Genomic DNA, 144,179 nt, shown 5'->3' with positions numbered 1-144,179 from the left:
TGTCCCGTCTAAGGGGGAAAGATTGAAACGGCACCACGGTTGCGGAGATGCTCATCGCTCGAGCGTGGGCACTTGCTGCAGCTAGATTATATCGTGATGGCTCGCGACTTATTGAATCATAATATATGTGTCACTGTGCATTTCTTATCCTGAAGAAAACTGGCAATATGCAGCAATTTCTGTGAGTTAAAAATGGATTGAAGTGAACAAAAACTTGAGAGAGGGTAGACTTAACCTCATTATAACCCTTAAAAAAATACAATTTTGATTTGTTTTTGTTTTGTCTTGTTTTCCAATATAAATCCATAAAACTCTTTAATAGCTATACTGTAGAAGAAAAAAAAAAAGCATTTAATAAAAATTATTTAATTATAAGTTATCTGAGAATGTTGAATATAATATAAAAAATACAAATATTAAAAAATATCTTAAAATCCTTTAAAAAAGATTCATTCACATGAGAAGCAGCATATAATATATTTAGACTTGCTTTTAGAGAATACATCTTGAATATAAGTATATTTTGTCTTAAACAAGTATATTCAGTATAACCAACAGAACAAATATGTTTATATATAAAATTTACATACATTTAAGATTCATTCTTATCTATACAAGTCTATATATCTTATATTTTGCTTCTCAAGTAAATGTATCTTGTTTTAAGGATTTTTAGACCATTTTAATTGGAAAGCAAGACAAAAATGCTTGATAACAAGAAGATTTTTTATAGTGAATTTTTACTGAATTAAACTTAATAAAAAGTATTTTTTTTAACCTTTATTTTAGTGAGTGTCATTTTTAAAAGATAATCATCTTATTGTCCTCTATATTGTTAGCAAGCACATTTAATACAACCTTTTAAGTCAGGGCACAAGCTATATATATGGTTAAAAGCTAATGATTAATCATTGTAATATCAATTATCAAATGATCAATTATTATGATTATCAGTTGAATCATTAGTTGCAGCTCTAGTTGGAAGCAGGAACAATCGTCAAGCGTAAGGATCTGAATGACTTTGACAGGCCTTGTGGAGTGTTCCCAGTATATAGTGGTTAGTTAGTACCTACCAAAAGTGGTCCAAGGAAGGGCAACTGGTGAACCGGCGACAGTCTCACACTGGACTGTCATAATAATATTCTCCACAATACAGCTACTGTATATATATCTTTTATTGTATGTGTATTCTATATTGTAGGTATTGTTTACTGTACATTGTTTATTATTATGTTGTGTAATTATGTGTACATTTGATATGTAAATTGTGTTGTGTAAATATGTTGTTTATTGTAATTGGTATATGTCTCGTCACTGTCATGACTGCCATGTTGCTGATATGTAAATTGTGTTGTGTAAATATGTTGTTTATTGTAATTGGTATATGTCTCGTCACTGTAATGACTGTTGCTCGGAACTGCACACAAGACTTTCACCCACTGTTGCACTTGTGTATATGGTCATGTGACAATAAAGTGATTTGATTTGATTTGATTTTAGTGAAGGCTAGCCTATCTGGTCCAAACCCACAGAAGAGCTACTGTAGCACAAATTGCTGAAAAGCTTAATGCTGGCCATGATAGAAAGTTGCCAGAACACACAGTGCATCGAAGCTTGCCGTGTATGGTCCTGTGTAGCAGCAGACCGGTCAGAGTGCCCATATTGACCCCTGTCCACCTCCGAAAGTGCCTACAATGAGCATGTGAGCATCAGAACTGGGCCGTGGAGCAATAGAAGAAGGTGGCCTGGTCTGATGAATCATGTTTTGTTTTAGATCATGTGGATGGCCGGGTGCGTGTGCATCGTTTTCCTGGGGAAGAGATAGCAGGTTGCACTATGGGAAGAAGGCAGGCCAGCGGAGGCAGTGTGATGCTCTGGGCAATGTTCTGCTGGGAAAACATGAGTCTTGGCATTCATGTGGATGTTACTTTGACACGTAACACCTACCTAAAGATTGTTGCAGACCACATACACCCCTTCATGGCAACGGTATTCCCTGATGGCAGTGGCCTCTTTCAACAGAATGTTGTCCAGGAATGGTTTGAGGAACATGTTAAAGAGTTCAAGGTGTTGACTTGGACTCCAAATTCCCCAGATCTCAATCCGATTGAGCTTGACCAACAAGTCCGATCCATGGAGGCCCCACCTTGCAACGTACAGGACTTAAAGGATCTGCTGCTAACTTCTTGGTTCCAGATATTACAGTACACCTTCAGAGGTCTTGTGGAGTTCATGCCTCGATGGTTCAGAGCTGTTTTGGAGGCACTATGGGACCAACACAATATTAGGCAATGTTATTGGTTTTAATATTGTGGCTGATTGGTGTATATATATATATGTGCAGAATATATATTGGGGAAGATGGGGTCCTCTTGACCTAGATTTCATCTGAACACATTTATTGAATGGTTATGCTCTTATTAATCTTGATTTTCTTATCTTAACATCAACATTTATGAAATGTATTCCATCTGAACAATTTTGAGTTTAAATGGTCTATTGTTTGTGATTGATTAATAGTGATATGTGAATTTATTTTATGTTGGATATTAAGTTTTTATGTTTATTGTGTGGGCACAGTAACACATGTAGATTTGTAAGGTACAAATATTGTTTTTATCTTGAAGTCAAAAGTAAATGTATGACCCTTGGGGAAAGATGCCCCCTCAGAATTGGGGCAGAATGCCCCCAGTGGGATGGTGTTTCTGTTGTTTATATTATTTAACTTAATGATTATTATAATTATTATTTTTTAATAATTCCATGAACTACATTTCAAACATCTTTATTATACATCATAAACTATTGGCCAATTGAGTTGCATCATTCAATCTAAATGAATAGTTTATTGCTGTTATGACATCCCCTAAAATTATTCAATTCTTAACATTTTTACAAACATAATTAATAGAATGGTATAGTGCAATTCAGATACAGTATCTCTATGACTGGGATTCTGTTATATGTCCATCATTGTTCAATTATTCAACTAAATCGTCAAAATGCATAAATTTACTTTGAATATTTTAATTACTATTTTATATTAATTACACACTTTTACATTTTTAAATTAAAAATGATATCAGATGTATTTTATATGTTCTGCAAAAATCAGATGTGCTATGTTTGCCCCAGGAGGCTTCTTAACTATAGTTAATACTATTCTTAGCTATAAAAACGAAATAAGCAAATGTTTTCCTTTTATTTCCCCTTACAATATGTTGGACAATGCACCATGATCCACATGCTTAACTCATCTCCAAATATGTTACAATTTAGCTGTAGATGCACACAGTTCTTAAATGGGGGCATCTTCACCCATATTTCCAATATATTTACATATATCTAAGAAGATTCCTTAATATTCATGTTTTTAGCAACAATAGCTGTAGTCCAACATTGGCAAATTATTGAAAAATATTTCACAGGTTACTCCATATGATTTTATTATTGCAAACAGTCAGTTTATTCTGGTTAAAATGATGAGCCCTCGAACAATGCAGTGACAACCATGCAAATGGAAGAAATCAGGTTAAGTACAAAATTATTTCTTTTTCATTATCAGGACCTCATAACTCCAAAAAGGATAGCATTATGATACTGCTAAATGGCTGAGAAAGTTTAATGAAGCATGTAAGTGTGTGTGTGTGTGTGGTTTGTCTGTTTTTTTGTTTTTTCATTAGTATAACATGTGCACATAAGGTGCATGATTCATCTATCTGTTTGTGTGGGTGTATGTGTGCACACGTGCTTTTATTTCATGCATGCATTTGGATACAAGCACCCTTTACTGTGTTCTCTCAGGTCCGGTTTGTTTACAGTACATGGGTGTTTGGGAAGGTGATGTGCCATGTGAGCCGCTTTGCACAGTATTGTTCTGTCCACGTCTCTGTACTTACACTGGTCGCCATCGCCATTGATAGACACCAGGTGAGTGTATTTAAAATAACATGCTCATACAAAACACCAATTACTGATGGAGCTATTTGCAATATCTTATCACTTAAACATTTAGAGTATCCAGCTTTTTTCAACCTCTTATGAAAAGTGCATGTCAATGTGCAATCTTTCATGATTCGTGATTACTGCCGTCCATCAGGTGGTGATGCACCCAATGAAACAGAGGATGTCTCGGGTTCAGGGTGTAGCCTGGATTGGCGTCATCTGGGTGATGGGGTCCTGCTTCTCTCTACCTCATGCCATCTACCAGAAACTTTTGCGCTTTGAATTTGTGTATGAACATTTTCTTTTCTTTCTTTATCACAAAAAAATGAACTCCCATTGAATTAATTGAATTTACAATTTAGCTGACACAAACGTTAAGCTTATTTAAAAAAAAAATTAAACAAAAAGACATTACAAATCTTTAATCAGTCCATTTGGATGAGAATACTTTCATACTGGGAAAATAAGCCACTGCTATTGGAGGTAGAAAAGCTCCTGAATTTATTTTGAGGCTTCATCTAAAAGTTCATCTAAACCTGTTAAATGTTTGAATTCCTGCTTGAATAGATATCAAGAGATATGTGCTTTAGAGAGATTGTACTGAAGGCTTAATATTGTATTTAATTTGTCACCCTGTTGATACCCCGGATTGCACCTTATGAACCTTAACTTATGTTGAAATCTTTGTCTTCTTGTCTCTTTTAGCAATAACAGGGTACGTATGGTATGTCTACCCAGTTTCCCACAGCCCTCTGATCTGTTCTGGAAGTATCTGGATCTTGCCTCATTTGTCCTCCTGTACATGCTGCCATTAGCGATTATCTCCATAGCATACCTCATAGTGGCCAAGAAGTTGTGGTTCCGGAATGCTGTCGGTGATGTCACACTGGCCCAATCGGCTGCCCATCGCAGGAGGAAGAAGATGACCTTGAAGATGCTGATTGCAGTGGTGGCCGTGTTTGCCATCTGCTGGTTTCCCCTAAACTGTTATGTGGTGCTGCTGTCAAGTAAAGTGATCCCGCCCAACAACGCATTGTACTTCACCTTCCACTGGTTAGCCATGAGCTCTACCTGCTATAACCCCTTCATATACTGCTGGCTCAATTACAGCTTCCGTGCCGAACTAAGAGCCTTGCCTCTAATTGGACGCATAGCTAAAGGCAACGCTATTCAGCAATCCTGAGGAAGCACCCTACATACTTCAGAATTCTGTTTACTCTTTTTGAATTCATATACTCACATACAAAAGTACTGGAGCAGTTCATCTTCTCACCTGATGTGGTTGCTCTTTTTCATCTTACCAATGGCTCTCGTTTAGTCTTCTCCTTCTGAATGATACCCACACCCACAAAGAGCACTGTGCTGCCATGTAAGAGATGACATAAATGCTGAAAGAAGATGTTAATTAGAAACTTTTTTCTCAAGAAAATGTGTTTGTCTAAGTAGCCGTAAAAACATTGAAAATGACATACTATGATTTAAGTGGCCAATCTGTAAACGTTAAAATACTCACCGTTTCAAAAGTTTTGCTATAAGACGTAAAACATATGTGCGTGAATATTTACTTACTGACCATTCTGTATAAAGTTATAACCAATATTAAAATGTTGTTGCCAGGATGATGTGACAATGTAAATCCTTTAATCCTAACCCTAACCCTAATTGATTTAAATACTTTTACAGCTTAAATAATACCCAATTTTTTAAATCAAAAATTAATGTAAGTGCTTTTATAATCTTACAAGCTTCACAGTTCTGCCTTTAAACCATCCAAAAAAATGGCCCCATTCACTTCCATTGTAGGTGGCTTGATGTAACAGCGATTTTTTGCTTTATTTGTTAACGAAAAGGAGGTATAAGTCAAAATTTATTTTTGCATAACTTGTATTGAACCCAAAATATTCCTTTAATTTAATAGGATCTTTGTTTTATTTGTTTATATTTATTTTTATGTTTATTTTCTCACTTTCGCCATACAATTAGCCATTCAATTATCATGAGAAATTCTCAGGCAACACTGCATTAAATTAATAAATATTGTTACTACACTATCTATTCATGAAGTTTTACAGTATTTAAAATTGTATTGCTGTGAAATATGGGTGAAGTGCTGCTTTGTCACATGCTCTGTATCTTGAGGCTTGTAAGAGACTCCATATGTGATATTGCATTGAGTTCAGGCCACTCTCTTTGCATTATGAGCACACTATCCACACCTTACTGTGGTTTAAAATCTTTATTTCAGAATTGCAATTTCACGCAATTAAATGTTTTCTCATTTAACATGTCCATTTCATAGTAAACCCTGTTCTGGACATTCCAGAGAGCAGCTGATTATATACATTTATAGATTCATTGAAACCGCTCATTGGCTCTCATTTGGGACAACATAATTGAGCTTAAAATATATCACAGCCTTGTGTTTTTTATAATGCTACCTGTTCTAGCTTAGACCATAAATATGATGATGTTATGTACAGTATAATTATCTCTTAACTTATGTTTCAAGAAAAATTAACAGCAAATGGGTTTTGAACAACATATTCTATTTTTAGGTGAACTACTCCTTTAACTTGTGGCTAATTATTTGAGCACAGACTTAACGAGGACATACTCAAAAATAAATGATCTCTTATAATAAGATGACTCTTAGGAGATGCTGTACAAATTCAGAATTAATTAAAGACATAAAGAAATTATTTATAAAATCTTATATTGATTGTTAATGATTACCAAATCCTATGTGCACTAAAAATATGACATAAGTCTGTCCTTATCAGATTAACTAAAATTGCAATGGAAGCCTCAAGTCACAGTTCTAAACTGATGTAATAATGCTCTACCTTGTGTTTTATTGATAATTTTCTTAGACATTGCCAAGTGAATATTCTAAAAAGCTCCTTCAAAAACTTGTCAGATTACCACATTCATTCAATTCCTTTACAATGTACACAGATTTGTGCTTTAGCTTAAGCCTGACATGCTGAAAACTACTCTGTTAATGTTTTCACATTCAAATTATGAATGACATACAAATCATGTACTGTAATTACATATTTTCAATTCAAAACAGCGAATTTTGCCAAATGGTGAAGAGTTTACATTCGGTTCAAAATTTTTATCATAAAACAGTGGTAAAATTTTGCACATTTAGTTACATACTTTCAATTTACATGACACTAACACTCTTAATATGAACTGCTTGTAGTTGATAATTACAAATGTATCTGAATCTATAGCAGGGATCTGTTGTTGGGAAGTTAAAAAAAGAAAGCATGATGGGGAGTGACCATTATCCAAATCTGATAGAAATAGGTTCAAGAGCCGAAATAAATGAAGCAAATGGATCAGGGGAATGGGCTTTTAGTATAGTTGATTGAATTCAATTCAGAGAAATAAGTTATGGAAAAATGTGAGTAATAGCATGATATAGAAGATTTATAATAGAGGCTGCAATTCAGTCAATTCCAAGGTGTTTAGGAAATTGCAAAAAGAAGATTGTTCCATGGTGGACAAAAGAGTGTGGGACAGCAGTTAAATAGCGAAACAAAGCATTCAAAATACTGAAAAGAACTCATAACTTTGAGGACCTGGTCAAATAAAAGAGAATGCAAGCAAATGTAAGAAGAACGGTTAAAACAGCAAAAAGTTCATATTGGAGATCATTTTGTGAGCCAGTGGGAAGAGAAACAGAAAGGTGTGAGGTATAAAGGAAATGAATGGGATTAGAAGAGAATATAGATATCCAACTGTAACAAACAATTATGAGACTGCAATAACTGAGGTAGAGAAAACTGAAAAGCTCATGAAAGCCATCCATCTTCAACAATTTATCCGAATTCGGGTTGCGGGCAGAAGCTCCAGCATGGCACCCCAAACTTCCCTCTCCCAAGCCACATTAACCAGCTCTGACTGGGGGACCCGAGGCGTTCCCAGGCCAGTGTGGAGATGTGATCTCTCCACCTAGTCCTGGGTCTTCCCCGAGGCCTCCTTCCAGCTGGACGTGCCTGAAACACCTCCCTAGGGAGGCGCCCAGGGGGCATCCTTACCAGATGCCCAAACCACCTCAACTGGCTCCTTTCGACGCAAAGGAGCAGAGGCTCTACTCCGAGCTCCTCATGGATGACTGAGCTCCTCACCCTATCTCAAAGGAAGAAGCCCACCACCATTCTGAGGAAACCCATTTCGGCTGCTTGTACTCGCGACCTAGTTCTTTCGGTCATGACCCAGCCTTCATGACCATAGGTGAGAGTAGGAATGAAAATTGACCGGTAGATCGAGAGCTTTGCCTTCCGGCTCAGCTCTCTTTTCGTGACAACTGTGCGATAGAGCGAGTGCAATACCGCCCCCGCTGAATACTCTGAACTGCTGTTCAGTGCATATGCACAGACAACAGTCAGAATTTTCCCCCCCACAACCCGTAGGAGTAGGGAGGTGACCCTCTGGTCCACTGAGGTAAACTCCAATGTAGCAGCACTCAGCCGGGGACTCGTGAGTATCCCCTCACCTGCCCGTCACGTCACACCCTGGGAAACTCCAGAGAAGAATAGAGTCCATCCTCTATCCAATATTACGGATCAAGAGATGTTCGTCGAGGTAAGCCCCACCAGATCCAACTGGTAGCGCTCCACCTCCCTCACCAGTTCCGGCTCCTTCCCCCCAAGCGAGGTGACGTTCCACGTCCCCAGAGCTAGCCTTTGCTGCCCGGGTCTGGTCCGTCGAGACCCACGGCCTTCACTGTCACCCATATGGCAGCGCATATATGTTCAGATAATATCACTGAATAAGGTAGGAGAGGGTGAGAGGAAACTACATTAAGAAAAAAGAAATAATTTTAGAAAATGAAAATGCTAATAATACATTGAACATACCATTTACAATAGGATAATTAAGTAATGCTTTAAATAATACTAGATTCTCAGCACCAGGCAAAGATCAGGTTTGTTAAATAACGATGTTTAATCTAAGTGAATCATCGAAAAATATTCTTCTTGAGTTATATAACAAGGTGTGGGAATTGGAGAAATTGCCAAGTTGCTGGTAGGAAGCTGCAGGGATACCAATCCATAAAAAAGTGAAGTAAGAGTCCAAATGATTTTAGACCAATTGCTTTAACATCCCATATATGTAAAGTGATGGATAAAATGATCAATCAAAACATATTATATGGAAACTAAAGGATATATCTTAAATGATCAAAGTGGATTTAGAAAAGGTAGAAGTGCAATGGATCCTACAGTGTGTTTAGAATATGAAGTAAGGAGAAAGTATTTTTTTATATTGAGAAAGCATATAATATGATGTGGAAAGAGGGATTGAAAATAAGCGTGAGTTAAAGGAAAAGTGATTATATGGATTAAATCCATATATTATATATCCATATTAAATCTTTTTATTTGGTAGCGCTATTCAAATAAAAAACTGGGCAGAATTACTTAAGTAATGTGACTGTAGAAAATGGAACACCACAGGGAAGAGTTATTTTCTATTATGATTAATGCTATGTTTTTAAATATTGAAGAAGGAATAGGGATCTCTCTTTTTTGCAGACAATGGAGTGATTTGGAAACTAGGAAAGAATGTAGAATATATTGTTGAGAAAATCCAGAAAGCAATTACAAATGTAGAAAAATGGCCATATCAATGGGGGTTTAGATTTTCTGTTGATCAAAAAGAAACCGTATTCTTTTCAAAACGGAAGATTAGCAAGGAGGTGAAATTGAAATTATATGGGCAGGAGGTAGAAAGAGTATCATGCTTTAAGTTTTTGGGGATATGGTTTGATGAATAACTCACATACAAAATACCCATTAGGAAGGTTATTGATAAGTGCAATACAATTCTGAATTTAATTAGATGTTTGATGGGAAAAGATTGAGGGGCTGAGAGGTCAGCTCTGAAAAGTAAGTTTAATCTGCAGCCAATAGTATGCTGAAAGAATGAGACAAAATACAATTTCATGCATTAAGTATACGTACAGGGGCTATTTGATCAACACCAACCACAGCATTACAGATTGAAATGGGAGAAATGCCTTTAAAACTCAGAATAGAATACAACTCTCATTCAATTATTGGGTCAATATACAAGGTCACACTCAAGAACACCCAGCAAGTGTCTATAAAACCATGTTGGGGAAAAGAAAGTTCAAAGTTCTGGATGGAAAATACTAAAGATAACAGAAGAAATGGAAATAAATAAGACTTTCATTAGTCCAACAGTATCATGGTCAACAATTCCTCAGTGGTTGTTACAGAAACCTACTGTAGATATGACACTGTTAGATAAGGAAAACAAGGATCATGGGTCTAAACCGAATGCCCAAATGACATATAAGTACATCCAGGATAATTAATATAGCTATGTCCATATAAACACTTTTTCAGGAAACTGTATTTTAAAGATAATTTTGTAAAAATCCACAAACTTTACAGATCTTTATTGTAAAGGGTTTAAACAATGTTTTCCATGCTTGTTCAATGAACCATAAACGATTAATGCATATGCACCTGTGGAACGGTTGTTAAGACACTAACAGCTTACAGATGGTAGGCAATTCAGGTAATATTTATAAAACATTAGGACACTAAAGAGACCTTTCTACTGACTCTAAAAAACACCAAAAGAAATATGCCCAGGGTCCCTGCTCATCTGCATGGAGGCATGAGGACTGCAGATGTGGTCAGGAAAATAAATGTACTACTAGATGCCTAAGACAGTGCTACAGGGAGACAGGAAGGACAGCTGATCGTCCTCACCGTGGCAGACCACATGTACAACACCTGCACAGGATCGAATATCACACCTGTGGGACAGGTACAGGATGGCAACAACAACTGTCTGAGTTACACCAGGAATGCACAATCCCTCCATCAGTGCTCAGACTGGCCATGATAGGCTGAGAGAGGCTGGACTGAGGGCTTGCAGGTCCTTGACAGACATCATCGGCAACAACGTCACCTAGGCACACAAACCCACCATCGCTGGACCAGACAGGACTGCAAAAGTAAAATGTGCTCTTCACTTTGTTCAGGGACACATTATCTATTTATTTGTTCAGTTAGTCACATGTCTGTGAAACTTGTTCAGTTTATGGCTTAGAAGTTGATTCTTATTATGTTCATACAAATATTTACACATGTTAAGTTTTCTGAAAATAAAAGCAATTGAAAGTGAGAGGACGTTTCTTTTTTGCTGAGTTTATATTCAGATGCATCAAAAATATAGAAAACAAAAGTAGGTGTGGCACTCTCGGTTCTGGATTTCAATATTCAGACTAATAAAAGAATCTCAGATCATCTTTCAGTATATACTGGAGAAATGGTAGCAATCTTAATGGCTTTAGGATAGAGGAAAAAAGATCATTGAGGGCTCTTATATGTTCTGACACAAGATCATCATTAATAACATTAAAAACATGTAATAATGAAAGTAGAGCAGACGTTTTGATTGAGATACTTCAAACAATATACAGGATTCAGATGATGTGATTAATTGTAATCTTATGTAGGGGTAAAAGGAAATGAGATGGCTGATGAGAGTGCAAAATAAAATAAACCACACACACACACACACACACACACACACACACACACACACACACACACACACACACACACACACACACACACACATGTTGTGTTTCCATGTTTTATGGGGACTTTCCATAGACATAATGGTTTTTATACTGTACAAACTTTATATTCTATCCCCTAAACCTAACCCTCACAGAAAACTTTCTGCATTTTTACATTTTCAAAAAACATAATTTAGTATGATTTATAAGCTGTTTTCCTCATGGGGACCGACAAAATGTCCCCACAAGGTCAAACATTTCGGGTTTTACTATCCTTATGGGGACATTTGGACCCCACAAAGTGATAAATACACGCTCACACACACACACACACACACACACACACACACACACACACACACACACACACACACACACACACACACACACACACACACACTTGTTGTGTTTCCATGTTTTATGGGGACTTTCCATAGACATAATGGTTTTTATACTGTACAAACTTTATATTCTATCCCCTAAACCTAACCCTACCCCTAAACCTAACCCTAACAGAAAACTTTCTGCATTTTTACATTTTCAAAAAAAATAATTTAGTATGATTTATAAGCTGTTTTCCTCATGGGGACTGACAAAATGTCCCCACAAGGTCAAAAATTTCGGGTTTTACTATCCTTATGGGGACATTTGGTCCCCACAAAGTGATAAATACACGCTCACACACACACACACACACACACACACACACACACACACACACACACACACACACACACACACACACACACACACACACACACACTTGTTGTGTTTCCATGTTTTATGGGGACTTTCCATAGACATAATGGTTTTTATACTGTACAAACTTTATATTCTATCCCCTAAACCTAACCCTACCCCTAAACCTAACCCTCACAGAAAACATTCTGCATTTTTACATTTTCAAAAAAAATAATTTAGTATGATTTATAAGCTGTTTTCCTCATGGGGACTGACAAAATGTCCCCACAAGGTCAAAAATTTCGGGTTTTACTATCCTTATGGGGACATTTGGTCCCCACAAAGTGATAAATACACGCTCACACACACACACACACACACACACACACACACACACTCACACACACACACAAACACACACACACAAACACACACACACACACACAAAAAGAGATATAGACATAAATGTAAAAAATATTAAGACTGAAATGAAGAGTTTAATTAAACAAAATATGAGGAGTAGGTAATAATCTCTAGACTTAGATTTGGTCATACAGAACGTAATAGTACTTTGTATAGAATAGGGAAACATGATTCAGGGAAATGTCAAGTTTGTAATCACGAAGAAACTATAGAACATGTTATGATGATCTGACCAAGGTATAGTAATGAAAGAAAGATAGGCTATTCATTTCTAACCTTAAAGAGGCCCTATTATGCTTTTTGGGATTTGACCTTTCCTTTAGTGTCTAACATAGCTCTTTGTGTATGTAAAAGATCTGCAAAGTTACAAAGCACAAAGTCCATGCAAAAGGGAGTTATTCTCTCCCACAGACAACACTACTCATGAACTACAAGAAATTAGCTGTTTGTAGTCCAGCAATTCCTTCCGTAAAGTATCTACATCACTATGTAACACATTTTCATAATGCCTGCCTAAGGGCTACTTTGGCCCGCCCTCAAACAAACTTAGTTTTAGCCGAGTCCAGGATGAGTTGGGTTAGTGTTGTTGCCATGTCAAGAAGACGCTGTTTTCTTCACTGCGAAAGCAAAACCTCTTTGTTTGGACATCCAAAGGTAGATGAATTGAAGAATCAGTGATCAAAATGTATTTAAATTATTTAGCAGTACAACCACAACCAATGCCGGATTTTCAACATGGTTACTCCTGAAAGATGGTGAAGTTCCCACTTTGTTTGGACAATCTGCCATTTCAATATCACAACCTGTATGTATGTTTGTGTTGTAGCTATGGTGTATGCACTGCAGTAGGCCTCTGATAACTTGCCAGCTAATGTTATTGTGTTTAAATAGTTTCGCTAATTAGCTGCGGCCCCACTTTTACCTACAATGGGTTAAAATTATGCAGATTGTTTGTCGTTCTTACTATCATGAATAGTGATCATGTGTGGAGAAAAACATTTTTTAGGTCATTTTGCAATCCACAGTAGTGCTCGGCTAACTTACTATGTAATGTTATTGTTTTGGCAAGGGTTTACTATTAAGCTGTGGGCCACTTTTACCAAAACTATAACAAAATGGTCGATCTCAAAAGTCTTATATGAGTCACACATATTAACAAGAGTGACCTCAATGGGGTATGTAGTCCAATTGAAGGCTATTATTGGCCAGGTCACATGTATAATTATATAATTACAAGCTATAATGTTACGGCTGCTATTGGTAGTCCACGCTAACTTGCTCATTATCTCTCTAAAATATCCGATAATGTCCAACCGGGAGTAAGCCTCTGTTCTCCGTTCATATCTATGGTGACAAAAGTTCAGCTACACCCATTCCAGTAAAAGATGACTAACTTAGATGCACTATGTGTCTTTTACTTTAAGTTTTGTTAGGTTCACAATAATCAACAGTTTACTTAAACTTAAAACTTAACACTGTGAAACGTCCTGCTCAAGTCGTGCTTGCAAAGGGTTTAGGTCGATCAGCTTGTTCTTCCAAACTTTCATTATTTCATTTATTATGATCCAAAATACAGAAACAACATTGATATTCTGAACTCTTATTTTTATATTTAAAAGAACAGTTTTCTATTTAAATATATTGTGAAAATGCAATTTCTGATCAAAGCTGAATTTTCAGCATCATTACTGCAGTCTTCAGTGTTACATGATCATTCAGAAATCATTATAATATGATGATTCTCTAATATTGGCATATTTAAAGTGCATTTTACTAATTTAACCTGAACACATATTTGCAAGCACAAGCTTTGTTGATGATAATGAGGCAGCATAAACACTATTTAAAATATAATCTAAACATTCATATAATCTTATATCATATTACATATCATATTTATATTATACAGCATACAATTTAAATACCTGCTTTAAACTTTCATCTGAGTCCTGCTCTTCTTCTGAGGAAAATGTTAACTCTTCCATAATATCCTGGAGATTTCTCGTCTGTGTATCATTGCAAACGCGCAGAAAAATGAATGAAATGTGTTTAAATCAAACCTCACAGTCGCCTGTCTATCTTCTTCTTCTTCTTCTGTTTAAATGGCGGTTGGCAAACCAACTTAAAGGTGCATTGTCCGCCACCTACTGGATTGGAGTATGGAGCACTACTTGGTAGAATACACTTGTTTATATATATATATATATATATATATAAAATAATAATAATAATAATAAATAAATAAATAAATAACAAATAAATAATAATAATAAGAAGAATTATATCTTTTTTACCAGATCAGTATCATTTAAAAATGTTAATACTTTCTCATGTATTATATAATCTGTTCCTTCTCCTAATATTTCCTTAAGTGAGTAATTGTTTACACCCCTATCCTTTAGTGACTGGATTAATTCAAGTCTTTCTCTATTGTATGCTATACATTCTAGTAATATATGATTTACTGTTTCTGGATCTCCACATTTATCGCAATTACCACTTTCATGTTTACCTATTTTATGTAAACTTAGATTTAATGTTGAATGTCCAATACGTAATCTTGTCAATATCATATCCTTTTTCCTATTATTAACAGTTGTTCTTTCCACCCCCACATTTCTTTGAGTACTATATAGATGTCTTCCTCTTGTTTCATTGTCCCATATCCTCTGCCACCTCTTTTTTACTTCAGTCCCAATCAGCCCCTTAATTTCCACTTTACTCATCTTTACTCTAATATTGATCTCAGGATCTTTCAATGACTTCTTTGCCAGTTTATCAACTTCCTCATTCCCCTTTACTCCGACATGTGCTGGTACCCATAAAAAACTCACCCTTACACCTACTTGCTTTATGCTATATCATTTCTGTAATATTTCATTTAAAATATCTTGTCTTGCTAAAGATGTTCCACTTTCTAAACTTTGCAAAGCTGATTGTGAGTCTGTACATATCACACTACTATTAGGCTGCTTTTCTTCTATCCATTGTAAGGCTAATGATATGGCTATCAGTTCTGTTGTAAAAACAAATATATGATCGGTTACTCTTTTTGATATTTTAATATTGTACTGAGGAATATATACTGCAGCAGCTGCTCTACCTGTTTTTGGATCTTTTGATCCATCTGTGAATATCTGAGTCATGTTGTTGTATGTTTGATTTATGTATTGTTGAACGATTACTTTTAATGGCAAATTATGTTCTTTCTTGTGTATCTCCTTGTGTATGAATAAGTCTATTTCTGGCATTGGATATATCCAAGGGGGTATAGATGAAATTATAACAGAAGGAGAAACTTCTATCTCGGTTATACCCTTTTCCTGTGCCTCCTTATTTGCTACCCAGCCAAAACTATTTATTCTCCCATACTCATACTCCCAACAGTTTCCCAGTACCTTTTTAACTGGGTGTCTTTCATCATGTCCTTTTATATTAATCCAGTATCTCATTCTTAGCTTTCTCCTACGAACTTCTAGTGGCATTTCTCCCATCTCTACTTGGATTGATGGTACTGGAGATGTTCTAAATGCTCCACAGCTGATCCTTAAAGCTTGAGTCTGAATTACCTCGATCTTTTTGAGCCATGTTTCTGATGCAGAACAGTATATCAAACTACCATAATCTATTGCCGGTCTTAATAATGAGCTATATATTCTTCTTAAAGACTGTCTACTTGCTCCCCACTCAACCCCAGCCAAGCACCTCATTACATTTATTCCTTTTTTACATTTGTCTACAAGCTTTTGAATGTGAATACCAAATGTTAATTTAGAGTCCATCCACATACCTAAAAATCTTAATATTTCAACTTGTTCTAATTCCTGACCATACATTTTTATACTTACTTTAATGTTTTTTTCTCCTTTTTGTGAAACAAATTACCTGTGTTTTTGCAATTGAGAACCGGAAACCCCACTCATTTGCCCAGATTTCTACTTTATTTACTGCCCCCTGCAGACTTTTAACTACAAATATTTAATTTCTTCCCCTTTTCCATATTGCGCCATCATCTGCATACAGTGATCTCCCTATTCCTGTGTCAATTTGTGTGTAAATATCATTAATCATTATGTTAAAAAGTATTGGACTACATACACTATCTTGGGGAGTTCCATTTTCTATAGAGTATGTTTGAGAATATGTTGTCCCAATTCTAACTTGTATTGTCCTATTAAATAAGAAATCCTTGATCCAATCATACATCTTTCCTGTAATTCCCATTTTATCAAGTTTCATTAATAAACCCTCTTTCCACAACATATCGTAAGCCTTCTCTATATCGAAGAACACTCCAACTACTACCTCTTTATTTACTTGAGCCTTCCTTATTGCTGCTTCCAGACTTATTACAAATTATCCATAAGCTTACATAAGTTTGATGTCAATGCTATTGGCCTATAGCTGCTTGGTTGAGCTTTGTCTTTCCCTGGCTTAGCAATTGGCACTATGACCCCATGTTTCCACTCAGAAGGAAGTTTCCCTGTTTCCCATACTTTATTAAACAATCCTAGAATTATTTTTAATGATGTTTCTGATAAATTTTTTATCAACTCTACACAAATTACATCCTTTCCTGGAGAAGTTTTTCTTACTCCTGAGAGTGCTCTCTTCATTTCATACATTGTAAACTCAGCCTCTATTACACTACCCGGATGCCCTCTTTTTTCTAACATTTTAGGGTTTTCTCTAATGCGTTGTCTCCTATATTTTCTCATTTCCTCAGGAATATTATCATTACTATGCACCTTCATAAATGTTTCTGCTAATACTTCTACTTTTTCTTCATCTGAAACTGCTGATTTCCCTTTATCTGTTAAAACTGGTATGCTACTATATCTCTGAATTCCACTCATCTTTCTAATCATCCCCTATATTTCGTTTATTTCAATATCTTCACCAATACTTTCACAAAATTCCCTCCAATATTTCCTCTTTGCTATTCTTATTACACACCTCACTTTTGCTTGTGCCTTTTTATAGTTTATTAAATCATTAAAATTAATACTTCTTCTTACTTTCCTGAGGGCTTTATTTCTTATATAAACTGCCTCACTACATTCCTCATTCCACCAAGGAACTACCTTTTTTCTATTCCCTGATTTCTTTTGTCCTATTGCTTCTATTGCTGCTCTCCGTATTGCATTACAGATATTTTTATTCAACTCATCTACATCCTCTATTACACCCAAAAACCCCTCCAAATATTCTTCACAAATCTCCTTAAATTGCTCCCAATTTGCCTTTTTAAATGCCCATCTTTGTATTCTCTCTACCTTTTCTTTTTGAATATCTATTCCTATTTTACATAATATTGGAAAATGGTTGCTTCCTATGTTATTGTGAGTTATTACTTTCCAAGTACTTTTCCTTGCTAAATTATCTGATACCAAAGTTAAATCGATAGCTGACATCTTTCCACTTCCTATATCAATTCTGGTGCCTGACCCATCATTTATACACACTAATCCTCTTAAATCTAACATTTCTTCCACTACCAATCCATTATGATCTGTATTTTCACTCCCCCACAATGTATTATGAGAATTAAAATCTCCACACCATACCATCTTTTGTTTACCATTCTCATCTATTTTTTCCAAATCTCCTATATTTAGTTTCTTACATGGATTATAAAGATTTACTATTTTTATACTTTCTGCTCCTTCCCATATTTCAATTACCATTACCTCATGTTCCTGATTAATCTCAACTATCCTGTATCCTATATCTTGTTTTATGAAAGTTACTATCCCACTCCATTTCCACCTGGTCTGTCTCTACGTATTGCAATATATCCTTGTAATGTAAAATTAAGACATGGTTTCAACCAAGACTCCTGAACACATATTATATCTGGGCATCTTTCTTGTTTTAATATAAAGTTCTTAAATTCCTGTCCATTTGCAATCAAACTTCTGGCGTTCCATTGCAATATTAATAACACCATTATGGACCACCACATGTTGTCTGGGTGTTTCCTACCTGTACTTTTAGTTTTTCATTTATCATCTCCACATTGATTCCCTCTATTTCCAAATACTTTTCTGCTGCTCTCACTATGATTTTAATTCTCTCTGTCCGACTTTCTGTATGTGCTGAGCAATTTACCACTTCAACTATAAATGCTACAAAAGACACTTTATCAATCTCCAGTGTATCCTTCTCAGTCTCTTCTATGCCTTTATTCATTCTCTGAGGTACAATTCTCTCAATTTCTTTTGTTTTTGTTTCCTGTTCCACTCTCTTCAGGGCCTCAGCATATGTTAACCCATCTTCCACTCTAACATTTTGTACTTTCCAGACTTTTTGTCTCGCTTGGCATCCTCCGTATCCTGCGCTGTGCTCTCCCCCACAGTTACAACATTTGGGATTTACTCCTTGTTCACATTTACCGTAATCATGCTCTCCTCCACATCTTGCACATCTTTGCTTCCCTCTACAAACTGCTGCAACATGTCCAAATCTTAACGGGGAGGTACATAGGGTCTAACCATATAGCTCACATATCCTAAATATACCCTTTCAGGTAATTTATCCTCATCAAAATGTATCATCACAGATAGACTATCCTTCCTTTCGTTGTCTTTGACATACTGAAGTCTTCTCACTTCCTTCACTTCTGCTCCCGAAATATTCTTTATGATTCTTTCTGTTGTCATGTCAATCGGAATTCCTGTTATTACCCCTCTTACCCATTTCTTCCCTTCTGGAATTGAACTTACTTTTTTCCCCAGTAACAACTTCATTCCTAGTGCCTTTTTCTGTTGCTTGTTATCTTTACAAAATAATAACAATTTACCACCCCTCAACATTTTTGCATTGTCAATCTGCCCTATCTCGTCATTAATCGCTTTAGTTAATTTCAGCGGATTTATTGCAGATTCAAATTCGGATGCGAATTTTATCATTACCTTGTATTCCTCCTTTTTCCTTCTTAACTGATGTCTTCCGTTTTCACTATCAGAATCCGAAATCTGACCCCAGTTTTTCTTTCTTTTTCGATTTTCAACTACATTCCATTCATTACCTTCATTCTCCACGCCTGACGCTTCCTCCTCCATTTCCGGATCGCTTCCGGAGTCAACTAAACTTCCTACCATGCGCACTCCACTCTCAATCCAGCTGTTGCCCAAATCGAGAGGGACATTTCTTTCAAGGCCAAAAGTAAAACCGTAATGTTTATCTCGCCTGTCTATCGTTACAAACATGCAGAAAAGTTGAGTTGTGTTGTGTTTACCTCAGACCTCAGACCTGATCGTCTCAGCACATTAGCGTATGAATGGCGCGCTCTGCTGGTGGGTGGATCGCATTACAGATAATTAGATAGCCTAGTAAAAACGGTACATCGCTTTGTTTCATACAGATTACATTGCAGGAGAATATTTGTTTTAAATTTGAATTGTTTTATTTAAAAGTAGACATTGTAAGCTTTCTTTAGACATATGTTTCATGTTTGTGTGATAAGTATTTGTGGAGTTTCAGTTCATTTTTGTGACGTGTTTCTGAAATATGCTCGTGGAGACAGAGACTGCTGAAAGCTCACCCTTTTTATTATCTTTATTTTACAAAAGCACAAGATTTTGTTGTTATTGTGAGTGTACACAAATAAAAGTAGACCCTTTATAGTCTCTAATGACGTCTTACACTTATCTGTATACCCAAAAATGACGGAGTATTTTAAGTTGTTTCTGCTGTAATTACGAAAATATCCAGCAGGATGAGCCGGCGCGTCCGTCGACCCCAGAGGGTTAAACACCGACTCTAAACACTAACTTAGTTTAATCATTTTAAACCATGGCTTGACTATACATAAGTAATATTGGCATTATATTCATGATGTTGGCCAGAGGGGAACTGGCCCCCACAGTGAGCCTGGGTTCTCCCAAGATTATTTTTCTCCATTAACCAACATAGGGAAGTGTGTGGTTGTGTAATCAAAACCTTGATTACAGTTCTTAAAGTCCCTGTGAAACCGAAATTCAAGTTTTTCTGCTTTTACTTTTTAGCTTCTAATCACTGGTTTCACATTCATCTGTATTTGCACGATGGTTCCAGCCTTGTCCTAACATAAACCAAGTCCCCACCATTCTGAGTTTTCTTGTTTATTTTAATGAAGCTGCACTTAGATCCTCATTCTTTGCCTGCTTCGTCACAGAGAAAACTCAGAATAAAGAAAAACACAAGGACTCTAGCACAGAGCATAACAAAATATGCAAGAACTGACAAATAAACTGGGGGAACCAAGGGCTTAAATACACAAGGGAAAACAAGGAACACCTGGGGAAACAATCAGGGAATGAGAAACGATCAGGGGAAAACGAATCATAAAATGAAACTACAAAGAACTACAAAAACCTAACAGGAAACAGGAACTAAACAAGAACATCAACATAAAAGCACAAAAACAAAAGGCAACAGGCTGACTTCTGTTGTATTGGATTGCATCACCCCTATAAAATACTGAGTGGTGCATTATTCTTTGAACTACAGCAAAGAGTGGATATTCTTCATACAATGTTCAATCCAACAACAGAAATTGTGCAGTTACTTTTGATGTATTCAATTTATTTTTTGCTATCTGTGATAAGATAGAATGTATGTGTGTGTAGTGTGCGCGTGTTTGTTTGTGTGTGTGTGTGTGTGCATGTTTATCCACATGTCGTGTGTGAGAGATAACTGTCTATTTGGATTTTTCACAGTTCTATCAGAATTAATTGCAGGAGTTATGTCCCAGTTGCAGAATTGTTTGATTCTTTATGGTGCAATTTCTATAGCTGTAAATTATCTGATATGGATGACAACCAGTGTATTGTCAAGCATGTGCCTGTTTCACATGTCAGCTGTGTATCTCTTTCAAAGCTGCTAAATCAAGCTAAAAACAAGGATTTTCTTCCATTGTTTAGTCCCATGATCATTTTTTTTATACATTAGAAATTATATAGTTGTTACGACCCTGTCTAGGGTGAGGCCAAAACTATAAACAAACACCAACTTAACTCTCAGTAACTAATTTACCTAACAAAAGAGAAAAACGAAATAGATTAAATAACCTAACTCCCTAACTAACAAGAGAAAAAGGATATATATACAAAGAAATGGCACCCACCCCCTACAACTTCCTAAGTGGATTAGCTATTTACAAAATGTTCAAAAACAGCAGGACAAAAAAAAAAAAAAAATACAGCAACATGTACAAAATTATGTCACTGGATTAATAATGAGGATAATAATAATAATAATAACACTTTTGTGGGGCAATTGGCTATTATTATTGATTACTCATCTCCACTTTTCACCAAGCAACACCACTATTTTCAGATGCACCCTCAGCGATTTTAGAAACAGTGATGTGTCTCACCTGACCACATGTGAATGGATCATCAGAGAACCATTTAAATACCAGGTGTAAACAGGGTCACCCTTTCTTCGGGAGAACACAAAGGAGATGTTAGGCAGAATGTTAGAGACTAACAGCCTCAGTCACTATTTACTTTCAATAAATAAAAAATGTATGCAATGAAAATGAGTGGTGACTGGGACTGACAGTCCCTAACATTCTGTAGATCTGTTTTTGTGTTTCAGGGAAGAAAGTATAAGGTTTGGATTGGGGGAGTTTATGATGTGAAGCAACAAATAGTTTTTAAATGTGTTTAAAGAGTAACTAAACCCTAAACCAACTTTTTTTAGTTAATGATCTGTAAGAATGGGGCTTTATTAGTACTGGTCACTGATTCAAGTAATTTTTTTTACATTTGTGTATAAAGTGTTTTAATTCTACAATATATGGTGTAAAAACGTCTGAGTGCTGCCCTCTTCAGGTTGAACGGTGGCTGCTGCAGTTGAATTTTCCTATTGGCTGTTTGCGGTACTTCGTGACGTAAGCGGTGACAGCTGACGTAAGCAGGTTCCAGCTCACCACGCCCTTGGTAGGAGCTACCACGCCCATGGCAGTATAAAAACCATCTTGTTTCGTCAAAACCACTGTAGCGAGTCAGGAGTTGGAATTGCGAGTATTGAAAACGATCAGGATAGAGTATTTTAGCATCTATTTAGCATAGCATTTATATAGTTATTTAGATTATTTCGTGTAGCCTAGGTAGTTAATTAGCATATTTGTTAGTGTAGTATTGTTAGAAGCATAGTTAGTTAGTAGCATAGTATTGTGTCAGTTAGGATAGCTTCAAGTTAGCATAGATTATCTGTATTTAGTACAGTGGTCAGGATGGTACGTAGGTGTAATGTTGCTGGTTGCAACAGCACTGCTGGACTGTATTGCTTTCCATATAGACTTGGAAATTAGAGCCAGGGGTTGCACGTCCTTGTTCTGGAAGACCATGAGTTCCCGCCTAGAGCTGTAGGAGTTTGCAAACTGCATTTTACGCGGGATTGCTTCTCCAACGCAATGGAGGTGGAAATGGGCTTCTCCAAACAGCTCGCGCTGAAAGCGACGCAGTGCCAAACGCTGCTCCTCCTGCATGGACTCCACCACCTCAGCGGCGTCTTGAGGTGAGTGATCATATATATTTGAATCACAATTTATGGTTAGGCTAAAGTTAATCCTCTGGGGTCGACAAACGCGCGTCCGCGATGCGGGAGTGTTAAACGAATTGCACCCTTATACATTGTATTACGGTATTGACTACCTGTATAGTTTTATTTGGAGGTATACGGTTTTGTACATGATGACGTTACGCTTTACGTCACATTCTTCTAAGTTGAGAGAACAGCTAACTGATGTTATGTTCAAGTGAAGCTTGCTAAATAAAAATCCTGCTAAAAGGATAAACATCACTGAACAGCGTTTCGTTTGTTTTTCCTGCACGCGAGTGAAGGTGAATTTTTCAAATATTGCTAGTGGGTGGAGTCAGACTCTGAGCAGGGGTTTAGTTACCTTTTAATGGTAACCAGCCGCATGAGTTTTATATTTGTTGTTCAATGGTATAGACACACAAGCCTATATTTTCTGTGTAGTTGTACTTAAATAAATAATAAACAATATGTTAAATTTTGCCTTCATTTGTTGTTTTATAAGAGTGGGAAAAAGTGGCAATAAGTGCTCTGTCTTTGTGGCCAAAGCTGGAAATACAGTTGGATGCATTCACATGTTTGGTCCACACTGTGCAAGCGACCACTTTTTGGTCCCTTAAAAAGTGGGAGGCACATATACAAACTGTTGTAATTCCTACACCGTTCACCTGATTTGGATGTAAATACCCTCAAATTAAAGCTGAAAGTCTGCAGTTAAAGCACATCTTGTTCGTTTCATTTCAAATCCATTGTGGTGGTGTATAGAGCCAAAAAGATTAGAATTGTGTCGATGTCCCAATATTTATGGACCTGACTGTACATTAAAATGCCCCTTAAAGGGATGGTTCCCCCCAAAATGAAAATTTTCTCATTATTTACTCCTCCTGGCATCTGAATTTCTTTCTTCTGCAGAATACAAATTAAGATTAAAGAATTTCTCATCTCTGTAGGTCCTCACAATGCAAGTGAACGGGTGCCAAAATTTTTAAGCTCCAAAATCCACATAAAGTAATCCATATGACTCCAGTGGTTTAATCTATGTGTTAAAACATGATATGATAGGTGTGGGTGAGAAACAAATGCAAATGTAATTAATTTTTTTATCATAATTCTCCTCCCTGCCCAGTAGGGGGTGATATGCATGAAGTCTGTGAATCACCAAAAACAGAAGGAGAATGTCAAAGGGAAAGTAAAGTGGAGATTGACTGAGCAGGGAGAATTTCGAGTAAAAAATAAAAAGGACTTAAATATTGATCTGTTTCTGACCCACACCTGTCATATCGCTTCTGAAGATATGTATTTAACCACCATCTGAAGAGTCATTTGAAGTACTTTTATGTTGCCCTTCAAAATATTGCCACCCATTCACTTGCATTGTATGGACATACAGAGCTCAGACGTTCTTCTAAAAAAATATGTAAATGCTTGTTTGTGTTCAGCAGAAGAAAGTCATACACATCTGGAATGGCATGAGGTTGAGTAAATTCATTTTCATTCAGTTCATTTTTTGGGTGAACTATTCCTTTAATCAACTGCTAACACAACTGAGGCCAAAACTGTGGTTGTGTCTCATTTTCGAAGGCCGCGTCCTCCGTTATGTAATTGCATGAAAAGAAAAAGAGCTGAAAAGCTGTAATCCACCTCCAGTTTGTGTAAGAGTTCTGTGGGTGTTTATTTGATAATTAAGGACCATCTGACTACTTATGCAGCTTATTACGAGACTACTTGCCAAATAAATAAAAGCACATGAAACATTGATGTGACAGGGCTGCCAACTCTCACGCATTGAGTGTGACTCACGCAATTGACACTGTTCTCATGCTCTCACGTTCTCATGCCACACGTCCCTTTTCTCACGGAGTTGTAATGTCGCAGAGCAAAGAGGGCACTGACAGCGCATGGACAGACAAGACAGAGCAGGCTGCACTGTGAGAGCAGTGATTTATTCAGACCAATCGGGGGAAAGCAGCAGCACAGCGTAAGTTTATCATGACTTGGTTTAAATACTTTTCATTTCAAGGATGTTTGAATTATATTTTTTATCAAATTTCTCTTCAGTGAAATGATTGGAAGTGGCAGCAAATTGTTAGTTTATTTTTTTTAATTGTTCATAAAGTAAATCCAATTCTATTATGATACATTTTGTCACAACGATAAATATATGCCACATAACCAAGGGATCATTATAGAACCCATAGAAAATGTGAACTTTTTGGTGGTTAGAAGTTCATATTTCAGATAAAAGGTCATATTTGAACTCTAAAGGTGTGAGGTTTTTGGCAAAATTGGGCAGTTATGCAAACACAGGAAATTGTTATGACTTTAACCAAGATAACTAAGACTCCATCATGAATATTTAAAATATTATGAACCATGAAACAAAACACAGTTGCTCAATTCTTCTTCCAAAAAAGCAGCGAAAACTTGTCTCCTGTTGCTAGTTTTAGCTAAGCAGCGCTTCAAATTCAGTTGCCTCTGCTGTGATGTGCCCTGAGTGTGTGACTGAATGAATGTATTTATTAAACCAACTAAAAAGCAATTTTTTCCTCAGCTGGTCACTGTGATGGCTGTCACTGAGGAATGCATTTATATTTATTCATTAATTTAGCAGATGCTTTTGGCCAAAGTGACTTACAAAATGAGGAAGGATAACAACAGAAGCAATTCACCTTAAGGAGGCAGAAGTTTGAATAGTGCTGCAATACAAAGTTTTAATTGCATTAGAAAAGTAATACTCAAGAAAGAGATATGAGTGTTTTATATTTACAGTGTGTGTATATATATATATATATATATATATATATATATATATATATATATATATATATATATATATATATATAAAAACTTAAGTTATAAAACCTTTATAAGTACATAACACTTCTTATCACGACCAGTACTATTTTTCTTTTCAGTAGTTATCATTATTAATAAACACGAACAATGAGAGGCACTAAAAACAAACTTGAGTTTGAAAAGCTCCTTAAAATAACAATGCATTTAATAGAAATAAATATACAATCAATTCTAATATATATTAGAATTATTAAATGTCATTTGGGACAGTATTTCTGATGGAACAATTCGATTTTTATGATATTTAACCCTAGAATCATTTAAATATTGATTTAACCCTAGCATTCATGTGGGTCAAAAACTTGGCATCTCATTTTTAAGAAATAATTTTACATGAATTGGTCTTTTGATTTGCTTCTCCAGATGTTCCTCAAGTAAGATGTATTCTATCATGTGAACAAACTTTTTTTATTTGTATTATTTGAATATTTTTTAATTAAAAGATCATTTCCATGACAACCTCTAGAATGCATATGTCCGTCCTATGGTTCTCAATGCAACCCATTTAAGCCCACCAGCAACTATAGTTGCCGCAGTGTATAGTTGTCATTTTCCTTTTGTAAGTATTTTTTGAGATGTTCATTCATGTTTTTTATCTCAATGACATTCAATAAAAAAAAAATAATAAAATAACGGATTTCAAGAATAAAATGGTATTCACTTCCTTCCTGTAACATGAGGCTGTCCAGCCCAATCCTACCCCTACTTCCAGTAAGCATGGCATATTTATGGCAAACCCTCCCAATAAAAGGTAATTTTCATGTTAATAATAAGTATTTTTTGTTGACATGTGTATATATATATATATATATATATATATATATATATATATATATATATATATATATATATATATACATAATCATGAAGGTCTCTAGAATCACCCAAACAAAACAAATCTTACAAGAGATCTACTATATAGCTTTTTGTATACTTAGTCAAAAGTCCAAGCGGTAACTATAGTTTCCGGCGGGCAAATGCCTTGTCAGTACATAAATCATGGGGAAATGGGGTATACTGTGTTAAAAGGTTAATAAATCAAGATAATTGGTCTTGTAACCATATCGTGCTTTTTCCTTTTATAATATCCCATCTAAACCTAATTTAAAGCATGGGATTAATTGCTGTAGGTTATCTTTTTCTCCCCTTTATGAAATTACAGTAAATGGTCTGCACTTATATAGTGCTTATACCTTAGCAGTTTTCAAAGCGCTTTACACTGCATCTCATTCACCCATTCATGATGGCAGATATGCCATGCAAGGTGCTAGCCTGCCATTGGGAGCAACTTGGGGTTCAGTATCTTGACCAAGGACACTTCAGCATGTGGAGTCATGTGGGCCGGGAATCGAACCACCAACCCTGCGATTAGAGGCCAACGCGCTCTACCACCTGAGCCGCAGCAGCCCTATACAGCCTCCCTGACAGAGGCCCCTCTTGGGACAGACGTGTTGGCACACAGCTGGCACAAGTACGCATTTCCCCCAGTAAGCCTTCTTGCACTGGTGCTGTGCAAGATCAGGGAGGACGAGGAACAAGTCACCTTAGTGGCTCCTTATTGGCCCACTCGGACTTGGTTCTCAGATCTCACGCTCCTCGCGACAGCATCTCCCTGGCAAATTCCCCTGAGGAAGGACCTTCTTTCTCAGGGACGGGCACCCTCTGGCATCTGGTTTATACTTTAGGGTGTAAAGCTGCCTGGTACGTTCCTGGATGTTCTTCCTCCCTTGCATTCTGGCCTGCGAAATCAGCGGAGGAATTTGTGACCAGACCCACTACGAGCCGCAAGTGCTCTGTACTGGGGTAGGGCTCCACAGGCTTAATTCCCTCTTCAGGCAACTCCCTGTGATGTATTTTCCATGGTATTGTCCTCCTGACGGCGGACCCGCGTCTCCCTCGGGCAGTCCTTCTGACCCCGGTCACTGTGTTTGTAGAGCTCCTCCCTCATCAGGTAAGATCTGCCACCGCACCACTCCCACGTGTGACTTGACAACCCATGTGGTGTATTGGCCACAAATCACCTCCCCCTAGTCTGGGCAGGATGTGGTCTCTGCAGGGTCTTTTCCCCCTGAAAGAATAGGATCAGGAAAGATGGCCTTCCCCAACGCATTTCATAGCATTAGGAAAGCCCCAGCCACTTTACACTCTATGTGAGAAACATAGAGAGAAAAGGCCATGGCTGGCTGGCTTGCTCCCATTATGGTCATGTAGCACCTGTTCCCCCCTTAGGGTGTGCTCGAAATCTAAGGTCTGTATATGACACCTTTTTCTGGGGACATTGGGGAGGGTTACGTGCGGCCGATACAGTTGCTTCTAGCATGCAGCAGCCTGCTTGCACCTGTGTCAGCAGTTCACGTAACACGTCTAGTGCATGGCGGTTTTAAATGGGACCCCTTGTGTCACTACATTCAACACAACGTCAAGTGAGTGACAGAAGGGGAACATCATGGTTACTATTGTAACCTCTGTTCCCTGATGGAGGGAACAAGATGTTGTGTCACCTTTGCCATGACAGTAGACCTACCACTGTAAATGCCGTACCTTATTCTCGGCTCCTCAGTGCAAAAACTTGACTGACAGACACACGCCCACTTCCCTTTATACCCGTATGTCCGGGGGCGGGTGATGCAAAGTCTGTCTGCCAATTTCTCATTGGCCTTTTCTCAAGTTCAGAGGTACGTGAGGCTCTCAAGAAAGAGTCCTTGTGTCACTACATTCGACACAACGTCTCGTTCCCTCCATCAGGGAATGGAGGTTACAACAGTAACCATGATGATTCTTTATGCAGATAATACCCCTGCAATACCCCAGCAACAAATGTTACAGTTGTGCCGGAGTCTGAGAAGAAAGCTCATGACAAGGCGATAGATTTGATGATGAGGTGGTCTGTGATTACAAACGCCTACCATCAATGTTGCTAAAATGAGAGGGCTTAATCTTTGATGATGCTTTTCAACTACACCTTCTTGACATTGCAGATATACCTGAATATCCTGGGGCCTTAGTGAGTGCATCTACAGAGCTAAGCATCAACAATGCTGTTGAGGAAAAGGAAAAACGTCCAACAACCCCTGGACCCATGCTAAAGAAAATCAAAAACAAAGAGCAGTTATTTTGAGTTAGATGCCAAATCTTCTCCTCCTGTTAAAATTTGACACTGAAGGGGTGCATACAACATATTTGCCCACCGGCAACAATAGTTACCGCACAATCAAAAACGATTTTCAAGAAAAAGACCAAAAAAAACCTGGGGAAAATAAATGCAGAAGACGTTCATATAGAATAGTATTAACACAATTATATGCATGAAACTATTCAGAAAAATTTGGGCATTGTTGGGTTAACACTGTGTAACGTTGTTCAATGGAAAGGAGGAGGCGAGAACCGGCTTGACAATATAAATTATATTTTAATTGTAAACTGAAACAAATGACACAAACACACACACACACACACACACACACACACACACACACACACACACACACACATGTTGTGTTTCCATGTTTTATGGGGACTTTCCATAGACATAATGGTTTTTATACTGTACAAACTTTATATTCTATCCCCTAAACCTAACCCTACCCCTAAACCTAACCCTCACAGAAAACTTTCTGCATTTTTACATTTTCAAAAAACATAATTTAGTATGATTTATAAGCTGTTTTCCTCATGGGGACCGACAAAATGTCCCCACAAGGTCAAAAATTTTGGGTTTTACTATCCTTATGGGGACATTTGGTCCCAACAAAGTGATAAATACACGCTCACACATACATACACACACACACACACACACACACACACACACACACACACACACACACATGTAAACTCTATCTCTGCTGCACAATCCTCCGCAGTCGGCCTTTATCCCTCTCGGAGGCTTGATTAGCCTGATAAGGGACCGGGTGTGTAGAATCACGACCCAGCCCCGCCCTCCACCCTGCCACACACTGGTATTATTTTTGTAATACATAAATATTTTAGAGTAATATAGAAATATACTGTCATATGGCAATATAAAGTAAATAAGTTTGTAGTTTTACATGTCACATTTTTTCACCAAACGTGGACATTTCCCACATTTCATATTACACTGTCATCCAAAAGTCCTACTTAATTTTTTAATGTGTCTGAAATCCTTAAGCATTAAATAAAAATATACTGTATAAACAATTTTGTTTTTTTAATTACCTATACACTTATCATAGGAGACCATTTTACTTGTAAAAAAATAAGTACAGTAGTTTTATAAAGAATACGCCTCTTGATTTCACCTCTTCAGATATCTATTTAAGGGGGTTAAGTTACATATGCATTCAAGGGTTAAGTCATATCTTGGAATATCTGAAAGCAAACAAAACCAATATTTTTCCCCATTAATATATTACTTTTTATTTGGAAAAAACAGAAGCCTAAATATTTAAAAAACATTTTCAAATGGCCTTTTATAAAACTAAGTAGACTTCTCTTTGTCCTTTTATAGTTATAATATAAAACTATAACATTACTCTCAAATCATACCTGTTTCTACAGTTGGTGTCGTCTTTTCCTCATCAGCGCTGTTTAGAATGTCAGGTCTATCTGGCCTCATGAGATGACTGACAATGTACATAGTGCTTCAAAGTAGAAAAATATATATTTATTCAGGTTTTGGGGTCTACGACACACTGTTTAGCATTCTGCATGATCCAGTCAAGCCAGTCATCCCATACACGATCATCTTTTATTGTTATTAAGAAAGAAGAGTCATCATTTTAGCTAACCAGTTCTAAGTGGCCATTTATAACATAATCAGGCAGGAAAACTCTTGGGGGATTTGCTGGGCCCTCTGTTTGTCCAGGGCCCTGAAATTGTTCTAATCTTCCCCCATGTTATGGAGCACCTGGTAACAGGCAGGTGGTAACAGCGGAAAATTCTCATTCTAGAAAGCATTTGCTTGGATTTCTATTCTATTTCACATCTCATACAGTATATCACAGATGTAAAACTAGTACAAAATGTAAACTCACATTACAACACAGACTATAATAAAATTATAAAATATCACAAAACGACAGTGTCAGGAATTACAATCCCACAACCATTACTACAAGCTCTTTGAACAAGCTTTTCCACCTTCAGAAAAAACGAATAGATCTAAAAACAACAACAACAACAAATAAACATCAGTTTACTTACAATGAAAATTATTTCTGTGTAATCTTGGTCTAACACAAATACTATCCTTTTAGCCTGGCAAAGATAGATAATAGAGGACAGGGAATGTATACAAAGCATGTATGAGTTTGTCAGCCATGTTTTTTTTCTTCTATTTCACAGCACAACCAGTCCCACCTCTCCAAGATTCCCATTGACCAATAGATGTTACACAGAGTGAATGACAGAGCTTTACTATTGGAAACCCTTGCGTTTTACCTATCTGTTCTTCCAACGCACCATCCCCATTGAGATCACTGCATTCTCTGACGCAGCATTTACTAGTGTGTAGGCACCTAAAACAGCATACCAGTAATCCAAACTGGATAGAGACCGAACAAGAAGCTGTGTAGCATATTCATGCTTATTAGTTTTTTTTTTAATAATGTAGTGTGTTGTATTGGTTAAAGCTCTGGGTCTGGTTTCTGGTTTGATCCCCACAAAGAAAGAAAGACTGAGCCATGAGTCATCTCCATTGTGTCCTTGGCACTTAACTGCAGGTTGCTCAAGGGGAATTGTACCTGTAATAAATGTTTGCTAAATGACATTTGGTAAGTAGTGGTTTGCATGAAGGGGATAATGCACAGTTGTTTTGCAAAACAATGCCCTTCAAAATCTTCAGCAGTTCATTATCACCTTAGTTGGCATAAATTGCAAAATGAATAAGTCCTGTGCAACCTAGAAAATTTTGTAGACTGTTGTGTAGGCCATAGGATTGTTAAATGTTGGAAATCTATTTTATCTCAAAGTCATGAGACAAAAGGGTAGAACCTGCTCTCTTAACTGCAGGAGAAAAACAAGAATTTTTTTCCATTCCAGTGGTATTACAGCTCTAGAGGGAATAGTAGTGTATAGTCAGAAACCTTTTGTAATAGCGCCATTACAATTCACCCACAAACACTTCCCACACATAATTAGATATTTTCTCTTAAGTTCGACAAGTTTATTCTTTTTTGTTTTTTTTTTCAGTTGATGTTTTTTCTGGTTGGAAATAAAATAGAAATGTTCCAGAGATTATTATAGCTGACTCACAGGTTTCAAAAATACTAAATGATACAACAACTACAACTTCATACTGTTTCTATTTTCAGAGGAAAGTGATGTGTTTTTGTGCCAGGATGTAATTATCGCAAAACACTCTTATGAAGTTCACTCTGTTGTATTGATTTGAATTATCCTGTGATTTGTACCTGAGCTTTCCCATCTATGCCTTCGCATTAAATAATCATTACATTAATTTCATAAAATTGGATTGTGGATGAAATATGAGTAATCCCACTGCTCTTCAGAGTTGTCTGAACATTTTCTGCGAACCCTTAAGAATCAATATTTCAACATTTTACTGCGTCATATGTTCATTCACCAAATGTTTTATGTGAATGTGAACATTGTGAGCATGTGACTGTGCAACAGAGTAATTAGTGGGATGCAAAATGTCCTTTATTTGCAATGAATTCAAACCAAATTCATTGTGTAACTATTGATCAGACCTCTGGAGGGATAAGGCAGTATTTTGTATAAAATCACTTTAAAAACGGTTGCTGTTCATGAATATTTTGTGATGCCTTGTCTAATCAAATCAAGCCAGAATATTTGAATGGTACTTAGGTCAGCACTATTAAGGTTATTGGCTGCACTTTGGTTTAGTAACATAACCTTAAACTGGACTCTGTAAACTATAGGAAACGAATGCAGAGACTTGAATGGACCCTTTTCACAGTCTGTGAGGATACTTTTAGTATACTGTCTTAATTTGAGTTAATTCAAAAAAAAAAAATTGTGTATTTTCCATTATTAAATGATTTATATTACTACACTTTGTGTTACATTACACTGGCATTAATGAGTGACTGTTAATTTGGCATCTTTCTCTCTTTTGATAACCGTAATCCATCTCTCTCTATTTTATTCCTTTTTTTGGAAAGTAATGGAAATGTACGTTTGTTTTTCTTGTGCTGTTGGAGCAAATGGGATATTTGATGTGGTCTCCCTGCTATACTTTACTTCCACATTTCAAACACAGAAAAGTGAGTTAATAGAGATCTAAAGCAACAGTTCCTGATTCAGGGTGCAAATAAGGAATTACTAGGCTGTTGATTGTTCAATGACATAAAAAAAATATGTTTATATGATTGTCAGGCGCTTGTTAACTTGTTTGTAAAACATAAAATCTTATGACTAAGTGGAAATAATTTTTTCTGGTATTTATAGTCATTCACTTAAGTGCTTCCTTAAAGGTATAGTTCTCTAAATAATTTATACTCACCCTCATGGTATCCCAGGTGTGTATCTTTCTTCACCAGAAAACATTTGAAGAAAAATATATATCTCTGCTCAGTAGTTCCTTAAAATATAAGTGGATTGTGATGTGACTTGAAGCTCCAAAAATCACAGACAGTCAGCATAAACGTCATCGATATGACTCCAGAGGTTAAATTAATGTCTTCTAAACTATCCCTTTAAGTGCTTACCAAACATGTTTTGAAGACCATTTTCTAATCTTAATCTTGTTCCGGTCTTTTTGCAGATGCCTCTACAAACAGCTCAAAATCTCCAAACAAGTGATGTTTTTCACTTTTTTGGTTAAAAATAGCTAGTCTTGAAACACAATGAAAAGGTATGTAAATCTTAAAACTGGATGTGAATGCATTTTTCATTAACACTTTTGCTGCAAGGCAGGTAAGTATTTTCTCAGGAATTGTGACCAGAATTGGTCAGCAATGACTTGACAGGCCCTCAATCACCGCCTGCTGAGTAACCTGGAATCATGATAGATGATTTGTGGCAATTAAGTAGGTTGGGGGTAATTGGGTCTGGGTCAGCCACATCAGAGGAGATGTAACCTAAGGGCTTGGAATCAGGATGGTTTTAAGCATTTCCTCAGTCACAGACTGGGCATTGAGGAGGCATATAAAGCTGTCTTTATGGATAGAGTTTCCCTTTCCCATGAACCTCCAAAGTGCGGTGCACTAGAGGGGTTAAAGATTAACTTAATCTGGTGCTCAGCCAGGTGAGTTTGTAAGGAAGGGTGCATGGGTTTGAAAGTGTCTTGGAGTTCTCGGTCACCCCCTTTGAAATTAGTCCCTTGCTCAGACAGTAATTCCGCAGGCTTGCCTCTGCAAGAAATGAACCTCCTCAGAGCCATCAGGAAGGAGTCTGTATCTAGGCCTGTTAAGATCTCGATGTGTACTACCCTTGTAGTTAAGCATGTGAATAAGATCCCCCATCTTTTTTCATTACGGCGACCTATTTTGACTAAAAACGGGCCAAAGCAGTCCACTCCAGTAGAGAAGAATGCCGGGCAATGCAAGTGGAGACGGGCAGGAGGTAGGTCTGCCATCTGAGGAAGCACTGGGTGAGCTCTACATTTCTGACATTCCAAACAGGCACGTTGCTCCTTTTGAACGGCTTCACAACCCCGAAGTATCCAGTACTTACGCCGTAGTTCCCCGAAAAGTCGTTCAGAACCAGGGTGCTTTAAGTTGTGGTCAACATGCCGAATAAGCATCCTGGTCACTGGGTGCTTTGGATCCAGAACGATTGGAGATGGTTCATCTCTGGTTCCAACTGGTTGCATCTGCGTAGTCTGCCACCAACACAAATGACGCATATTTCTTTATCAAGTTCAGGTGCCAGCATTGCTACGCGGCTTGATGATGATACTGGTTTATTAGCAGTAATACACTGGGTCTCCTCAGGGAAACTGTCTCTCTGGGCAGCTCTGAAGATCTCTATTTCTGCTTTTGGGTAAGTTTCAGCTGAGAATAAGATGGGGCTGCAATATGTAGGTACTCTGCAGTTGCCTTCATTAAGTCTTTAAAACAGTGGAACTCTTTGGGGTCAGGAGAGGAGGGACAGGAGTTTGTAACAGTGTTAAGGCAAGAAATAGGTTTCCGTAGTTCTTCGGAACCTTCCTCTCTAGGGCATGTCAGTATACTATGCCTATGTACAGGTGGCAGCCACAGGAAGGGTGGTCCTTTGCCCCATCAATTCTCACTTGCCAGCTCCAGTAGAGTCTTTCCCCTTGTAATGTCATCAGCTGGGTTGTTCGAAGAGTCAACATAGCGCCAGTATTTGTTGTTAGTTAGTTCCTGCATCTCAGTAATCCATGTCCCTACAAACACCTTGAAGCGGCAGGAGTCAGACTGGATCCAGGTAAGGACAGTGGTTGAGACTGTCCATAAGATAAATCTGGTGATGTTCATAGTGTGTTCCTTCTGCAAAAGCTGTGCAAGCTGAGCGCCAGTGAGGGTGGCACACAGCTCTAGCCTGGGCATTGAAAGCTGTTTCTTAGGATCTACACGTGATCTGGCAGTCATGAAAGCTACATTCTCTTTGTTTGTTCCACAACAGTTTAACAAGAATCTTGGCCCTTGTTGTGAATGGGTGATGAACCCAAGTGAGTCATACTGGCTGGCCAGCACTCTGTAGATGTTCCTCATGGTTGGAGGGCTTGCTTCCAGCAAATCAGACTTATATATCTGTGTGTCTGAGCTACACATCCAGCATAAACCCAGAGCAGGTTCCTGTGGGTCCATTTGGCTTTGATTGAGCCACTGGTCACTATCTGGAGACAGTATTTCTGAAAGTGAATTATGACTTCTGGGACGTTGCTTGCCCATTGCCTTAACTCAAAACCTCAACTAGCCAGTAAATCTCTCGACTTGTTAAACAATGCTTTGGCTGCTTCAGGGGAAGAGAAGCTCTGAAGCCAATTGTCTACATAAAAGTGTCTTTCAACAGCATCGAGGACATCATCTCTTTCTTGACTGTGATCAGTAATGTGCCTCTGAAGTGCCTACATTGCACAGCATGGAGAACAAGTTGTCCCAAATGGCAGGACCTGCCATTCATACACACTAGAAGGGATATCTCTCTGCATATCATGCCACAGGAACCGTAAAAGGGGCCTGTCCTCAGGGAGAAGCCTCACCTGATGGAACATACCTTTTATGTCACTGCTGACAGCTGTGGAATGTTCTCTGAATCGCAGCAGGACACCTAGTAGGGAAGAACTCAAATTGGGACCAGACAGGAGCAGTTCGTTCAAATTTTCTCCTTGATAGGTAAAGGAGCAGTTGAACACAATTCAGTTCTTCTCATTGTGAGTCACCATATGGTGCGGGATGAACCATGACTCTTTAGAGGTCTCCCACACTTCTCGACTCACTTTCTTGGTATATCCTGCCTGTTCAAGTTTCAGGATCTCTGAGTTGTATGCAGTGGCATGACCTGGATCTCTGAGGAGGCGCTTCTCTGTACTTCGTAGGTTGGCAAGGACTGAAGTTGGCGGGGCAGACAAAGTGGGCATGGACTGCACCCTTAATAAAGGTGTGGCATATCGCTGGACTCCATTTATTTTCACTCGAACCATCTTAGTCTGCAAGAGTTCCTCTGCAGTCTGATCCTGCCGAGACCTGGTGACCAGCTTCTCATTCTTGTATGGCAAGACGTCAAGCTGCCAAAGTTTCTCCACATGATAATGCAGTTCAGATGATGGGGAGAGTGTTGCTATGAACAAGCATGATTGGTTCCATTCTGTTGTGGTAAGCACTTAGTAGGGCCCTGAAGTGTCCAGCCAAGTCTTGTCTTAACCGCTGCTGGCCCCCAGGGTGTCCTAACCTTACTGGCTGGATAGGGGTTATTAGATGCGGAAAGTCTGAACCAATGAGGAGAAGGGGTTGGGCACCTTTGATCTCTGGCAGGGGCAATTTTTTCAGGTGTCCATATTTGAGATGCAATCGTTCCACTGGAAATGTGTGCTCCGCCAGACCTAACTGAGAGGCAGTGAAAGCTCCTCCAATCTTATAAACTCTCTCGGGTTGATTGACTGGTGAGATAGTGAAGGACACAGATGAACCTTGTATTATTCTTAGGTCTTGTCGCTCTGTCCTTAGTGTGAGGCTCTCTGCGGGACCCTGGAGTTTCAACATCAATGCTGTGTCCTGGAGGAGGATGGTTTGCTCAGATCCATCATCTAGGATAGCGTACGTCTCCAGAGTATGATTGTCATTATGCTGGAGCACCTTACTGACCTTGAGAAGGACTTGACTGCATCCAGCCTTCCAGTCTAAATAGAGAATGTCGTTGGAGGAATTCACCAGTCCGCAAGTTGTTTAAGGGCTGAGTTTTCCCCCTTTTGACTGTTCTTCTGTTTTAGTGTTTATATCATGAAGAGCATTCAGATGCTTGCCTTTACAGGTGATACAGTTGACTCTCAGCTGACACTGTGCTGCTTGGTGACTGCAGCCACACCTCCAACAGCAATGGTTGTTTAACACCCACTGTTTTTGCTGCTGTTTAGTGAGCTGAGAAAAGTTACAACAGTCATCTAGGTTGTGTAGGTTATTACAGCAGTAGGGACAGTACAGTCTGGACTTCTCGGTCCACTGTAATGTGGAATTTATTGCAGAAGGTGCCTCATCCCCTACTTAAACAGCTTGGATTTAGTTGGAAGTCCTTTTGTGAGCCAGCCAAAGACACCCAGCAGCAACTCCCCAGGAACTGATAACTCAAGAAAAAGAAAAGTATTCATTTCACAGAATGTAACTTAAAAATAATGAACCTGAAATTAGCCAAATTGACAGTTAACTAAATGTGTGCACCCAAATAGATAACTAAATGTCAAATAACTAATAAAAACGGGTTTAAAACTAAAATTGTTGTGTCCAGTTATTTATTTTGTATTATGTAATGTGAAATGAACCACCGTGAGTTGTTTCTTCCATGTGTGGCTGCTAGTACAGCCATCACAGACCCAAATGCTAAATAAAGTTGCTCATCTCCACACAATATCTACATATATATAAACATGTCACTACTCACAATTTCCTCCATGCACAAATCCACCAAAAACAATATTAACTGTATCAACAACACTTAAATTACTGTTGTTCCTTCTGCCTGTCGCTTCACAAACTAAACTGTCCTCCGCGTAAGAACGCAATAGTATTTTGGGCAGACGTATGATAAGGCAGTCCATTAGCACCCTCTGCTGGACTGATTCACACAATCACAGGGTGGGGAACGAATCCTGTGCATGTACGCACAATCTTCCGCTAGCAGGGATTTATAAAAATAACTATGCGCAGGTTCTGGCATAAGTACGGTTTTATAAATCTGAATTTTTTTGGTGTCCACGCAAAATCTGACTTTTGTGCTTACGCATACTTTTAGGAAGAAATCTAAGCAGAGTTTTATACAGAGGCCCCAGAACATGTCTGTAAAGTGTGATACTGTGATACATAATTTAGGCATACAACAAGAGACACAGCTGCAGACAATTAGCTCTCATCAGTGATGCCAAGAGATGTTATCCAAGGGTATGTTTGGAATGGAATACTTGCTTACTATTTACAACTACCTACTTACTGTATACTGCCTACTGTTTAAAAAAAAAACAGCATGTGAAACAGAACTAGTCATGCATCGATAACTGTTTCAATCAGTAGAATCAAAGAAATCTGTAGAAACTGTAAACTGCGGAAATAGTAACAGTATAAGCAAGTAAGCTGTTCTGAACATTGCCCACATGATGATGACTCCTTTCACTCATCTATCTATCTATCTATCTATCTATCTATCTATCTATCTATCTATCTATCTATCTATCTATCTATCTATCTATCTATCTATCTATCTATCTGTCTATCTGGCTCCACATTTGCCTCATGAGACATATTTCAAAATTCATGTGGTAGTTCTGTAAGGGAACAAACCTACAGACCAAAATTGCACATGTTGTCAGCCACTGACTTTTTCTTTTTCTTTTGAGTTTTATTCCTGCAGGGGGCATTCGAGGCTAAGAATACTGAATCCTCCATGCATACGCATTTAAATCTCAGACTGTTATATATCTCATTGCAGACATTTTACGCTGGATAATTATTTTTAATAAAAACTGATAATTGCAAGGATTCATACCCGTGAATGAAAATCTGCCTCAGCAGTATTTATACAACTTTTATAAAAAAAAATCCTCATCCAGTAATAATAAACAACTGTGATTGGCCCATCCTGGGTAGTGCTGAAAAAAGTAATAGGTACCATGAGATCCCACTGTCTTCACAGTTTTACTTGTCACTGTAGCATTTTGAATGAATTTTGATGGTGGGATATGTGGCAAGGCTGTTGAATTTCTATAATTAACAGTTTATACAGATGAAGAAAAATGAAGCTAAATCAAAACGCTCTTTGTGTGTAGCTTTAGGAAATGATTATACTACTACCGCAGCTAACATTATGATGCTTATCTCATCCTGAATATAGGACCAGAGAAACAGTATTAATGTATCAAATTATATTAACATTGTTCTGCAATGCACTCTATGCACTCTAGAGCAAATGTCAATTCCTGATATCAACTATTCAATTACATCTAGTGAAAATTCTAATTTCTAATATCAGTCAATTGGTTTTCACTAGTGGCGATGTTAATTTCAGATATTTATTGTAATTAGTAAGAATATTTTGAGATATCTTCAAGTTATTGATATCTAAAAATCAATTTACAGATATCTGATATACGAAATCTAAAATGTTGATTTCACAGATATATCAAATGTTAATTTTTACTAATTGAAATTCAATCTGACATTTATGCTAGTAACAAAGTAATTATTGATATGAAAAAGTGCATTGCTTAAGTGAAATTGGAATTTCAACAAGACAATAGCTAATGTCTGCAATTGCATTTTGAATAGGAATGAAAGTCAGGTCATTGTGAAATTCTACTAGTGAAAATGCTATGAAGAATTTATTTTTACTAGTTGAAATTTCATTTTTTTATATCAAGAATTGGCATTTTGCTAGTCTAAATTTAATTACTGGAAAATTAGCACTTTTCCAAGTAATTCAATTCCTGATGTCAGGATTTAGTTTAACTTATAAAAATTTTATTTTTTATATCGATAATTCATATCCTGCATGTGATTAAATGTCAAAAGGGTTAGCGCTATGCATTCGGTCTGAACAATGTGTCAGATGCAGGCTTTTGGAATAGGCCTACCTCACTGTGGTTACGTTGTGTTTCACTGGTTTTCAGCATATCATATGTTTTATGAAGCTGTCAAGTTAAAAGTAGTTTTAAACTTTAAAGGGAACGTTCACCCAAAAATGAAAGTTATTCTCTCATAATTTTCTCACCATCATGCCATCTGTATAATATGTGTGTTTAGCACATATACATAAATGTGTGAGGCCGGATGTTAGGAAATGGACATGGGGGCGGAGACATGAAAGATGGGGTTAATGGAAGAAAACAACAAGTGGGCAGTGGTAAAAAAGTGGCCAGAGAGGCAACAAATGCCCAGCTTTTAACAAATGTTGTAACTCGTGCAACAAATGGAATCCCTTTGCAAAGTGCTGTAGATCCAAGCCTCAAAACACAGATGGGTGGATGGTGCTATCTAGTGGAACTAGTAGAAAAAACGTGCATAGAATAAATGAGGTGGTCAGTGAGGAGCACCATGATTTGTTTTCAATATGAAAGTGTAGACCTAATTGCAAATAAAAGAGAAATATTCACCACCCTTGCAACAACCTGTAACGAGCAGGTTAAATTGAAAATAGACACTGGTGCTAAATGCAATGTCATGTCTTCATTCACATTGCAGTGCATTGACTCCGATGCACAAATAGAGCAGTCAAATAAAGTAAACCTGATAGCTTATGACAGTCAAACAATTCAGACATTGGGTACAGCTACCCTCTCAGGAGGCAAGTTGTTATTCCACATATTGGATAGAAATGTTAAATGTCTGTTTGGCTTATCAGACAGCATGGGGTTAAATCCAGGTCTGGACTGGTAATCTGGCATACCTGGCATTCGCATTTTGGGGCTGTTCATGGGCGGACTGGCCATCGGGAGAACCGAGCGGGCTGATGGGCCGGTCGCGAAATGGGCAGCAGAAAGCTAAAATGAGCCGCCGCGCTATGCAGAACGGACCACAAAACGGCAATGTGATATGCAGAAAAGGACAGCTCAACCCCCTGGGCAGATTTCTCTTCCCAGTCCAGCCCTGGTTAAATCTCATACAACCCAGATGTACAGGCTTTACAACAACAGGCTGCTGAGATGTCTGATGAGGACCTGTTTCGTACTGACACTGTTGGTAAGCTTCCAGTAGCACTTGGATGAATCGTGCATCCCACTTTGTGTGCCCTCAGAAGGATCCCGTTGTCTGTGAAAGACAAAGTTGCCCAAGAACTACAAAGAATGACCAGAATGGGCATCATCTTGCCAGTGGAGGAGGCTACTCCTTGGGTGTCAGCCATGGAGCTGCAGTCAAAAAGTATGGCATGGCACACATATGCATTGACCCTTTAATGGCCTCATTACCCATTAAAGACTGTATAGCAAGTGATCGCTGATATGCCACGGGCAAAGTTCTTCAGCATTTTACATACAAAGTGTGGATTCTGGCAAATCCCTCTGGATGAGGAATCATCAAAACTCCCAACATTTATGACCCCGTTCAAAAGGTACATGTTTTTACAGATTCCATATGGGATTTCAACTGGAAGTGAAGTACTTCAAAGATGCATGGAACAGCTCTTTGCAGCCATGTGAAATAGTCAAGGATGATATCTTGATCTGGGGTTTGTTTGTTGAGGAACACGACAAACAACTTAAACGAGTACTAGACCATGTCAGAGCCATCAACCTGCAGCTCAACCTGACATAATGTTGATTCAGGGTCTCTGAGGTGTCGTATGTGGGCCAGCTTCTCACAGATAAGGGTGTCAAACCAGACACAGAGAAAACTAAGGCCATCTGCCAAATGCCTGACCCAGAAGACAAATATGGATTGCAAAGGTTTCTCAGCATGACTAATTACCTCTCAAAGTTCATACATCACTAGAGTGGGATAACATCTCTCCTCCGTCAGCTCCTGCGCCAAGATGCTGAATGGTGTTGGACTGAACAACATGCTGTTGCCGTGGACACACACAAAGCGCATCTGACAAGCCCATGTGCACAAGCCGGTGATATTGTCTGCTGACACTTCACAGCACGGTCTTGGTGCAGTATGTCTTCAAGATGGCAGGCTGTGGCATTCGCATCGAGAGCCCTCACTGAGACTGAAGCATGCTATGCACAAATTGAGAAAGAGCTCCTGGGACTAGTCTTTGCTTGTGCAAAATTCCACGATTATATTTATGGCCACCCAGTGACAGTGGAAACGGATCATCAGCCACTCATAACTATACTAAGAAAACCTCTGCACACAGCGTCGGTGTGCATCCAATGAATGTTGCTCAAGCTTCAGCACTACCATCTGAATGTGATCTATAAACCAGACCGTGAATTGTATGTTGTGGATGCTCTTTCACGTGCACACCTCCCCACCACAGACAATCCTGGAGCTATTGCTATGGCATCTATGACATTGAGGAACTTAAGCAAAGTACACAGGCAGATGCCATCTGTAAGCGGCTTGTGGACACCATTCTCAATGGATGGCCTGATTCATCCAAGGAAGTCCCATATGACATATAACCATTTTGTGCTATGAGCGATGAATTAACAGTGGATGATGGATTAATTCTGCATGGTCAGAGGTATGTAGTCCAACACTCTCTCCAGAAATACTACTTGACACAGCTCCCAGGTCCCCTGGTATTTAGTCCACTAAGCGAAGGGTACGTAATACCATATTCTGGCCTTCTATGTACAGTGACATTGAAAGATGTGCCCTGCACAATGTTCTAAGACAGCACCAGACGAGAGAACCCTTACAACTACACCAGATACCTGACAGACCATGGTCCGTCATAGCAGCTGACATATTTGAGTGGACAGGCAAGAATTACCTGGACTTGGTGGACTCATAATTTGGCTGGTGGGAGTTTGATGCTCTCCCGAACCTCTCCAGTAACACAGTGATCAGCAAGTTAAAGCAGAAATTCTCTGTACATGGGATTCCCCATCAACTGATGACTGACAATGCAACATCATTTTCAAGTAGAGAATTTAAGGACTTTGCTCACCAGTGGGATTTCCATCATGTAACGAACAGTCCCAATTAACCTAGATCCAATGGTATGGTGGATTGTGGTGTCAGTTCAGCCAAGCATCTCCTAGAGAAATGTACACATGATGGTTCTCACAATTATGTGGCTTTGCCTACGCAAAACACCCAGGGATGGCATGCCTTCTCCAGCGCAATATTTACAGTCACAACACTCCAGGACTCTGATCCCCATGGTAGAATCCCAGTTAATGCCAAGAGTTGAGACTGATGTTCAGGCTGCTTTTTTATGCTCAGACAAAAAGGAAAGATAAGCCATGACATATCTGCCAGACAGCTTTCACCTCTAGAGCCTGGGCAGGCAGTAAGGATGGAGAAAACCTGTGGGTTTGACAAACTGGCTACGATTTATGGGAAGGTCCGCCAACTCAACAGCTATGTCATCCAGTCTGGTGGTAAGACCTATGTAAGGAACCGCTGTCACCTCCTAAAGCTGAGTCATACCATTACCTTTACCTACCATTTACTACCATTACGTTATCAGTGCCCATGATCTCATCAGAAACCCAAGCACAGCCAGGGGATGCAGTGCAAAATGACACTTCTGAAAATGGATTTAACGCACAACTACCACAAAACACTGACAGTTGCAGGCAAGAGGTTTCAGACTCACAAGCCCCACTGGTTGTTACTCGATCTGGGAAAGTGTGCAAACCTAATGCAAAGTTCAAAAACTTTATCACAAACTGATATCTTACACGTAATCTTGAGTTTACAAAAGGTTGCATAATGTTACATGTTGTTACTGTTCACTGCAATGTTGCATTTCTCTTAATTTCATGTTATACATGTTCTCTTTAAAAGGGGAAAGGGGAATGTCCAATGAAATGGACATTGGGTGGAGACAAGAAAGGCGGGGGTTGATAGAAAAAAGCAACAAGCGGGAAGTGGTAAAAAAGTGTTGATCTGTGACTCCATTACTTGTGCACATCTACTTAATTTTTTCTGCAGAACACAAATTCTGATTTTTAGAACAATGTTTCAGCTCTGTAGAGCCATACAATGCAATTAAATAGGTCCCAAAATTGGTGCATATAAGTTATCCATATGACTCCAGTGTTTTAAAACATATTTTTAGAAGTTATATGATAGGTTTGGATTAGAAATGGAAGCCTAAGCAATAAAGCTGGTGGCGTTTGGGGTGTGGGCATTTCTACCAGTGTTTCTTTATATTCAATGTTCATCATATTCATTATCTGAATCAACAATCGCTTTTCAAGTCGCAATGTTTCACATTACAAGAGTATTCGATGCACATTCTACACCGATATTCACGTAAGGTGTAAGAAAGATTGTGTGTTCTGCAGCCAATCGGCGTCACTCAGAGTTTACATCTTTTACATAAGTGCTGTATCCCAGAATAGGAGAATAGGGGTAAAAACTCATAAATCATGCATGTTGATTATGCACTACTTCTTTCAGTGTATATGGTTGATTATTTCCATTAAGATCATCTGATGCTTCTCATTTTCTGCTTTGCGCTCCTATCTCACGTTACATCATGATCTATTGCTTTGATTTTCTTCAGATTCCTACAATCACATCTCCTTTAAAAGGCTAGTATCATTGTTACTGTGTAACTTCTGACACCTAGTGGTAGGCTTTGGTGCTAAAATATACTGGAATTTAATTAGTAGCTCAGTTTGCTTGGGAAGTGTTAGATAATTGTATGTATTTGCATTTATTCGTGTTTTCTTCTTTTGTTTTCTCGGGTCAGATCGTAATTCGTTTTCACACTAGCATGTGAAAGAGAAACACAATCATCTCAAATACGATGCCTTTGCTTTCCAAACAACAGCACTTTGTTGTCTCTTTTTGGCACTCACCTTGATGTTCATGCACTGATCTCATCAGCAACATATGCAAGTTATAGGCTATTTATTTTCTTTTGGGAATAAAATACTTATCTGCATTCAAAGTTTACCATGCAATCGTTTACTTCCGCATCCCAAAACCTGGAAGTGTGAAAAGGGTCCATTGGTCCAACTCATTCTCAATAGAGACAGAAAAAGGATTAAAAAAATCTTCTATTTTATCAACAGAGCAAATGCTAAATGTAGAGTCTGTCCAGCCAAAAAACTGAAGTAGTATGTCATAACATTATTCGACTGGATGTGCCATGGCATATGCAGGAATCATATCTCCCTCAGATAATGAAATACTCTCTTTCTCAAACACACAGAACATTTATTTGTCATATGCAAAGATTTTAAGCATAATTTTCGACCTAGTAATGCTGTTTCTTTGGCTAGCTGCATAAAGTTTGACACAAATGTAAATGTAAATATACTGTATATTGCCTATATGTATACATTTTGATTGTTAAATTAGAATGTTTATGTATAGAAAATGATATATCTAACGCAAGTTTAAAAAAAGAAAATAGAAAGGAATTTAATGATTAAAATTTAGGTTATTTTATAGGATGTGTTCTGTAGGCAACTCACAGGCTCCAAGGGGGGCTATCAGGTGCAGATGGAGACCACAGGAGTTGGTGACATCTAAACAGACCTGATGAAATCACTCAGAATCCAGATTAAAAAAAATATATTAACACATCTGACCACTGTGCAGTAGTTTGAATTTCCCAATATAGCAAATCGCATGGGTAATAAGAAGAGGCAGAGTTTTGTCTTCACTCCTGGCTAATGGTAGGTGATGGCAGGACAGGACAGGAGTTAGCCAGTTAAACCGTGCCAAGCTATTAGCACAGAGTCCTTTGTTTTCAGGGACAGAAAGCTTTCATTTAACCTTTTCAGGTGTTCTAAAAGACTCTTACAAAAGACCTTGTATAGTGTGCACAGTCCTCACAGCTACTTGTCAAAATGAAAACTGCAGTCAAATATGAAGTAACTTTCAATTGTAATATGCACAAACATTGCATGTTGATAAATCTTCACACACTGTATAGAGGATTCTTTCATAGGAATGCATTTGAGATCAAATGTTTCACATGCAAGCAAACTTTTCAAAAGTCATATGTGATCATATTACTAATTATATGTGCCAACTGATTATTATTAGATTTATATTTCTCACTGGCCTAATTGGTATTGGTAGTATTGTCTGGCTCTATTGCCAAGTAACCAGTAAAAAAGTATTTTTCATGCATCATACTAACTGTGCAGTAAATTTCCATGTTCCATAACTTTTGGATAAAATAGTAAACTCTGGAAATTATATTAGTTAGCTCCATCCCCCACCCACCCCCCATATCACAGTTAAGTGAAAATAAGGAAACTATTTTTAATAAGTTCACTTCCCTTCACTTTTGGTTCGAATAGATGTCATTTTTGCCATGACCATGGGTGATTGGCACTAACTTAAATGAAAAACTGGCAATTTATTAAGAAATCTATATTTTTTCTATTCATTTTCCCTTTTCTCTAGACAAAATGTTTCCATTCAGATCTTGTTGGGTTCCAACCTCCTAGGCATGGTGGAAAAATTGTCTTGCAATTGTGTAAATAATCAAGTTGTACTGTAGTTAATAAAGCTGAAGTACCTGAGCTTTACAAGAGCATATTTGTTTAAATCTGGTATAGACTTTTATAGCAATATTTCCTTTAATTACAAAACAAGCAGATTAATTTGTTAAAAGTTACAGAATTCATATGTACTGCATAACAGAAATAGCCAGTCAGTTCCATTATATAATATCAGAACAATAATAATAAAAAAAAATAAAAAAAATGAAAAAACTATTCCAACATCAAAACATCCAAGTACATCTGGCAGCATTTGTTGAAGGAAGTCTATGGCCTGACAACTGGCCATGAAGCTTATTATTTCTCACCTTATTACTGCACATATATAAACATGGCGCTGAGCCATTTTAAACAAAAATATAAAGTGATTATTTAAAACATTATTCAATTATCCACTAATATCTTTCTGTTGGGCCTTCACTATGCATACTCAGATCTAAACACACACATACACACTCTGCCCTGCTCTCTATTGTTCCCCTATAATTCAGAATTCACAGCATTTATGCAAAGCATGCTGTTACCCTGGGAGATCCACTTTCCCACTGTCTCTTCAGAAAGACCTTCTCCTGCCTCATGCTCGGTTACTATATTGTAACACATTACCATGTCTGCTGTTAAAACTTTGCCCTAAACGTACTTGGCATGCCCTACATCAATAGAAGAATGTAATGGTAACCCTGTTCAATTGCACTTTCTGGCATGTGCATGTTAATGTACATGCTTAGAAATTCAGATGCTCCTATCAGGCATGAACTCTTCTTTTATGTCCCTATTAAATCCTCTCAATCACTCGCTATCTTTATTTGTCATCAATTACTTATTCTTTCCACTCTCTGCCTCCAGACACTTTTTTTCTTCCTTTACCAGTGTAGAATATGCCCAACACATACAATCCCCAGCCACAGCAGCATGCACTTTCTCGCAGCCCTTCTCTGTGTGCTCTCTCTTCAAGAAGCCTTTTAAAAGGCACTCCCTGCAGTCAAATCTTGCAGTCAAATCACGTTAACATGGATTTTACCAGTGATCCGCATGCAAGATCAAGCATGAGTTCAAGACTGCCCAGCAAAAACTTATTTTAAAGGAATATTCCAGGTTCAATGTAAGTTAAGCATGATTGTCACCATTTGTGGCATTATATTGATTACCACAAAAAATTATTTTGACTTGGCTCTACTTTTCTTTAAAAACAAAACAAAAATCGAGGTGACATTGTGTCACTTCCAATGGAAATGAATGGGGGCCAATTTGAATGTAAAAATACTCACTTTTTCAAAAGTATGACCACAAGACATAAACAATGCATGTTAATATGATTTTTGTGTAAAAAAAACCTTTTCTGTGTAAAGTAAAGCCATTTTTCTAATTTGTTGCCATGACAATGTAATGTCAACAAACCCTAAAATGACTGTAAAAATTACAATTTAAAAACTTTACAGCTCAAATAATACATGAGTTTTAACAGAAGAATTAAAGTATGTGTTTTTATGTAATGATAAGCTTCACATTTTTAAACTATAAACCCTCTAGAATTTGCCACAAATTTTGAGTTTACCTTATTGAACATGCAATATTCCTTTAATTAGTATTGTTTTTCTTGTTTGCCAGTACAACTATCCTTAAAGACATTTTTCACCCAAAAAGTTAAAATGTTCTCATCATTTACTCTCATTCCATCCAAAACTTGTAAGTCTATCTTTCTTCTGTAGAACTAAATAAAAAATAAAAAAATAAATACTTTGAAGCATTTACAGCACGAGGAGTTTTTGTCCATGCAATGTAGGTCTTCTGGGTCCAAAAGTTTAATGCTCAAATAAGGACATTAAAGCAGCATAAAAGTAATACTTACAACTGGTAATTCAAGTCTTCTGATGAGAAGAGTAACCAATTAAAATTTAACTGCTTGTTCACTATAAATATTAACATTCCAATTGGAACACAGTGCAGGCTTCAAGCGGTTGCCAGGTACACAATTCCAGTTTCATTATACATCAATTAAACATTGCATTTAAAAGAACAAAACAAAAAATCAACCTGTGTCTCCAACTCATGGCTTTTCAAAATAGCCCAACTTGGCATGAAAACCACAAACCATGCACCAGGGAGACTGCGGAAGTAAGGATTGATAGTAAATAAGGCCTTTCATTTTGGTCTGTGTCTCAACCAAAGTGGTCATATTGCTTCAGAAGACATGGATTAAACCACTTGAGTTGTATTGATTGCTTTCATACTGCCTTTATGTCCTTTTTGGAGCATGAAAGTTTTGGACCCCATTGGCCTTCATTGTATAGACAGAAACACCTTCAAAAACGTATTCAAAATCTGTCTGTGTGTGCTCCACAGAAGAAAGAAAGTAATACGAGTGTGGGATTACATGAGGGTGAGAAGTGTTATTTTTCTTACTCCATTGGCAAATTGCTTTTCTAAGCATAAATCTAACATATTTTGTGAGTTTTATGCTTAAAACAATTCACCAATGTGGCAAGTAAAAAAATGACCTCAAGTTTTATAATCTTGCATAATTTTGTTTAAAGTAAATTTGTAGTGTGATGTAATTTGGAGTTAGATATTTTTACTGTAAATTTTTATTTATTTTATTTTTGCAGTGTGGTTTTTACTTTATAACCATGCTTTTTTCTTATGAAAACAAACACTTTTACACTGAGGCAAAGGATTAAAAACTTTTCTATGAATATGTTTCATACCCCATATCACTTAATATTACATACCCAGAAGAAATCATTTATGGTAATTGCTTGTTCTCTGCTGGCCCTCTGCTGCATACATTGACAGGAAGATTAATGCAGATCGTTTCACGGAAGGTTTCTGAGAATTTGCCAACGGCCTTTGGAGAGCTCTGCTTAGAATGACCATGAAAGAGCTTAAAACCGCGGTTAACACTATAACCACTGCTTACACTAAATGCAGGGCCAGCAGTATCAGGACCACTACCAGGTCTGTGCAGGTCATCAAAATTGCTTGCGCTGTGACTAACACCCTTGTCAAGATGAATACATTTGACACACTGGACAAAACTCTCCTCTGGGTAACAGCTTACTCCATTGATGTTACTTCTATCTAAGGTAACAACACTAACATCTCCACCACCAGACAAACCTGGATCAGCCACACCCACATCCTTAGGGGAAGTACAGTGTTTCTGTACCTGGACTGATGTTTGCTGTGGTGATGTAGAATGTAACACTTGCGGAACCTTATGAATGTAAAACAGTTTTTCTTGGACATGCTCCTGAACCGGGTCTCCCTGTTTTCCCCCCTTTTGAACAAAAGAGCCTGGCTCCATCTCTTGCTCTCTTTCCACAGGGATGCTCTTTGTAATGTCATCAGTTTGATTTGTGACCTTGGAATGTTTTAGCATCACTCTTCCTGAAGAGGGAAAGAATGTGATTTTCATACGGCTCATTTTCTGCCCAACTGAAATGTGCATGTTTGAGCGTGTATTTGTCCGTTCCAGCTGAAGTTGACCGACAGAGTTTTTCAATTTGGTACTAATTTGCTTTTGCATGGCTGTGGGTGTCTTTATGAGTATTTGTGTCACCTCAGATGCCTGTATCTCATTACCAATCTGCTTTGCCTGTGGGACTGTCCATACGCTGCTGGGATTTTGTGAGATTGCCAGTGAGTTTAGGTCAGAATCGGGCTCTTTCTTATATGCATCAGATGACATTAAAGGATTAAATCCCATGCTGCAAACATTCTCAGTGAGACACTCTGACACACATTGTCTTTGTATACCTTTAACCTCATGGATATTACTGAATGATTCACAGCTCGTGTTATCCTCTCTCTCGGGTCTCTCTTCATTTTTCTCAATTCTCTCTCCACCACAGTCATTAAAAGATCCTTTAAATCCCCTCTCTATCTCATTTTCTGTCTCCTGATCACTTTCATTCCATATCTCCACCTTTTGTTCCTCTTCGTAAGTGAAAGTATTTGTCCATCGCTTTCTGGCCATTTCTGGGGTGAGAGGCCGCAGTCTAGCAGCTGCTCCGAACAAAAAATGTCGGGACTGTGTATCTCGAGGGCTGGGGATTGGATCGGCAGAGTTTAGGGACAGTGTGCTATCCAATGAGCTGAGTGAGGAAGTCGTAGTTGATGACAGACTTGACATGCTGGCCAATCTCTGTGCAGGGTGCCTAAATCGGCTGGGGATTTGCGGTGACTTCCAGAAAGTGTAACGTCGTCGTCTTGTACCTATCCCAGAATTATGTGTCTGTTGTTCTGGACTTAACCTCATGGAGCCCTGGGACTGCTCATTTCGGCTTTTTGTTAGCACAGCATCATAGCTAGATTGGCGGATAACAGGAGGATGAGTTGTTTCCTGTGTGTTGGGTGTGAAAAAATACATGGATGGCTCAGAGAGGCATCGATCATGTGATTGGCTAAGTTCCCCAACCCCCAACATGCTCACAGAAGCACTGGGATGTGATGAAATGGAATACAGTGTTCCACAGCTGTAGGTACCCTCTGATGATGGCTTACTGGTATGAAAGGTGCGTGGTCTCTTCTCTTTAAGAGAAAGTGCAGCGAGAGGGAAGAAAAGTGGATGAACTTCAGGAGAGAGAGGGGGAGAAGTGATGAAGTCTTGATCTGTGTCATCAGAAGAGGAGTGTTGATGAAGATATGAAGCATCTATAGAAGACAGAGTTATAACTTAAATGGATAGTTCACCCAAAAATTCAAATTCTCTAATTTCCTCACCCACATACAATCCCAGATGTGTATTACTTTCTTCTGCAGAACACAAATGAAGAAATCTTAATACTTAACGTATTTCTATTTTCACACTTTTGTTTTTGGCAATTTGCATCCTTCGTGCATATCGCCACCTACTGGGCATGGCTGAGAATTTATAGTAAAAAAAAGAAACTACTTCAATATTGATCTGTTTCTCACCCACACATTTCAAATTAATTCAGAAGACATGAATTGAAACACTGGAGTCTTTTGGATTACGTTTATGCTGCCTTTGTTGTTTTTAGAGCTTCAAAGTTCTGGCCACCAAACACTTGCATTGAATAGATCTACAGAGCTGAGATAATCTTCTAAAAATCTTCATTTGTGTTCAGCAGAAGGAAGAAAGTCATATATCTGGGACGGCATGAGGGTGAGTAAATGAGAATTTTACATTTTTAAAAATGTCCCTAACACAGATGACTTTCTTTTTTCTGTGGAACACAATCCGCAATCACTTTCACTGGATATTTTTCATCAAATGAAAGTGAATAACATTCTGTCTAACAGCTCCTTTTGTGTTCTATGGAAGAAATAAAGCCATACAGGTTTGGAACAACATAAGGATCAGGAAATGATAGACACTTTACTGACCACTGCCTGCATTTCAATCTCTGAAATGGACATTTCACCCAAAAATTTACAGTACTTACCCTAATGCTGCCCCAAACTCATATGACTCTTTAACTCTTATGACTTTTCCTTTAAAGCCTGCCAACCAGTCAGAAAGCAAAGTACACTCCACCGATTACCGCCTGCATTTCTCCCCCAGCTGAATATGGTTCCTCTTAAGGTTTTTCTCCCAACAAACTAAACACTTATGGAGTTTTTCTATACCACCATTGCCTTTGGCTTGCTAACTGGGGCCTTAAAAACTAAAAGGTTAAGGCATGATTTTCTATAAACTGTTCACTGATGGCTTTTGTGGGTCGCATATTTCATGTAGCATATGTGGGACGAAAACTGCATGGCCGTCTAAGTTTTGACAAATTTTTACATGAAGTGCTTTTGAACAGCCACTCCAGGTATTCCTCAGTTAAGATTTCTTTAACATTGTTTAATTTTTCTAATTAGAGAATTTGTATTAGTACCCCTAGAAAGCATACTGTTTGTTGGTCCTATACGACCAGTATATGGTGTTCAATATATTTAAGTCTAGTATTACTCTTGTAATCCATTGATTGTTTTCATTTTATACCTTTAGCATTAGTGTCTATAGGAAAAATACATTTTAGACTCCAAACCATTTCTTTTGCAAATAGAAAAGATTAGAATAGAAGAACAGGACACTCTGCAAGAGATGCTATTGCCCCCAAATTGCCCTTCACTGAACATCAAGTTAGTCTGAAATTACATGAAGAGACAGAATCAATTGAGGAAGCCTAAATAGATAGAAGAACTATTAACTTGTAAATTCTCCAAGAAGCTTGGAACATCCTATCTGCAAACGACCAAGAAGAACTGTGTCCAGTTGTACCTAGGAGAATTGTGGCTGTATTAAAGGCAAAGGTGGTCACACCAAATATTGATTTAGTTCTTTTGTTGACTGGACATACTTTGTATGTCCAGTTAAAAATATTTATGGCATTACTTTTGAAGACATCCTCAATATACAACATTTTTCACAAATGCCAAAACTTTTGCACAATACTTCATATATATATATATATATATATATATATATATATATATATATATATATATATATATGTACACACACTGGCAGCCAAAAGTTTGGAATAATGTACATATTTTTCTGTTTCGAAAGGAAATTGGTATTTTAATTCAAGTGGCATTCAGCTGATCACAAAGTATAGTCAGGACATTACTGATGTAAAAAACAGCACCATCAATATTTTAAAAAGTAATTTTCAATACTTTAGTATCGAATCTAGACATGCTCCATTTCCAGCAGGCATCACTCACCTTATCCTTGAGTAATCATGCTAAATTGCTAATTTGGTACTAGAAAATCTCTTGCCATTATATCAAATACAGGTGAAAGCTATTTGGTTTGTTAAATTAAGCTCAACATTGTCTTTGTGGTTGTTTTTGAGTTGCTACATTGTGCAGTAGACTGGCATGTCTTAAGGCCTATATTAGGTAAAAAATGGCAAAAAAGAAACGGCTTCATTGCATTCTACCCGCTCAACACCAGTTTCATGTACAACAGTAAAGAGAAGACTCAGGAGTGTAGGCCTTGTGGGAAGAACTGCAAAGAAATAGACATTGGACAATAGATAATTGGAAAAGAGTATTGTGGATCTTAAACCCATTGAGCTTTTGTGTGATCAGCTAGACTGTAAGGCTCGTGCAAAGTGCCCAACAAGACAGCTACATCATTGGCAAATGGTACAGGAAGCGTGGGGTGAAATGTCTGGAGTATCTGGACAAACTGACAGCTAGAATGCCAAGGATCTGCAAAGCTGTCATTGCTGCACATGGAGGATTTTTTGATGAGAACTTTTTGTAGTTGTTTAAAAGGTTCTGAATTGTAATAGTAATTTTTCACTTTATTAATGTCCTGAGCATGCATTGTGATCAGTTGAATGCCACTTTGTTGAATAAAAGTAACAATTTCTTTCCATAAGAGCAAAATCTGTACATTATTCCAAACCTTTGGATGCCAGTGTATATAAAAAGAGTCCATTGTATTAATATTTTTGTGTGGGTAATTTAATATTTTCCAAACATGGAATATGTCCATATTCGTCATATTGCCTTTTTTACACTGTGACAATTATAAAATTATCATTACAAATAATTTTCCTTGGAAAGAAAAAAGTACTTGAGTTTCATAAGAAATTAAATCTAGATTTAACCTGGGTCTTTTTCAACCCACATCCAGCATGCATTAAACAGGGATAAGGTTGCATATACGTTCTAGGATTAACAGTGACCGCATTAATCTGCTTTCTAGACAGAGCGGTTTGATAGAACCCACTTCTGTGTGAATGGGCATGTCAGCCTGTTTGGAGTGTGCCAGAATGCACTGAAATAAGAGAATGAGGGTGTCACTGGTCCTACTCATCGAGCAAGAGAGGCTTGAGCCTCTGCGCGAGTATTACAGATGTCTGAGAAGGAAGTAACGCACCAGGTCTGGAGGAACGGGCTTTCAAGTCTCTCTTCCTTCACAACCTCCACGAGAGAGCTATATGACGTCACAATGCACTGCAGAATGGGCAACCTTACCATGCAGGAAATCAGAGGGTAAGCACAATTGGCATGGAAGACATACGTGCGCCCTGCTTGAAGGCACGAAGGCAATGGCGGTGTCCTGGGGATCCAAGCCTCTGAAAACACCAACCTTGTACTTGAAGGCACAAGATGCCTTGCGTTAAGGTGAACATTAGAATAGGACCCCAGTGCTGCCGACCACCTCGCCAGCAGGGTGGGCAACAGAACCACGGTTTTGGTGACAGACAGACTCCGAGGATCATGCTGAGCAAAAACGACAAAAAACTCACCAACCAAAAGGAAAGGTACGGAACTATGAGGACAAAACAGCCACTCATAATAGGAGTGGTGGTGTAGTGGGCTAAACCACATAACTGTTAATCAGAAGGTCGCTGGTTTGATCCCCACAGCCACCACCATTGAGTCCTTGAGCAAGGCACTTAACTCCAGGTTGCTCAGAGGGGATTGTCCCTATAATAAGTGCACTGTAAGTCGCTTTGTATAAAAGTGTCTGCCAAATGCATAAATGTAAATGTAAATGTAAATAACACCACACCCGCTTATCTCACCTTCTTGGGCAATCTGGGCTGTAAGCGCAATGTCCGACACACATACACATACACATCAGTAGTGGTAGGGGGTGAATCAGCTCCCATGCACTACTCAACACTTGTTCTGAAATAAGTCTGATGGGTTCAAACACCTTCACAGAGGTGGCTAGAGCAACCCTCTCCCTCTGCAAACCATTACTGATCGAGATCTGCAACATTAGCATTACAAGCTACGTGCAAGTTAGGTCATCCATCACAAAATGGGCATTGATCGACATTACATTTCAAGAGATGATGCTGGTACACCCAATTTACATATGTCCCATTAATACAGAACAACTGTCATTTGGCCAGGACCTATTGGACTGACTGGCTCTGCCCATTAACTGCTACTGTGGACACATGTGGGCACAGGTTGACATCCCAAGGCCACTTGGTCCAGAAAACAGATGTTGATAGTAAAAACTCAGTTCATGACCAAAAGTCTTTCCTTTGTTCACTAAAGAACACAAACTTAACCCTGTACAGCTGCCACATAGTGGGAGGCGTGCACATTAACGGTATAGCGACACTAGAAATGTTTGTAGTGCTCTGGTCAGAAAAGACTGCTATGGGAAGGACCTATATGACAACTTGTGTCATCACAGTCCTTGTCCATTCTTCAAATAGCAAAGTCACTGCATCCTTTTTGCAGGGTCACCACAAAGTCTCATCAAAGCGATTGGGGTATGCACCCTCACCGTACAGATTGGGGAAAGGCAGGTCATGCATTTCATGAGTGTAGTCCCTAAACTCCAACCCCCATTCTTCGTGGGGGGCGGCCCTTCTGGTCAGACTAAGTGCTCTGTTGGACACAGTCAACCAGTTTCTGCGGTCCCAAGCCCGGGCCAAAAGACATTCTCTGACCATTGAGGTAGAACACATGATATCCAGCCAGACCATTTCCCAGGCATGCCAGGTTGCTAGCGAGGTAGATATGACTATCCCCACGCAAACAGTAGGTATTCCCATCTGCCTGGTGATCTCTAAAGGACAGAAGTTGCCTGGCCCACAGGCATTCCTCCAACCCTTGCCCCACTTCTGGGAACTTAATCTGACCATCTGCGACATTCCCTACTCGAGTTGAGCCACCGCTCAACCTGCTTGTTGTGATGGCGCAGCGACCACTAGGGATGTTGGTCAATTACTCATTTCATAATTTTTAACTGAAACTGCCAGTGATAGGAGAATTACCTACATCATTAGCAGGGCTGACAACCTGGATGGTGTCCTGTCCACTTTTCTGACCAAAATGATTAAGGTGGCCTGCCATGAAGCACTACAAGGCAAACCAATCTGCAGTGCTACCTTGGGCACCAGAGGTGACATGGTTGTATACTCTCGTCTGACTCAATCTGGAGAATCAACCCCTGGTGATGACAGAACTTGCTCCTTACCAGAGGAACCCTATATTGGCTTTGAGACTGAGGTCAATCCAAAAGCCGCATTGCAACGTGGATGATGGCACTAAAAGTCTACGAAATTGAGGTCAAGTATGCCCAGAACCATAAAATGGCCTTTGGACAGGGTCTGGATAAATGCCAACATTGTGACTACAAAGGGCAACAGAGCTTAGAATCCTTACTTGTCACCACTACACTTCTCCCTTCAAATAATTGTTAACATAATAAGAATCCCTGCGCAGACCTCCCAAGGGTCTGCGTGGATGGCTGTACATTTCGCCGTGAAAGCCAGACTCAGGAGCTGGTATTGCTTGGTTCAACCGCAATGTTGAAAAACCAAACAACTACCGACTGGGGCAACAAGACAAGCCAGTACTCGGAGATAGCAGCTGTGCTCATCATGCTCCAGCAAGCCACCAAGTTGACTGTTGAGCAACTGACGATCTGTGCTAACTCAAAATATGCTCGTCATAGTTTTATTTATCACTTTCCCACATGGAAAGAGAATGGCATGAGGAATGCGAGAAACAAGGAAGTCAAGCACTTGGAGCTCTTCCTGGCTTGCGACTGACTTATGACCAACCTCGAATTGACAATGTACTGGAAATAGTTAAAAGGTAATTCCCCAACTTCCGGTCTTGACAAAGACTGTAATGACGATGCCGACCGCCTAGCCAAGCAAGAGGAGTGGCTTCCAATTACCCAAAATATGTGGTAAATGCAATCACCCTGTTGGCAGGCAAAAGAAAGGCAAGAAGACCCGCAGACCTGCCCACTGACAGAGACCTGGCGATGCAGATCTTATTCACCATGCAGGAGCAAGACACGGCCATCCAAACCATCCGGCAGTGGGTACCAAACCCTGAAACACAATGGGCCTCTCAAACCCCACCATGTGATTTGGAGGTGCTACATGCTCTCCTTCATGACCAGCCTAGTCTTAAACTGGAGACAACTGATCAAAGCCTACTATGACAGGAAAGCGTCTCACTGCGAGTACCAAGTAGGCAACAAGGTACTCTATTTCAGGTTCACCAAACCAGCAGGAATCTCTAAAAAGTTCCTACCAAGTTGGTCAGGCACCGTCGAGATGGTGGAAAAGTTCTCACCAGTAGCCTACCGCATCAGGGTCTCAAAACAAGCCAAACACTGGCATACAAATGGGTCCATTCGAATCAGATTAAGCTCTTCAAGCTATTTTCACTTCAAAGGGGAGAAGTTGCACCACAGTAGCACCATAAGGATAGCTGCATGCCTCAACATTATGCATTATGCAAGCATGCATTAACTCCTAGCACCACTCCACTTTCATATAATAATCAGCTCTGGTTTGTTTCAGGATGAAATTCTCATGGATCATCTGCATTCTCCTCAGTGGCCAGACGATTTCTTGGCGGCCTGATGCCTTTGCATCAGCAATCGGGTTACTATTCTTCATTGGCCTCTCATCTGCCAACTCTGTCAGCATATGTGTGCTTCAAAGGCACATGGGTGAACTCGATGAGGAAATGCCAGAAATCCAACAGACACCTCTTCCAACAAGAACAATTACAGGGTACTATAGTCACTGTATAGCTGTACTCTGCTCTTTTAAATAACACTTTGCATGCTTTAGGGACTTTGTCTGAGGTTGTCAGAGAAGACATAACTTCTGTACTGTTAGAGATCTAATGCAGGACCTCATCAGGGAAATTAGCTCCTCAGTCAACAGTCTTAGTGGTGGAAGAACAAATACTTAGATCTGCTACTACCTCCATTGTGACACACCTGGCATGTAGTCTTGGCAGTGCAATTCCAATCTATGTCCTCAGAAACACTAAATAATATATATATATATATATATATATATATATAACAACTAAAGTCTGAATTGAATGTTGGTTTTTGGAGAGGTAACACACATTCACCTCAAAACACCACCAACACTTGCCTACCACAATGAGGACCCCTCGCTCTACCTCATCCCTGACCTAAGCATGTGTACCAAGACAAAGGACATTCATTGGGTTTGTCCAAGCAACCCCTTTGGTAGAGAGGTGACTAACTACCTCTGTGGCCTAAGAGCCAAATCCCCTGAACAAAAGTGTCAAGGTAGCATGTCTGTCAAAGATAAAGGAACGGAGACAAATGTAGAACAAGTAGGCAATCGCTGGCTCTTTAACACACCAGCTACCAAAGTTCAAGTGTCATACAACTGCCATGATACAGCCACTAAATTAACGATACCATACCAGATGGTGTTCTTAACAGTTCTCCAAGGAGCCACCATACACATTTATGATATTGTCCTCCATCTCAGCATCAACAAACATTACGTGAAATTGAGACCTCATTTAGACCATTGATGACACTCCTCAACAGCAGCTTCAGGCTGAAGGGACAAAATGAGTGAAGTTCAGTCTCAAACCGACTGGCTTGACCACTATATTTCCTATTCACATAAGCAGATCGACATCTAACCAAGAACACCCTATCAGTCTGGTCACCATCGGGCTCTCCTTAGTGGTCATCTTAGTGGTGTTTTACACACCAATCTGAGCCATCCCACAGGTTAACCCCAATCATTTTAACCCCAAGCCTTTTAACCTCTAACTTTCCTTTATTCTAAGCCCTTTCCTCTAACATTTTGGACCTAGTATCCATTGTCAGGATCTACTATAATTTTGTGTTATGACCAAAGAAGAGCAAATGATTGTACTACAGTTAATGCTGTGCCTACCATAACTTGGAATATTTTTCTTTGTGTGATGAATGTAGTTTTAGACTTAGCTAGAAGTTCTATGCCCAGATGTGCCTCAGTCTTTGCCCAGATGATAAAGCCCCTATGAAGTGTATGGACTGTGCAACTGTTTTCTTTATTATCAGGTAGACCCACAGGTTACTATGAACCTACAGGAACTTTTCGGCCCTTCAGTAGCTCTTAAGATGCTGGACAAAAACCAACTCTTCAGATCAAAGGGGGGAATATGTTGGGCCTCCTGTGCTCAGATAGGAGACAAAGGCAGGCCTACACAGAGTCATCAAGCTTGACTGAGGCCTGTCGGAACACTCAAAGTCAAACGGCACCAAGATCAAACAAAGGGAGTCCAAACAAACTACAGATCCCACCAAGCCTTGTTCACTTTATACCTAGGTATGAAATTCTGAAGGATCAAACTCTCAACACCTATTGGATGAAATGCACAACAGAACGTGTCCCTAAACCATGATGTCATTGAGAGTATAAAACCCTTAGAATCCTCCTAAGCCTAGCTTCCAGCAACAGTATTCGCTGCGTCTAGTTGTAGCCCTGCTGCTTCCAGGTGTAGCCTCGCTGCCCAAGGAAGTAACATACATTCCTGAACTTTGGCCATACAATCTCCATCTCGCTGATGAGCCGAGATTCTCCGTGTTCCACTGAGCACGCTAACAGGAAACTGCCGAGCAATCCACATCTCACCATTTTGCCTGCAGAAGTGATGAAAGAAGATTTCTCTTCCTTCTTCAACAGAATCGACTTTGCTGATATCTCCACCAACCCACCAAGAATCAGCCACCATACCTCCCACCGACAGAGCGAGGAAACAGCCTCCCGTCATCATCCAGGCTTCGAGGAACCGAGTCGGTGTCAAACGATGGATGAACACACTTTCTACCCACGTCCTCATGCAACTCAAGTAATAGGTTTACGTCTGGGCAGAGATAGATTATAGTGTATTATTCTTGTGCATCAAGGTTATTGCTAGTACAGTTTATGGACTACCGAGTCCGCTCATTGCTGCTAATAATGCTCAAGGTATTACTGTAACTTAATGTAACCATGAATGAGATTTGCTGTGTTGTCGTCCAACCACCTGCAGTGGACAGATTTTGAGCAGTTCAGCAAGTCTCTGAGTGATAAAACTAATGGTTGCCATCTCTCCCACTATCTCTAAACCGGCTTCAGTGCCGTCAGCCTGTTCTCTCTCTCTCGTACTAACTGCACACACACACACACACACACACACACACACACAACCCCTCACTAACATACCCACACACACATTTGGCAAACAGATAACCTGGCGATAGAGTCCAGTTTTGTCCCCAAGTTATCGTACCAGCAGAGACACCTTTTAAACTGGCAAACGGCATTAACCAGTCTCTCCATCAATATCGGTGGCCACATTCTCTGGCCGGAAACCTCATGTGGCACACTCTCCACAAGAGCCATGCCCACAATTTTGTGCACTCCTCTCCTCTCTCTCTCACACACACACACACACACACACACACACACACACACACACACACACACACACACACACACACACACACACACACACACACACACACACACACACACGTGCACACACCTCTAGGCTCCTATCATGTATTATAGGCTTATCTGTTACCATATCTAATCATGTTACTATTTAGTTTGTAGTTGGAAGTCAGAAGTTTATCAACTGCATTGTATTGATTATTATTTTACATTACTGCATCAATAAACTATTCTGCATACCTGAAATAATTCTTATTAATATTCTATTGATGTTAATAATTCATAATTATCTTTGATCATTATTAATTATTGCTGATAACACAACCCGCTCCTGAATAGTAGTGGGGTCATGACACACCAATATAGCATTCTACAGTTTAAAATGTTTATTGTTGCATACTGCATTCCATATAACTCATTCTTTAAAAATAGACTGCAGTATGCACTATAATACTGTACTGTGCAGTAGGCAGAAAATGAATATACCCACAGTTTATTTAAATTTTTTGCAGTTTAAAAGAGAATCTGCCCAAATTCAGTGAGCTGGGATGAGTCATTCTAAAAACCTTCTAGAATACTTCAATTTAAATCGCAGCCAAAGGCGATCCTAAAAAAAAAAAACCCATTCAAATGATCTTAACAGTTGCGTAAATTAGATTTTCATCTTTTACTTTCAGTTATTTTATAAGGTTCTTACTGCTTGGTATCATTACCTGTGAACAAACATTAGATCAAAACACCTGCGGGCAGCTTAAGTGTGTGTACTCTGAAATTACATTTACATTTATGCATTTGGCAGATGCTTTTATCCAAAGCGACTTACAGTGCAATTATTACAGGGACAATCCCCCCGGAGCATCCTGGAGTTAAGTGTCTTGCTCAAGGACACAATGGTGGTGGTCGTGGGGTTAGAACCTGTGACATTCTGATTAACAGCCCTGTGCTTTAGCCACTACGCCACCACCACCTCGTTGTATTGTATTGTCAATAGGCTAATTGCTATCTGTAAATTGCCACAATAGCATCTACCTCTCAGTCTAATAAGGGCCAAAGAGTACAATACCTGTGAAGTCATTTGTTTCCTGCCCTGAATTAATTTGCTTGTCGAAGAGACTCTCCAGATCATTCCCAAATATGGCAGGCGTGTTTTCTATCAGGAACTGGATGAGCACAGCAATCTGAACAACAGATGGAAAGAGCACACAACATAATGTATATGAAAAATAGACACTACTGGCCCACAAACATAAGCGTCAACTGTAAGTTGATGTGCAACTGTCAGATGTGCAAACCAGCTCCTAACACAAGAAAAGCAGTTGTTGAAAAAGTTTATGATTTGTTAATGTTTAAAAAAATAATATTTATGTTTTGTTCATTCATTCAAGTATGTCGGTGATGGAGATGTTCACGTTGTGTATGTTAGTTACCAACCAACTTTTTTCAGTCCAAGTACTAGAGTGTTTAGACATAGTTTAGAGTATTTCATAGCACAGACTTTGTGTGTGCATCAGTGTCTGGCATGTGCTTAGAGATCATCTGTCCTGGTTTGTGTCTCATTGTGTCTTGTTCCTGAATTTTAGAACTCTTTGAAAGCATAAGCAAAAAGCAAATATAGTTTTCCTTAAAGGAAAGTGGAATTCAAATAAAAATTAATAGAAAGCTTACACTCAAATGGTCTGCTTTTATTCACCACACATTTATCTGAGTGCACTAATTGGGGTGGATTTAACTGGGATAGGAGACAATGTGTGAAAATATTGAAAAGTCATCATGTTTGAATGTTGAGAAACATTAGCATTGTTTGCATGGTGCAGTTGACATCTAACTGCAAATTTTTGCTCTGTGATGTTTCTTGAGATTGGAGGCTTCACTGTTGTCCTTTTAATTATTAATTATGCTAGCTAAGGCAAAAGTAAAGGTAGGGATATCAACAAACTTCTAATGCCAAGCATTGAACTTTAGTATGTAACACATCCCGCTAAAGACATAAATTAACAAAATCTGCAGTTTTTGAGGTTTAATGATAGTACTATATGAAACTATATTATATAATACTCAGCCGCCTAGGTCTTCAGGTCAGCTAGGAAAAGAGCAGGCTCTTCCCGGTTCAGAGCATCTCTTTTCTCGGAATGGAGTTAGACTTAGTTTCAATGACAGCACTCCCCACAAGCAAGCGCACGCAGCCTGTGCTGAACTGCATAAGTTCATTCAGAAAAGGCACAGCCGTTCCAGAGGCTCCTGGGGCATATAGCATACTCAGCGGCAGCCGCGGCACTCAGGTTGATGCATATGAGCCCGCTACAGCACTGACTTCAGACTCGAGTCCCAAGATGAGCATGGCACCACTGTGTGATCATCACCCTTCTCTGCCATCACCTATTGAGCCCCTGGACAGACCTCTGTTCTCTGCAGATGGGAGTCCCCCTACTGCAGGTGTCCAGATGTGTTGTGGTCACCACAGATGCCTCGAATCTGGGCTGGGGCGCCATGTGCAAGGGGCGCGCAGCCACTGGCTTCTGGACAGGACTGCGGCTGGGCTGGCACATCTACTGCCTAGAGTTGCTGACTGTACTTCTTGCCCTACAGAGATTCCTCTCGTATTGATCCGTTCAGACAGCTCTACGACTGTAGCATTTATATCTCACCAAGGTGACTTTTGCTCTCGTCGCATGTTGCAACTCGCCCGCCATCTCATCCTCTGGATTTAGCAGTCGCTGCGCACCACTCACCTCCCTGGCACCCTAAATACGACAGCAGATGCACTGTCATGACAGGCCACGCTCAGTGGAGAGTGGAGACTCCACCCACAGGCAATCCAGCTGATTCAGAATCGATGGGGCGAAGCCTCTCGGGAATCCTTCTGCTACCCATTCTGATACTCCCTGATGGGAGCCGCACGAGTACGCTTTTCCCCAGTGAGCCTACTTGCACAATCCCTGTGCAAGGCCAGGGAGGGAGAGGAACAAGTCACTCTTGTAGCCCTTTGTTGGCCCACTCAGACTTGGTGCTCGGATCTCATGCTCCTCGTGACAGCACCTCCCTGGCGAATTCCCATGAGGAAGGACCTTCTTCCTCAGGGATGGGGCACCCTCTGGCATCTGCGCCCAGACCTCTGGAACCTCCACGTCTGGCCCACGGAAGATCTAGGTAGTCTACCACCAGCCATCGTAGACATGATCACACAAGCTAGAGCTCCCTCTACCAGGCAGCTTTATGCCCTAAAGTGGTGTTTGTTCGCAAATTGGTGTTCTTCCCGATTTGAAGACCCACAGAGATGCACAGTCGGGTCAGTGCTCTCATTCCTGCAATACATTCAGAGGCAACCGAGAAATACATCCAGCAAATATTATTTTGGGTAAGATGCCATTGTCCTAAAGAAATAAAACTGAACAAAATATATTTGGGGTAATCAGAATAGCAGCTTTGAAACAGATTACAAAAAATTTAACCATACTTAAACCAGAACCCCCCATAATTTCAAAGATGGAGAGAAATGATTTTGGAAATATACCAAATAATATTTATAATTAATAATAAAAAGTCTGGAATGTGCACGTAAATGGAATTTATTGTAAATTAATTTAGATAGACATTTTCCTTCCTACCACGGAGCCGCCGGGAAATGGTTTTACCATGGTGTGTGTCCCCTTTGAGAGAATTGGCATGGACCTCGTTGGACCATTAGAGTGGTCAGCAAGCGGACATCGCTTTGTATTAGTCCTAGTGGATTATGCAACATGATATCCGGAAGCAGTGCCTCTGAGAAATATCTCAGTATGTAGTGTTGCAGAGGCACTCTTCAAAATAATCTCCCGGGTGGGGATTCCGAAAGAAATTCTCACCTATCAGGGCACAACTTTTATGTCATGGACACTACGCAAGCTCTATGAACTATTGGTATTAAATCGATTCACACCAACGTTTACCATCCACAGACAGATGGCCCGGTGGATCGATTTAAAAAAAGAACTCAGAAATATGATTTGTAAGTTTGTGCATAAGGATGCTAGGAATTGGGATAAATGGATCAACCCCCTGTTATTTGCAGTACGAGAGGTCCTGGCAAGCCTCCACTGGCTTTTTCCCGTTTGAGCTGCTCTATGGGCGGTGCCCACGCAGGGTGCTTGACGTCATCCACGAAGTTTGAGAGGAGGGACCTTCAGATAGCAAGAATGAAATTCAGTACATTCTTGATCTTAGGGCAAAACTCCACACCTTGGGGCAACTAACACAGAAGAATTTGCTCCAATCTCAAGAACGGCAGAACCGACTATATAATAGGGGAACTTGACTACGGGAATTTGCACTGGGAGATAAGGTACTCGTATTAATCCCCACATCGAGCTCTAAATTACTCGCCAAGTGGCAAGAACCCTTTGAGGTCACACGACATGTGGGGGAACTCGATTATGAGGTAAAGCGAACCAATAGAGGGGGCGCACATCAAATATATCACCTCAACTTCCTGAAATTATGGGAGGGAGGCAGTCCCTGTAATATTGGCTACAGTAGTTCTGGAGAGGGCGGAGCTCGGCCCGGTGGTAAACACAAAGCCTAATCCTGTCACCCCCAGTCACTTGTGGGTACCGGGTCGTACGAACCACATCCAGCACCACATCGAGACCAAACTGGGTGTGGTAGTATTCAGCCGACCCAATCACTTGCCCGAGCACAAAAAGAAAATGGTTCGGGAAGAATTGGATGCGATGCTTGATATGGTCCTCATTCTGGTCCCCGGCCTGAGTCAGGTGGTGGGGGTATGTGGCAGTGGGGTGTGGTCAAGTGCCCGTCCGGTGAGAGAGAAAGCGGTAAGGGCAATTACACCTGAGCTAAATTATGACTAACACCTGTCTCTATATCCAGTGAGCACGGGGAGAGCGGATAAAACCACCCATGCCACCAGCAGAAGGCAGAGTAGAGTCGCTATTGTGAAACTGTAGAGCTGAAGAGTTGTTATGAGACATTATTGTGAAGCTGTAAGCACACCAGGCTATTCAGTAAAAATCATTACCTGAGTACGCCTTCCATGTCCTCCTTCCCTTCCAACCTTTACAATCTTTTTTTTAGAAACAACATTGAATTTTTTTTCAAGGTTTTTCAGAGAATGTATTTTTAACATGTGTATTTTGTCTTACTGTACTAGCAGAGTTTTTATAGTCAAAACAAGTGAAAAACAAGTGAAAAAAATCTACCTGTGCTGAAGAAGTAATCCAAAGTATTTAGAATATAACGAAATACGTTACAAATGACATTTTACAGCATGTATTCTGTAATCTGTATTGGAATAAGTTTCAAAAGTAACCCTCCCAACCCTGTTTACAATGGACCGGAATATCTAACAAACATGTGAGTGGGCCACAAGTATAAGCAACCACCCAATAAGAAACCACCCTGAATCATCATGACAGCGACTTTTTCAAATACAAATCTAGTTTATAATGCATTTTCTAAATTTTTACTGCAATGCAAAATCAAAACAACAACAAAAAAAGTTTCTTATTCAACATTGTTGTCTTGTTTTCCAGTAAAAATTTCAAAACATTCTTAAAATATAATATATTTACTTGATAAGTTTTTTTTTCCAGAAAAATCTGACCAAATTTAGTTAGCTTTATGCTTAAAGCAAGAAACAAATTATTTGCCAATGGGGTAAGAAAAATAAACTTGTTTTCCCTTTAAATTATGTTTATTTGTCTTACCTCATTTTCAAATCGTTAGTGAGGTATAAACCTCACAAAATTTTGTTTGATTTCTGTCAAAACATAAGTTACTATCTTACGCCATTTTACTTGTCAAGTAAATGTATACCTTGTTTAATGAATTTTTTTATATTAAAAAGTATTTATTATTATTTTAATATACTGTATCTACTGAGTTTTATATGTATTTTTTGACTGATTATATTTATCCATGTAATTACATGTTTCTGTCATGGTGTGTGACATTTCTCGTCTGTAAACTGTCTGGCAAAGAACCTATGTGCATGTAATATCAACCCAGTTTGAAAATTAGTTTTAGTAACTGGCTCTGAGGGAAAAGTGGACATTTACAGAGTGTGATTTTGTCATTGGAAGCACATAATAATAGATGAGATAAGCTGACAGACATCTCATTTACACCTGATTTCTCCTTCAAGTCTGAGATGTAATGAATAAATGGAATGCAACGCACTAAAAGCTTGTTAATGAAATTTGTGTATGAATAATTCTCCAGCAAGAATGCATAGCATTGAGTCAAATAGAGCATGCACACCTCTTTAAATGAGTGGTCAATGTGGTATGAATTATGCAGTTCTTCTATTGTAGAGACAGGGGATAGGTATTCATGACACGTGTATATATTTTCTGTGCAGCATACATGGAACTTTTTTGGAGTGAGAGTTCATCAAACACTTACATCAATTACATTATTTGTTCCTGTCATATAAGTTGCTATGGAGACCAGTGTTTAATAAGATTTGTCATCTTTAGGTATCCTGGCAACACACTCTGGCCTGCTTTGCTTCAAAGTATGTAATTTAATACATTTGCCCAGTCCATCCATCCATCTTCAACCGCTTATCCGAAGTCGGGTCGCGGGGGCAGCTGCTCCAGCAGGGGGCCCCAAACTTCCCTATCCCGAGCCACATTAACCAACTCTGACTGGGGGACCCCGAGGCGTTCCCAGGCCAGTGTGGAGATGTAATCTCTCCACCTAGTCCTGGGTCTTCCCCGAGGCCTCCTCCCAGCTGGACGTGCCTGAAACACCTCCCTAGGGAGGCGGCCAGGGGGCATCCTTACCAGATGCCCAAACCACCTCAACTGACTCCTTTCAACGCAAAGGAGCAGCGGCTCTACTCCGAGCTCCTCACGGATGACTGAGCTCCTCACCCTATCTCTAAGGGAGAAGCCCGCCACCCTTCTGAGGAAGCCCATTTCGGCCGCTTGTACTCGCGACCTAGTTCTTTCGGTCATGACCCAACCTTCATGACCATAGGTGAGGGTAGGAACAAAAATTGACCGGTAGATCGAGAGCTTTGCCTTTCGGCTCAGCTCTATTTTCGTGACAACGGTGCGATAGAGCGAGTGCAATACCGCCCCCGCTGCCCGATTCTCCGGCCAACCTCCCGTTCCATTGTCCCCTCACTCGTGAACAAGACCCTGAGGTACTTGAACTCCTTCACTTGGGGCAAAACCTCATTCCCTACCTGGAGTACTCACTCCATCGGTTTCCTGCTGAGAACCATGGCCCAGTATGTATCTCAAATTAGAGAAAGAACTCTCAAAGCCTTCTCTTTGTATTTCTCTCTTTCTCCCTATCACTAAAGCACACGCAGCACTGATGTCAACCTGAATCATCATCTCAAGCTTAGCATTGACAAAACTGTGCTCTGCTTCCTCTAGACCTCTCACACTCTATCTTCTTTTCCATCTCTGTGTATATCCACCTCCTCAGTTTTCATTGGTTTTTTATACATTAGATTCAGAACTCTTGACTGTGGATTGTTGTGCTACCAGTGCCCTCCTGTTATGTACAAGCCATAATGAACTCTACTGGTACAGTAGCTACAATCAGCTGCACCTTGTCCAAATATTTTCCTCTCTTTAAATGAAAAGCTTTTAGATCTAGATCAAGAAACTTGTCTATGCCTGAAACTCAGTCTCAATTCATTTTTTTTTAAAAATACCAAAAATAAAATTCTTGCTGTGACAAAAAATTCTAGCCCTCAGGTTTAAACTATTTTGGAGTCAAGACAAGACCCTCCAAGAGCCAGCTCTATACCACCAGACCTCCTAAGACCAGATTAAGTCCTAAACCCAAGACCTGTTGTCCCTAATAAAGAGTCTGTCCATTTAAAATGAACTGAAACAGAGGAAATGCTAAATTTATTGCAGCATTCATTTCAAACACTGAGACACTTCATGGTGGTTAAGTACATTTTCAGAGCCACTTAAGCAAGTTGGAAATTAACTGAGGTCTTGTCTCAGACAATAAGCTAAGACCCACATCAAGGCCATGTAAAGATCACAAGATCAAGAGGACATGAGGTCCCTAGTGCCATTAGTTCTAAAGTATATGTCAAGTTGTACTGCCTGCTCTAGTAATACACAGCAGAGTATCCGTGTAATTCCTTTAAGTTATTTAAGTGTCGACCAGCATGTGCTATGGATTGTGGGAAAAGGCTCAGGAAATCCTGCGGAAGCTTTTCCATGACATTGGCCAGATGATCACCAATTCACGAGTCGTAGGTAATGCTAATATGCACAGTCAACCCAAGAAAAAAGTTCAGTGTAAAGCTATGACATCTTGAACACAAATTTGCATCATTGAAGTGAAGAATGGTCCTTGAGAAGCAAGAGAAAATAAGTCAAGAGCATGTGGAAATGTATTTTTATTTAATGCTCTTGCATTTTATTGCTCCTGACATTCATTTCAAGGTTTGGCATTTTCTGATATAAATAATTTGCTTTTGGCACCCCCACCCCCCCCCCCATGAACTTTCACTCAGAACAATTAGCTCACTCGTACCCATACGGCAAACAACACTTACTGCTTTGTTTACTGGGGGAATTTTGCATCTTGGTAAGCACAGACCCATTTTAGCTAAAGAAAAGTCAACATCAAGTGTAGGGTCAGTTCAGGCAGGCCACTGCCTCGGCTGATGCCCAGCTGATCATGACGTCTTCCAATATAATTCAGACACCTATCAGACTGGTCCTATTTAAGTCCTCTATTTATTGCCTAAGCTGCCTTTCCATTGCATGGAAGCAAGCTGCACTTAACACTCTCCTCCATTCCCAACTCCACTTCTTGTATGGCAGCTTTGCTTTTAGTTTTCTACTCATCTGTCTTGTATTCTGTGATCTAAGACTACAATTGTTAGCCAGTTTGGAATTCCAATCTTCAATGTCTTAATGTGCCTTGTTCTTGATTTATCAACTTGATATACAATATTTGAAGTTCTATAGGAATGACTCGATTTAAGGTTACATTTTTGCGGTTACTTTTTTTTTACAGTGTTACAAGGAAGCACATAGTTAACATGAAATGAGCAATTTGCAAGCAATAATGTGCGTGTTATACTTTAATTAGTAAAAAAAAAAAAAAAAAGAGTTCAACACATAAAATAGCTCCCAAAGGCTGTCTCATACACAAAATTGTTCCAGTGCACTGTTGTTCATCATTGTTCACCAAGTTCCTTTTACCAGGAATGTGGTTAGAGGATGAGTGCAAGTGTAAAATTATGAAGTCAAAGATTTATTTTCTCTTTCTAATTATCTTTCATCCATAATGTGCATGAAACGGGAACAATCTTTTAAATATTAGAGTGGTTAGAAGATTAAAAATACTCTTGTTTGTGTTTTTATTTGTTCTTTAATAAAAGCACTGTACATTTTATTATCTACAATGAGAATGCACAATAGGGGCATTTATAAAGTGATGTTGTTGATTAATACCAGCTGCGTTTTCATGTGTGATCTGGTAATCAAGGTGAGTCATCAGTGTCCCAATGTTCAGACGATCAAGGCCCTTGTCAGTGCCTGAATTCGTGTTCACAATATACTGAATCACGACATATGGAGCTAGGGAGCGACATGATACGCACTCATAATCTCAATATTTATCATATCGTAATGCAAGTATTGTGATAATATCATGACATCGGTCCCTAGCGATTCACAGTCCTAATGATTTCTCTGGGTACATTTGTGTTAACATGCTGTTGATAATACAGAGATAGTTCCGTTCCTTTGGACACATCAGGAAAATCAGGAGTCTTTGCTTCTATACATACTGCCAAGGTTAATACCTAAAACAATTCAGTTCAATGCCAGCAGCACTGAGATGCATCTCAATCAGAAATGGAAGGGTGAAGGGAACTGATTTCAGCTTTAGGCTAACAATATCTGTTAAGAATAATAATGGTTCACTATCAGGGGTTCCTTTGAGGTATTAGCTGTGCACATACCAAATGTTTGTACTTTACAATGTTGACCTGGCCATTGCACCACACAGCACACTTCCCACTGTATTTAAAATTCAAGTGAGTCCCTACTAGTATAATCACTGAGGCTAAGGGCTTTTCTCCACCACAACAGCCCATGTGCACAGTCCTGTTGAACTGTATATCCCCGCCTAGAGCAATGAGAGTTGCAGTGTCAGCAGTGCTTAGCAAGCTGGCATGGAAATTAGGATCTTCTACACCAAAATCCACCCTCATCACAGAACAAGCAAATTAATGATTGGCGCACTAAATGAATGAATGCATGCTATTCTCAGTTAAGCTGATTAGTTTGCACATCAGTGACTGCAAGAGCAAAGTGTCTGTGGGTAATTTGCTTGACAAGTCAGGCAGTGACAGCAGTGTCCTGTGGCTTGACATGCTATAGTTAATCAAAAGTAGTTATATATATATATATATATATATATATATATATATATATATATATATATATATATATAGTACAGTGCAAAAGTTTTAGTCATCTGGGAAAAATGTTGCATAGTGAGGATGTTTTCAAAAATAATGCCATAAATAGTTTTCATTTATCAATTAACATCATACAAAGTCCAGTAAACATAAAAAAGCTAAATCAATATGGTGTGACCACCTTTGCATTCAAAACAGCATCAATTGTCCTAGGTACACCTGGTTACAGTTTTTCTTGGTTGTTGGCAGATAGGATGTTCCAAGCTTCTTGGAGAATTTGCCACAGTTCTTCTATCTGTCTCAATTGCTTTTGTCTCTTCTTGTAATCACAGACTGACTCAATATTCAGTAGCGTCTCCTTGGGGAACATGCCATCGGTTGCAGGGCTCCCTGTTCTTCTAATCTATTTTATTCTATTTGCAAATGTAATGTTTGGGAGTCTAAAATGTATATTTCCTATTGACACACTGAAGCTGAAAATATAAATAACCATCTTAAGACAAATGTTTTTGTGAAGCATTTTGTGTGTCTAAGACATTTGCACAGTACTGTATATACTGAATTTATATATATTATACAGTATACATTATAGTAAGTCCCACCAGGATTTCGTGGCTCTTTTTCCTGATTTTTGCAGCCCAAAATGACTGAACTTTTCTCAAATTTAGCAATGAAATTTGTGGTATATATTTTTGTGTTGTTTTGCTGGGAAAACTCACAAATCATCATTATATACCTCTGTAATAGTGTTAATTACATTGTAATGTAATTACATTTAAATATTTTAGTGCACATTGACTTTCTATGCAGTTAGCAAGCAAAAATAATAAATAATAATTCCACACAAAAATACCATACATTTAGTTGAAACCTGTGGGTGTTGAAGCCCCTTCATTATTTTTGTATTAAAATGTTCTGCCTCAGAAAATGCAAGAAAACTTCTCTAAGTTTAAAACAGATGTGCAATAAATCTGTAAACTAAAAACACATATGAGGATTCAATAATTGGGCCTGTTGCAATTATATAATTTTGAAATCTGATAAGTTTGGGGTCAAGACTGAAATGTCTCATGATCTTAAAAATCTTTTGATCTGAAGGATATGCTTAAATGTTTGAAATTAGTTTTGTAGACAAAAATATAATTTTGCCAACATATTAATTTATTTCATTACAAAACGAAACTTTTATAAAAAAAAAAAAAAAGGTTTTTGAAATACATGACTTGGACCGAATAATAAAGAAAAGCAGTCAATAAGTGCCCAACATAGATGGGAACTCCTTCAATACTGTTTAAAAATCATCCCATTGTGATACCTCAAGAAATCTGTTGAGAAAATGCCATGAATACGTTTCTGCAAATTGTAATCAAATAGTGGCTAATTTGAAGATGCTAAAATATAACATATTTTTTATAATATATTTGATTGTTTTAGTCAGAACATAATTCCCATAATTCCATTTCTGCTATTCCATAGTTTTGATGAATTCACTATTATTAAAACAATTTGAAGAAAAAATTATAATAAAGAATGAGTAAGTGACCTCAAACTTTTGAACGGCAGTGTACATATGCAAACAAATACAATTGGAGTTCATATATTTGAGCATTTATGTACAAATTTAAATTCCACAAATTATTATTATTATTTTTTTTTTTTATGAAAATAGCAATTTTGGACATATTTTGAAATATATATTGCAAATATGTATATATGTGACCTTTTTATTTTAGAAAAAAAGCATTTATGAACATTTAATTTCAGCATATAAGCATATTTCTATTTTCAGATTCGTAGCCTACAATATTAAGCACTTCAAGTTCAAATCACATTTTATTACACAACTAATTGGGATTTTAAGTGAATGTCAGAGATTCTTTGTATAAACATGGATTTGTGTCTCATTCGCAGCATTTAGGGTGAAGATTAAACACTAGCTGTGATGTATGTGTGCTGTCAGCGGACCTGAAAAAGTTTAGACAAGGATTTTGATAGTGGAGGAGATGGGACAGAGATACTGTTACTATGGAAATGATACAACGAAAAATATGAAGGAAAGTGATGGGATTCCCTCAGTTTTACGTTGTTTTTTTTGCAGAAAATTTGCAGGAATTCAAGAAAATTTGCAAGCTGCCGCAAATAATGCAGAGATTGGTTGAAGTAGCAAGAATTATTGCGATTGCAAGTGGGGGTGATGTTGGAAGGGTCGAGGAGGCCGATTGCACCACTTTTAGTGAGCCGCTGTCAACCCCCTTTACATGGCGCCCCTATGCATTGCATACATTGTATATATGATTTTTGCGGCTCTGTGTCAGATCTTACATGCCTGCTGTCAGAGATTATTTAACAAATGGGCCACTTATATTTAAATAAATGGGAGAAATTGGAATGCTCAACCAAGAAGCTCTAAGCACACAATGGCCAACAGATGTAGAAACAGAGTCTCGCCTTACAGATAAAAGAGCCAATCACCTTTTAGATACAGACATTTCCTGTCAATCAACTCGAGAATGTGCATGCTCATTAGCTATACAAGCTGGAAACATTGCGTTTCTTTAGCGTAATATGAGGTAAAGAATCACAAATTCATGATACCAGTATTGTCAGATTTTATTGTTGATTTGAAATATGTTCTTTTATTGTAATCTTGATCAACCGTTTTTGAGAGTTTGGTCTTTCTCCATTCAAGTAGATAGGAGCTGCACTAACATGACTGGAAATAGTCTCCCTTGAGGGTTCCAAAGACGGCAGGCAGTAGACTGACTTTCAAGACAGACTTTGCATGCTGTGTAGCTAGTTTTTCACCCTGTTGATTCATCCAATCACGTGCATTCCAAATATAAAGTGAAAGGACAGCCTGCTGACTGATTAATATTAAATGAGGGCTTAATGCACATTGCAATGAATACTATAATATTATAATTAATCTGTCAACATCCCAGTTAGACTTTGGGAAAGATTAATGTTACTCAAATTTGAGCTATTTATGTGAATTTCTACTGGCGACCTGTCCAGGGTGTCCCCCGCCTTTCGCCCAATGTTAGCTGGGATAGGCTCCAGCCCCCCGCGACCCTGTACACAGGATAAGCGGTTGACGATGGATGGATGGATGGATGGATGTGAATTTCTGTCTTTTGCTGTTGAGTTTGGAAAATGTTAATAAAGCATTTTTGTTGCATACTGTATTGTTTTGTTCTATTGTGTTGTTCTTTCCAAATAACAAATAAATGCATTATGACAGGAAATATGTATATATAGTAACATTTTACTTCTTTTAATATCTGAGATTAATCATGATTAACAACAAAAAAAATATTAGATTAATTGTGATATATATTTAATCTACTGAATATATATATATATATATATATTGTATATTCTAAGCTAAAATCTTGATGTTGAAATAAAAAAAGATGATAGACATGTTAGTTAAATATTATCTTGGAATATTTGTGAAACCTGATTTTTATAAGTTTACCTGCAATGCATTTTGTCCCTCTTGTTCAGGGCTGATTTGGCAAGACCTCCACAGCATGTTGGGTGCGATGCAGAGGGCCAAGTTTGTTGCTGTCATCTGATTCACCTGTGAGTATGAATGTATCCTGTGCAGCACTCCAAACAAGTGACATAGCAAGGTAACATTCTCTTTTGGCAGCTGTGCAAGCAAACTGGACACAGAGATAGTGCCGCATAAATAACAGAAAACAATTATTCAAAATATAACACTCAAATCATATCATCATAACAATCAAATCAAAAAATGTATAGTCTACCCTCTCAAAAACATGGAAATGCATGTCCACATAAATATTTGCACTCACAGACACACACACACACACACACACACAAACACAAAAACAGCAATAGACAATTAAATGTGAATATAAATCTGTGAGTAATCCGAGCAATCAATGAGAAGACAAAGATTGGTGCTGAATTGGAATTCATAGCCTTGTTAGGTCTTAACGCCTCCTAATTTTTTAGATGGTCGATCAAAATGTATAACAGCAAAAAGACAATATTATTACTTTGTTTGCAGAGCTAAAGTGGCAATATAACAAACTTGAGAGGAGAAGACATTAATTCAGTTCTGATATTCTGAACATTGTTTGTACAAACAAATTTTATTTCTCACAAGTCAGATGCGTGTTTTATTATAGCTTAGAATGGTGCTGTTTGCCAGAGACCACTAAACTTTTAGATTTTTCAACCAATTTGGAATACCCAATTCCCAATTGTCCTTGTAAGTCCTTGTGGTGGCGTATTGGCATGCCTCAACCTGGGTGGCAGAGGACAAATCTCAGTTGCCTCCACATCTGAGACCGTCATTCCATGCATCACATGTTATCACATGGCTTGTTGAGAAGTTACCGCTGTCACGTTCCTGTGTTGTGTAGAGTATCCATGTCAGGTTTGGGGAATGTATGACTAATATTAATGATCGTAATCAATGATTAATCATACGGTTTGACCCAGATAACAATACATACAAAAACGCCCCAAAAAGGGCTTATATAGTCCAAGAGTCTGCTTCAAATATATATAGATAATTAAACACAACGAATTATAATTAATTAGGAATATACATCATATGCAGACAGGCTATATTAATTTTAATAACACCTTAATGGAATTGACCCGTAGGCTACCGCAACCAGTCAGTTCGTCCGCCGAACCACGTTACTCGATACTCCTGATCAATTCTCCAGAAGGGTTATTCTTAGTTATAAGCTTATTCATCAAAAGCACGTTAACTTACTTTGATAATATCAGCTCATAGCTTAAAATCGCACATTAAAGAGGCTTTGTTTTATGACCAACAACCACAGACAATCAAGCGTATAATTGATTTTAATACAAGGCACTAGGATATATCACTACACTTGACAAACAGACACTTAACATATAACATAAAATAAACATAAAATACGCAAAATAAACACAGTAAAAGCAATAAGGAAAATAAATGGATTATTATAAGTATGGACAACTTATTACAACAATTAACCCTTTAAGAGCCAGCAAATGGAATTACACACTTTAACGCGTTTGAATTTCAGATGAAATAATACTTGCACAATGGACCTTAGTGTGGCTGAGCAAGGCTGCGTGGATGTCGTGTCCTCGGGGCGTCCGTGAGATGGGGGATTTCGGTTTGGTGTTTCCAGCGTGTGGAGTTGAAACTCACTTGAAGAGGAATTGAAGGGTTGTTCCGAGAAGTTGCAATGTTCAGCAGAAGAGAAGAGAGAGAGATGCCGGGGGAGTCCAAGGGGAAGGGAGGAGAGATGAAGTAAGTTGGGAGTTGGGAGCAGCCAAGAAGAGAGTTGAAGTAAGAGAGAGATTCCAATGCCGGGCCTGACTTTTAAAGGTAGGGAGGTCACACCTCCCTTGGGAGGGCTGACCCAATGAGATCCCTCCATTTTGGGCGCGAGATGATTCCTTTGTCCGTCAAGGCTCATTTGCATGTTTTATTGACCGGGTCCGGCTTTGGCTTGAATAACTCAAAAGATGGTAAAAAAAAAATAGCAGAATACAATTCTAAGGTGATCTTATATTTATATTCAGCTAGGACAAATCGTAAGGTTTAATTTGATACCAAGAAACGTGTATTTGGTACCCTTAAAAGTGGATATACACTCTTAGGCTATTAAATATAAGGCCTCAGAATTTTACTACACAACTAAACAATTCTAACGAGTTTGATGTCAATCAGAAATACACAAGTATATTAAACATATTTTTTTAAACCTATTTCCTTAAAAATAAGCCTTTCTGGGTTTTACATGAAAGACACAACTTTTTGTCAACTTTTCATATGTCTTTTCTCACATGGTAAAGCACGCGGTGTGAGGGAGTCACATAGGAAATGGGGTTTGTCAATAGCTGGAGTGTCTCTTTGTCAATAGCGCATTGTGCTCGTGGAGACTAGTTGGCGCTATTTCAGTGATTATAGGAGTTTTAACAGTGGGTTCTTTGTTGTTCAGAATGATAAGTCCATTGATTCCTCCAGACGCTACAGTTGTCTGCCCCGTGTTTTCTGTTTCACATGCCACCTTTCACGTTCCATGTCACGTTTTCCTTGTTGTCCACCCCGTGTTTCATTGTCTGTGTAAACAAACTACATTTCCCATGGTTCCCGGCCCTCATCACCACTGCCACAGCATTATTGTCTGCACCTGAATATCGTTTGTTATCTTCCTGTGTCGCTGTATTTAACCCCATTTGTTTCTCCATTCCCCTGTCGGTCTTTAATGTTTGTGGATGCTTGTTTCCGTGCTCTCCGTCAGTGTTTCTCCTACCCGTTAAACCCATCGGATGTCTTTTGTGTTGTTTTGCTTTCTTTTCCCCATCGCGGGTATTTCCTTTGTTCCTGTTATATCTATTTCCATTTTTGTTTCAATAAAAGAACCACTGCAACTAGATCCTCGCCCCTCATCTGCCTTCACCTACATTCGTGACAGAAAGACCGACCCATAATGGATCTTGCAGTGGTTTTCACCGAACTGGCCCAGGCTAATCTGACCGTTCACGAGTACTCACGTCTCTTCTCCACTGTCGCCATCTACACCGGGTTCGACGAGCGCCAGAACCCGGAGAGCACACGTGGAGGGAGTACGCGAGTCTCGTTCTAAAGAAACTCGCGGCCGACAAACAACCCCTCAAGATTCCGGCTTTCGAGCCTGAGCCTATGCCTACCCAGATCGACGAGCCAGCACTGCCAACTTCGTCCACCCAGAGGAGGAGGAGAAGAAAAGCTTCCGCTCTCCAGCTTATGCCTGCCACGGTCAGCGAGCCTGAGGCCACGCCTGCTACGGTCAGCGAGCCAGCGCCCATGCCTGCGACAGTCCCTGAGCCAGCGCCTGTAGCCTCGACCGCCCCTGAGCCAGCACCTGTAGCCTCGACCGTCCCTGAGCCAGCGCCAGTAGCCTCGACTGTCCAAGAGCCAGTGCCAGTAGCCATGACCGTCCAAGAGCCAGCGCCAGTAGCCATGACCGTCCAAGAGCCAGCACCCCTCAAGCCTTCCAAGGCTCTGCCTCTCGAGCCTCTCGAGCCTTCTAGGGCTCCGCCTCCCGAGCCTCCCAGGGCTCCACCTCCCAAGTCTCTCGAGTCTTCCAGGGCTCCTCCTCCCGAGCCTTCCAGGGCTCCGCCTCTCCAGTCTCTTGAGTCTTCCAGGGCTCCTCCTCCCGAGCCTCCCAGGGCTCCGCCTACCAAGTCTCTCGAGCCCCCCAGGGCTCCGTCCCTCAAGTCACTCAAGTCTTCCAGGGCTCCTTCTCCCGAGCCTCCCAGGGCTCCGCCTCTCCAGTCTCTCGAGTCTTCCAGGGCTCCTCTTCCCGAGCCCCCCAGGGCTCCTCTCGAGCCTCCCAGGGCTCCGCCCCTCAAGTCACTCGAGTCTTCCAGGGCTCCTCCTCCCGAGCCTCCCAGGGCTCCGCCCCTCAAGTCACTCGAGTCTTCCAGGGCTCCGCCTCTCAAGCCTCCCGAGCCTTCCAGGGCTCCACCTCTTGAGCCTGCCAGGGCTCCGCCTCTCGAGCCTGCCAGGGCTCCACCTCTCGAGCCTTCCAGGGCTCCACCCCTCAAGTCTCTCGAGCCTTCCAGGGCTCCGCCTCTCAAGCCTCTCGAGCCTTCCAGGGCTCCGCCCCTCAAGCCTCTCGAGCCTTCCAGGGCTCCGCCTCTCAAGCCTCTCGAGCCACCCAGGGCTCCGCCTCTCGAGCCCCTCGAGCCACCCAGGGCTCTGCCTCTCGAACCCCTCGAGCCACCCAGGGCTCCGCCTCCTGAGCCGTCCAGGGCTCCGCCTCCTGAGCCTTCCAGGGCTCCGCCCCCGAGCCTCCTACGGCTCTGCTCCCAGAGACTCCAGAGCCTTCTAGAGCTCCGACTCTATAGCGTCCTACGGCTCTTCTCCCCGAGCCTCCTACGGCTCCGCCCCCAGAGACTCCCGAGCCTCCTACGGCTCCGCCTCCCGAGCCTCCTACGGCTCCACCCCCAGAGACTCCCGAGCCTCCAGGTCTCCGCCCCTAAAGCCGAATTTATTTAAAAGAGAATTTATTTGTCCCTGTCTTTAATGCCCAAAAGGTTTAGCCATAAATGTCTTTCCTTGCTGACCAAAGCAGCCATAGACCAGCCAATGGCACGAGCCTTCTGTTTGGTCGCCCAAAAAGCGAAAGCCTCTACGTCGACCATACTACTCGCACTGAAGTCCTTGAGCAGGTCAGCCTGGTATGCCTGCAACACTGCCATAGTGTGCAGGGCAGCACCAGCCTGACCTGCTGCCAGATAAGCTTTTCCCAGATAAGCATGGAGGTGGTCCTGCACGGCTTTATGGGGAAAGTGGGTCTCTTAAGAGATGATGCCAAGCTAGGCGAGAGATAACCCGCAAGTGTCTCTTCTACCGGTGGCATCGTGGAATACCCCCTTGTCTCAGCACCCATGATAGTCAAATATGTCGATGTCGAGGGCACGAAGACACGGGAAGTATAAGGATTCCTCCATGAACGAGAAAGCTCGTTATGGAGGTCATCAAAGAAAGAAAGGGACTGATATAGTGTTCCCTTACTTTTTTTTAATTCTTTTTTTCTTCTCTTTTTTTTATTTGGCCACCAGACAGAAATCTGTCTTCTAGTTTAGAGCGTTTGGGGGTCTCTGGTTTGCGTGGCCAGTCTAACTGTAGCCTGGCCACAGCCCGAGTAACCACCTCGAGTAATTCCTCAGCCGCTTTGTTATTGTGCATGGAATGTTCAGAGGTGGGTAGCTCAAAGTCCGCAGACACAAGAGATTCAGCGTCCCCCTCGTGAACTGAAGAAGCGTCGAAGCGTACTTCAGGCGTACTTAAGGACCAGCTGGATCTGGGGAGAGAGCAAGTGATAGGGACGGACCCGTCTCTTGCTCCTCAGCCAGATCCATGCAAGATATAATTTTGACTGTAAACAGATTGTAATGCTCACACAAAACAAAACTGGTGTGTGTCCGTTTCAGCCATATAGCATAAACAAAGGAACACACACTGCTTGCTTTGCTTCACACTCATTCTTGGAATGGAGAAAAGGTTTTCTAAAGATGTTCCTAAAACGCTAAATCAGCGCAGCATCAAAGTGTAGCTTTTTGATAAGGAACACTGGTGTTGGTTGCTATGGCGACGAAAGTTCACTGGAAGTCCTAAAGAGACTCTTCCGGGGCAATCTATCATGCATGCGCAATCTGCCGACGCCATATTGTAAACAGAGTACAGCAAAACTAATAGCATAACACAACACTGCCACACTAACCAGTTAGCGAACTTTCATTGAAACCCCTACTACGCTATATCAGCGTCTTTATTTGCTACCCAGGCCCCCCACGAGACCACTAAACTTAATTCTTTGATATGTCTACTTCATAATTAAAAAATAATGATAATTAAATAATCTCTGTTTCATGTATGCAGTACCATGTATAGATGAACAATGTTATTTATTTTTTATGAAAGAGTTTTCCATTCCAGATTCCATTCAAGTTTAACTCCTAATTATTTCCAAGAAACATTCAGTCCATACTATACAAGTTTGTGATTTATCATTTCAGATAATAAGAGATATCAGATATTAATAATCTTCCTGCTGAGCATTCGTGTTCATGCTGTGCTCCACAAATACATTTAATGAAACACTTTCTTTTCTCTTCTTGCTATTGTTTATCATTCCTCACAAATAATTATTTATTTTTATTGTTTTCTTGTTTTGCTAATTAGTTTAATAATATGTGTGTAATTTTTGGAAGAAATTGAGGGTAAGCTGCTGCTGCATGAATAATAATCCATGCATAATAATTCAAGGGAGTGTTTACAAGGGGTGACTGGATTAATGAGAATTTGATTAAAAATAAAAACACCATGGAGCTGCACAGATCCAAAGGATTTGTCTCTTAAGTCAGGACACAGAGAGTGCATTTTGTAAGAAATTTCACTCCTTAAACGCTTGAATTTGACATTTTAAATTTCCACCTGAGCAGGTTTTTCTGGTATTTTTCTAACACTATTATGAAATCAGGAGTTTTTTTAGTTAATTTTACCAATTGAGAGATCCTTGTACTCTTGTACTGAAGTTCCTTCAGTGCTAAAATTATAGAATTATATATTTTATGCCAGCATAAAATGCAGAGACAATAATAAAGAACCATTCGTGGGTTTATTCATGGGGGATGTACCATACAACCTATTTAAAAAATATTTTTTTTATTTTCCCCTGCATTTGGTGAAGCTAGTGGTGCAGAAATTACACACTTTACTTTTAAAATACTTTGTTTTATAACGTATGTACTGTACAAGTATGTGAGTTGTTCTCACCTTCTGACTCTGTTAAGTCTATCCTGTTGATCATCACTTTGCAGAACTTCCATCCAGTCTTCATACAAGTCACAGCGCAGCACACCCCCAGGCAGTTTGCGCAAAAACTCCTACACACAAAAACAAACAAAAACTTAAAAACAGAACTTTATGTTGGGCATAGATAGCCATTCATTATGAGAATCCAGATTCAAAATGATCAGAGTGCTTGTGTGTATTTAGAGGAGGAGTGATTAGTGTGAATTTACAGCATATTCAGAAGATTTTTTGAATTCAAATTCATAGAGATGACATTGTTCTCACTGTAATTAGAGATGCAGAGACAAACACAGATTCTTCATGCAGTGATAAACTTTGTCCAGAATTAATTTGCTCCTTCAGAATTCTACAGTTTTTGGCATTTGCTGAACGGCGGAAGATTCCACAGGTCTCTGGACCCTCACAGAACAGAAGATACAGCAGGTCCTAGGTGCATACACACATAGACAAAATTGGTATTGGTGGTGGCGTAGTGGCTAAAAGCACAGGGCTGTTAATCACAGGTTCACAGGTTCTAACCCCACGGCCACCACCATTGTGTCCTTGAGCGAGGCACTTAACTCCAGGTTGCTCCGGGTGGATTGTCCCTGTAATAAGTGCACTGTAAGTCGCTTTGGATGAAAGCATCTGTCAAATGTAAATGTAAATGGGAATGCATTATTTTGAATCTTTCAGCCTTTCAATGGGTTGAATTACCATATGATGTTACTGTTATGTGTATGTTATGATGTTCAACCAATAATTATGGCTCTGCCTATGCTCCTTATTTTGAAAGGATGAAACATTAGGTAAAGCCCTTAAAAGACCCAAGAGGACTGGAGAGCCATTACAGCACACATCAAGAATTGAGTTCGTGGTAATAACCTATTATTATGGGAAGCCAGAAAGCACAAATCTAAAAATAGGGGAGAGCGGGACACAAACTAATGCAGGGTTAGTTGTAAGTAACACACATTTAAAAGTTGTCAGATGCTATTTGTACCCTGGTGCAAATAATGGTATATGCTATTTACACCCCAGTGCAAAAAGTGGCCGATATTATTTGCACCCCAACCCTGGTGTTAGATACTAATTACACGCTGGTGCAAATAGGGTCATATACTATTTACACCCATATTTAACTGATATACAGAATATGGGCACAACTTAAGTGTGTTTATTGTGTTTATTTAGAGTCCCACAGACACACTACATGAAACCCTTAACCTAACCCTACCTTTACCTTAGAACAAATAACCTTGATTTTACAACAGTAACCATAGTTTCATCATGGTATTTTTTTGTAAATTTACAGTAACCACAAAATTAACCATGGTTATTGTATTACCACCACATTACTGCAGTAACACCATGGTTAATAGCATTAAAACTATGATTTCCTCAAAAAACATGATTACTACAATATTACTACAGTAATACAATGATGCAATCTACACACAAGTGATGCTTAGCCACGGGAACGAGTGCAATCGACAGACCCCGCCACAGGATCAAACTCTTTTCTGCACTTCCCGACATGCACCGTGACCAAATCACTCAGATGAAATCAACATTTATATAAATGTTTATGTAATATTTGAAGTAGTATTGAAGGAAATATTAAGAGTGGAAACAGGAAATCGAATGGGAAAAAGAGTGGGACAAAAGGCGGAATCAAACCAGGGTCGCTAGGACAACACTGTACATTCATGGTAGTGGGAGTATCCACTGGTGCCCCAGTGATATCCACACCGCATGTCCCAGGATACGTTGGATGCCGGCTTACTTAAAAGACTTCCAGTTATACTAAGTGGAGTGTGCTTTGTACTGATGTTACTTTTGTTTCTGCTGTTATAATGTACGCAGATAGCTTAATGGTATTTATTTTTAATACACCACTGTAAGTTGTATACAAAACATAATGGGTTAACTGTTCTCATGGATATACAGTAATGAAAAAAAAAAGAGAAAAAAATTTAAATTCTGTGAAATTCACTGTTATAAATGTGTTCTCTTATGGGAGTTAGTGTCGAGGTACATTAGAAATGAGGATATTTCCTATAGGAATGGAAAGGTGTAAATAAAGTTAGATTGTACGTGAGATATCGCGAGCGTAGGGAAACGGAGAGGGAGAGAAGAAGGAGAGAGTTGGAGGGAGAGGAGAGAATGCACAAGGTAATCGGGTGGAACGAGGCAGAGTTAATGTTAAAGAAATGTCGAAATAAACCCTGAGATTTGAGCACAGGGCCTGCATTATTTTTGGGATCTAAGAGTTAATTCACCCGAAAAAGATACACTTTTTAAAGATTTAAAAAAAATTACTTTTACTTACCATCATGTTGTTCCCAACCTGTGTGACTTTCTCTCCTTCATGGAACATAAAAGGAGATGTTAGGCAGGATGACAGCCTCAGTCACCATTCAATTTCATTGTACTAAAAAAAAGATTCAATTAAAATGAGTGGTGACTGAGGCAGTCATTCCCTAATATCTCCTTTTGTGTTCCATGAAGGAAATAAAGTCACATGAATTTGGACAAACAGAATGAGTATATTGATCTATTCCTTATACACACCCAGTGTTTTGCTGGATTAATTTTAATGGCTAAATGTGCCTTTTGGAGTTTCAAAAATTTGGCACCCATTCACTTGTATCTTATGGACCTATAGAGCTGAAATATTCTTCCAAAAATCTTTATTTGGGTTCTGTTGAAGAAAAACAGTCATGTGGGTAAGTAAACGATAAGAGAATTTTTATTTTTGGGTGAACTAATCCTTTAACACACCTGTTGTTAACTTCTTGTGGCTATACTTATGAAAGTAAGTATTTTAATGTTCAAAATTGGTCCACAATTCACTTGATATCTGCTTTTTTTTAACAGCTTAACTTGTATTGAACCCGGAATATATCTTTAATTATGACAGAGCCTGCTAGTATAGTCACTTGACTGGCATTTCACACATCTTTGGAAAGGCTGTATATGAAAGCCACATCTAAAAATTACACACAGTAGTAACATTTACATAAAAGATAACAATCTATTAATAAATATATTAATATTGCATGCAATTTAGACATTTTGCTTTTAAATTCAAACACATACTGTATATATTTTGAAACTTCGGGCAATGTAGTCTATTTAAATTCTATCTCCTGGCTGTCTATACTCCTGGATCCACTGGTTAGAATTTATGAGTCAGAGTGTTGCCATACTCAAATTGAGTGCTGAATCCAGTGTTTCAGAGTCAAAGGCAGACAAAACAAATCAAGCATATATATGCTGCTCACAGACTTTGAGGGAAAAAAGAACAATACTGTATCTCAATACCCTTTTTTTTTGTCAATTGAATCAGAGTCGATTGAGCTTTATTGCCAAGTATGTTCACATACACAAGGTATTTTTTTTTTTTTGGTGATAGGAGAAACAAGTGCACACAGAACATTACAGTGAGACATAGAATATAAAACAAGGTAAGAGTAATAGGAAATATAACAGAATGGAATATGTACATGTGCAAGTGGTGATGTACGTGCAAGGTATGTACTGTTATTGAATTGAATATGTGAATTGACATATGTACATGAGATACAGTACAGTATGTATTTATATTATTGCACTATGTGAGAGTCCTGAGGCAGTTCATTGTTCATGAGGAAAATGGCGAGAGGGAAAAACTCTTTTTGTTTGCACTCTAAATAGCTTGGCCACTCCACTTCGGATATAATAAACGTAAAAACACTGCAAGTGCTCGGGGGCGTAGATAGCTTTGGGCTTTCGGGGCTATATATCTTCAAAAATTATTTTCTTTACCACAGAACCCAATTTTATGCCCTCTTTCGCTCACTGAGCAACAGCCACCTCTCTCCCTTGTATTAAAGTGAGAAGGGAGTTATCTTGACGACAGTACACCATAGCAGAGACACACAACAAGCAGCAATATGGATGTATACCGGCATCTTTCACTAAAACACACTGTAGAGAATGAAGCAAAGTGAAACTATCTACAAGGGTCTGACATCCAGTTTAACAGTTTAGTTGAGACAGGAAAACAAGGTTTGTGAAAGGATAAGTTAAAGTTGCGCTAGAGTGCCCTTAGACTAATATAATTAGTTTTTCCCTTGTAAAATTTAGCATTTTTAAGCAGCATGTTAACAGCTTTTCATAATAAAAAAGGGAGGTTTGTAAAATTTTGTGAAATTAATTCTGAGATGGCATCATCTATGGCATGACATGGAAAGACAACAAACACTTAAATTATTAACAGGCCTATAAAGTTAGCATCATTTTCAGCTGTTTATAATGACAACATACACTTCCAAACACTTCCACTACTTATCAGTCAGTCCATTTAAAGGGAAAGTTCACCGAAAATAAAAAGTCTCTCATCATTTATGCACATTCATGCCATCTCAGATGTGTGACTTTCTTTCTTCTGCTGAACAAAAACAAAGATTTTTAGAAGAATATCAGGCCCACATAATACAAGTGAATGGGTACCAAAATGTTGCAAAAAGCACAAAAAGACAGCATAAAAGTAATCCATAGGACTCCAGTGGCTAAATCTACATCTTCAGAAGCCATATGATAGGTCAATATTTAAATCCTTTTTTACTATAAACTGTCCTCCCTGTCCAGTAGGTGGCAATATGCACAAAGAAGTTAATTGGAGATTGATAGTAAAAAAGAACTTAAAAATTGATCTTTTCTCAACCACACCAATCATATCACTACTGAAGATATGGATTTCACCACTTGAGTCTTATAGATTACTTTTATTCTGTATTTATTTGCTTTTGGAGCTGCACATGTTTGGTACCTATTCATTTGAAATGTGAGGACAAACAGCTTGAATATTCTTCTAAAAATCTTTGTGTTTTAGATAAGAAAGAAACTCATACACATCCTGGATGGCATGAGGGTGAGTATATGATGAGAGAAATTAAATTTTGGTGTGAACTGTTCCTTTAACAATTGTGGCGGAATGACTGCCCCTCCCTCTGTTCATCGCCGCCCTGCTTCTAAGAGCCATACTTCAGCCAGGCTCATGACGGGAATGGGCAGAAGAGCAAAGAGGTGTATAGTTAGTAAGCCTCAGGCGACTGGCTAGAGGCCAGGCAGCCAGCCCCTCCAACCTGCTGCGGGCCTGGAAAGACAGGACACTAACAATGGCGCCACCCCGCGCACCACAAATCCAGGAGGGGAGCGCGTGCGGCCGTCTGACCCCGCTCATGACTGGGCAAATCTATAGACATTTCCATGCCCTTCACGGAGCCCTGTCTCACCACCAGGATGCCAGATTCCCCCTTTATTTTGAACATCATTCCCCCTGGACACTTTATTTTCTCCTTCTATGGAGATTTCACGTTTATTATTATTTTTAATAAACGTCTCCACGCTGTGTCTGTCTCTTGCTCACCCTGCTATACTATAGCAAGCAGTATTCTGCTCCTTACTTTAAGGATAATATTAAAAAAATGCTTCATAATCATTCAAACACACATTTTCAAATTTCCTCTCTGGAGATACCTATACAGTACCTTTCCTTAGCCAAAAGGCCTCTTATGCCCCATACAATATCTAGATGTAAAAAATACAGTTTTAAAGTAAGTATTAATTATTAAAACTCAAATACCGGACTGCTCATTCAGCATCAAAACCAACAGTTGATCTCCTGTTAATATTCATGCCAAAGGGCATTCGACTGAACTCAACTGAAATCTTTTCTTATTTTGGTAGAAATGGTATTGGTGATGGTATTACCATGGTACCATATAAAAAATGTATAATATTGTGTTAATAATAATTATTTTTTTGTTTGTGCCAACTGTTCGGCCCACCCTAAGAGACCTATGGCCCACCTTAGATCTTAGAGAGGGAGCCAGGCCTGAAATGAGCCAGAGCCAGTTATCCTTGGCATCCTTACCATTATTGGTTTGGGCAGGTTTCCATCATGACAAATGGATGAGAGAGACTGGCCAAATAATTTGTGAGAGGCAGTGTGTGAGTCAGTATGGCTTTTTGACTGGATAGGGTGTCCCCTCCTCAGAGCCCAATCAATCAGAGACCTCTTTCTTTTGTGTTTCAGTACAGCACCTGACAATGAAGCACAACAAACCAATTACAATTTGGCAAATAAATTACTGGGAGGAGTTTAAAACTCAAGCTGATTCCAGTCTGCCATTTTTCAGAGCAATAACTGTGCATTTTCCACTTTTCAACCCTGTAGAAATTAAAAATGTTTGGTAAATTGACAGAAAGACACTCTCAAGCATTTTCTTATTGAACAGAATTTGGTCCTACAAAAGATATGAATACTGTTAAAAGAGTATTTCCACTGTAGTAGCAGCAGCATCCATGGGCATCCATAGCTATGTACACAGTATATGTGTGTACATACTGTATGTATATCTACTGTTTGTCTATAAAAGGGATATTTTACCCAAATATGAAACTAAGAGAGCATAGAGACAGAGAAAGTCATATGGCTTTGGAACAACACGAGGGACTCAAAATGTTTTAAGTAAATTACTTATTATTCTTGGGTAAACTATCCCATTCATTTTCTCTCTGAATCTGCTCAGCTTGTAATATAAACATATTATTTAAAATGCTCCAGGACATGACCATCCATTCTGCTTTATACCACTGGGATCTGCTTTTTATGGGAACAGGACACAGACCACCATGGTAAATAATCACACATATCAGACATACCATATGTGTGAAGATTGTAAAGTTGTGTGAAGATTGAACTTGACTGCTCAGTCTGGGTCATCAAGCAGGCAATTAGCAAAGATGAAAGTGAGCCTAATTATCATACACAGACAAACCAGAGAGAAGCTTGGTACCAAGAGAAGAACCCTAATATCAATAGAAATGATAAATGGCTAAATTCTAAGAACAACAAAAAGTCCAGTTATAATTAAAACAAATCAATCTCCACTAAAGACTAATCACTAGCTCATTTAAATGGAACTTGAATTCTACTCACATAATCAACAAAGCTCTTTAAAGGGCTCGAGGGCTTTCTTACACAACATAATGTGTTAGCCACATCAACTGCTCATCAAAGTCAGGATTGACGTGTGTGTGGGTGTGGAGCATGTGCAAGTGTACAAACATGCATCATGTCCGTGTGTTGTGTCATGGACAGGTGCACTCACCCCTGGGAAGGTGTATTCTGGTTTTTAGGGTGAAGTGAGGGGTCTTAGGTGTGGCCTCTGTCTGCTGGGAAGCACTAAATGCTTCATGCAGGTGCACACTGGGCATGTGCAGATGGTCTTGCTGACTTCTCAGGGAGTGATGCAGAATGAAGAATGGAAGCTCATGGCCTAGAAAAGACAAAAATGGAGACCGCAAAATTGGTGTTTTAGGTTGCAGGACACGTCATTCTAAAAACATTGTGCAGGGGCAAAAAAACAACTTATCATAATACTTTACTTTCAAAAGAGGGTGTGAGCAAAAAAAGGAATTAAAAACAATGTCCTTGGTTGAGCCTTTGCGAAGCCCTGCCACCTTAGTTACAGATGCCCCAGACCTCCCCATTGCAACAGAGCTGATTATTACGTCTCAAAACACACTCATTTTGGTGCTGTGAAATGTTTATTTACTATTGCTTTTACTATGACTTGGATCAATACATAAATTAATTAACGTTCAGTTATTAGCTTCAATTCACCTTGGAGCAAATGTAGGTGTCATTGCAGATGTTGTATGTTTATTTGAGAATGAAGGCTGACAGTTTAATCCATAACATGCTCTTCGCTAGACTTATTTAAAGAGGTTTTTTTTAAACATAGAAAAACACTGTGATTATCCTCTCTGAGTAACTCGTATCACTATTACAAATGACCCGAAAAAATGGAAAGTTTTTTGATTATTTTGATCAAAACCAGCTTTAAAGTACTCAAAACGCTTTACTTCCATCAGCTGTCATAGGAAAAAAGCAAACGCCTGTCAGTGGAATGATGGCAGGGCAACAGTTGCTAAGGCAGGATTGGTCAAAAGGGCTTTTAAGGCAATGCTTAGCGAATGGGCAGTTGGCCTTGAGTACAAGTTACTGGTAGATTTACTGTTGTCTCTCTGTCACTGGTTCAGGTTTGTGTGTTATATTCTAACTCAGCAGCCTATGGCTTGTGTGCCAGAATCGGCATGCAGAGGGGTAATCACTGGCATGCCAGCAATGGTGAGAGAGGAGTAGACTATTTTATTTATTTGAAATGGCACACCTGCATTCCAATCTACATCTTGATACTCATGATCACGCAGCATTTTTTCATGAGCTGAATGGGAGAATAAACGAAAAGATAAAATGTGACGAGACTGCAGTATACCCAACAGACTCGTGCAGCACGTGCAAGCCATTCGCGCATGACGAGCAGGCAGCACTTCACTTTCGATTAATCGCACGAGTAAATGTGCCCGCTTTGCTTCGGTCAGGCTGCGCGGATGGCAGCCTACATTCCGTGTTTCATATGTTTCTTTTTGCTTTCAGAACAACACGTCATGTAATAAGGAAAACACTAGTATTAATCCACAATATATTAACAATATAAAAGAGGAAACCAAGACCCACATCCTGGGATTAAAAAATCAGACTCTATTCAAAATATACCGTAAATTAAACCTGGAAATAAAGTTTTAAGATTTTGCAGGTGTGACTCACCGAAAAGGGCTAAATAGTTGAACGGCTTGTGATGCGCGAATGGTTTGCAGGAGCAGCGCTAGTCTTATCACACTTTAATACCATTTAGTCTCCCATTCAGCTGATCAAAACACGCTGCATGATCATGAGGAAGGATGTTGATCGGAATGCAGATCAGGTGCGAAAAATTTCATATAAATAAAATAGCCTGCTCCTCTCTCGTTGTTGCTTGCATGCTAGTGATTACATGATTACAATGGCATAATAAAAAATATTTACAATTTCACACAATTTTGTGATCAGTAATCAAATAAGCAAATTTGTGACATTAAATGGTGTTAACTCATTTTGTACAAAAGGAAAGGTTTTCTTTCGTTAAAGCACTTAAACAATATGCTCTATGAAAATTCACATGCAGGATCATGATTATATCATAATCATCGGGCTTTGCACAAATTCTTCACTTAAACTATTATGCTGATAATTTCATTTGTAATGATAAATAAATTATTAAATGAGAAAAATGCTAAATATAAATATTTTCACAAGTGGACTCAAACTTCAGAAAATCACATAAAGTACATGTGCATGGTCGGCACAGCCATTGACCAGAAAAAAAAAATGTCACTCCATGTCAAAAAGGTTGGATTAATTTAGATTGTGAAGATGTGTATTGTATGTTTTCGCATTAGGATGTACTTATCCAGAGGTTTCTCCATTTCTCCAATCTATAGATAGGCAGACACGGAAGGGTTTTAAATTGGAGTTTTGGATTCTGTTATCTGAAATGAAACCGATCATATCCTGTAGTCTCATAGAATAATCCTTACATGCAGTGGCGGATTTAGGCATGGGCGACATTTTGAGTCGCCCAGGGCGGCATCTTGCGGGGAGCCAGCACGAGGCGGTGGCAGAAAGCAAGCTTGTTTGATTCAGATGGTTTATTAAAGCTATAATCCAGAGCTATGATTATTTTTCTGATTTTCTTCTTCATCTTAAGGCCTCTGGTAAAAGACATTTGTAAAATGTTGGGGTGCACTGATCGATCGGCCACCATTCTAAATCAGCTGATATTTGTCTTAAATCTGTGACTGCCAATCAGCCAATCATGCCTAGACTCATAGCTGATCTCTTTTCAATTGAATCATGCATGAAATCACACATCCACTGCTGATGAGTACTTTCTCAGCCCTCGAAGCGACATGGCGGCCACCGGAAGGTGAATTGTTGGCAATACTAAGCATTCACAAATTTAAACTTTCAGACATGCTGTTATTCAGATACATTTGGCGGTTTGTTTTAAAAATGTGAATGCAACGTTCATTAATTAATTCATTCATTCCTCAGTCACTCATTCCAGTGCTATTCTGAGAGAACCCCAATTTAAATCAGATATTTATGTTTATCGCATTACCAGTAATAACAGCAATACCAGTTTAAAGTTCAATAATGGCATCTTCTAATCCTCCGCCACCCAGATTATGGCGAGTCACTACGCCACCATGAGCGCATTGGGAAAACGCCACAGATGTTAACCAAATCATAGATAGTGATTTCTCATAGAAGAAGATTTGGAGCTTGTAATTAATATATCATTTTATTTTGAATGCAACTCTGCTGTGTGTGATGCTCTCATGGTGTTTACTGGTTGCTAGTATGTCACAATGATCTTTGATAGCGACAACAGAACTTTTTAATTCAAATAAATGTTAGCCTTTCACAATGCATGTAAATTGAATGGCATTTTACAGTGTGAGGGCATTAACATTGAACTGCAACATATAACTTGCATAAGTGTAGCAAAAGGCACTTTAAAATTTAAAAAATTGTTGATCTGATTAGTATGGTTGAACACAGTGTAAAAATAACTTGAGTGAATCTGCCTTAGATTTCCCAATCAGTGCACCATCCGTAAATTGCACATGCTCCCTTATGTTTTACACCAGTGTTAATTATTAAAGAAGCATAAAGTTGATTTTGGACTTAATAAGCTCCTGAGCAGAGTGATTTGTCCTGTAAGATAACATTGTTTTCCAACCCAGCCTTCAATCTAAAATGAGCTTGACTCCTAATCTAACATTTGTTCACAGTTGTGTTTGACAGCATGTTAAGTATATATTCATATGTTTTGTGTGTGCATGCATGCGGTCACCAAAAAGGGGGATAGTTTCCTCTTCTTTTTCATAGTTCACGTACAACTGGTAGTCCGAGACTTCACCCTGCACACAGGAAGTGGTCATTATGTTTTGTAAAGAGACAGGAAAGAGGAAGTGGCTGCTATCAAACACAGGAAATGCCAGTGGATAAACTTGGCACTATGTAGATTTACTGATGTTTACATCATTATACAACAACAGAATGATGCACACAACATTATAGAAGCACATCCCTTGATAAATGATGAAAGTCAGATGTAATGAACAAGCAGTCAGATCCACTAAGACAGTGGCCACAAATTGACCAAATATTTTAAAATTAGTTATTTTAAATGAATCTACGTAACTTAATAAAAATGCCAAAACCACAAAAAAAATCAAGATGTAGGCTGACAACTTATAAACTGACAGTTCCTGAAATTTCTGGAATCACAAAATTAATTGTGATTCATTATTTAATTATGTTTACACCCCTAGTTACTGGGCGGAGGGGGGCCTTCAAATATGTTCTTGGGCATGGGGGCAGCAATAGAACAAACTGGGTTATTAAGAATCACTTACCAGCAGTTTGCACTGTTGCATGATGTACTGAACCACATTGTCCGCAGTGGTGCTCACATCCACTGCCACAGCAACGGTCTTAACATGCAGTCATATGTAAACAAACAACAACAATAATCATCATCTCACAATAAATACCATAATACTAGAGTACGACAAATAGATTCCACTTATAAAAAGAGACACTGTTTTAATTCTCTGAGGACCAGGAGGGTGCTGGATCCAATTTAAAACAAAGAAATGTGTGTGTACCGTAGGGCAGTTGTCATTGGGATGGCAGATCAGCAGGACATAGAGAAGAATGGCGTTCGGCAAGATTCTTTGCCTGAGTCTGCAGGTGTGCCTGAAGAATTCAATGTTATTACAAACAAACCAAAACAAATGGGAAAGCAGGAAAAACACAAATGCAAAACCATGGAATATAAAAGAACACTGCCTCAACCTCACAGCATGAATTGAAGAAACACTTCTTATTTTTTGCTTTCTATTTGTTTACAGTGTTGATTATGCATTTCAAGGTTGTTTGCCACTCTTACCACTGTAGAGCATGTAACCATCTTTCCTTTGTTTCTGAGGAGCTTTAGTTTGTGGGAGAAAAACAGAGAGTACAATTTACAATTTAGTTTCAAAATTCTATTCAAGCATTTGTCATCATTCAAATGCTAATTAGATCTTTATATAAATGTGACACATAGTTTTAATGAAGGGTATGTATGATGGTTTGTATTGTTTTGGCCTGATTGTGGTGTTACAACAAAGCAAACTTTTTTGTAAAATTGTGTAATCTTAAACCTGGGACTCATTCTAATATTTAATTCAATCCTGCGTGATGCAGAAGTGTGCTTCAGTTAACTAATTCAGAGAACCAAATAATTAAATTTGGTCTTTTTGGTAAAAAATGTCAATGATTATGACAAACAACATCACCTCAGCCCATAGTTCCATACAATAAACAGAACACTCCCCTGCAGTGCACCACCTCGCCACTTGACGCTTTGCTGGTGAATGGGCCTCAGCATCCTGATTCCCTGCAGTACTTCGGCAGGGTTTGTGTATCCTTAAAAAGCAATTTAATGTATATTTATTTATAGATTTATATACCTATAAGCCATCAGATCAGCATGAGATCAGCGTTTACTGTCTGGGCCACGCCCACTCAGAGACAGCTCTCATGGAGACAGACTGTCCTCACTGTGAGGGCATGAGTCTCAAGACGCTTCGCGAATCATCCTCGTTTTGAGGGACGATTTAGCCTCTTTTGTGATACCCGAAGATTCACATGAGGAGCGAAGCTATGTGCGAGAAGAGCTCCGGAATTCTGAAAGAGCGGGTCAGCCTCGTTCAGCAGTTCTGACGCTTGGGATAATAATGATGATGTTATGTATCTTGCTGCATCAGGTGAGTGGTCAATGGATAATGATACTGCCCCTCCTCCCAACGAGGGCAAGGAATGTGCATGCGCCACTTACGTGGAGATGCTCCTTTTCCTTTAAGGGCGGTTGAAGAGTTTCACCTTGAGTGGTCTTCCCGCAGAATAACCTGAACATTCTCGCCTCGATGAATGGTTTCTGCTGTTTTCCCCATTCTTCCCTGAAGTTCAGAATCTTCTCTAATGTGGATCATGGGGAAGAAAACGGTTATGCTCAACTACCCCCTGTGGAGGAGACGTTAGCGGTACACCTCTGCCCAGCAAGTAACAGGCCACAGAAATCATGCAACATACATCCTTCCAAAACTTGTCTACAAAACGTCTGCACTGGCAGGACGATCTTACTCAGCAGAAGGACAAGCTGGATTAGCGCTCCATACAATTGCGTTGCTCCAGGTATTGCAAGCCAAGCTCCTCAAGCAAGGACGAGCACAGCTTCGATCCAGAGACATTCAAAGCGCTCCGCACCACTACAGACTTAGTGCTGCATGCCATGAAATTCAATTCACAGGCCATCGGCAAGTCCATGGGCAACCTGGCAGTTCTGGATTGGCATAAATGGCTGACCCTCAAAGAAATGAGTGATAAGGAAAAAGCCACTCTGTTGGATGCTCCAGTGTCTCCAGCCGGCCTCTTTCGTGGCTCTGTGAATAAATTTGCTGAGCGTTACATCACGAATCAGCAGCAGTCACATGCTATGAGACACTTTATGCCCAAACGGACTACATAACAGCCGGTTTGCCCACATTCTGTTTCTAGCTAGCACCTGACTCAAAGCCCCATACCTGCTGCCTCACTGGCACCTGAGTATTAGCAAGCACAGCAAAAGCGCTCCTGAAGGGCACAACCCATTGAAGCAAAAAGCAGAGCCCGCGGTTCTCTCCGGGTCTGCTCCAAAAATCTATAGGAGACAAAAAACACTGTTCCCCATCGCCCCACTACTATTTGTCGGGAAAGGAATATTGTTGTTCACAATAGTGTTCAAAATGTTGTTCCTGTGTCTTGCACTCAAATAAATGCAATCAAAAAATGCAATAAGTTCAAAAAAGAATACAGCATTCATTGAAAATGAACGAGATGCTCAACACATGATCAATAAAGAGCCCTTTTCCACTTCAGAGCACACACATTATGTGCAACCACTTCCCTATAGTGAGCGACGCATTATATCATATGGTAAACAAATTGCCCTCTGTGCCGTTACATGGACGCATGGCGTGCCCTAACGGGTATTTCAGAAAGGGTGCAAAAAAACGATTGAAAATGGTTATATGATCCAATTTACATGCCGGCCAACCCGTTTCAATGGCATTCTGTCTTCCACAGTTTAGTCCGAAGATGTTAAGTGTTCAGTGTTAAGAGCCCCTTTCAAGATCCTCATGAAAAGCGCGATAGAGATTGTACCAAATTGTCATGCCCAATAAGGGATTTACAGCCATTATTTTCTTGTCCCAAAGATAGACGGCGGGCTTCGGCCGATCCTGGATCTGAGACATTTAAAACGTGCACTCGCAAAGCAACCTGTAAAGGGATATAAGGGAAAGGAGGAGGCTAGAATCGGCTTAACAATATAAATAATACATTTAATGATGAACTTAAACAATCCACAAACACACATGACGGTCAGCTGACCGTAAACTATCTCTCTCTCGTCGCACCACCTTCCGCAGTCGGCCTTTATTCCTCTCGGAGGCTTAATTAGCCTGATAAGGGACCGGGTGTGTATAATCACGACTCGGCCCCTCCCTCCGCCCTCTCACATTCCTCCCTCGTTCTCTCAGGCTGGGGAGCCCCCGGCATGACGTACACCACCCCTTCCCTGGGGAGGGGCGTGCCTTCCGCCCCGTCTGCCGGCAGGCCATCCCCGTCTACCTGGATCAGGGAGGGGACAAGGGGAGGGAAACATAAATAATAAAAATAGGGGGTTGATATTCTAACTCTCTAATTGAGATTCATTTAAGCATCATATTCATTTTCATTCTTGTCAAAAAACTAAATATGGAATGCTTTGAATAAGGTCTATAGCATACGGAGTCCCTGAAGTGCCCTTTGGGATCAATAATAGCACCCACAATTACTATTGTAGGGGTGGTCGAAATTGTATTACATGTTCAGACAGAGCTGTTGAAACATTCCTTATTTCCTGTCATTTGTAGGTTAATGATGATTTCTGAAACAAATGGGATTTAAAAGGTCACAAAATCTGTGATTGAAAACCTAATTTAATCCTGGAAATAAACAGAAAGTTTTAGGATCAAAAAATAAAACAAAGAAACATTATGATGTAAACTGAATATTTAAAATTCTGCACTAATTCCTGGCCACTAATAAAAAAAAATATTAAAAAGCTCAATTGTGACATTGAACATGGTAATAGCATTCTCATTTTGTTTTTTATCCCGTGATATGCAACAAGTTTTGACCCACTTTTATCAACAAAATAATTTTTCTGATGAAGAGCTTAAGTTAACAATCCAATCAGGTTAATAAGGAGTCAAATCAGCACTGTTAAGAAGAGAGATCATGCATGCGTGTGTGTATGTATGTGTGTGTGTGTGTGTGTGTGTGTGTGTGTGTGTGTGTGCGTGCACATTTATGCTAAATAATAATGTGAACTTTATACTGTAGGTGAATTTAAAAGAATTTTGAGGGTTTAACATAGAACACGGTGTTTCATGATCAGGTCTGAGTCAGTTGCAGCTGTGTGGGTGGAATAAATTTGCCTCAGCATACTAGTTTGAAATGCCTAGGACTTAAACACATCATCCATGCCTTCCCCTTCACTACAGCATACTTAAAAATCTTATTTGAGGATTCAAGTTGTAGAATTCACATAAACATTCTGTAGAGGTCGCATAAACAGAATTGTTTATAATAAATAATTTTATTTCCCTCAATGGCAATATTGGTCAGGTTTGGTTTGCAAAGATTTCAAGTTGTTGGACTTCTGGATTACAACTACTTTTAGAGTATTTTTTGTGGAATTACCTGAAAGTGACAACATAATTGGTGGTCGGCCAGCCAATCACAAACGAGTTTTTGGATGTATGTTTTCTCTCTGTGATTAAATAAATACAGGATCCCAGCCATATGTCTGATAGGCAAACACAAACCTTCAGCTTTAGATACAGAGACCTAAAACACATACACACATACAATGCATATACATTAGTACACAAGCAGCTAAATATCAGAGACAGATGCCCTAAATTTTGGCCTGATCTGCATAATAATACACATACGCACACATGCTTAATTAGTAACATACTTGGTCTTGGCGATGATAAGTGAATCTGTGAAAAGTAACAGAAGTCTCTCTCTTGACTGCAAGCCAGTGGTAAGGTGAACATGGGCTTCCATCAACAGCACTGCATTTTTGGATACATGGCATGCCTCATACTCATCGCTGTAGAAGAGTCAACAGTTTAATTTCACCACAGATGAACAACATTTGCTTTCATACAGAAGCCAAACTACTGTTCCATGTTAATTCTGCCCCAAACACTATATTATATTATATTTTTAATTGTACAAAAAAATATGGTGTAAGGTAATAAGGTGAATTGGGGTAATCTGGGAATTCTACTTTTCAACAGATCTTAGGTGGTCCACTTTACAAAATGTCCTATTTTACCATAATTCACCCTAACATTATAATATTTTGAACATATTAAAAAAATATAGATTTTCAATGTCAAAATGTTTTTCATCATATCTTAGAATAAAAATTATATACTAGAATGTTTGCAAGGGATGCAAAATTAACTGTTCCCTGAATCTTACATATAAACACTGTGTGTGTATATATATATATATATATATATATATATATATATATATATATATATATATATATATATATATATATATATACAACTGTATATATTGCTTTTAGGTGAGCTTGGCTGATTCCAACACACTAACTGAAATTTAGTTTTGTTAATTAATTTTGTTTGAAGGTTGAAGTTCCTTTATGTAACCTGTGGACACCAATCGTCATGACATAAATATAACAAGACAATGGAACACCTGTTTCTCTGTGTATGTGTGTATGCTGCTGTTTAAATTTCAAGTGCGTAGGTTGACAAATTTGTACATTCTATCACAGGTGTTTGTGTATGTGTACAAACTTAGCTATAGTTTTGACAAAGAAAAAAATACTTAATTAAACATATATTGTATATAATTTAAATTCTTAATTCTGTTTGTTTGTTTCTCTTTTAGGGTTGAGTAAGAGTTTAGGTAAAGTAAATGTGGGTGCAGTGTCTGCGATGATTCCTTTTTTAAATGACAATTCAGTGAAATAGAATGAAAACTCATTCTACTGCCAGTTGAAAGGCTGACGTACAAATTATTATTTATAGCTATGAACAAAAATGCCATGTAATGTATGTATACATTTATTTCTGTATGGAATGTATGAATTTTCTAGCAGTCCATTTTCCATAGAACCACAATGACATGAATATTTAACTAATCTCAGACTTTTGGATTATTCCTTCTGGATTCATGCTAATATTTCCATTCTGTGTTTATAAGAAGCAGTTTTCTCATACTTTCTTCCATTCTCTCTCCACAGGGCCTAACATGACAAACATTTCCACCACTGTTGCATCCTGTCCTTTATAAATCTTATAATCCAACCTGGATCATCTAACCTTTGTCATGTGCATAGGGCAACTAATAGATATTCTCTCCGAATGACGTGCGAACTGTAGCTACAGCTACAGAACGCAGCTCAGCATCAGATTCAATAAGGTTTATGTTCCTACCTTGCATAATTCTTTTAAATTTCAGATTTGTTCCACAAATAGTAGTTTTTTATTTTCAATTGTATTTAGTGCTTATCTTGCCCTGATTACTTGCTTCTTACTTTCTTTCTCTCCCTCTCTCTCTTTCCTTTCTTGAAATCTAAATGACGCACATTGAGTGTGTGTGTGACTAAAGTTGCATTCCTGCCTATATAAGGCACAGTGTCTTGTAGCCAGTACCAAGGGAATTGTCAGTAATTGTGTGTGTGTGTGTGTGTGTGTGTGTGTGTGTGAACGTGTATTTATCACTTTGTGGGGACCAAATGTCCCCATAAGAATAGTAAAACCCGAAATTTTTGACCTTGTGGGGACATTTTGTCGGTCCCCATGAGGAAAACAGCTTATAAATCATACTAAATTATGTTTTTTGAAAATGTAAAAATGCAGAAAGTTTTCTGTGAGGGTTAGGTTTAGGGGATAAAATATAAAGTTTGTACAGTATAAAAACCATTATGTCTATGGAAAGTCCCCATAAAACATGGAAACACAACATGTGTGTGTGTGTGTGTGTGTGTGTGTGTGTGTGTGTGTGTGTGTGTGTGTGTGTGTGTGTGTGTGTGTGTGTGTGTGACAGAGAGAGACAAAAAGAAAAAAGAGAGAGAGAGAGACAAAGCTTTAGAGATCCTTTTGACAGCCATTTTGCCTAAAAAAAATGACAATCCTTTGACCAAACAAGAACATGGATAGATGACATGAAATACTTTAAAAAAAAGCTGGCATGCCCAGCGGTAAGACATGCTGTACTTGATCTAAATCTATTTTAAACAATATTTTGCTAATTCAATCACACATATACAGTAGCTTTTATTATCTCATATTAATTAAGAGACTACATGAAACATTTGTACTTTCAACACATTGCAGAACCATTGTAAATTAACACCATTTGTGTAGACAAAAAGGTGAATATATGGTGAAAATAATTGCAAAAATCCATGGACATGTATGCATCAACCAGCTACACATCACTAAGAGAATGTCCATTACTTTTTATCTGACTTTCAGAATAAAGAATAAGGTCAAAGATAAACATTCTTAGACTCTTTAGACTCCAAAACTCTTTGATTCTGCACTTTTAAACTTCTTTTTGAAAGAGCCCTAATCAAGTGCCCAGTGAGTGATTAAGTTTGACTCACACAAAGAGCAACACAGATTTCAGTACATGAAAGATGTCATTTAGATTTAAATCAGCTAGATCAAAACACACACACACACACATGCATGCATGCATAGATCAGACAGCCAGTGAGCAGCAGGCCATTTTGAGTCAAAAGGAACAAGCAAGATATGAGAAGCAATTAAATGAAGAAGGAGGAGAAACCAGTGGCACTGGCAACAAGTAATGATAGGAGAGTGAGAATGTTTGTTTGAGTGGGGAGAGTGAGAAATAAGAAGAGAAAAGAATACACATTTACATACATTTTTGCTGTTTTCATTCCAGATTCCAATTTAAAAGAATGCGCATTACCTTTTTAAAAAAGTAACTCGAGGTGTCAAATGTGTGTGTGTTTGTGTATATGTGTGTGCTGCATGTACCTTTGTCTGGTTTTGCTGAAAGCTTTAATAGGTTTTCTTCTTGGTACTATGGACTTCATCTTCTGTGAATTGAAAGCACATACATTTGCACACAATCATACAATAATACCACAACAAAAACATCAAACACAAACACACGTGCACTGGCACTGGCAACAAAAGAGCTAATCAATTGAGAGAAAACTTTGACAGAAAGTAATTAAAAAGTAATGTAGTAACTATAGCAACAGACTTATCCATCTGTGCAATGAGAAATAATTTGTACATATCCCTCAGATAATCTCCCATCCTCATATCACATCTGGTATGAACGCTTCACTGACCTTTTCATAATTTTCATAAAGGAGAGCTTGTAGGGCTTGTGTTTGGGGAGGTTTTTCCGAGAGGATTTGATAATTGAAAAAAGATTCTTAGCCAAAATTGCTAACTAAGAAAAGTACACTCAATATTATTCTATAAGCATGATAAAACATCCCTAAAGGAATATACAGGTCAGATAATGTACTTTTTTATATAATTTGGAACCAATATTAAAGGTGCCTACTAAGAATCCACATAAGATCCTCCATAGACATTTAAGGGGAAATGTCTATTATGATGAACCTTTCTTTCCTTTTATCTGTTTTTTCAGCTTTTTTGTGGTCATGTTTCGCATCATTAACCGCATGGTAACATACTTTCTACTGGATAAACTGCAACTCCTTTTTTGAAAGGGCTACTGCTTGGTTAAGCTTTACAGTCTGTATCAAAATACAAAGCAAACTCTCTGCTCTGTTCTGATCTCCAGCTCTATGCCCCTATCTGGTTCTGAACAGTAATGGGAAATATGGACATAATTGGCTGCAGGTTCAATAGTGTAAACGTATTTGACTGTTGATATGGAAACATTGACCTTATCCGTCACAGTTCACCTCATCTCAAAACACTTTATATTAATCACCACATGGTCAGGTATGATGGAATTTGTTTCTGCTAATTTATCACGATGTTGCCATAAATCAATCCTACACAATCCCCTTGCAAATACCTAGGGTTAAGCATTTTGCACAAGGGCATCGAACCAGCAGTTCTTAGCCAGCAGAGTCTTAACTACTCCTGGCCATGAATACTTGGCTTACTGGTCAGGCTTCCCATTCTGAGAGTTGGTGTTTATAAAACTTGTTAATGTTCATATAAAATTATTGATTCTGTTTCTGTCATGACAGCCATGTACTTTAAGCACACATTGGTCACCAAGACATTTGCTAAAAGATGCATAATCTGGAAACCATTGTGTTCTAATTACTGTGTACAAGAATCTGATGATCATAGGTAATTGCATCTGGCAGGGAATGTTTTAAAGACATATTGCAGATGTGTGAACCCTTTTAAAATGTCACCTTCCTGTATTAAATGGACACATCAAAAGAAGTCTGGGTTGACTAGATATTGCATCGATATGAAGGCTTTTAACTCATGGGAAGTGGACATTAATTTATCCGCTGGAACCGTATGGATGACGTTTATGCTGACTGTCTGTAATTTTTTAGCTTCAAATGTCTAATTACCATCGAATTCCATTTTAAGGACCTACTGAGCTAAGATATGTTTCTACTTTTCTTCTAATGTGTTCTGCTGAAGAAAGAAAGCAATACACACCTGGGATATCATATGGGTGAGTAAATGATGAGAGAATTGTATTTTTTGGGTGAAATATCATTTTAAAGAGCAACAAAGTCATAAAAGACAAAGAAAGTCAGAATAAAACTGACGTCCTGTTTCTCCCAGATGCATCTGAAATGTAATATAAGCACAAATGCAACATTTCAAGCAAATGTATCTGTTAGTTTTATGGATAACCTATATTAAAGGAGTTTCAGATCTTCATACTTACCATCTGTGTTGATATCAAACACACTGATGAATCCATCAAGTTCTTGTGCTTATGTATCTGCAAATCTTTGTAATTTGCCGATAGGACAATTATTTTCTTTTAATGCCGGTGGTAACCGACAAAGTTTAAAGTCTTGTCTTAGCACAGTGATTGATTGACAGTTGAGGGGTGATACTGATGGTATGTCCTGATGGATTAGAGTTGTGGTGTGATGTGGTCACGTGCATTTTTGACCACTTTCATGTGTTGTTTATATGTTCCAATCACAAAGCATTTTATACCCGTGTTTAGCACTGACCACATGTGATCAGATCACCCAAAATGCATCTTAATACCAGGTGTAAATGAGGTCTATATGCAGGGTTGGGAGGGTTACTTTAGAAATGTATTCCACTACAGATTACAGAATACATGCTGTAAAATGTCATTTGTAACATATTTTATTAGATTACACAAGGTCAGTAATGTATTCTAAATACTTTGGATTACTTCTTCAGTGCTGGTAGATTTTTTCACTTGTTTTGACTATAAAAACTCTGCCGGTACAATAAGACAAAATACACATGTTAAAAATACATTCTCTGTAAAACATAAATATCTTATGCAGTGTTGTTTCTAAAACAAGATTAATCAAATTGATCTCGTATTAAGGATTATTTTATATTTTTACATGAAACAATACAAAAATGATTATCAAGAATAAGATTTTTGCCCTAATATCAAAGGTCTCACAAGAAAAAATGTATTATGATCCAACATTAATTTTCTTGATAAAAAAAATATGATCGTGATGTAAAATGGCTAGAAATTGTATTTTAGCTTAGCGTAAAGCTGACAATTTACACAAGGTTTATTTCTATTTCTTCTGCTCAAAACATTCTTCTCTGTCTGCTCATATGAATGTAACACATCATAAGAAAGTGTTTCACTGCTGTTCAAATGCACTTTGGATCACTTCATTTACATGTATAAATGTTCCCCTTCTGTCACCCACTCAACGTTGTGTCCAATGAAGTGACACAAGGGGTCTTCCTGGGACGCCAAACGTACCTATGAACCTGAGAAAAGGCCAATGTCAAGTTGGCAGACAGAATTTGCATGCCCAGCCCCGGACATATGGGTATAAAGGGAAGCGTGGCAGCAAGTGCCAGTCAGAATGTTTCTTCGGAGCCGAACGGTTGTGCAACAGCAAGCTGAGTTCACCATTGTTTCACTCACCTCTACTGGGGATAAGCATTGCTGTTGGATCTACGGCGCATTTCCAGCTGGCGTTCTCTCTCTGCACGCTGCGCAGTCCACGCCCCTGGGCGCATCGACAGCGCTTTCATTGCCTGAAAGAGTGTTTCTCCTCCTAAAAAGAGTTTATTTCCTCTAAAAAAGTTTGAGTTCCCACTCATAAAAGTGCACGGAGCAAGGTAAGTGCTTTGAGTCTTTTCTCAGCACCCAAGCCTCGGGACGCTCCGGTGCTGTGCAAGATCAGGGAGGACGAGGAATAGGACATCCTGGTGGCCCCTTACTGGCTCACCCTGTCCTGGTTCTCGGATCTTACGCTCCTCGTGACAGCACCTCCCTGGAAAATTCCCCTGAGGAAGGGCCTTCATCTCAAGGACGGGGCACCCTCTGGCTCCCGCACCCAGACCTCTGGAACCTCCACATCTGGCCCCTGGCCAGGATGCGGAAGATCTAGTGGATCTACCACCTGCAGTCGTAGACACGATCAAAAAGCCAGAGTTCCCTCCACCAGGCCACTTTACGGCCTAAAGTGACGCTTGTTTGCGAATTGGTGTTCTTCTCGAGCCGAAGACCCGCAGTGGTGCACAGTTCAGTCAGTGCTTTCATTCCTGCAGGAGAGGCTGGAGGGGAGGCTGTACCCCTCCAGCTTGAAGGTGTATGTAGCTGCTATCGCAGCCCACCACGACGCAGTAGATGACAAGTCCCTAGGTAAGCACGACTTGATTATCAGGTTCCTGAAAGGCGCCCGGAGATTGAACCCTCCCCGGCCTAGCCTGTCCCCCTCCTGGGATCTCTCTGTGGTCCTCTTGGGCCTTTAGAGACCCCCCTTCAAGCCACTTGATTGAGTTGAGCTCAAGGCCCTCTCCCTGTACACAGCCCTCCTGATCACGTTAGCCTCCATCAAGAGGGTTGGGGACCTGCATGCGACACCTGCCTGGATTTCGGTCCGGCACATTCTCACATTATCCTGAGACCGTGACTGGGCTACGTGCCCAAGGTTCCAACGACCCCTTTCAGGGACCAGGTCGTGACCCTGCAAGCAAGCTGCCTGAGAGAAGGCAGACCCAGCCTTCTCGTTGCTGTGTCTGGTATGTGCTTTGCGTATCTATTTGGACCGCACGCAGAGCTCTAGATGTTCTGAGCAGCTCTTTTGTCTGCTTCGGCGGACGGTGGAAAGGGAATGTCTCCAAACAGAGGTTAGCTCACTGGGTCGTTGATGCTATTTCCTTAGCTTATCATACCCAGGCCGTGCCCACCCCCTTGCGGGTTCGAGCACACTCTACGAGAAGTGTGGCATCCTCGTGGGCACTGGCCCATGGCACCTCCTTAGCAGACATCAGCAGAGCAGAGGGCTGGTCAACACCCAATACCTTTGCCAGATTTTACAATCTCAGGGTTGAGTCGGTCTCGTCTCGTGTTTTGTCAGGTCCGAGCCGGTAGAACTCTGTAACACGGCACAACCGACCAGGTGTTCCGCTAGCACACAGCGCCCTTCATCAAGTTGATCCAGTGCACCTTCTTCCCAGGTCAGCCACTAAGCGTCGCTCCCTGGATGTTCTCCTCCCTAGCCTTCTGGCCGGTGAATTCAGCAGAGCAATTCGCGGCCAGACCCACTACGAGTCACAGGTGCTCTGTACTGGTTAATTCCCATTTCAGGCAAACTCCTCGTGATGTATTTCCCACGGTACAGTCCCCATGTCGGCGGACCAGTGTTTCCCTTGGGCAGCCCTACTGCCCAGGTCGCCATGCTTATAGAGTCGCCCCTCATTAGGCTGGACCTACCACCGCGCCATTTCCCACGTACGGCTTCACAATCCTTGTGGTGTATTTGCAACATGTTACCTCCCCCTAGACTGGGCAGGATGTGGCTTCCGCAGGGTCTTTTCCCACTGAAAGAATGGGACCGGGAAAGACTGCTTTCCCTGATGTATTTCATAGCATTATGTCACATCCTATGTGAGAGACATAGTGAAAGAAGAGGTGCGGCTGCCGGGCTTGCTCCCATGCTAGTTATGTAACACAATGTCGAGTGAGTGACAGAAGGGGAACGTTGTGGATACTGTTGTAACCTCCGTTCCCCAAGGGAAGGAATGAGATGTTGTGTCCCTCCTGCCACAGCACAAGACCTACCACTGTAAACGGCCGTACCTTATTTTCGGCTCCTCATTGCAAAATCCTGACTGGCACTGACTGCCCCGCTTCCCTTTATACCCATATGTCTGGGGCGGGGCATGCTAATTATGTCTGCCAACTTGACATTGGCCTTTTCTCAGGTTCATAGGTACATTTGGCCTCCCAGTAAGACCCCTTGTTCCATCTTGTTCCTTCCCTCGGAACAGGAACAACGCAACGTTTTTCCATCTGAAAGGACTAAATATTAAATGAAAGAAATTCCAATAAATTGCAAAGCAATCTCTTCAGTAATCAAAATACATTTTGAATGTAACTGTATTCTACTTACCAATGATTAAAATTTTAATTGTAGTGGAATACAGTTACTTATATTTTGAATTTTAAATTCATATTCCCGTTACATGTATTCTGTTACTCCCCAACCATGTCTATATGTTAAATAAAACCTGCAGCATGTTGTCTGCTCAGCCCATGAAACTATAATGTACATGGACAGCCATTACCAAAATAATAAATTTTATAATAATTTTCACGTTTTCTGAGAGTCTAAAATGCGAAAATCTTTTGAATGCAGGACAGTCTTCTCTCAAATCATTTCACATTTAGAAAACGCATTTCTGTGACAGAAGCTTGTAACTAAACCATCCCTCTGATGCATGCCGAATATACCTTCTGTAAATAGTAGATTTTATATTTAGTTTAGAGCTTGAATTAAAGTTTAAGGGTGTAATTTCTGCACCACTTGCTTCACCAAATGAAATTGCAAAAATGGTGATGTTAAATTTTTTTGAACACTTCCCCATCTTCCACTGGTCAAAAAACAGATAGATCCTAACTCACACCATTCGCTGACAGAGCAACATTTTGAAAGTGCCACAGAGGTAGTGTTTACACTTTTTGGAGAAATCAACCTACAAATAGCTTAATTATAGGTGTCTCTGCACACGGAGCAAGGATAGAATCAAAAGTAATTTAATATTGGAAAAATTACACACTTCACCTTTAATTTCTCTCATACTGCTCTCTAACCCTCAGTTTTAAGGTCCCTCCAAGGGCACCAAATGTAATCAGCTGCTAAGCTTACACAAACATACACACAAACCACTGCTGCCACTAAGTACATTCGTGAAAAAGGTGCACCTTTTTCTCTGCAGGCCTGGTCACCGGTCCACTTCTGGTAGATTGAAGGTCAATGCTGTTTGCGACACACTGTTGTGGACTCATTTTCATCCATCTCCTTTAGACTCCATTCATCCTCAGCAAAGCTGCTCTAAATCTTCTTATTCACAGATAATGCATCAATTTCCACAATACCATTGTATGGAAAAGAGGCTGGATTGTCTCAAATGTAATTTGAGAATATGGTTGTTTGGCTTTTCTTGCATTCATAAAGGGGTTTGACTTTATCACCTGGTTGAGATGTTGCCTGTAACTTGGTATGATACTGTGAGGAACTTCACCCAACCTATCTCCTGTATTCCCCCAACTTAATTTTCATAAATGTCCTCTTCCTTTTCTCCTCCCTCCTTGTCTTCTCATTTCTTTCCATTTTTTTCTTTCTCAGTTTCTCTCACACATACACAAATACTTTCTCTCTCCCTCTCTCTCTAAATATGGACATGGAGATTTAAAGATGACTGAAGTTCCAAGGCCCCCCACTGGTTGTTACTGTCACTACAGAAACTGCCTGTTAGAATAACTGCAGCAATCGGCAGCAATTCAGTATATAAAATTATGCTTTGAAAGACCCCATGATGACAGTGATTCCACTCCAGCATCACAATAGACTTTTCCTGAGCACTAATGGCCACATCTGAAACACACTTTCACCGCTCAGGACCGAAATGTCTAACAAATCCCATGAAAATGGAGCAAATTAATGAGGTTTACAAAATAATCTGTCAAGCAACAAATCAATTTAGCTAAAGACATGGGACATTTTCAAACCTCGTTCAGACAGTTTTAATAAATGTGTATCAAGTAGATGAGACTCAGCCTAGCAGAGCGACAAAGCTGCATGTCAGAAGTCTTAGTCACACAAGCAGCTTTTATCAGGTTGCCACCATCTTCTTGGTTCATCCCTTTACCAGATGCAGCTCTAAATCAGATGATCGCAAAGGCTCATAGCACAAGCTTTGTACAACGACAGAGCCATAATATACCTTTTTTAACCCTCTTTATTTTTATTACATTTTTATCTAGCTATATATTTAGATTTAAGTCATTAATCTCTTATTTATATCCAAATAACCTATTTTTTATGTCAATGCAATCCAAATGTATCTGTATCTGGCCCCCACCATGTATTCTCAATCAAATTCAACTTGAAAATGTCAAAATACTTTATTTGTCTTAATTATGAAGAGCATTTTTGGATTTGAAGTGCTTATGCTATCTTTCTTAAAAATTGCATTTTATAATCTCATGCAATTATATTTTTTCACAATTCTTAAAGTATTGATTAAGTCAGATACTGTTTTGTTTTGCCCATGGTGGACTCTATTTAAAATAAATAGAAGAAACTGGAACACCCAATCTGGCGGCTGTAGAAAAAAAGCCCTGCCTAACAGACAAAAGAGCCAATCCTCTTTTAGATACTGTCACGGTTCCGTGCGCCACTCATGAGACAATCACCTCCAACTGTTGCTATATTCTCCCTTGTGGGTCGTGTCTATCGCCACATTGTTTTGTGAGTTTTGTCCATGTAGTTTAGCCATCCAGTTCAACTTGTGTCTTTGTTTTGTTCTCTCCCAGATATTTGTTCTGGTGTGGATTATCTGTCAGGTTTCCCCGCTCTTCTCTCTGCTCTGTGTTTATATTACGGGACTGTCACTTCGCTGATCGGTTTCTTACCTGTGGATTGCTTACCCTGTCGCTGCAGTCATCATCACATCACCATTCATCACTGTGTCTTAGCATCTCCTCATCTGTTGCCCATGTCATCATAGCCTACTGCAACCAGTGCTGTGGATTTATTTATCTTTTCATTGCCATCCCTGCTCTGCGTGTTAATAAAGACTAATCATAGTACTACGCTCTGTGTTTGGGTTCTTCCTCAAAACAAACTGTGACAGAACAATCTAGACAAACATGGACCCAGCAGAGGGAGCATCACTCCACACGGCAGTATCACACAGGGGATGCTAATGGGTCATCAACAGCTTGCTGCCTCAAGTCAAGCCATTGAGGAGATGGCTGGGCGATAGCTGAAATTTCTTCAAGGCCCTAACAATTTCTGTTGAAGCTGCTACGCCACACTTTATGGTTGGGGTTTCTGGATCCTCTGAGCCCCGGATAAACCAGCCCACTCCATACTCTGGTGATCCTAAAACGCGTCTGTCTTTTCTGTCTCCGTGCTCAATGATCTTTGCTTTACAACATCAGCATTTCCATCAGAACAAGCCAAAGTGACTTATGTCATCACCCTGCTAAACAGTAGAGCTTGTGAGTGGGGAACCATTGATGCTGCTCTTCCTCCAGAAAGGAGGCAGTGAGGAAGTTTTCAGATTTCCATCAAGGTGACTGCTCTGTTTCTGATTATTCCATTGAGTTTCGCACACTCGCTGCAGCATGCAGTTGGAATGTGCAAGCACTGTGGGACCAGTTCCTGCATGGGAAAGGCATGCATCTGACCGGGTAAAGGACGAGATCTATTCGTTGGACCTTCCCTCTCGCCTTGATTATTTGGTGGACATGGCAATCAGGGTCGACAATTGTCTTGCCATCCGATGAGAACATCCAAATCTCCATCCTGTGGATGTGTTACCACCATGCCAAATGGATCGTATGAGCTCAGTTCAGAGGAGGAGCCCATGTAGATTAGGAGAGCATGTAGATTAGGAGAGCCTGGCTACCACCCAAAGAACAACACCGGTGACCAAAACACAGCAGCCTCCTGTCCAATAAAAGGCACTGCTCAACAGTAGGAAAGGGGTTACTGGTGAGTGTTACTGCGTTGGATAAATCCTCTGGAAAAATAAATCTCCTTCCGGCCTGGTTGGAGTATGGTGACACCTGTAACTCCATTTCTGCCCTTGTGGACTCTGAAGCAGAGGGTAACTTCATGAACACTAAACTGGTTGCTCAGTGGTCCATTCCCCAATCTCCTTTGGATGAATGCATTGCTGCCAGCACACTCTGTGATACCCCTCTCACCATGGTAACCCATATTACTGCTTCTCTTCAGCTTACTATATCTGGCAATCACATAGAGGAGATCAGGTTTTATGTTATCCACTCTCCCTCTGCTCTGCTTGGGACACCCATGGCTGGTAACTCATAATCCACTCTTAAACTGGGTTGAGAATTCTGTAATGTCATTGTGTTGTTTTTGTTTGTCACATTGTCTTGTTTCTGCTCTTTCCCCAGTTCAGTCACGTTCTGTGTTGTAGAAGGAGTCGGTGGAGCTGAAATACATTAGCTAGTCTCTAGCGGAAGGTATTATTCAAAATGTTTCCTTTCTGCCTGGGGTGGGGAAGAAAGACGGCTCTTTGTGTCCCTGCATAGAATCGTTACCCTTTGCCATCGATGTCGTCCACCTTCAAACTCTTGCAGTGAGCTTCTGTCTTCACGAAGTTGGACCATCGCTTTGCTTACCACCTGGTCCGGATCCGGGAGGGGGACAAATGGAATATGGCCTTTAACATCCTTACTGGGAATTTAGAATACTTGGTCATGCCCTTCTGGTTTTCCAACTGCCCAGCCGTCTTCCAGACACTCGTAAATGATGTGCTGCTTGACATGGTCTGCCAATTTTACTGCTGGTTCATTCAGAATATCAGTAAGATCTCTGCTCCTCTGACAATTCGAACTTCCAAAACACTGTTCGACTGGTCCCCGCAGACTCCATGTTCCAAAACCCAAATAGCTGCTTTGTTTCAGCTCAGCAGAGCGAGCTAATCAGGATTTGGAGAGGGTCTGATTTTGTGGCATCTCGGGAGCCGTCTACTTGGAGTTCCAAACTATCCTGGGTTGAGTATGTGCATAATTCCCAATTGGTCTCGTCTATGGGTCTGTCGCCATAAAAATGCTTTTTAGGCTACCAGCCCCCATTATCCCCCTCCCATGGACCCGACACTGTTGTTACTTCTGTGCACGTGTTTATCCAAAGGTTCCGATGCACCTGGAGGATCGCTAGAGAAGCCCTTCTCCAGACTGGTGATCGTAACATAGCGTCGGCGGGCCATCATCATTCTAAGACCCCGGTTTACGTTTGCGGACAAAAGGTCTGGTTGTCATCCCAGGACATCCCTCTCCGACTTCCCTCACATAAACTGGGACCCATTATTGGATCATTTACCATCTCCAAAGTGCTTAGACCGGTGACCATTCAACTAAAATCTTTTCTTTGCTCTGTGTATTAATAAAGACTCTAATCATTGTAAGTCCCTCTAAGTTTGGGTTCTTCCTCAAAACAAACCGTGACAGATACAGACATTGCCTGTCAGTTAACTCGATAATGTGCATGCACATTAGCTGGACCAGCCTAAGAAACAGTGTTTTTTTAAACATGATTTGAGCTAAAGAAGCACAATTTGTGATACCACTGTTGTCAGATTTTACTATGATTTAAAGATTTAAATATGATATTAGATTGTAATCTTGACCAACATATTGGAGATTTCTATCTTTTCCCATTCAAATACATAGCAGCTATACTTTTATTTAACTCGCACCCATAGAAAATAGCTGCCCTGAAGCATTCCCAAGATGGTCTTGCCTTGAAGGGATTTTGATTAACTGTCCATTTTGGGATCACTGCATGCTTACACATGTTAACATTCTCTAATTCTCTCGAAAAAAGCTTATATATGAACAAGGAGGCTCTCAGCCTCTAGCGTCAGTCACTAGTGCACCTCTTGAGGTCAGAACCTGGCTCGCTGTGTGTGTGTGTGTGTGTGTGTGTGTGTGTGTGTGTGTGTGTGTGTGTGTGTGTGTGTATGGGCAAGTTGTGCTTGTGACCCCACCATCACCAGGCTTTTAAACTAGCTTAACCAGCTCCACCAGCAAGTCTTGCTGGTGAAAAGCATAACTTTGCTAGTCCACCCGCACAAAAATGGCATAAACCAGCCTTGACCAGAATGGGAATTACATGCAGGCTAATCTGATCTTTTAGGCAGGGCAGGTGCATTTTCTCCTTTCTTGCATTATAAGTAATGAGGAGACTTTTCCACTGCATTAGAAACACTAAAAAAACATGCAATATGATGAAAAGACACTTGCTTAAGACACATCATGATGTAAGCCAACTTCCTCTTTAAGAGATGGCCACAACTTTAGCTGGTTAAGTGTTGAAATAGTGTTTGCACACACATCTGATTATTTACAGAGATACTGAAAGCTCACCCCCTCACCAGGCATTAACAACCGGGCAAAGCTTCTTGTCTAGTGAGCAGCAGTGTGGACCAAATGTCCCCATAATGTAAAAATGCAGAAAGTTTTCTGTGAGGGTTAGGTTTAGGGGTAGGGTTAGGTCTAGGGAATAGAATATATAGTTTGTACAGTATAAAAACCATTATGTCTATGGAAAGTCCGCATAAAACATGGAAACCCAACGTGTGTGTGTGTGTGTGGGGGGGTGCTTTACGAGGACTTTTAGATTACAAACTGGTAATTACAAGGGTATTATGCTATAAATGTTGTTTATGAGGACATTTCTAGTGTCCCCAATTCAAATAAATTTTTTTGGAAAATTTAAAAATGCAGATTGCTTTTTGTGAGGGTTAGGGGTAGGGTTAGAGGATCAAATCTATAGTTCATACAGTATAAATATCATTATGTCTATGGAGAGTCCTCATAAGGATACCAACATTTTGTGTGTGAGAGAGATATGTGTGTGAGAGTGTGATATGAGTGTATATGAGTCATCATGACTGGTGTGGTTTGAACACATGATGATCTTTATCTTTAACTAGTCACTCTGAAAAGAGTGCAGCCGATCTGATCCAAACCTGAGGCAGTAAAAACCTTGTCCAGATCCCTCCAATCCAAGGCCCTTGTGTTGTGTTCGTTTTGTGCTATCACATTTTGTGTTCCCAGATCAAAAATGAGTGACCCACAAAGATTATTTAGAAATCTCTCATACTGCATATATTATCACAAGATATCCCATTAGGTCTTTTTATCAACTTCTTTTTTAGCAATTATGACAGGCTATGTACTACTTTTTTGAACATATTTTTAAAATATATTTTTATATTGACAGAAGGATTCATTGAACTGAGCTAAGACAAGGCCAGTGGCTGGCACTCCATGTGGGAAAATAATAATAATAATAATAATTACATAAAGAATTAATAACCTCTTGCTTGATATGAACAAAATATGTGTCATTTTAAAGCTTAGAATCTGGACTTTACAATATATATAGCTGATCCTACCAATTCTTAAATAATGCTTTTTAATTTGCTGAAAAATAAGAACTGTTTTGTTCTCATCATTTGCCAATTTGTTATCACAACAACTATATTCAGTGTGGTAAAACCATATAAAAGATGAGATTGAAAAGGATTCAATTAGTAGAATGCAATGAGCAAATGTGTTTCACGCAGAGGCAAACTGTAGTAAGTATTAGTGTATGAAATTCCCACTGACACACAAAAATATAATAAACAGGAGTGGCTTTTTGTCACATTTGAAACATACAACATAGACAATGGCATATCGTAACTTACAGCAGACTATCCCGATTCATACGAGCCCAAACACAACTTAATATGATAAGTAAATCTTGAAATATTTCTCAAAGAGTGTACATGGTAAGACGATGCACAAAAAGGTAATCAACACACACTGAGTTGTTTTTTTGTGATTTACAAGGAAATTGTGTAGGATATACACTAGTAATTATGAGGGAATTATGCTATGAATGTGGTTGGGGACACCCCTAGTGTCCCTGTAATTCAAATGGGTTTAAAAACAGACTAAACAATGTTTTTTAGAAAATGTAAAAATGACAAAAGTTTTCTGTGATGTTTAGGATTAGGGGTAGGGGATAGAATATATAGTGTGTGGGTGTGTGTGTGTGTGTGTGGGGGGTATGTTTATGTGTTTTACGAGGACAATTTTTGTGTGTATATGTCCAAGGGCTTTATCAGCCATATATTTCTGTATTTTGTATTATAATAATCCATTCATATCCAATGGCCAGGAAATGAAACTAAGTGAAATAAAACAACAACATAAACTGTAAGGAAAATTTACTAAATTTAAAAATAATTTTTTGTAAGAAAAAAAAAAAAGTCATCCTGTTCAAAATGACCGGAACACGGGTTAAAGGGATGGTTTCCCCAAAAACGATTTTTTTTTTCCATACAATGAAATGGTAAATGGTCTGCACTTATATAGCACCTTTTTAACCTTAACCAACTTGGGGGTCAGTGTCTTTCCCAAGGACACTTCAGCATGTGGAGTCATGTGGGTCAGGATTTGAACCATCAATCCTGCAATTAGTAGCCAACCCGCTCAATCAGCTGAGCCACATAGCCGCCCACAAGTGAAAATGAAAGTGCAGGGTGACTAAAGCCAAAAGTATACTTCAGTCAGAAGCAAAATATCTACTAAAAAATGTATGCCTTTAGTGTTAAATTTTAATTATTCAAATGATCTCTTACATCCCCAGCCCCTAATTGTATAGGCAGACAAACTATATAAATTACCAAACTTGATAATCTAGAGCCATAAACCTTTAGAGTCTTTGGATTCACAACTTGAACTCCTATTCAAACTACAGTCAGACATCTTTTTGTAGAAGACATATCTTAGAGATGGGTTGATTCATTGTGCTACTTTTCAATTCAATCAATCAGATCTATGTCTCTAATCTCAAAGTTTCTTTTCAGCCTGGACCATCGTTGACATTCCTGCAGGAGAGGCAAGTATTCCAGCGTCCACCGATGCCAGAAAAGATCCACCAGGTATTGAATTTGTTTCCATCTACGTCTTGCATATAGTTAGGGTTAGGGGTCAAGGCTTCGAGGTTGTTTAGGTCATCAGAAGTTTGGGTAATGAGTCTATCATTGATGATTGATTCAACCTCACACAATAGAGTATGTAAGCCATCCTCGTCCAATACTTGCTGTTTCATTACAGAATTCAGATCTTTTCTCACAGTGCAAATCTGATGTTCCCAGGCTCCGCCATGGTGAGATGTGCCAGGAGTGTTAAATATCCACTGAATTCTCTGTTTAACATCTCTTCTTCAATTGTTGACTGATTCAAATTCTGCAATGCTTCAAGCAACTCATTTTCAGATCCTGTGAAGTTTGTTCCATTATCTGAACAGATTACTGCAACGTGACCTCTTCTGCTAATGAATCTGCATACAGCACTGATACATGCACATGTGTACAGGGAAGGTGCAACTTCTAAATTAATGGCTCTAATGGTGAGGCAGGTAAAAAGCACACCATATCTCTTGACCATAGAGCATCCTATTCTCACCTCAAATGGTCCGAAGTTATCGACTCCATTATTAGTGAATGGTGCTTTGTCTGGCAGCAGCCTAACTTCTGGTAAATCTGCCATTTTTTGCACACCAGTCTTTGCATATAATCGTCTGCAATGTCTTTCCTTGTTGCAACATTTTTATTTCTTCTGGAAATTTCTGTTTCTGACTATAACGAATTAGATCCAGCTCAGCGTTCACCATATCCTCCATGGTAGGTGTTATTTTTTGCAAACTGCCTTTGTAGGCAGCCATTGCCTTCTGTACTAGAGTGTTTTGTGTATTGAGAGCTCTTTCCGTTTGACTGATTCTCATCTGAATCTCCTTCCTCTTGTGACTTAAATCCAGCAGGATTTCTTTGAGATGTGTTAAATGTGCTACAGCCTTTTTTAGACGATGCCAGCTTTAATAATAACAAACAAGACATTCCAGACCTTGCATATTGCGTTGACAGTGGAAACCTTTTTGAGCTCTCTGTCATCATCTGAAAATGACACTGAATGCTCTGGTCGAACCAGCCACTCACAGGAAACTAGGTCCTTTGATCCAGTTTTTGCTTCTGAACAAATTGTCAGAATTTAGACCTCTCGAAGCTTGGTCTGCATGATTTCCTGTAGAGCTTACATATCTCCATTGAGAAGGTTTAGAAGCCTCTCTAATTAATGAGATTCAGTTTGCAACAAATATATTAAATCTTGTGGAGTCATTCTCAATGTATTTCAGGACCGTGGTGCTGTCAGTCCAAAATGTACACTCTTCAAGATCAATTTGAAGCTCCTGTCTCAACATTCTATCCAGTTTGACTGTGATGGTGGCTGCCATCAACTCCATTCTTGTAATAGTAACCTGCTTGAGTGGCGCTACTCTGGACTCATCCATCATAAATTTGTAGCTCTTTTGATCTTGGTCCTTCGTCAACAACATGTATGTGACAGTCCCGTATCCGTTCTGACTAGCATCTGCAAAGTGGTGCAATTGAAAAGTCTTGACATGCCAAAACCCTTCAGGTTTGATACATCTACTAACATTGAAGTTTGAGAGCTTCTGCAAATCTTCCAGCCAGGACAGCCATATTTCAGCCTTTTTCTCTACAATTTTCTCATCCCATCCTACTTTCTCTCTACACATGTTTCTCAGAATGAGCTTCGCTGGTAGCACAAACGGTGCTAGGAACCCAAGGGGATTGTAAACAGAGCCAACAACTGATAATCTACCTCTTCTGGTGAGTGGTTTGTTTTGCACTTCAATCTAAACTTTCCAGATCGAGCTCTTTCATGTCAGTGGCTCGTTCTTCTTCAGGTATGGACGAAAGTACAGCTCTGCTATTACTAGTCCATTTTGTCAAATGGACCCCACCTTGCTTACAAACCATTCTGATATCCCTTGCATGAGTGATTGCTTGTTCTTCAGTTGCCAATGATTTAAGGCAATCATCTATGTAAAAGTTCTTCAAGAGTTCTTCAAGTTCTGAGCTGCTTCTGGAGTAGTGTCGTTGATTCCATATTCTGCTGTTCTTTGAAGAGCATAAGAAAAACAACTTGGTGAAGAGGTTGCACCAAACGTGTACACACATCCTGTACTTCACTTCATCTTGATCTAGGTTGCCAAAGGAACCTCAGGAAGTTTGCATCCTCACTCAGTACTCGAGCCTGATAAAACATAGATTAAATGTCAACCATCACAGCAATCAACTCCTCACGGAATCTGACCAAGCGTGTTGGTGAGGTTGGGCCCCTGACGTAACTGATCATCCAAAGAAAATCCATGATAAGATGATTACATTCAAAGACAACACAGATTTTCTTCTTCTTCTGATGATAAACCCAGTGGTGGGGAATGTACCATACCCTTCCATCATCACGGTGCAACTCTTCATCAGGTAGCTTCTCAGCATATCCCTTCTCAATGATGTTGTTCATAAATCCAGTGTAATCCTCATGGAACTCAGGATTTTTGTTTTTGTCTTTTCTGAAGGTTCTTGAGAGACTGTTCAGCTACATCCCAGTTGTTTGGCATCTGGATCTTGTCATTCTCGAGGCAATTGTCAGAGGCAATTTCATGCAGTAGTGACCATTCAGAAGCTGAGTAGACTTGGTCACAGACATCATGAACTGTCTGTCTTCTTCAGAACTTTCAGGAAAATCAAGATTGAACTGCTTCACCAGCAAATCTTCAATCTTCTCCACACATATACGATTCACTGTATAGCTGTGTATACCAGATTTTCTTGTCTTGATGCTCTCTTCCTTTGGTTAATTCACTATCCAGCCAAGAGCCGTCTTCACAGCATAAGGCCCATCATTTCTGCTGTTTATCACCTTCCATGGTTCCATAGCTTTATGAGCATTCATTCCAATCAGTAGCCCCATTGCAGCTTCAATATGTGGAAGACAAGCTTCCTTTCTTTGTTGACCCATAGTACAAAACTGGAAATCAGTCTTCTTTCCTTGCATGTTTAATCAATGCATGAGGTCCTCTGTACAAAATATGGTTGTGCTTCCTGCGTCTAAGAAAGCATATGTCTCTACTGATCTTTAACTCTTCTTTGATTTCACCTTTACAGGAATAATGGAGAGGATGCACTCAACATCACCAGCCCCGGTGTATCCACAAGTTTCCTGACCCAGTGAGAGAAGAGCATTTGAAACTGCAAAGTCATTGTTTTCAGATCTTTCACCTTGGTTATATTCTAGTTTGAAAATATGTAGGACACCTGGATGTTTTTATTGAGAAATCTGGACATGACATTCTCTTCTTGCAATCTTTACTCATATATCCTTGTGGGACTCTGGCACATCTGGTGGCATATCCGCTTGCGAATGGCATGTGCCACTAGAAGTTGTGGCACATGCCACTGGAGTTTGTGGCACATCCAGTGGCATTTCCAGTTTTTTGTGACACATTCCACTGAATTTTGTGGCATTTCCAGTCGTTAGAGGCATATGCCACTAATATTTGTGGCACGTCTGGTTGACTAACACATGCCACTGTATTTTAAGGCATATTGTAGATGCAATCAACGATACATGCCAGTTTAGTCAATGTTAGTGATCGTGCACTGACATACAGTATAAAGCATGTTGCATCCAGACATCAGCTTTTAGCAGGCTACCCACACCTAAATTGACTAGATAAGCAACAAGGATTGTTTTACACTGTAGTATAGGTCTGTCTCGTGTTCCACTATAATACGAGTTATGCATGTGATGCATTTTGTTTTCTTGTAAAAAATAAACATTGTCATTTAATAACTGTAAAGGGATCAATGGAAAGAAGGAGGCGAGAACCGGCTTTTCAATATAAATAATAGTTTAATGATAAACTAAAACAGAAGACACAAACACACACATGACGGACATGTCTGTAAACGATCTCTCTCCCCCGCAAGATCCTCTGCAGTCGACCTTTATCCCTCAAGGAGGCTTAATTAGCCTAATACGGGACCGGGTGTGTAGGATCACGACCCGGCCCCGCCCTCCACCCTGCCACAATAAGCCATGTTGGTCTTTTATTACTTTGTTTAAACAACATAGGAATTTTATATTGAAATGGTCACAGTGCTCTGACAGCTTAACTATTTAAACTGCTTAACTTTTTATTATATCTGTGTGGTTAAGAGATGTCATTGTGATCAACTATGTGTGATTTTATTCTATTCGAGTCTGTGTAGAGAGGTGGCTACAACTGTAAAATTTAAAGACAGAAAAAGGACAATTGCCACAAAGAAATTACAATCAGGTTTGTCCTAGATCATTTCTAGACTAGCAATGTGAAATATGACAAAAATTATACATTGGCACCTTTTGTCCTTTGTCTGGAATTACATATGAAAAGCACCTACAGTTGAAATCCCAAGTGTCCTGGACATCTATGAACTGGCACCTCACAATTCTGTGTAAACATAGGTCTAGAGACGCTAAATGCTGATCTAAAACCAAAAGGCTGTCCATCATAACATGAATACAGGATGACAAAAATATTAATATCCATTTGTTAACACATTATGTCTATTCCAGAAGCAAATTAATTAATGCATACTTTTTAATGTATACTTCCAATCCTCTCACATTGTAAAAAAGAAATATATATCTTAATCTATCATTGCTCCAAACTGTTTGCATAAATGATATTTAAAACCACCCATATTTAACCACGTATTAATTATCTTGGATTTATCTGTATGTTAAACTAACATTTAGTTATTCCTATATCGAGTCTCCTCCATTTAGCCAACAGTACTTCCATTACTATAAATAACCTATCCAGCAGACATGAAAAGAAACAGGCACAAGAAATGTATTTCTTGTGCCTGAGAAATTACATTACGTTGGAAACTAATATGTCACTGTGTGTCAATAAGAACAGAGTACCAGTTTTCTAGGAGTCGAGTTTTAGGAGAAGAGAAGAAAGTGGGAAACAAAGTTTGGGACACATGCATTTATTTATCTTCATCAAATCACACAAAGAGAGATTATGTTTCTTCACACATAGATATGTTATCTGTGTCTTTACCTGTTCACACACACATAGATGTTATATATGCACTTTTTGCATCTTCTAGAAGTTCTAGAAGTCTTGAATGTTGACATCACAGCTGGTGTTTTGAGGAAGGCCACATTCTGGGTCTGATAGATCACAGTATGTCCTCATACTGTAGATAAAAATCTATTTAAAAAACAAACATAACTCAAAGAAATAAACCTCATTTGTATGTTGAAATTTCATTGCATTCATATTTACAAACTAGAAACTTTCACATCTTTAACCTTCTTTATACACAAAAGCAGTGAATGCAAAGAGTCTGTGAATGTTTTAAAGTTAATTAAGTTTAATTATTTCTGGTTGAAACCATTAATTTATTAGTTTTACAAACAGTGGTGCTGTCTGTTCTTTCAGTTTGTAGATCCATACAGTACAGAAGTATGTTTGGTTTCAGAAATTAATTCCAAAACCATTAGAATGTACCTCTGAGAGCATCAGAGCTCTCTCTCTCTCTCTCTCTCTCTCTCTCTCTCTCTCTCTCTCACACACACACACACACACACACAAACATGATATCAAACAGGCCACTTACCATTTTTTGCCTAATGAAATTGCCTGTCTAAGCTGCCGACTCTACAAGTGTCATCAAAGTATCTCAAAATACAATGGCATGTGTCAGTCACTACCAGATGTGCAACACATTTGTCGTTATGGCATCTTACGTTCTGGTGCCATTGGCACCTGCTGCAATATCTTGTGGCACGTGGCACAGTAGATGCCACTAGATATAGCAGCACGTGCCAATGCTATTGAAAGTTGGAACATTCCCTTTTTAAACTCAATGCTTTGGCATATTAAAGTTTGATTGATTTTAACCAGACAAAACATAAATGCATGCAAAGAATGCTGCATTGACCAAAATCTGTTTACAGTAAACTCTCCCGACTAGTCACTAGTTGAGCTTTAAAGAAGTACTAATAAAACTTTCATACCCTATGAATCCAGAAACTGAAAGAAGAGATTTACAACAGATTTGCACATTCCGTTGAACTTAGTGGCATTTCCAGTTGTTAGTGCCACAATGCTGTCTGTTCTTTCAGTTTCTAGATCCATACATTATGAAAGTTTTATTAGTATATTTACAATGGGGTGGTGTCATCGGCAACTTCAAACTACAAACTGGTGACTGGAGGTGCAGCTGTTATTGTACAGGGAGAAAAGTTGAGGGAATGAACACAGCCTTGATGGGAACTGGTGCTGATGGTCCAAGAGTCAGAGACATTTTTTCCTAGCCTCGTGTGCTGCCTCCTATCAGTCAGGAAGTCTGTGATCCACCTGCTTGTGGAGTCAGGCACACTCAGCTGGGAGAGCTTGTCCTGCAACAGAGCTGGGATGATGGTGTTCAAGGCGGATCTAAAATCCACAAACAAGATCCTGGTGTAAGTTCCTGAGGAGTCCAGGTGCTGGAGGATAATGTGCAGGGCCATGTTAACTGCATCATCGATTGACCTGTTAGCTCTGAAAGTGAACTGCAGGGGGTCCAAGAGAGGATCAGTGATGGCTTTGAGGTGGGACAGCACAAGGTGCTCAAATTACTTCATTACCACAGTGGTCAGGGCGATAGGTCTGAAGTTATTAAGTGCTGTGGTCCTTGTTTGATTGGGGACGGGGAGGATGGTGGAGGTCTTAAAGCAGGCTGGCACATGGCATGTCTTCAGTGTGGTGTTAAAGATGTCTGTGACCACCGGAGACAGCTGATTAGCACAGTGCTTCAAGGTGTATGGAGAGTCAGAGTCTGGCCCGGCTGCTTTGCAGGGCTTCTGTCTCTTGAATAATCTGTTTACATCTCTCTTTGTTTGTTTGTTTGTTTGACTTTATTGTCTGTTCAGATTTACTGGACAGAAATTCATCTTTGACACTGGTATCATGACATAAAACATAAATGATTGAACACTCATACATAAAACAAATTGATACAACATGTACATGTTCACACACCTATAGTACCCGCCTCATTTGAGAATTTGATTTAAAACTTTTGTAAATGTTCCTTTTGGCAAACGGTATACGTAGCCTCCGCCCTGAAGGAAGGACCTCAAAGCAGGAGTAGAGGGGATGAGTCTGATCTGAATATACTGCTAGCGCCCTTTTCTCCATGAGAAAATGAAGATGAAGAGTGTTGTCATTGTGGTGGGGAGGAGGGGAGCCTCTGAGGTATGGAGCTGTGGAGAGCAACAGGCCCCTGCTGTGATGGGGAGGTGGAGAAGGGTTGGAGCAGGGTGGGCAGTATGGTGGGTAAGCTGGAGTTGATCAATGGTGTCAGGAATGTCCCACTGTCTTTCAAAGTGACAGTAAAACTCATTCAGGCAATTCCCAATGTGCTTTTTAAGTCCTCGTGGTCACGTAGTGATTTGCCTCAATCTGTGTGGTGGAGGACCAATCCCAGATGCCTCCACGTCTGAGACCATCAACCCTATCATGTGGCTTGTTGAGTGCGTTGCCACAGAGACACAGCACATGTGGAGGCTTCATGCCATCCACGCTGAACTCCCCACGCGGCCCACCAAGAACGAACTACATTGTAGCAATCACAAGGAGGTAACTGGGCCAATTTGGTTGCTTAGGAAATCTGACTGGAGTCACTCAGCATGCCCTGAAATTCGAACTAGTGAAATAGTGAACTCCAGGGGTGGTAGCCAGCGTCTTTACCACTGAGCTACCCAGGCCCCTATGTTCCAATATTTATGTTTTTCTGTAGAATTTATTACAACACTATTGCAAACGGTTTTCTTATAGTATCTATTAAATCCAACTCTCAGGCACGAACTCCTACAATTTCACACGTCCTTGTAGAGTTATGAAATGACTTGCATTACGTTGGAAAACAATCTACAAAGCACCAAACCATATGCTTAAATTAATAAACATCAGACTACGGTATTCATCTGGGCACTAAATTTCAGGTGCCTTCTAATTTCATGACAAATCAACTTTAAATGACGTTGTTCATATGCACATGCAAGCATGTTCCCTTTACGAAAAGCTTCACTACGATGCTGCGCTGCTAAGCGCTACGGGGAACAACTCTAGCTGTTAACCGAGCTGAATAATGTGTGCAACACGTCAATGAACATTGACCGGAATTTATAGCCTCGGCTGATGTAATCATTAGATGCACCTGCGGCCAGGCTATAAATGGATACGTCACCAGGAGTCGTCAGAAACTCTTTTTTCAGAGCGATTCTGTTTCTGTGTGTTTCACAAACCCTGTCAAAACTTTCTTTCCTCTGTTAGGAGTTAGAATCAGTTAGGCAGTGTGCAGTAAACGTTGTTCTCTTTTCTCTTCTGTTTAGAAAATATTATATATATATATTTCTAAAAAAGAAAGAAAAAAAAGAGAGAATGACTGAAAGCCGCAAACGGTGTGTCGTCTTCGCTCTATAGCTGAAGACGACACACATCAGTTTTTACTCTGTTTGTTTGGGGGTAAGAGCACGCTGCTCTCGCGTTGCAGCAGGGTGGGTGCGAGCACTGCGATTTGCTTTAACAGGCAGAGTGCGTTGTGCTCGCCTCGCTTGCTTCCGGGAGTCAGCACTCACGAAAAAAAAAAGATCGTTTGTGGGGCTCTTGCATGGATTTGGCTGAGGAGCAAGAGACGGGTTGATCCCTTTCTCTCACTTTCTCCCCAAACCCAGCTGGTCCTTCACATGATCTCGAAGCGCGTTCCGACGCTTCTTCGGATCATGAGGTGGATCGCGATTCTCTTCCCACCTCCGAGCTTTCCGTCCGCGATAAAAAATCTACGGAGGAATTGCTTGATGTTGTTACTCGTGCGGTTGCCAGATTGGACTGGCCATGCGAAAAAGAGACCCCCAAACGCTCCAAATTAGGGGATAGATTTTATCTTCCAGTCTAAGAATGGGAACGCCTCATGGGTCCCTTCCCTTCTTTGATAACCTCCATGAAGAGCTTTTTCGCTCATGGAGAACCCCTAAAAAATAAGAAAAAAAAATATATATATATATATATATATATATATATATATATATATATATATATATTTTTTTTTTTCCCGTGTTCACATACCCTCGACGTCATTATATTCGACTATCGTGGGTGCTGAGGCACGGGGGTATTCAGTGATGCCGCCGGTCGAAGAGACGCTTGCGGGCTATCTCTCGCCGGGCTCGGCATCGTCACTTAAGAAGCCCTCTCTCCCCTCAAAGCCTTGTAGGACAACCTCCACTTTAGTGGGAAGGGCTTATCAAGCAGCAGGTCAGGCTGGTGCTGCTCTGCACACTATGCTGTTTTACAGGCGTACCAGGCTGACCTCCTGGACGGACCTGAGTGTGGGTTCTGCGCTTGACGAGCAAGCCTCAGACCCGCCTCGGTCCTGACTGAAGGGAGGCTCAAAAGCAAAGCGTGGCGAGTCGTGCTCCTCCTCCCACGGATTGGGGACAGTCTCGCCGCCCTCACCAGCCCCCGAAGCAAGACCTCAGGACTATAAATTCTAGTAAGAGAAAACCCTGACGGTCTTGCGCCTAGATTAGGGGGTAGCTCCCCTCGGGACGGGGCGCGTGCTTCACTTCACCCCTCCCGGTACCCCCTCGAAGCCCCTCCATTCCCGCCGCCTCTTGGTGTTTCGGGTTGCAGAGGCTTCCATCAAAATTGGGTGTTTTCGCTGTTCCTGCATTTTATTCAGGATGCGAAACACTCGACAACCCCTCAACAGGAAGTGTTAAAATATAATACCCATCTCAGAGATCCTGGCAGCGTGGAAACTTCTGCCGGATATATTCTTTTCTGTGGGTCTTATAAGGGTGTCAGGATTTAATTCACTCGCCGCTTTTCCGTGTTTCAACGGCGTGTTCTCACTACCGTGAACCGGATTTCTTTTTATGTAAAAACAAAAAAAACTCAATCTCCTGGTTAAAGGGGCCATGGTATGTGTTCCCCTTCCAGAGAGAGTTAGGTTATTACACTAAATACTTCCCGTTTCCCATGGAGGGTGAGGGGTGGCGCCTGGCTTAGATCTTAAACCTTGAACTACCCATGGGTGTTCAAGTCCAAGATGATGCCTGTCAAGACGGTCGTGTCTCAAGCCCTACAACTCGTTTGGCTGGTCACCATCCATCTTATGACGCACTTATATACTTCATTTAGAAGTTCTGCCACAACATGGAAAGTTCCTGGGGTTCACTTCCGGGGGCGAAGTCTTCCAGGGTCAAGTTCTTTCACTCAGCCTAGCCCTTTTTACCCGCACATTCACAATGCATGATGTAGCGCTGGCTCCTTGCGACTCCGGGGCATCTGCATTCTGAATTATGTAGACGACTGGCTGATCCTAGCGCAGTTCCAGGAAATGGCACTTCAGCACAGGGACATCGTCTTAGCTCATCTGTTTCTCTGGGGTTGAGGCTCAACGCCAAGAAAAGCGTCCTCTCTCCCACTCAGAACACTGTCTATCGGGGCATCGTATGGAGTTCAATCACAATGCGGGCACAACTGTCTCCCGCTAGGATTGAGTCCATTCAGATCACCCTGAGCAAAGTCAGGCTAGGTCAAGGTTGCACTGTTATCAGTATCAACGATTTCCAGGTCTCAGGGCGACCGCGTCCACGGTGATCCCTCTGGACCTTCTACTCATGAGACCGTTTTTGTTGTGGCCAAAAGCCAGGGGATTTCTTCCAAGGGCCAAAACCCCTAGGCTAAAAAGGGTTACGCGTCTCAGGCTTCGTTCCCTTTCTATGTGGTTCAGACCCCGGTTTTCTGCCTTGGGTCCCACTCTAGGTGCGTCTTGTTGTCGCAGACTGCTAACGACAGACGCCTCCCTGACGGGCGGGGTAGCGGCCTTAAGTGGTCGTCCAGCTTAAGGGGATAGGAGGGTCGTCAGCTCGGTTGTCACAGTCACTGTCTCGGGTTGATGGCTGTATTTCTGGCCCTGAAATACCTCCTCCTGAGGCTGCCATGTCTTGGTGCGGGTGGACAATACAGCGGTAGCCTCTTACATAAATCATCAAGGAGACCCACGTTCTTGTAAGCTCCTGTCACTCAGGTCAGTTATATCCCTAGATGCCCGTATACGGGAGCAGATTTACGGTCCAGACAGAAAATACCAACGGTGGAGTTAAGAACTCCACCCTAAGGTAGTAGTTGCCCAGAATTCGCCAGCTTTCATGTTTGGCCCCTAAGGGTACCAACTGAGGGACACAGGGCTTTCTCCTGAGGTTATCGAGACCTTTTTAAATGCCGGGCTTTTTCCACTTGGAACAAGTTTGGGTGAGATCTTAGGGCAGAAGAGGACCTCTTCGCCTCTGTTGATAGCGCAATGTCTCCTCTACTAATCTAATGATTACATCAGCCGAGGCTATAAATTCCGGTCAATGTTCATTGACGTGTTGCACACATTATTCAGCTCGGTTCACAGCTAGAGTTGTTCCCCGTAGCGCTTAGCAGCGCAGCATCTCGTTCCACTTTTTTCAGGGAACAAGGGTTACACATGTAACCCGAGACGTTTCCTGACAATGTCTTACACATGTTCCTGACACTATTATGTTCAGGCATCCACAGATGCTACATTTACCACTTTACCATGTTTTCTATTGGCTCAACACATTCCTAAGCAGCACAAATGTGCTGTCCAAGTGTCGCAACTGCGGCGCCTTTCGGTGATGCGACTAAAACCACCCACTACACTGCAAACAGTGCAATGTGCCGTCCAAGCGCCGTAACTATGGTGTTTTTAGGGCCAGACAAAAAACTCGCACTACACGGCAAACAGCGCAAACATGCTGTCCAAGAGCCGCCACCGTTCATGTACCACAATCGCAGCACTTTTTCAGACCATGTGTCTCAGCCTCCATTGCTCCGTAACCTATATTATGCAACTCATACCAAATGAACATCACCCGCACAGCAACTGACAACAATCGGTGCAAATGCACTGTCCTAGTGCCACAACTGTTCATATGCCATAAACTCTGCCCATATTTCAGACCATGTGTCTCAGCCCACATGGCTCCATAACCCATATTATGCCACTCATACTAAACAAATCATAACCACCTATTGATTGAAAATCAGGCCGCTTTAGGTTCCCTCCCAGGTACATACATTCAAGGGCTGTCCCGTTCAACTCACAGTGAGGGTCCTCCCATTCGGATGCTGCAAGGTTCCACCCCAGCTAAACTCTAAGCCCTCCGATCTGTACCAATGAGAGGGCCCTCCCACATACATATATCCAAGGGCTGTCCTGTTCAAAACGCAGGAGGGTCCTCCTATTTGGATGCTGCGTGGGTCCACCCCAGCAAGCTCAGAAGCCCTCCCGTCCATACCGCTGTGAAGGCCCTCCTATACACATACATCAAGGGCTCTCCTGTTCAAATCACAGCGGGGGTCCTCCCTTGCGAATGCTGTGTGAGTTTACTCACGTTTATTTGTATCGTGGGCTCTCCCGTTTGTACCTCTGTGAGGTCCTTCCCATTTCTAATGCAGTGAGGTCCCCCACTGATTACAGGATGGGCTCGTCCACTCGAAGGGCAGCTGAGCCCCACACACGTAGGGTTAGCCCATTTGCTGCGCAGGCCCCTCCCATCAAACAAATTGCATCTGGAGGGACATTAAGGTCTGGTCCAGGTGGCTCGGTTTCTGCCAAGCCTGGGACAGACCTGCCCGATCAGGGGGGCAGCCCCCCTTGCTTGGGCATGGCAAAGCCCTCATTTCTATGCAGCCGTAACCGCTACTGTCTTTCAGTGTTTCATCCTAATGTCACTCTCTAATTCCTCCCTATCCCCCAAGCGGACCCTAGTGTGAGGCTTCCTCTGCAAGTGGCTCCGTTTGTTCTATTTTCTTTGGCACTTCATCCCATCTGGCACACAAGGCTAGGCGAGTGCCCCCCTTCCCTTCCAGTACATTGTTTCAGGTTCCATTCTTTATTGTCATTAAATCAATCGGTTCCTATTATTCCTTCCAACACATCACTTCCATGCCTCACGAGGCTATGGTGCCAGCGACTTGCTGTTCTGTTTCTTGGCTTCTTTTGTGGGGTATTCAAGCTCAGGTCAACTCTCGAGCCTCAAGCCCTCTACCAGGGACAGCAAGCCACATTTGTTAATGCTATCCTCACTGCAGGATTACATTAACTTGGAAACTACTGAAACTGAAACTACACATTAACATAATTGTTATCATCCTCCCTCTGACACACAATTACACACTGGTATTCATGTGTCCTCAATAACAAACCCACTCTTTCCCTTTCCAGAAATACATTATCATAATTACCATCCTTGCCATTCTCACCCTTCCTAATTTTCTATTCCGTAAAGCTTTCATTTCCATGTCTTTGGGTAAGAATCTCACACATGCATGTTTAAGATTAAAGGCTTAGTTCAAAATTCAAACATAGTTTAAGCGGTTGAAGATGGATGGATGGATGGATGGATGGATGGATGGATGGATGGATGGATGGATGGATGGATGGCTTAGTTCATCCAAAAATGTTCATTCTCTCATCATTTACCCTCATGCCAGATGTGTATGACTTTCTTTCTTCTGCTGAACACAACCAAATATTATTAGAAGTATATCTCAGCTCTTTTGGTCCATACAATGTAAGTGAATGGGTGCCAAAAATGTAATGCTCCAAAATCTACATAAGGGCAGAGTAAAAGTAATCCAGATGACTCTGATGGTTAAATCAATATATTCTGAAGCAATTTGATAAGTGTGGGTGAGAAACTGGTCAATATTTAAGTACTTTTTTTATACAGATTCTCCTCCTTTCTCAGTCGATTTCCACTTTACTTTCACTTTCTTCTTCTTCTTCTTCTGTTTTTAGTGATTCCCTTCCTTCTTGCATATCGGTCCTTAATGGCCAGGAAGGAGAATTTATGACAAAAAATGACTTAAATATTTATCTGTTTCTCACCCACACTTATCATATCGTGTCTAAACACATGGACCTAACCACTGGAGTCATATAGATTCATTTTATGCTACCTTTATGTGGAGTTTGGAGTTTAAAAATGTTGGCATACATTCACTTGCATTGTGCTGAAGTTTTCTTCTAAATATTTTTATTTGTTTTCTGCAGAGGAAAGAAAGTCATACACATCTGGGATAATTTTCATTTCTGGTTGAACTAATACTTTAATGAACAGAAGATGATGACCCTGCTAGAACCCACCAAAATTGCATGTTCATGTTGTGGTCACACATTCTAATCATTAGTTCAACCACTATTCCATGCTATGGGCCTGTGTTGACTAGTCGTGACATCAGTTGAGGTTTTTCTCTATGACAACTGCACATTGCATCTCAGTCTATTTGCAAGTTATCTTATGGTAACTTATAATGGCCAAATGCAGTGGCCCCCAAAAGTATTTATACACTCTGCAGTGGCACTTCCAGGTTCTTTTGGCATCCCGGAAAAGAACTGCTTTAAATGGCCATTTCATTCCAATTGAGCTGTAAAAAAACAAACACACATGCTGTTTGTTTAGTTAAAACACCCCATTTCCAAAAGATTATTGGAGATTTAAAGATTTTCATCCTGATCAGTGGATCCAGTCCAATTTAGGATTTTACATATATTATGATATTTCACGGATCACCGTCAATATTGCATCTGCTCTTATAAGACCCAATTGCCTTGGTTGCTGTTGGTAGATTTTACACTTTTCACAAAGGAATCACAAACACTGATCGCAAATGGCTGTTTTTCCATAGCATGACCACTGTGACAGATATCAGGCCAAATATGATCTAATGATGATAGATTAACTTATACACCATGTAAAATCTAAATTGACAAACTGGACACCATCTTCACAACCGTGGCGCATTTTGTTTGTGAACGGATATGCATATAAAAATAGTACAGGCTTAATTTTTTGCTAAATATGTCTTTATTTTGAATGCAGTAAAAAACTTGTTCTTTTAAGTTTTTATATGAAATATGTAAAATATTATTATTCTTTGTGGGCTAATAATTTAAGCAGTGAATATATTGTATGTCTGATTATATAAAAATATATATATTCCACATTTCTGAGGCTATAGAAGTGTGTTAAACGTTTGAGGATGTGTATTCATAAAGCTGATATAACAGGCAAAATTCTTAAGCAAAACATTTCACAAAAAGGCTTTATGAATCTTGTGAAAACAGTTAAACAATAAATATACTATTCAAACCAAAGATAAAAAACGTCTAGGTTACGTATGTAACCTCCGTTCCCCGATGGAGGGAACGAGACGTTGTGTCAGAGAAGCGACACTAGGGGTCTCTCTTGAGTGCCGATATTCACCTCTGAACTATGAAAAAAGGCCAATGAGAGTTGGCAACCAGTATTTGCATGTCCCGCCCCCGGACATACGGGTATTTAAGCGGCGCAAATACGGGAGTTCATTCAGGATTTTTCTGAGGAGCCGGAAATGGTCCGGCCACAACAGGGGCTCGGCTCAGCGACGTGGCAGGGGAGACACAACGTCTCATTCCCTCCATCGGGGAACGGAGGTTACATACGTAACCTAGACGTTCCCCTTCTGTCGCTCTCTCCACGTTGTGTCAGAGAAGCGACACTAGGGGTCCACTTAAAAAGAGCCATGCGCTGAGCCGTGTACGTGATCCGCTGATACAGGAGCGAGCAGGTATTCCTACGTGCAGAACGACCAACTGTATCAGGCTGCACGTACCCTTCCCCAATGCCCCATTTAAGCCATCAGGATTCCTTATCGTTACCCTGGAGGGGGGAACAAGGTGACGGCCGCCAATATGGGAACGGGCCAGCCTGGCTGGGCCTCTTTTCTCTCTATGTTTCTAGCATAGAGCAACTACGGCCGGGGCCCTTACACGCATTGAGGGAAGGGGGTCTTAGCCCTTATTAGGGCGGAGAAGACCCTGCGGAGGCCACACCTACCCAGGAGGGGAGGCAAATTTTGAGTGGCAAATACATCGCATGGCCTATACTTAGGTCTTATGTGGAAAGTAGTGCGGTGGTAGATCCAGCCTCGCAGAGGGGGGAAGCATACTGCACGGCAACCGAGGCAGCTGTAACTGCCTAAGGGAAACACGGAGTCAACTCGTGAGGGGACAGAACCGTGGTTTTACACACAGGGGGAGTCCGAACAAGAGGCCTTACCTGTGGGGCACCTATACCAGTACAGGGTAGCTTGCGGTACCCGCAGTGGTTTGGGTCAGCGAGTTCCTCCGCAGAACTACGACCCACGAGGGCTAGGGAGGAGTCAACCAGTGTCCCAAACCTGGGATCTCCTGGGAATGAAGGCGCACTGTTTCCCCTGGTTAGGGGGAAGGGCGCTGGGTGCAAGTGATTCACCCGGTCAGATCGTGGACGTGCCACCGAGTTCTACGGGCTCGGTACCTGAGAGAACACGGGACGATACTGACTCAACTCGGAGATTGTAGAATCTCGCAAAAGTGTTAGGTGTTGCCCAGCCCGCTGCTCTACAAATGTCTGCTAGGGCAGTGCCCCTAGCCAGTGCCCACGAGGACGCAACACTCCTGGTGGAGTGGGCTCGGACCCGCAAAGGGGGGGCACGGCCTGGGTGTGATAAGCCAGGGAAATGGCGTCGCCAACCCAGTGGGCGAGTCTCTGCTTGGAGACAGCATTCCCTTTCTGCTGTCCCCCAAAGCAGACGAAGAGCTGCTCAGAGCGTCTGGTGCTCTGTGTGCGGTCCAGGTAAATACATAAGGCACGTACTGGACACAGCAGTGAAAGGGCTGGGTCTGCCTCCTCCCGGGGCAGTGCTTGCAGGTTCACCACCTGATCCCTGAAGGGTGTGGTAGGAACCTTGGGCACGTAGCCCGGTCGCGGTCTTAGGATCACGAAAATGTCCGCCGGACCGAACTCCAGGCAAGCGTCGCTAACAGAGAACGCATGCAGGTCCCCGACCCTCTTGATGGAAGCGAGCGTGATCAGCAGGGCGGTCTTGAGAGAGAGGGCCCTGAGTCCAACTGAGTCAAGCGGCTCGAAGGGGGGTCTCCGAAGTCCCATAAGGACGACCGAGAGATCCCAGGAGGGAAACAGGTTAGGCCGGGAGGGAGTCATCCTCCGGGCACCTTTTAGGAACCTGATGATTAAGTCGTGCTTACCAAGAGACTTGCCGTCTACCGTGTCATGGTGGGCTGCGATAGCGGCAACATACACCTTGAGGGTGGAGGGGGACAGCCTCCTCTCCAGCCTCTCCTGAAGAAACACGAGCACTGACCTAACTGCGCACTTCTGCGGGTCTTTGGCTCAGGAAGAACAGCACACGGTGCCCCAACCCAATTTGGAGGCATCAGTTGTAACTAGAACGCGACGGGACACCTGCTGCAAGGGTACTCCTGCCCGTAGAAAGCAGAGGTCTGTCCAGGGTTTGAAGGTTTGGCGGCAGGCGGGGGTAACGTCCACGCCGTGCGTGCCGTGGCACCATGCTCGTCTCGGGACTCGAGTCTGGAGCCAATGCTGAAGTGGTCTCATATGCATCAACCCCAGTGGCGCGGCCACCGCGGAGGATGCCATATGCCCCAGGAGCCGTTGGAAACGTTTCAAAGGGACCACGGTGCCTGGTTCGAAAGAAGCGAGGCATTCCAGCACTGACTGAGCATGCTCGTTGGAGAGACGTGCTGTCATTGAGACTGAGTCTAACTCCAAACCGAGAAAAGAGATGCTCTGGACCGGGGTGAGCTTGCTCTTTTCCCAGTTGACCTGAAACCCTAAACGGCCGAGGTGCTCGAGCACCTGGTCTCTGTGTGCGCATAGTAATTCCTGCGAGGAGGCCAAAATGAGCCAATCGTCGAGGTAATTGAGTATGCGTATGCCCACTCCTCGTAGCGGGGCAAGAGCCGCCTCTGCGACCTTCGTGAAGACGCGAGGGGACAGAGAAAGGCCAAAGGGGAGGACCTTGTACTGATACGCCTGGCCGACGAACGCGAACCATAGAAAGGGTCGATGTCGAGGGCGAATTGAGACGTGGAATTACGCGTCCTTCAGGTCTACCGCTGCGAACCAATCTAGATGCTGGACGCCAGATAGAATTTGTTTCTGGGTAAGCATTTTGAACGGGAGTTTGGACAAGGTTCGATTGAAAACTCGCAGGTCCAAGATCGGTCGTATGCCGCCGCCTTTCTTGGGTACAACGAAGTAAGGGCTGTAGAAACCCTTCTTCGTTTCGGTCGGAGGGACAGGCTCTATCGCGTCCTTGATTAGAAGGGAGGCGATTTCCTCGCGCAGGGAGTGGGCATGTTCGCCGTGCACTGCGGAGGAACGAACGCCCACGAAGGGGGCGGAGACCTGGCAAACTGAATTGCGTAACCGAGTCGGATGGTCCGGTGCAGCCACCGTGATGAACTAGGCAGTGAAAGCCATGCCTCTAAGCTCCGTGCTAGGGGCACCAAGGGGACGAGTATTTTGGACGTACCCGGCGGGGCTTTGCAGCGGTGCGGAATAGGTAACGCGGTGTCGGGAGGCGCTGTGGTGTCCCGAGGCTCTGGTGCTGAGAATAAACTCAAAGCACTTACCTTGTTCCGCGCACCCGGCAGGGGGCGGGTTCGTGACTGAGGAGGAGGTCTGATGCTGGTGTCCTCTGGACTCGTCTGAAGTCATCGCCTGCCTGAGTGCCTGCGCTGTGACCTTCGTCGCTCTCAGGGCGAGGTCGGTCGCTGAGCGCAGTTCCTGCAGCGTGTCGGGATCAGGGCCACCCCCGTGCATGTTGTGAAGTGCCTTGGCTTGGTGGACCTGCAGGAGAGCCATGGCATGCAGGGCAGAAGCGGCGCATCCGGTAGCGCTGTAGGCCTTCGCGGTGAGCGAGGATGTTGTTCTACAGGACCGGGAAGGGAGTACAGGGCGGCCCCGCCAGGTGGTAGTGCTTCCGGGACATAAGTGGAGCGCAACAGCTCTATCCACCTGGGGGATCTCCGTGTACCCGTGGCGCGCTCCGCCGTCGAGGGTGGCGAGGGCGGATGAGCAGGTGGCTGAGCGACGAGTGGAGAGGGGTGCTCTCCACGAAGACGTCAGCTCATCATGCACCTCCGGGAAGAAAGGAACTGGGGGGGGCGAGGCTGTGAGCGGCGCCCCATGCCCAAGAACCAATCGTCCAGCCGTGATGGCTGTGGGGAGGATGGAGGGTTCCAATCCAGGCCCACGCTGTTGGCTGCCCTGGAAAGCATATCGGACATCTGTGCGTCGGCCTCCTCCTGGGCGTGCAAGCCCGAAGGCGGCAGCCCAGAGGAGCCCTCAGCAGCAGAGCCCACGCCCTCCGATGTCGCGGCGAACTCGTCTGCTTCCATCGCAAGAGGGTAGGCAGACTGGCTGTGAGGCGAGTCGCCGCCACCTCGAGCGGGGACGGGAGTCAACGAGCGTGCCGGGGTGCGGGTGGTCCGAGGGGGCGTACCCGGTGGAGCTGCACCCGCTGCCATCCCCGAATCGCCTCCATCGCCAGCCGCATCGTCCTCAATCCCGTGGGAAGAAGGAGCGACGCGGGGGGCGGCTGGAGTGGCTTGCTTACGGTTGTAAGCAAGCCGCGACCGCAACGTTGTCATGGTCATGTTCTCGCAATGAGAACATGAACCATCCACAAACGCAGCCTCAGTGTGATCACTGCCCAGACACACGAGACAACGCCTGTGGCCGTTGGAAGCGGAGAGTACTCTACCGCATCCAGGAACAACACAGGGGCGGAAAGGCATCTTTATAAAGACGCGTCCTTAAAAGGACGTTCAACGCCGCTGTGTTTTTTGCTCTTTTAGAGGAAATTACTCTTTTAAATAAAATCACTCTTTTATGAATGAAAGAACTCGTGAGAGATCTTTCTTATCTGCAACTGTCGATGCGCTCAGGGGCAGGAAGTGCACAGCCGTGCAAACAGGAGAAAGCCGCTGTTGTGCGCCGTAGAATCCAACAGTATGCAGCAGAGGATAGCAGGAACTCGGTGTGTAAAACGCAGCAGTCTGCAAACACGACCATCGGCTCCGAAGAAATTTTCTGAATGAACTCCCGTATTTGCGCCGCTTAAATACCCGTATTTCCGGGGGCGGGACATGCAAATACTGGTTGCCAACTCTCATTGGCCTTTTTTCATAGTTCAGAGGTGAATATCGGCGCTCAAGAGAGACCCCTAGTGTCGCTTCTCTGACACAACGTGGAGAGAGCGACAGAAGGGGAAAATCAGTTTATGGTTGTCAAACTTTAGTGGAACATGTCCATAGTTACATTAATGTGATGAACTAAAGTTTTGGTTACTCTGCTAGGACACCTGTGAGAACTTGAGGGGAACCAACCTCATAAATCCTCTAACAATCACCTGAGAACAGCAAATGACACTTGCTTTGATCCATTTAATCTAATTAAATGACATGAAGACATTCTTAAAGTGTGACTTTGATAAAGTCTTAAAGTGTGATACTTTTTGGGCCCACTGTTCAGTATATCTACAATTCAGCAAAGGTGAAAATAAAGTGAACCTGGGGCACTCTGTGTTTATAAAGCATGGTATAAACGAACCACCCATGACTTCTGAGATGGTTTGAGTTTGTTTAGAGTTTAATACCTAACAAAATGTTGTCCAGCTATGACAACCCAATGTCCATGACAACATAAGCAGTATGTGTCTGGCAATGGAAATATCATCTCAGCTGTTCTCTTACTTTCTATCGTAGATCAGCAATAGCTCTTGGCATATTAGTTGCAACTCACTTAAAAGCTTTTATCAACAGGTCATTGATTAAGTAACCATTCTACTAAATGCTTTTATCTGAACCCATTTACTGTTCTTTTATTACAAGCAGAATTCTCAGTGTAGCAACCAGGGGTTAAGAGCCTTGTTTATGGTTATTGCTCATGGCTCATTCCTCACGAAGATCTTCCAGCTCAGACGATCTCCACTTTAACTTTCACTCTTGCATTCTTTTTCTTGTGTTTTTGTTGATTCACATTCTTCATGCATATCGCCCCATAATGGGGAGGGAGAATAATTTCTTGCAAAAAAAAAAAGGAATTAAATAATTATCTGTTTCTCACCCACACCTATCATATCACTTCTGAAGATATGGATTAAAATACTGGAGTCATTTGGATTACTTTTATGATGACTAAATATGCTTTTTGGAGCATCCACATTTTGGCAACCATTCACTTGCATTGTTTGTAACAAAAGTGCTGAGAATCTCTTCTAAAAATCTTCATTTGTGTTCTGTAAAGAAAGAAAGTCATACACATCTGGGATGGCATAAGGGTGAGTAAATGATGAGAGAATTTTCATTTTTGGGTGAACTATCCCTTAAAGTCAGCATCACAATAACAGGTTCAAAGCAACTAGATTTTGGCCAAGGGTGTGACATGCAGAAACAGCGACAAGCTTGTTTGGACTGAACAGCTCACAGCTAGCTGGCTAATTGTCCTGTTTGAATTAGGCTGAATAATCCTTCATGTTTTTAATGATTAAATATTTCTTAATTGGGAAAAGTGCCATTCATCTTACATTAAATAAGTTGTATCTCCAAAGTAAAATTGAATCTCTGATCATTACATCCGGGAAGAGATTTTCAAATAGCAGCTGTCTGAAAGCTAAATAAAAACAATTACTTGTGCATTTTGGCCGACGCTTTTATTCAGAGTGACTCATGGTTCATTCAGTAAATATTTAATCAGTATGTGTGGGAATTAAAATAATGACCTTACAGTTGAGCTACAGGAATACCAATCAAATGCTTCCAATTCCCCCACACAGTTGTACTTTTAGTCAATTGTTATTACACCTGGTTATCATTCTATAAACATGTAAACATGAGTGTGTTTAATCATGAATTAATTTAATTGAAATACTGAAATAAATTGCATCCTGACTCCTGACACTGTATGTATAACTGTCAGTAACTCTTGAACACAGGACAATTCATTTACGACATCCCCGCTAAAAAATGTATGTTCTAAAAACATTTTCCAAACATACAGGTTTATTACATTACTGTTCATGGGAAATGTGAATTAGCCTAATGTTCCGAAAAATATTCCATCAACTGCATTTGTATTATCAACTTGACATTTTAGAAACATTGATTTGTAATGTTCCAACCATGAGTCATGGTGCTGAAGATGTTGAAAAAATTACTTGGAAAAAAAATTGGAACAAACATTGATACTAGCAAAACAAAACAAAAAAGCTCATGGGGGCAACCATTTTATAATCACATGACCAACTGAATACTAGCCTACTTGGGAATTGATAGTAAAAAAGCACTTAAATATAGATCTGTTTCTCACAACTGTTTTTAACAACATTAATTAATAACATTTACACAACCTTCACATAATATTTTCTAAAGTTTTTCGGAAATTAGGTGGGATAAAAGCTGTCACCTTAGAACTGTCAAACATGACAACGTCCACCAGGGGCGTGTCTAGGGGGAGGCTGGTGGAGGCAGTGCCTCCCCTAGGATAAGCTCTGCCTCCCCTGAGAATTTGAGAAATAATCTGTCCATCTGATGATAAATTACAATTTAAAAGTGGATTGTTTTGTGCATATTTTTCCATCGCTAGCAGATGAGTGAGGTCTGACACAACAAAAATCCAGTTTTGGCGCTGTTTCACAGTGCGCGTGAGCTCGGCGTACACGCTCAGAAAAAGTGCATTATGTCAGAACAGAACGCCAATGAAATGTTTACCTGGCAGAGCTTTAAAGCACGAGCAAACAATGAACTTTTGTGATTGCGAATAAGTGCAGTGTCCTGTGAGTGTAACTCTACAGCTGCATTAACATATGATGTGAATGTACGTCGAGTTTTCGGGGACTGATCGAGGCGCCAGAACTGCAGCTGATAGAATGTGCGGCGATGAGAAAGCAGTGTGCAGTGCACTGTATGCGGTGTACGAGCAGCGTGAGATGCTTTCACATATGCTGCGTTACTTTGTAGGCTAACTGATCCGCGGCTGTACTGTACCAGAAACACATAGGCATACTCACTATTTTTTTTATTTCAAATCCAGAAGTTATCAGCAACTTTTATTTAAAAAAAAAAAGTTTTGTCAGCATTGCGATTCTCTTTGTACACATATACACTCTTTAATAGACGTATTCACGTTAAAACCCAATTTAATCAACGTATTCAATGCATTACTTCTATACAGATGTATATATTAATTTGCTCGAGCAATTAAGTGGAACAATATTTAACCATGTATTTATATTAAAATCGCAAACATTTTAAATTAAAACTTAAAATTGACAAAAACAGCAGACTCATACCTTTTCTTTTGCATTTAAATTTTAATACAATAAATCTTGCATTTCACAAAGAACTTGTTTTTCCACCTCCACGAATGAGACTAGAGTCGTTCATTATCCCGCCTTGTTGAGGTAAATTTTAGTTTTCCTTGCTTTACCCCGATCTTAAAGTAAAAATGAGACTGTGAAAAATAGTAGTATTTAATTAAATACATTTATCTAAGTCTATTTTGACTATAGATCTCAAAACTCCTCCAGTAGCCCCTTAAATAAAAAACGAACAGTCCTAACTAGAACGTTCATTAAAAAAAATGTAGCCTATTGCTTTTCTATTGGCCGTTATTGGGTGTGTGTCAGTCTGCTGCCGGATCACATTAACAACCAGAGTGCGCAGTAGTCACAGTCAGACAGTCACTCTGCACACAGACGATATATATTTTGAATCTGTTGGCAGCTCGTGTTACAAGGCTCACTGCTCACAACTTTGTTATTTTCTCATTTAATGCTAGTGTGTACTTATACGCTTTTCATGAAAGTTTTGTATTTGAACAGTTAAGTTTTGTTTGTACTTTTTTTTGTCATTTTTGCAGGCTATTAATTTGTTGGGTAACATACCCTAGCTCAGGCTGCTTAGCTACCTGCTAGTCACTTAAATTGCTAGTCTCTAGTCAATGAAGTTGGCACTGAAGTCAATGAAGTAGACTTTTGGATGTAATAATTAGACCAGTTTTTATTAAACATAAAAAAATGCATAAGTGGCTCATTAAAAAACAGGCACCTTGTCATTCACCCTCCATGCAAGCTGCCTCTGTCAAGCTCAGCACACCTGCTAGTAACAGTGAACATGCTGCCTCTGACAAGCCCAGTACCTCTGCTCCCAACACTGAGAAGAGCCTTGTTGCATCCACAACGGCAAATCCTCCAAACGCATGTCCTCCACAAAATCCACATGCACCATCCTCCATCTCTGCATCTGTGTCGGAGCCAGCAACATTCTGCCCTCCCCAAAACAGACAATCCTCCTCCAGCTCTAGTGTGTCTGTTCCCCCTGACTTAGATTTGTATAGCCCATCCCAGCCCAAGATAAGTAGCTATCCTAAGCGCCCATTTGGACAGGCTCTCAGGTGTTTCAATCAGTCTCGACCATGGCTCGAATATTCTGTCTTACGTGATGCCAGCTTTTGCTTTCCCTGCCGTAAATTTAGTGTCTCCAATTCGGAAAGAGATGACGCATTCACAAAAGTAGGCTACAACAATTGGAAAAAATCGCTGATAAAAAACAGTGGTTTTCAGAAACATGCATCCGGCACTGCGCACGTCAGAGCCATGTCTGCGTGGCAGGAATACCAGTGCCGGACAGAGACCAATAATACCATTGTTCACCAGCTTGGTCAAACTCACATTGAAAAAAACAGATATTATGTAAAAAGTATTGGGGAAGTTATTCAGTTTCTGACGGTTAATGAACTTGCTCTACGTGGGCACCATCACGGGGGTGGGGATGAGGAAGGTCTTTTAATTCGGCTATTTGATTACACCCTCCAAAAAAACCCTAAACTCGCAGAGATTGCAAAAAGCATTCCCGAAAACGCGAAATACACATCCAATTTGATTCAGAACGAGATAATTCAAACTCTTGCCAAAATGGTACTAAAAGACATCCAGACCAAATATGAGGAGGCCGACTCTCCTGGCCTTTGCATTAAAAGTGATGGTACCAGGGATCGGTGTAACATTGAGAATTTGTCAGTCATCATTGGATTTGTCCGCAACTCGATCCCAGAGGAACACCTAATCGGCCTCATTGAATTGAATCAGCTTGATGCTGAGTATGTGTGTGACCAAATTCTGTCTAATCTGTCTGACCTGGGTTACAATGGTGACAATTTAGTGTCTCAGTGTTATGATGGGGCTTCTGTCATGTCTGGAGTGAGGTGCGGTGTGCAGGCTTTGCTGCAAAACAAAGTGGGTAAAGATATCCCATATGTGCACTGTTACAACCACAAACTCCATTTGGCAGTGGTACATGCAATGCATGCAGAACCTGTGGCAAAGAAGTTCTTTGACTGGTCCAGTTCACTGAATACATTTTGTCACAGACATTATGTTGCAAATAGATACAGTACACCCACACTGAAAAGACTACTAGAAATTCGCTGGACCAGTCATTATGATGTCACCAAGTCTATTGTTCACAATGAGGATGTCATCAGGAGGCTTCTGTCTGAGATAGCAGAGGATAACAGTGCTTCATTTGACATTAACACAGAGGCATGTGGTCTTTTGACCCAGCTTAACAGACAGAACTTCTTTGACACTGGCAAGTTTCTTCTGCATGTGCTTGGTGCGCTGAAACCAGCCAATTCAATTCTGCAGTCACAAACAGTGGATTTGTGCACTGCAGGGGAAGTGGTGACAGCTTCCCTGGTCACACTGAAGGAGATGCGATGCGATTCATTCTGGGAGGAGCATTTCTCTCAGTGTGGAAGAAGGCCTACCAACCCACCTAAAAGGAGACGGATAGTTAATTCACAACTTGTCAGTAGTGTTATCTTGTCTACAATAGGGCATGGTGGTGACTCTGATGACCAAACTGCTCCTAATCAGACTTTTAAAAGGGCTATGTTCAACATTCTTGATAGGGCTATTGTGGAGATGGAGACCAGATTCTCTCAAAGAAATGTTGATTTAATGAGGGCAACATCATTTCTCCTACCAATTGCTGTGGCAAAGGCAATGTTGCTCAATAAACTGTCCACTGATGCTAACCTCTCTGAAGTATGCAAGTGCATTCAGCAGTACATTTTACATAAGCTGTATGTCACAGCACTCATCATTGGTATGTCCTCCGCTGCATGTGAAAGGTCTTTTTCTACCTTGAGCCGCATACTCACCCCTCTCCGAAGATCAATGCTGCATTCAAGGAAGAGAGATTTGGTCATTTTGGCACACGAAAAGAAAATCACAAAAGGTCTGGACATGAATCAGTTTGTTTCTGAATTTTCCAAGACTAGCCGCAGACTGGTCCTGTAGATAGGATACACTGGATGTACTACAATGGTTCACAAAAAGGGTAAAATAATAATAAAAATAAAAAATAACTAAAAAAAAGTTATGCTGCCTCTGCTAATCATATCATAATTTCAATTCTAATAGTTTCACAAAAATAGCTTTTATTTCAACTCTCTAGGTCTCCTGACCCCCTGTAGCCTATATGTTATGTTTTCTTTTATATAGGCCTACTATTTACATTTACATTTATTCATTTAGCAGACACTTTTATCCAAAGCCACTTACAACCAGAGAATAACATTAAAATACTGTTCTCATACCGTTCAAATGAGCATATCAAAATTTTTTACCTGGGGCCGCATTCACAAACAATCTTATAAGAGGCTACAAGTAGCTTCATAACTTTAGACTCCTAATGTGTTTTAATAAGAGTAATTCACTAAGCATTTTAGCCCTAAAAGTAGCACCTAAGTCTGGAACAGCTTAGAAGAAGAAACAAATTAATTTACCTCTTGTCTATACAAACGTGACTTCAGATTCATTTAAAAAACTCTCTCGTCTCGGTTGCCTACTCGTGTAGCACGTCACTCATCACCAGGCAATCACCGTGATCTGATATATGAATCTGTCAATAATAATAATAATAACATCATCATATTATTAATGTTGACCTGGTTTAACTAACTTTTATGTGATAGCCCTATAGTCTAATAGGGGCCCTGTGCCTATCTCTGGGTTCCTGGCTTAGAAAAAGATATGCACTAAAACAGATTGCGTGTAGTATAGCTTAATTTTGCGCCGATTTTTTTAATTGTTTATGTTGCCCCCCCAAACATGATATCCTGGTAACCCCTCTGACGTCCACTGCCTGCACCTCGGGCTTAGGATGGACTCCACTGAAATCAACCGTCAAGCTTCCAGCCAGACTATGAGGCACACCTCGCTGACCTCGCCAGCATCATCTTGGTCATAATATGGACTACACTCTCTTATAATAGAATACATGGGCTTTTTTGCAGCTGGCCCACCAGGAAAAGTCCTGGTTCTCCCTATGGCCAGTCCGCTCCTGATATCAGATGACACACAGAAGAACTCATTATGGGGGCATTTTCTGCCCAGACATTTTGAATTTTGCTGGCATTTTTGCTCCAAGCCCGTGTTAACATCTGGACTTTGGATCACTCTTGCTGATCTCTTGGATCAGCAAAACTATGGATCACTGTCTATGATGCCTGACTGGTGAGAAGGTCTAGGGTTGCAGCTGAGCCCCATCACACATGGATTATCTTCAGCAGAGTCTAGGCACAAAGAGAAAAGGTGTGAAAAGTCTCACAAAGTTAGACCTCAGAGCATCCAAAGTCCCCATCAGAACTTCACACATGACAGCTCAGTTCAAAAACACCAATCAACCACCAGTCTGTGAATAGATCTGCTGTTCAACAGGAGTCAAAAAACAGCTCTGCTCAAACTTTTACCTCTATACTAAAGTTGTATAAAAGGGCACTGAGGGGTGGCCAGCAAAACCTTTTTAATCAGACTGGCATAAAGGCAGTTCCTTGCTTCTAAAATGTTGTTCGCATAATTTACAATTCTCCATTCAGCAAACCACACTTCATTGCCCCAGATGCTGGCAGTGAACAGCAGGAGGGCTTTAATTCTTCATCTACCAGAAATCTAATTTTAGCTTTTCATTTTATACTGCGATTGAGTGCAGATATTGATTATATTTTGTAGGAACGAATTAGAATGTTTTTATTATTTTTCCATTACTGAGGATAACATTTTCATCACAGAGAGAGAGAAAAAGCTCAAGCGTATTTATATCAAGCAGAGAACTGTTGGTTTTTGCTTGTGACATTATGTGAATTAAAATCTCAATTGAATTTATAGAACAGTTTGTTCAAAGAGTGCAGAGCTAATGCCACAAGAAGTTGGTAGTACGCATTTTCCACAGTCCACAGATGTTCAAGCATTAATTTCCACAGTGAGAACTGTACTACTCTGTTCTGTAAAGGGCTTTTCTTTTCTGCTTTTCTTTATTCAACAAGAATTGTTCAAGTGACTCTATAATACACTACTGCAAGTTACAGCTTTCCTCATCAAACAAGTACATGTTTGTAGTGTAGATGTGCTTAACCCTCATGTTGTGTTCTGGTCTCCGAAGAGGATTTTCTTTTGCCTGAAAATGCTAGTTAATGTTACCCTATTGAACTAAAACTTACTGACTTTGCTCACACAGGATATCACAACTTCGCAAAAAAAGTGTGATACTTAAAATTTAAACAGCACAAGGGTTAAGAAAAGACTACATTCATTGACGTGTTAGTGAAAGATGTCTCATTGTATGTGTGCGCACCCTGAATGTATCTAATTTCAAAAATGACTACAACAGTCAACATTCCAAATGAGTCAGAAGTTCTGCCAGTATGTACCTCATACAAGGATTGTGCAGACCAACACACATACACACACATAAAGGGCTGCAGTTAGTGGAGTAATTTGGCAGGACAGTTTGTGGGTTTTATTGCAAACTCAGAGCAAACTTGTTTTTTATATATATTTCATAACCATTTTAACGTGCACAGTATTGTCTCTTATCCCCCAGATATTTCCTGCTAAAGGGCCTCTCTTTTATCTTCCTCCTTTTACTTCCTCCTCACGCTGCTCGCTTATTAGTGATCACACACACGCTGTCTGCTTCATACAAACACTCATCCGCACCTGAGAAGACACACACACCAGAGCTACGGCCCAACCGAACCAGTGCCGGACCACGAGAGTAGCCCTGCATACCAGAATGACAGGAAATCAAAGGTTTGAAAATCTACTCGGCCAGGCTAGAAGGACATAATAGTGACAATAATTAAGCAGAGCAAAGCAGAATAAAGAAACAGAAGTAAAGAGAGAGAGAGAGAGAGAGAGAGAGAGAGAGAGTTGCATGGTGCAAAAAAGAGAAAGACACCTCCTTTAAAATATAAAAAAACAAGGCGATATTAAGAT

General features: G+C 40.3%; 2 protein-coding genes across 2 annotated transcripts in view; one reads left to right on the top strand and one right to left on the bottom strand.

The window, feature by feature from the left end:
* Positions 1-5,651, top strand: part of gpr83 (G protein-coupled receptor 83) — an 8,198-nt gene extending 2,547 nt beyond the window's left edge. The window contains exons 2-4 of the mRNA XM_052125725.1: positions 3,805-3,930; positions 4,100-4,233; positions 4,651-5,651. Of these exons, the coding sequence (XP_051981685.1) occupies positions 3,805-3,930; positions 4,100-4,233; positions 4,651-5,128 (738 nt within the window). The 3' untranslated portion in view covers positions 5,129-5,651. The remainder of the gene's footprint in view (positions 1-3,804; positions 3,931-4,099; positions 4,234-4,650) is intronic.
* Positions 5,652-46,132: 40,481 nt separating this feature from the next.
* On the bottom strand, positions 46,133-107,470 carry LOC127643214 (rho GTPase-activating protein 20-like). Its single transcript, XM_052125849.1, has 15 exons — positions 107,159-107,470; positions 100,780-100,841; positions 97,701-97,838; positions 97,421-97,567; positions 93,540-93,581; positions 93,256-93,346; positions 93,004-93,081; positions 92,439-92,505; positions 88,806-88,973; positions 87,566-87,735; positions 81,928-82,089; positions 81,625-81,734; positions 74,791-74,980; positions 61,965-62,079; positions 46,133-51,386 (listed from the first exon to the last, which is right to left on the bottom strand). The coding sequence occupies exons 1-15, from the start codon at positions 107,246-107,248 to the stop codon at positions 49,477-49,479; spliced, it is 3,540 nt and encodes a 1,179-aa protein (XP_051981809.1). The 5' UTR covers positions 107,249-107,470; the 3' UTR covers positions 46,133-49,476.
* Between the last annotated feature and the right edge of the window lie 36,709 nt (positions 107,471-144,179).

The sequence above is a fragment of the Xyrauchen texanus genome, chromosome 4 (genome assembly GCF_025860055.1).
Source record: "Xyrauchen texanus isolate HMW12.3.18 chromosome 4, RBS_HiC_50CHRs, whole genome shotgun sequence".
NCBI classification, from domain to species: domain Eukaryota; kingdom Metazoa; phylum Chordata; class Actinopteri; order Cypriniformes; family Catostomidae; genus Xyrauchen; species Xyrauchen texanus.
Note: the sequence above shows the minus strand (reverse complement) of the source record. Positions and strands in the feature narration are given on the sequence as shown.

Excerpts from the sequence above, each read along its gene's own strand:
- LOC127643214 (XM_052125849.1), bottom strand. The coding sequence starts at position 107,248 with ATGAAAATGAGTCCACAACAGTGTGTCGCAAACAGCATTGACCTTCAA. Across the intron at positions 93,082-93,255 it reads CCAATGACAACTGCCCTACG|ACCGTTGCTGTGGCAGTGGA; the intron begins GTACACACACAT and ends CTGCATGTTAAG. Across the intron at positions 82,090-87,565 it reads ACCTGCCCAAACCAATAATG|GACCTGCTGTATCTTCTGTT; the intron begins GTAAGGATGCCA and ends GTATGCACCTAG.